The sequence below is a fragment of the Saccostrea cucullata genome, unplaced genomic scaffold, assembly GCF_032062105.1.
Source record: "Saccostrea cucullata isolate Sc308-1 unplaced genomic scaffold, CSIRO_AGI_Scuc_v1 ctg469, whole genome shotgun sequence".
NCBI lineage: Eukaryota > Metazoa > Mollusca > Bivalvia > Ostreida > Ostreidae > Saccostrea > Saccostrea cuccullata.
Window position 1 is genome coordinate 141380 of NW_026927600.1, and position 144179 is coordinate 285558.

At 34.0% G+C, this 144179-nt stretch overlaps 4 protein-coding genes across 4 annotated transcripts; all 4 read left to right on the forward strand.

Annotated features, from left to right (window-relative positions):
- The first annotated feature begins 5728 nt into the window (after positions 1-5728).
- LOC134274912 (twitchin-like) lies at positions 5729-83291 on the forward strand. The gene is made up of 101 exons (XM_062757151.1): positions 5729-5884; positions 10447-10775; positions 13556-13568; positions 15711-15859; positions 16191-16346; positions 16672-16983; positions 17294-17306; positions 17864-18074; positions 23974-24064; positions 25331-25363; positions 25972-26186; positions 26442-26533; positions 29641-29857; positions 30095-30182; positions 30280-30582; positions 31021-31085; positions 31247-31268; positions 31821-32096; positions 34044-34060; positions 34271-34403; positions 34600-34842; positions 35001-35046; positions 35235-35293; positions 35670-35678; positions 36670-36717; positions 37974-38062; positions 38385-38429; positions 39544-39723; positions 40748-41015; positions 42394-42533; positions 47510-47648; positions 47954-48075; positions 49196-49340; positions 49540-49681; positions 49895-49965; positions 50020-50079; positions 50217-50309; positions 50567-50761; positions 51058-51357; positions 51584-51735; positions 52007-52157; positions 52529-52656; positions 52817-52855; positions 55513-55687; positions 55897-56002; positions 56294-56490; positions 57681-57853; positions 58080-58209; positions 58327-58475; positions 58679-58814; positions 59037-59144; positions 59368-59562; positions 59687-59791; positions 60130-60324; positions 60669-60968; positions 61256-61537; positions 61921-62223; positions 62330-62480; positions 62671-62822; positions 63046-63164; positions 63292-63457; positions 63672-63754; positions 64016-64235; positions 64515-64703; positions 64884-64997; positions 65112-65216; positions 65316-65513; positions 65759-65870; positions 66044-66219; positions 66389-66577; positions 66762-66851; positions 66999-67171; positions 67519-67648; positions 67752-68054; positions 68306-68417; positions 68630-68802; positions 68918-69202; positions 69542-69707; positions 70012-70166; positions 70269-70338; positions 70569-70844; positions 71080-71221; positions 71493-71692; positions 72638-72790; positions 72996-73041; positions 73203-73280; positions 73744-73846; positions 73980-74097; positions 74206-74378; positions 74632-74683; positions 74831-74975; positions 75231-75411; positions 75624-75638; positions 76115-76333; positions 76587-76729; positions 77080-77236; positions 77578-77682; positions 78140-78331; positions 80801-80911; positions 81231-81466; positions 82395-83291. Exons 2-101 carry the CDS (start codon positions 10463-10465, stop codon positions 82398-82400), a joined length of 14619 nt encoding a protein of 4872 aa, XP_062613135.1. The 5' UTR covers positions 5729-5884; positions 10447-10462; the 3' UTR covers positions 82401-83291.
- Positions 83292-88809: 5518 nt separating this feature from the next.
- Positions 88810-90573, forward strand: LOC134274913 (uncharacterized). Its single transcript, XM_062757153.1, has one exon. It carries the CDS (start codon positions 88810-88812, stop codon positions 90571-90573), a length of 1764 nt encoding a protein of 587 aa, XP_062613137.1.
- A 2962-nt stretch (positions 90574-93535) lies between these two features.
- Positions 93536-95296, forward strand: LOC134274914 (uncharacterized). Its single transcript, XM_062757154.1, has one exon. It carries the CDS (start codon positions 93536-93538, stop codon positions 95294-95296), a length of 1761 nt encoding a protein of 586 aa, XP_062613138.1.
- Positions 95297-97670: 2374 nt separating this feature from the next.
- On the forward strand, positions 97671-100725 carry LOC134274915 (uncharacterized). The gene is made up of 6 exons (XM_062757155.1): positions 97671-97862; positions 98147-98260; positions 98448-99187; positions 99570-99783; positions 100077-100247; positions 100407-100725. Exons 1-6 carry the CDS (start codon positions 97671-97673, stop codon positions 100677-100679), a joined length of 1704 nt encoding a protein of 567 aa, XP_062613139.1. The 3' UTR covers positions 100680-100725.
- Positions 100726-144179: the final 43454 nt, after the last annotated feature.

Sequence of the window (144179 nt, forward strand, 5' to 3'; positions counted from 1 at the left end):
ATAAAATTGGATGAAGTTTTGGACAATTTCATCAAAACAGACCAGTTTTGATAAAATGTCCTTACAAAAGAGAACGATCACATGCATTTGAAAGAAAACGAGTACAGTGGGAGAATGAACAGTTTTTTGGGGTTTTTTTTTGGATAAACGAACAGTTTTTGAAGAGTGAGCGCAAAACAGCTATATACATTGATGTAAGAACTGAGAAAGAAAGCAAGGAGATGCAGGTTTAAAAAAAAAAAGGCTAGTCAAAGACAGTCTAAATGTAAACCGGGTAATCATACGAGAGAGAGATAGCAGAGAGCAGTGATAAAATTATGTGTAGACATCGAAAAAAACCAACAGACACCCATACATGCTATAAATAGTCGGGAAAATATAGTAAAGGAAGCCTTTCTTTTGTATTTAAGTGGAATATCATTTCTTTGACGAAAGGAACGGTTTTCAGGATGACTTGCGTGAAGGAAGACCATTATTCCGAGATTGCAGTGCTGTAAAAAATGAATTTCGTACGGTAACTTTGCCGTATTTCCGTAAATAAAGTCGATATTACGCGGACAAAGGTTTGATGATTTGCAGGATCCGTGGCAGAAAGTGTGAAATATTATTTTACATATGAAATCTGAATAGTTTGTACACATTTTGTACACATTTTGATGACTGTTTAAAGCGACATTAGAAATGTATTGAGTGTTGAGAAAAGAAACATGTATTATTAAGCTTTTGACGTCGGATAACGTCAAGCATTTTGTTTTAGTGCTCCGGGTTTGATTGTGTGTCTGTTTTGTATCTGATAAAAATATAACCATTTTTGCTTTGTTTTTGTTTAAAATTTAAAATTTGCATATGTATAAAATGAAACATTAATTTAATAAAAGTAATAGTTCCATATATTTCATCAATGCTTGTTAGTAATTATCAATATTGTCCACGAACTTTACGGACAACCCTCGTACTAGTATATGCAACAGGGGTCAACATCAAACCCTATGTCAGCTTAGGTTTGTAGAACAAAGATATGACGGAACGCAAACACAGGAGATCGGACAGAAGTTAGAGACCAAAGGAACCACATGTAAAGCCAAGACATGTAAGATATGTGTAATTATTATCAGGAACCGTCAGTTATAGCTTACAGAACAGTTGTTAAAAGTTAAGCGTATTAGAAGCAGCAAAAGCCCCTATACTGTCGTGAAATAAAAAAAATAATAATAATACATGCAAGCACATTTTAAAACTTATGATCCAATAATCTTATAAGAGCGCTGGTAAACATTTAAGCTTTCATGTTATTATATAAACCAAGAAAGAAGTACCAAATGTTGTACTTTTTGTTGAAAATATTTTTTTTAAAACAAGCAGCAACTGTGAATTGTGTTGTAGATACTTTTGAAAATAAGTTTGGAATTCGCGATTAACAGATAAAGGTGAGGAAGATAACAAGCAATGATCATTTTTCAAAATGTCAACTACAACACAATACAAATTACTGACCATCGAAAGTTTCAGAGGAAGAATGGGTTGCATAGAAGGATTAAACTTCCTCTGTCGATCGTTCACGGCCTTCAGTGAGTCCTATGTATTGTAGTCTGGCCCCCTTCCCACAATTCCGTTCGCGCACTCTCTACATTGAGAGAGTGCGAACGGAATTGTGGGAAGGGGACCAGACTATATGTATTGAACATCTATACGAAATATTCTGCAACCAAGTTAAAAAGCTCACAATTGTCATGGACAAGTTACTGTGAGAATTTATATTTGCTAACAAATGAAATATTAGCAATATTAATTACTAACAATAGAGATGAAATGTAGACTCTGAACAAACTTGTTGATATCCCCGTAAAATCAACTTGTCTGTCAATTATCTTCCTCGGTTTAAAAATTGGATGAATATGGAGATAATGAACAGTAATCAAACTCAGAAGTACATTCAAACAATATGAATAAGGAGAAGAGCAAGGACCTCGTAAAGTAGGAGGGATGAGATCAGGTGTCATGGAGTAGAAAGAACCCCCTGTCGACTTCTAACATCGGCTGTGTGCTCCTTGTCATGATCGGACAAATGGAAGAGTAGACAGTTAGGTGTGTATACAATGGTTTAACAAGTAGTATGAAAAACACCAGTCAACATTCTATTTAATAATAGATTCTATTTGCTCACAAATTCATTGTTTCAATCAAAGAACTTGCAAAAGACTTTAAACGATCATCGAGACTGTTGATATTGTATCATAAAATTATTTGCTAAAAGGCTTTTATGAATTGTCCGGAGGTAAAGCATAATCTTGTGTATCAAATGCATTTCGATTGGACCCTTTTTTGTGACATTCTGCATTATTGAAAAGTTAAAAGACAAATTTGTAGGTGATGACAAATATCACTAGATAAAAAAGCTTTTAGAAAGTTGGTGATTAATTTAATTTACACAATATTTTATTATGTATAAACATAACAGTACTGGACAGCAGGCATAGCCTATATATATACATGTATATACATGTAAGTCCTCTCCATAAGTTGGCTGATTAAATTGAATACCTGTGATCATCTCGTTTGTCATATACTTTAACTGTTAAGTGTTAGCTGGACGTGTTTACAGTCAGTAAAAACCACCAAATAAGCACACCATGCAGCCGACCCTGTGGTATCTGTTATTTCGAGTTCGCGAATTGTGATATATCGAATCGAGATCGGAAGATGAGTCGAGATATGAATGGAGGTAACTATTGTTGACTGAAAAAAAAACAAAACAACATCGTCAATAATCTGAAAATGAGGTGGAAGGCCTCAACAAGTATTCTTATGAGAATTCTTGTCATTCAGAAGTCCTTGAATTGAGTTTTTAGATAAAATAAGAATATCAGCAGTCTCGTTTAAATCATCAGTTCTATGGTAGATAAAATGACCTTATCAGCAAATACAATTTTTCAAAATACAAGTCATATACTGACTGACGTTTTTCATACTACATGTAATTGTTAGGCCATTATATAGACGCTGAAATGTCGACGGATTTTCCCGTTATTTCCCGATCATGAGAAGGAGCACAAGGCGGGTGTGACCGTTGGGCAGGGGATGCTCACTCCTCCATGGCACCTGATCCTACCTCTGATGTTTTGGAGATCCGTGTTTGCTCTGCTCCAAATTTGTATTATAATAGTTTAATGATTTTTTGAGCTTGAATACTGTTTGCAACGTTGCTTATGATAACGTTGCATTTAGTTACAGCTGTATTTATGATACGCAGGAGCAGAGAAGATTTTCAAAGAATGATATTTTCACTATATATTAAATACAGCCCCTCCATAACACCAGAACCACGAACCTAAAGGCCATGAAATTCGCCACTTTGGAAGAGGCATCCTTGCTTTTCATAACTATGTTCGAATGAGAAGTAAAACAACATACAACCAATCAATCAATCAATCAATCAATCATAACTACTTTGATGTACCGAGTTTGTTTGTTTAGGAGCAAAGTGAGAGAAGAAAATTTTTCAAAGAATTAATGCATTTACACTGATTGATCCATATAGCCACCTTAGCACCAGATCCCTGGGCCATGAATTTCACAATTTTGGAAGAGGGCTCAGTGCATTTTACAATCATGCCATCAGTTTGACTGCTTGATGTCCATGGGTAAAGAAGAAGATTTTTAAAGATACCACAAAATTTTAAGAGTTTAGGCCCACCCTCGCAGGCCTCGAGAGGAGGGGGGCATGAAATTCAAAATTTTTGTACCCCATCACCAGTTCATGCTTCATGCCAAAAGTGGTTGAAATTGGCTTAGTGGTTTAAGAGAAGAAGCTGAAAATGTTCCATAGTTTACGAAAGACGGAAGACGTCGGACAAAAAAGGGTAGCAATAGGTCACCTTTGTGACGTTTACGTTAGTTAGAATAATCTAACTGTTTCTCGGTACAAGCCCTCACCACAGTTAGAATACGTCCCATATACTTGCAATGTAGCAAATGAGTGAAGAAGATTTTCAAAGAATATAAAATGATTTGCACTGGGAATAACTATCAAAATAATCAAAACAAACATTTTTGAGATTGTATATGCCTTTTATCCCAAAAAATAATCCATATAAATACGAAAATCCAATTAAGAACGTTTTTCTCGATTCAAATTACCTGCCATGTTTAAATTTTCGGAACTCTCTAAATTTTTCCTAGTAAATGCACTATGCGAAAATGTTATCGCCCGTGTTTTGCTACATTACGAATACACGGACATCGTTAAAGGGTAGCAATCATTTTAACACCTTTATGACGTTTACGTATATGCGTACCGTTATTTAACGACTGAACTTTTACACAGAAAGGTTACAACAAATGTAACATTGACCAGCGCTACAAAAATAAGTGAACAAGACTGAAGATAATATCCAACAACAACAACCAACAACAATAGTGTCTGGGCTACACACCATGCTGACTGGCAGGGTCAACGAGTCTGTATCAATCCTAGTATTCACCTAGTGTCAGTCAGTCGGTTAAACATCAAAGATGGTGGTAAAAAAATTATTTATATTACAAATCAGTTAATTAAAAATACACTGTATTGCTTAATTAAGCCATGAAATCTTGGACAGAATAAGATTATACTCAATTATATGCATATCTTCTTGTAAAATGTAAATGGGTGCTCGGGTTATCGATTCTAGGAAATTAACTAATTGCTTTTGATATTCATTCTATTGTCTGTCTGTCTGATTGAATTAGCAATATGCACCTGGGAGAAAAGTCATTCGAACATTCTCATGTAAATACAAGCAGGAATATGTAGCTTGGTATAGTATTCATTTGGAACGTGGTAATGTTTGCATGAAGATTTTTTTATTAGAATTATGCGATGTTTCGCAATATTACCATCTCGCAAACAGTTTCTTTAGGGTATATACTAAACAACAAACCAATGTATTTTGAGAGAAAAAAAAACACTTTCTTTGATGAAACATCGCAGAATTTGACATGTTTTTCTGATGAAGACAGAATCAAAGTCATTTAGGATTACTGAAATATATCCCTTTTTTCACCAAATAACATGCATGCTTAAATTGCTTGTACTTTGAATTATACACCTACTCGAAAAATTAAGTGTATATTGACTTCCATGTAATTTTTCCTTGATTTAGAATTTAAAAAATCTAATATTAAAGTGTTCTTAATTCTGATTGGACAAGCCTTCCCAAGTTTTATCAATGCTGGTGTGAAACTGTCACAAATTTTATACCAATATCTGCGATGCTCTCGCTTTTCCTTGGCAAAAAATAACCTTCGCATAATGCGATTCGTCAAAAGTTTCACCATCAGAAATATGTTTTTCCTCACGAATGTTATCAGCATTATTCAGGGTGTGCAGAAACGATGCAAGAATGATGAAAATTCGATTAGTGTATGCTTAGGCTTGGGAAGAGGCGATGATACCCAAAATATTATTTCTGACTACCACCATCACGAACCGTTGCGTAAAGAGTCACCGACAAGACCTGTTGCATAAAATAGATACACAAGTTCAAGCGAATAAAAGCACTGCTACTCTCGATGATGTTTTCAACCTACTTTCTAGATAATATCAATGTATTGCCAGTTACTCATTACGCAAACTGTAATTTTGTCTAGACCCAACCCCTCACGCGTGCCGTGATTAGAAGTGACACCCCCTCTGATTGGCTGATACAAATATGGGAACCGTTGCTGGTGATATTAGATTTCTTCGAGAAAAAATGGGATTTTTTGCATACTTGTAATATCTACTTCCACTCTGAAAGCCTCATGGCTGCCGTCTGAGAATACGACTATCGCCTGTTCTTTAGTTCTCTCTTTTTATGCAGGTTTCTCTTTCAGTCTATGGAATAATTTTACTTGTTGGATATTGGTAAGTTCTAGAAGAACTTTTCTCTTATGATTGTGTAATGTCACTAATTTTTGCTTATTAATCAGTGAATGCAGTGCTATCCAATCACTTGTGTCCAAGATCCTTATACGTTAAATCAGAAAACAGTGGTATCGTCTGCTACTTGAGTTCATTTTCAGAGCGGAAGCTTTAGATAAACACAACAATCAGGTAAACCTCGCAGTTTCTTCAACGAAAATGCTTTTACTCATTATGCATGTGTTCTTGATAACAAAGTAAAACAAATAAAACTGTTCTTTTGCTTCCAGAGGCGGAATTTAATGGGTTGTCATGGAAATAAATCAAACTTATTAAATGTTAAGGAAAATTTAATAATTATAACAAATATTTTTTTCATGTAAATATTTTTCTTCTTTATAGATTATTTAAAATTTATCACTCTGCAGCTGTTATAAAGTACTGCACCCTGTCGAAAAAATTCAAAATAGCTTTTCTCCTGCAGGGAAGCGTAACAAACTTGGCGTTTGGTTTTATGTTAGACATCGATATGGAATGCACAAAAACAATCATGTTTATCTTTATTTGTAATATTTCTCTGTCTGACTCTAGGAGCGCACCAGAATTTCCTCTGTTGAATTTAACGTGAAATTGAGCTGAACTTAAGTGCTTGTACATATAATGCCTTTACGTAAGCATATTATGCAATGGCTTTGAAGTTGTTTTGTAAGTGTTGTATCCTACTACAAATATCATTATACTGAAATAGAATACGTTTAAATTTTCACGGTAGATTTGTGATAAAAGCATTTTGCAGTAATTGCTTGCTTTGCATAACCTCTATTACAACAAAGATATTGCTATCACTGTATATTAATACAAATGCATCATATTTTTGACACCTATGAGAAAATTTTAAAGAACTAAAAGTATATTAACATTTATTTGTTCTTTGTGGGCAACCTAAAATATCCAAAGTTTTCGAGATTAACCAATGCCATTTTTGTACATTAATAGGACTGTTCTCTAATTCGAACCACAAAGTTGATCCACCTGAACCACTGAGCCAATGGCTACGTCATCTCTTCCTCAAAAATAACAAGAAATGATAGTTTTGTGAGATCAGTGTCTCTAATTTGTCATTTTGTGTGATGCATACAGATATTCTGTATAGTTGCCAAAGTGGAAGTAATTAGAGTTAGGTGATTGACCCATCACTAATGAAATACAAGTTACCAGATCAAATCAAAAATAGCTGTTATCACCCCGGTGTACTGTGCTTTATGCGTGGTATTCCTAACTTTTATATAATTACATATTATGAAGATTACATACACCTGAAATATCATGAGGTCTTGGCAAGTATTGGAAAAGTTTGAAACAGTTAGGAAAGGGTTATACCAGAGTTATAATATGTAACTTCTAGCGTCCAGCGTTCCTTCTAGGAAACTGTAAGGATATACCATATTATGGTATAAAGAAGACAATCTGTGACCTCTCTCACCCCCTTTCTATCCCTCTCGGCTGTATGTGCAATGAATTTCTTTTTAGGACTAACTAAGGTAGATGTATCAACATTTAATTCTAATACTGTCTTCATTTTATCACTGCATTTCCATCGAAAGTCTAGCTTGACTGCAGGCCAACACTAACAAAACAGACCCTGCCCACAAGAAACCTGAATGTATCAAGGCGGGGGTTGGTTTTTTTCGCTCCGTTTTATTTATTTTTCTTGTCTGGTACAGTTATCCTTAAGTTCACAAGTAATGTTTAACTTGAGTGCAGATCTTCACAGATACCAATCAATTTGACAGAACATGGGAAACCGTTGTATTTCTTTTGTCAAAATCTGTTTGTTATTGGAATCATGCATTCTTTGATAAAACAGAAATTTCTCGGAAGATTTAGACGTCGGAAAAAAATGTTGCTCCCGAAAGTAATATTGCCTCGAAAGTGAAAAGCTCTCTCTCTCTCTCTCCTCTCTCTCTTTCGTGATTTCGCAGAAAGACAAGAGCAGCAATTTTCTTGGCCAATCTCTGTTGTTAATTAAACCTGACAATGAATGATGTCTCTACAGGGTACCTTTGAGCTCTGCTTTCGACCTGTTTCCTGGCAGGTAAATGAAATTACAGTGCGTGCTCGGGGGAACCAAAAAAATTATAATATTCTTTCGGACCCTAGATCTAAGTAATTTACATGGGATAATTTCTTAATAATACCGTTTGGACATGTTGCCAGATAGTTGTTATACTTCAATTAGTATGCTCTTTGATCTCAAAGCTGATGTGAAGGAATTTGTATATTTCCTATGGTACTATGCATTATTGAAGGAAATGTAGATAATCGCTGGTAGTGGATTTTTGTTCTAATAAACGAAAAAATTATACTCGAAATTTTGTTGAGATAAAATATGCACACTGAGGGCAACAGGAGTGCATTTCTCTGTACATAATGCGCTCATAGCAGGGGTTTTCTGTAAAATGTATTGGATCTTTGAGTTTGGATCAGAATTTGGCAATTACATTTTTTCCCTTCAGAATTAGATTCTTGTGTACTTGCAAACAGGAAAATTTTAATTTACCAAATGTTTTGTTTTTGTCCATATTTCTTTTCACAAGGGAAGGGAAACAATGACAGATTTCTGCATATGCTTGGCAGACGACCAGCGCGTGCGCCATCAATCTCATGTTCGGTTTTTTTTTTTCTTTTGCTTTCTGGAAAGTTTGGCTGCTATCTATGGGAGCCAAGAAAAGATCTCACAACGAAATATTATAGCACAATTGCAAAGTATATATATGAGGCAATATGCATTCGTGCAGACGATGAGGCGCAAATTAAACAATTTGCCAAGCAAGCACTTTTCACGATTTTTTTAAACTGATACACTCGTAAATGATGTAACAATCATATTTTATTTAGATTGTCATGACTGTTAAAAAACAAAGTTTTTTATAGCACTAATTCATTGAGTCTATGAGTCTTTTTTTTTTTAAAAATATACCACCCACCCCGCCCCGGTTTTTTGATATTAGAGGGTATGAGAACTTTTTATTATAATTTTTATATTGATTCTTGCTTCTTGATTTCATGTTTTTTTAAAATTAAGTTATAAATTAAGTTATAAAGAATACAAGACCATGATGAAAACCTCCAAAAATATGCCATTGGTACCGTCTCAAATCACTAACCTTCAAAATAATCTTCGAACCCTGTTAGCACGACACGAATGTATTTAGACCACTGCATGATGGCAATTTTGCTTGTTTACAAATTAAAAGAATTAGTTGAAAAATAAACATTATTGGGCAGGCGGTATCTCATTTGCAGCGAGAGATCAAATTATTTATCAGATAGTGGCTGGAAACTGGAAAACAAGCACCCCGTGGATACAACAACACTAATTTACATTTTTAGCAATTTAATATTCTAGATGTTTATGCTTGTGCTGATTGCTACCGAGTGCATGTTAGACGCGGATCGTTCGTTTATGTTCTCGGGGTCTTCCCTCTAACATCTGTATGATTGAGAAAATTACATACTGGCGGAATCGAGCCATTTAGATCGTTTAATTGCATATCTTCTCTTAGATTTGGAAAACGCGATTTTAAACGGTTAGGTGAGTTGCATGATACAGATCTATATAATTATTTGATATTAAATGAATGGCATTTTAATTTCTTTATAAGATTTTGTTCTTCTTAACCCTGCCATTAATGTTACGTGATGGATTGATCAGAAGCAGTTGGAACATTTTCTTGGATGCAAGCTTTGTTTCATTAAATACATGTAAATATTTTTTTGCAATGATGTTTTCATCTCTGTTAATTAAATCATTTGTATTAAAATCAATGTAATAGTTCTGAATGCTGGTGTACTTTTGATATGTTGTTTGGTATAGTTGTAAACTTTGATTTATTGTATAATTTTGAAGTTGATTGGATTCTTTTCTTGGCGGTGGGAATCTTTACATTTTTCTTCATTTTGAAATTTTTGCACAGTGAACCTACAGGCAAAATCGTCATAAACGTCAGATTCTACAGAATTAATGGCACCCTAAATTACAGAAAGGTGTTAAATCGGCTATCTGTTTTTAAATAAATTTGGTAATCCACTGGCATGTTACAGAAAACATAGAAGCAAATCAGGTTAATGGCAAGAATCTGAAATGGTTCTCTCTGTTTTGAATTTTTTTTTTCATAAAACGCGCCTTGGGTGTAGGGACGTCGGGGTGGAGGGGGAGGGGGGATTGGGTCATATCTTAACAGGGTGATATAACCAGTTCAGTAGATTTTTTCTGATGTCCACTGCATGCACAGTTAATTAGCATCCTTAATGAACACGTGTAGCTGATTATGCTATACACATGTGACTTACTGATATTTGGTTTAACCCCAGGGGGTATCGCTGTCCCTGTAGTAATGCATTTATTCTGATAGTTGTTCTTTGCAAGCCGTCTCAAAGTCTTCGGAGGAAGCAGATGTACGTACTTATTATCTATAGGCAATATCTCGGGAGGTCGTTGCCGAGCTAAATGTTCAATGAGTGTTTTTACCTAAATGTAATATAAGAAATTTTGTTTCTTTTAGTTAAAAGTGGGCAACAATGGGGGTTGGTGACGACATCGCACCACGTTTCACCCAGAAACCAGTTCTAAAACAGGAGGATAATGGCGCAAAGCTGGTCTTTCAGTGTACATTGGAGGCATCCCCTAAACCGGACATACAGTGGTTCCAAGGGACGACACCTATCTCGCAGTCCAACCGGATCAAAATGCGCGTGGAACCCGCCGGGGGCAACAAATACAATGTAATGATGGATATATTAGGGGTCACTGCTGCAGACGCTGGGACGTATAAAGTAGTGGCCAAAAATAAACTTGGGGAAGTCTCGGCCTCTATCAACCTTAACTTTAGTGGTAAGACCAAAGGTTTTTTTTTTCACTTTATGTAGAAGGTTCTTATGGGTTTGTCCTGAAGATGACAGGATTAGGTATACTTTTTGCAGCAAATAGTAGATCAAATTAATGGTTTGGTCCATAATTGAGGAACCAATAACTATTTATGAATATGTATCTTATACATGTAACGGTATATATTTACCAACTGCCATGCAATACAAACGATGCAGTATGTTCTTTAACACAGTTTAATTTAACACACCCTATCACAGTTCCTTCCAAATCCGTATTGTCCCAGACTCCAAAAAAGTGATAAAAGCGTTGATATACGTAAAAAGTTAACTTCTTATCTGTTACATATTTCAAATTCTGTACCGATCGGTGCTTACTAGGTTCGTAAATTCTATGCGTAAAAACTAAAAGTCTGTTTCCATATGCCTCAAAATGTTGCGATGTACGAGTATATAATGATAATCGTTGATTTTGCGAATGTTGGAACTTTCAGGAAAAATTATCCCTTGAATATAATTTCCATGCTCATTTGCTTAAATAATTTTGGAATCAATTAGATAATAAGCTACCTTTGTGGAATATCTTTCCTTACCCTATTGAAAAGGAAGTCTCAACTCAAATGCGGATAAAATCGTATTGACGTCAAAGTACCCATTTGCCTAGGGCAAATTTGCCGCATTCCTCTTTTTGATTAGACAGATAATTCAATGTGGAAAAAAATCTGGATACGTCTTATACATGAGAAATAGATCTTTAATTTCAACTAGAGGTCACATTAATTTTCCACCTCTAATTTACCATTCTGTTTAACAAAAGTAGCGGATTGTTGTTGTTTTTTTGTTGACATTCTTGTACTCTTGTTATTCTCAAACATAATTAAACAAATCAAAGTGTTAGAAATAGAAATGTTGATACTCATAATGATACAGAAAATCCTATTTGCTATAGCTAATTTTTCAGACAATTAATTTGAGTTCAAGCACATTCGTGCTTACCGGGATTTTCGAAGTTGCCCGGGAATTGTTTGCAAATTATTACTCGAGCTCTACTTCCTGCTGAAGCGGGAACTTTGATTTTATCAATTTATGCAGCAGCAGACATTAATCATATTTATATACTTCTAAAAAGTCGATATTAGAATTCAAAATTCAATGAAATTAATGCAGGTAAATGATGCTAATTTAGAACTAGAGAAGATAGCTGCACATTTATAGCTGATGGACGACCAGAGACTGCGAGAGTTACAGTCGCTGTGCTTAATTTTGTGCAGAAACATTGCTCTTTTTAGCGATTGATTTCTCTGAATCAGAGACATATAAAAACCATTTATGTCTCTATCTGAATATTTAAGCTGCCTTCTCAAAATATTTCAAACCGTACATTCCTAAATAGTCCTTCTGGGACTAAAATTGAGACCATCGGAAATTTTGACTTTGTAGTTTATATACTGCCATTTTAGTTGCAAGGCAATTCGTTCCAATGTACTTTGTACATGTACTTGTAAATACAGTTTTATTGTACTATGTAGGAGTTAGTAGTAATACACTGTTAAATATTTTGATACAGAAATAAATGGAGAAAAGGGTGCAGCTTTGTGCCTAATATAAATAGTTACAAATTTTTCAACATTTGAGTGGCACTGCGACTCTCTGGTCATATTTTTTTTTTAGACCAGCAAGCTTAAGATCTATCGTTTAGAGATATTGATTATCAAATCAATGACTATATAACTTAATTTCTGTTCTCAGTCTTATAATAAATTCAGCATAGCGATAAACTATAAGTAGTCTAAAATTATTAACACAAAGTAAAGAGTTCTGAGAGAGAAAAAATATACATGTACAAGTGAAAATGTTTCTGTAGGGAAAATGGTAAAAGTGATAAGTATTAGGCTGTAATTGGGTGACAAAAAAAAATAATTTTAAGTAACTGATCAATGATTAATATTGCACAGCACTACAAATTTTTCAACATTTGGGTGGCACTGCACCTCTCTGGTCATAATTTCTTTTTTTAGACCAGCAAGCTAAAGATCTATTGCTTAAAGATATTGATCATCAAATCAATGACACTGACAGCCACACCAAAAAAACATTGATGCATCAAATATTGTGTATTTTTTGGACTCAAAAGGGGCCTCCTTCTAAATCTGCCAGTGGATTATATAGATTTCTTGCCATAAATAAATTGATGGCATGGATTTGTTTGCTGGTTAATTTTGTTGCAAAGATAAGCAAGTTGAGTACAAGTGTTGAGTTCAAAGGGCTTAGATTTAATTCAACATAGTTTTTGTACTTTAAATGCTTCTTATATTTGATCATGATATTACCAGTAAATTTATTTTTAGGTACCTACCAGTATATAATGACCATACTTTCTAACAAAATTAGTTCTCAAGTTGTGAAGAATATATGTTTAGTCTATCTTTTTACCAAAAAGTTTATTAGATTTATAACACTTCACAGCAATGAACTTTTCAGTTCATCTGCAACCAATCCAACCATTCAATATGAAGTACTTATGAGTATGAACATGCTGTGTTAAAATTGTAAATCATGTTGATTTTTTACTGAAAAGATAATTAATAATTTAAAGTGCAATGACTGCTACAATTCATTTCTGGTAATGAACAAGAATTGCAAATAGTAGTATTTTAGCATTTTAGAGTAAAAGTCCTTTAAGATCACCATTATACAAAATGTAGAATTTTTATAAGTGTTGATGTAAGTGTTTATCCATTATGTTTATGATATTTGTTCCTTATTTTTCTCTTTGTACTTTTACAGGTAGTCAAAAGCAGTGAGTATTATTTCAAACATTAACTGTGTTAGTCTGCATGTGCTGCATTTTCTTCAATTCATTTATCATGATCAATGCCATTTACATGTATTCAACATGTTCAATATGCCATAAATTCACCCCGTTGATACACCAAAAGCTTTTTAGTTATACATATGTTTTCTTGATTTGATTGATAGCATGTACAAATTGTCCATAACTATTTTGCTCCATCATTCTTGTTTTCATGTAATTTCATTCATCTATATTCTATTCTGAAAACCAGCTTGCTGTTAATTCCAGAACCTTTGATCTGTAAAGATAACTGTTTCTATACCTAACATTCACCAGTGGGTCAGATATTGATCATTTAGAACGCATAGCAATCAGACTTAATTATAGGAAAAATTTTCCAGATATGAAGGGATTTGCATTCTTCATCAAAACGATATGTACACATTGTATGTATTAGTACTGAGTACATCACTACATGTTTGTATACAAATTATATTTGTTTGTTTTTTGTTGAAAATTATTCTATGCAATGCATTTCTGTTACATTTTTTTGACATTGCAATTTACATAAATTAAAATACCTTTTTAATTGTCTTTAAGCATTTACAGCACTTACAGCATTATGTTTCACAACACATCTTTTAATCAGAAAATGTAGCCTATATATTTAATTGTTTTTGAGTGTGTAAAAACATGAAATTTTAGTATTATTTAGTACATATTTTAGCAATATACACAGCAAATTTTAGATAAATATATGCATAAATAAACAAATTATGAGATTTTATGCCATGTATTGTATCACCTTACGGCACATGGATTATAACGCCAAAGTGTCTAAAATAGCGTCACATTTTATCTTTGCTGAAAATGAAGTTGGATGAGTCCGACTTAAATCTAGGAATTTCATTGATACACATTCTTTAGTCTCCATAAACAGTCGAAGAACCATTTGGCACCCTCATGCCATCTTCTGAAGAGAAATATATTCTCACCATCATTCAACTAATAGAAAATCTCATATCGGTGTTCTACTGTGGTCTTTTTCTATAACATTATGTTACACAAAAAAAACACATTTCATTTGTATTTAAAATATTTTTATAATCTTTTTTCTTCTATAGTCAATTCAAGTTTAAAGGTGTCATTACATCATCGAAATAAAATTTAACATATAAGGGATTTTTCGTGTGTTGTGTCAACCTAAGCAAATGCCTTAAAATTTTTACAAAAACTACAAGAGAGAGAAAATGATAATTTTAATCCAAATTGGAACCAACACAATACTAGGTTACAAAATAACAGTAGCAAAAATTGCCACATATTAATTAAAACAATGAGAAATGGTATTATCTAATTTCTCTCTAAAGTGCAAGCACTTTTATATATACAGTGTCTAAGATTTACATCATCAGCTGATAATCTGAGCATCAAGAGTATATTGTTTTGGAACAGGGAGTTGACATGCAAGTTCCATCATTCTTGAGTAAATTTGGATGCTAGATAAAAATATCCTGTATCGTCAATGCTTTGTATAAATTAGGAGACAAGAAGCACCACGTTACAAAGTGTCTGTTTTGATAATTTTTCTCCATATCAGAACCTCCCACAGTGGCAGTGAGAGCTTCATGGTAAGGCTACCTCACATATTGTTTATAGTTTAAATCGTGATCCCCTGAAATCAACACCTGCTAAAGTTTGTTCTTGCAATAGTTTCCATATCACAACAGCTGTGAATTACCATCATGAAGATTCCATTCATTTTGCCAACAGCAGCTTCGGTCCCAATGTTACATTGTGATGGGTGGAAATATTTAATCTTTTCTCATCCACCTGCATTTTTCTGCCACTTCCAATTTATTTTCAATTCCCAGAGTGATAGAAATACACTGTTACAATCATTTCTGAAGTGCATCATTTAATTTGTTAGCTTTCAGAGTGGAAAATTTACTAGATTTTTTAGACACAAGTAGCAAAGAAAGCAAAAGATAAATGACACATGAATCTAAAAGAAATAACAGACATTATTGCTTTTCTTAAACTGACTGTAAACTTATGTAAACATGGTAAGAAACCAATATTCCAGTAGATAGAATCTTATCCTGAGTTTAATGCTTAGTTGAAGTCTGCTTTGTGTTCTTTCTCTAGACAAGATGGAATTGCTCCAAACTTTATACAGAAACCTGTCACCAAACAAGCAGATAATGGTAAAAAGCTGTTGTTTGAAGGTCAACTCACGGCAGACCCTGCCCCACAGATTACATGGTTCAAGGATGAACAGCAAATTACACCTGGAGGTTTGTTTTTATTAATAATTTGTTACCGGATATTAACCGGTTTATTTATTTTATGGATTATGATAAAATAAGGAACAATATCAAGAGATTCTTTTGTATAACAGATATTTTGCTGAGTGTAAAATTGATGTACCTGTTCATTTATGAGCTGAAACATTTGTTAACTTTCTCTTTAAACACAAACATATTTGTTTGTAAAAATGAACATCAGTTATTTCATGTAATGAAATTAAGTCATCATCAGATTAACTAGTTTGACAGTTTGAAATTTTATTTAAAAAAAAAAAAGATTTTCTTTTTTTTTGAACCTAATTAATATTCTATTTTGCAGGTCGCATTAAGATTCGAACAGATCCACAACCTAATAAGAAGTACCTCTTGGTACTAGAAATCAATGATGTCAACGTAAAAGATGCTGGAAACTACAAAGTCACAGCCAAGAATGCTTTAGGAGAAAGCAATGCTACTATCAGACTCAATTTTGATAGTTAGTATAATGATTTTCAAAATTTAGATATATGTAACGTACCCCAATTCATAAACTACATTGACCAGTGGACGGCAATATAAAGTTATCAACTGTTTAGAGAATGAAGAAAAGTAATGATTTATGACCGCAGTATTTATTTTAAATTTATATTATTTCAATTGCCTAATTTTTTTTCTCAAGAAAAGCATGTACCAATTATTTTCTCTTTCGAAACACCTGATAAAAGTTGTGGATCATTTCACTATGTTTTGTTACAAGTGACAGAACTTGGGATTGTCATAGCACCTTAACTTATTAAAGAGTTTATCTCTTTGAAATTCAGCTGATGAATCAAAAAAACCACAAGGACAGCCACCTAAATTCACCACCAAGCCGACGATTCGACAGGAGGGGGGAAAGATCATTTTTGACTGCAAACTGACAGCAGACCCCAAACCCACCATCACTTGGTACAAGGGAACCGAAGTTTTAAAGGAAGGTGGCCGATACAACATGAAAATGACCACAGATAAAAACACCCACAATGCTTCCATGGAGATATCTGGTGGGGGGATGCAAGATGGAGGGGAGTACAAAGCAGTGGCCAAAAATAGCCTTGGAGAATCCACAGCAACCATCACACTGAACTTTGAAGGTATATTATTCATTGTCCAGCTGTTTGTGTGGCATGCTCTAAATTTTTTTGTCATGAAGACACGGTACTTTAGGGAATAAGAAAAGTTAAGTAAACATGACTTCCTGCTGGTAAGGAATGTCTGTCAAGGATACTTGAGATGATTTTGAAAAAGTTTTAAAAGCTTAAGACTTAATTAGAAAAGTATATAAAAAAAACTACAATAGAAAATTATTTCATGTTTTTGTCAGGGTTACTGCCATATACATAAGGTTTGAATCAGAAAAGGATTTGAAATTTTAAGATTTAATTTCATATTTTTCTTTTTCAGGGAAAAAGCCTCCGTGAGTATTTTTGTGGGAATCTTGAATGGCAACACCTGCACACTATGGGGATAATATAGTTGCATAAGTTTACATGCTCATCATGTAACTATGGAAACTATAGAGTTTACAAGAAGCTCTTCAGTGAACAAGGAGAAACATTACATTAATCATGTCTGAAAGGTTTAAAAGCATAGGGGAAAACACGTAAATGATTCCTGGATAGCTTTGGCAGCTTTACAATGTAGAAAAACTGAGTCCATATTGTTAGTCGACAAAAATCATCAGATAACAGATGAGATATTATATACACTGTATCTACTTAGTGGCTAGATGCACAGTTGTTATAAATTTGTTTGATAGACACTTTTTATTCTTAACATGTAAACATGTATACAGAATCATTTTATTTTACGCAACTGACTTTAAGAAGAAATCCTTTACAAAATAAAAGCAGTGATCAAGATTTACACTAGAATTGTGTTTATATAAAATCAACAGAATTAATTTTTTGAAAAAAAAATGCTAAGAAGATGGTTAAATGAAGGAAATGTGCAATTTGAAAATCATTATTGTAGACAAGGCAAAGCACCTCATTTCCTGACAAAACCAACCATCAAACAAGAGAGAATGCAGCTCTTAATGACCTGTAACGTGGAGGCCAAACCAGAGCCTAAGCTGTCGTGGTTCAGGGACAATACAGAGATTACCCCAGGGGGACGTTACATCATCGCCCTCAAAAAGGACGCCTCGGGACCAGACAGATATGTCGCCACTCTTACCATCAAGGTAACGTTTTGAGTTTGAAGACTTGAGAATTGCAAGTGGAAAGATTGAAACTTGGTTTTGGGGTAGAATTAGATATGATGTAAATACAGTCAAACTTTGTTATCCTTGACTTAATGGGTCTAGAAAAAAAAATTCAAAATTTTTGAGGATTTGAGATATAGTGGTAAAAAAAATTCAGGAAAAGGTGATTGGTACTTTAAAATTACTTCAAAATATCTATGGTATTTGAGATAGTGTTCAAAACACTAAAGTTCACTATATGTGTGTTCCTGATTGCTCGTTTTAATTTTAACAATTTGTTCAGTTCTTAGGATCAAAGAAAGTCAAAAGTACAGAAATGGTATTCTGACAATTCTTGATAAGCATAACATAGCTGTTCTTTTCTCTGAAAATTAGATTCTTCACATATTTCACATGCTTACAGTTCATTGGGAACTTTTAAGTGACCAGTTACCTGGGGGCAGTATCTTCTCATCTCCCCTTGTACAGCTGATAAAGTCATAACTATTTCAGCACGTTTCGTATTTACATGGATTTTATAGTCACTGCCATTTTGGCATGAAGGGTCTCTGCTGGTTTTTGTGTTTTAACAAGTGATAAATGCATGTTTATCAGTGCAGATAGGTGTGGAATGAACACAAGATATATCTTGTTATAGGATATTCAGTGCCATTTTATTAGATTTTAGAATGATATAAAAAGCATAAATTTATAAGAATTTCAATGTTTGGTTGTTGGTAAAGTTCATTCTTTCAACATCCTGAAAGAGCATTGGCACAACAGCACTGCAGAAAAAAATCTGTTGAGAAAACCAATTCATTTATAATGGAAAACACATAATTTTTGTCATTTACATTGAATATCTGAATGAATAGGCAATTTACAATTAGTTTTGAGCAGTAATGGAATCTACTGTTCTTTTTAAAATCTCTGCATTGCTGTGGAAACTTAAAAGACCACTCAAAACATTACGATGATGCAATTTCTTGGTTAGCTGGCAGTCATATTCACAAGTAATAATTAGTGTTCTACATAGTGAATTTTCTGAGAGCTTTCTTAGGATTTATAGAAGAGGCTGTTCCTCTCCCCTCAGTGTGTAAGTAATGAAGATTGTCTATCAATGATTTACTGTGTAGGCAACATGGAACAACAGGAAAACTAAGTATTTTTGTGTATTTACTCGTAAAAAAGAAATGGAATTGCACTTTTAATAATTGACTTCATTTTTATATAACAAGTTTGACATGAACAAATTAACATTCAAATAATGCAATTATTAAACTATTTTGGATGGCTATATAGATGTTCTGTTATTAATTAACCTTCATATGGACTTCTGTAGTAAGACTTCATCTGATTATCAATGCCATAACCATTAACGAGTTGCATCAAACACTGCTGGGGTATAGTGTCATATACATAAAAAAATGAACATCCTTACTCCTACGCATTCTATTAGTTTACGTGAGGTAGCACACTTCAAGCATTAGTGTATGTAAACTGATCAGGTAATTAAACAACTGCCAAAATTGATTAGTTCCACTCTGAAAAAAAATGTTCTTATTCAATAAACTTAAAAATTAATGCATCCCCAAGGCAGTAAAATTGGTACTACAGCATTTTTAATGTTTCTTGTTGAAAACATTTTATTAATCTTCTAGAAGGTTAGAGTGCTCCGGGGTTATTTTTTATTTTTGTTTCTTTATGTAAAATGCTCTTAACTAAGTACCTGGAGATTTACGAGATGTTTTGTCTCAAATTGATAAAAATGATCACTTTTTTATTAGGGCTAATCAGAATTTGGATTAAAACAATGATAGGAAGTCAAGTGAGATTTTTGAATTTAATTGGAATTTTATGACGGATTTTGATATTGGCTCTCCTGATTTGGGTGAGTTCCCATGAGGAGGTTATCAAATTCGTGTGAAGTTCAGTCACCTTGTTTTTATCATAGGGCTGATCAAGAACTCCAAGAGGATAGGAAAGAATTCAAAATTTTGTCTTGTGTGTTTTTTTAATGAAGTTTTATTATCTTTTTTTTCATGCTCTACTTCTTAGATGAGACATCTTGGAATCTCAAGATAAAAGAAAAGTACACACATTCTCATTTATATTTAAACGTAAAATGTAATGGTCAAAACACCTGTGGAAGATTTAACAATGAATGATGCATCTTTGAAGCTTCTTTGTTTTGCTCATTTAGTTGCATATTAATTAGTCAGATCAGCATTAATCTGTAGGTATGGGTATAGGTACAGAGCTGTACAGTAGAGGAATGTTTATTGACAGAGGCAGACATCTGTGTACTGAGCATGTAAATCACCGAGGTGGCCAGTACGAAGTCTTTAATCTCCCCCTCTCCTAAGTGATCATTATGTACACATGAATATATTACTTCATTACAGATAAACATTGCCAGGAGTATCATTGCTTTATGTATAACCCAGTCAGACTCTGATTGCCTTCAGGTGCAGAAAAAAATAAACACTGCAAGACTTGATTTTTTCCCCCTATCAAAAAAACACGAAATGATATTTGTCACTTTGATACTTTTCTGTGGCAAGTCTCCATGTTTTGCCCTTCTGGCTGGTTACAAGCAGATTAATTTGTGCTACCTCAGCAGTTTATTAATAACAAAAGCTAGAGCAGTTTTGTGTATATAGGAAAAGTTGTAAAGATGCTTGTCTCTGGTATAGCAGTCAGGAGAGTTTTCCCTGGTATCTAAACATTCACTGGATATCTGGCAGGGCTTGGCAAGAACTTCTACAGAGGCTCTGACCTTGATATATAAATCACTGATGTACATGTAGATATTGTACAGAGTAGTACCAATTTAAGGTGCACTGCATTTTGCCTAGTATAATCAGCAGAAAAAATATGTAAGCCTTGCTCATGATCCGTGTAAGATTTATACCCCATGAAAATCAAATTCTAGTTTTCTGCACTTTTTATTAACTGATATGAATATAGGATTATTCCCTTAGGAATTACATCCATAGGCTTAATTTATCTTAATACTGACTATAAGCAAACTTTTTTCATTCTAGACATGATAATGTTTAATGGCAGCCAAACTGATAAGAATTAATGAGTTGTACAGAGAATTAAGTAATTTTGTACATCTAATGTCTTGGAAAGAATGTGAAAGAGAAACGGTTAGAAAAGAACTAGAAAAACGATTTTAAAAACACAAACATAAAAGTAGCTTTATTTAGGATTGTATAGAGCTTAAAAGTGAAATTTAAAGTGGAAATATGATAAACTTAATTCTAGGTGGACATTTGAATTACTTGCCAATTTGTTTATGTTGATGAGTTCATCACAATTATATAAGTATGGCCTTAACTTTTTTTGATAAATTTGAAATAGGGATTCAAAATAAAGCAATTCAAAAGGAAATAAAGTATAAATACCTGATTTATTTTAAACTAACAGTGATTGTTTTACAGATGAGTTAGCCCTGTATCATTATCTCCCTTTATGTTTTCCCATAATAAACACTTTGTAACTTAATTAGTTTATCAAGATGAAGGGGGAGAATGTGAATTATAGTGGGAGGTGCAGCAGAAAGGATGCAGCATAATTTTTATCAGGATCCACAGAACAAGGAAATAAGGTTATCTCTACACAATCGGGTTTATCAATGAAGACAAGACTAGGTGTTTGCCAAGATAGGGGAATACACAGTCATTTAAGGAAACCTGTTTAGCATAGAGAAAGCATAACATTGTGGTGAGTTTACACTGCAGTGAATGTTTGTACTCAATCCTGATGATAAAGAAAGCTGTTTTTAGGCATGTAGGAAAACTCCTATGTATACTAGGTGCTTTTATTATTAAGATGTTTGAAGGAACCTTTTTGAGCTAAGAATTATTTCTGCAGCATTTGAAAATGATCATTTTAATCATGTATCCCCCCCCCCCCTTCCCTCCCTACACAGTGATAATTATACATGTTACAAGTAACACTGAGGATGGTGTAGAATTTATTGCATAGATTAAAAAATACTAGAAAAACAGAAAAAAAAAATAAAAGTGATTTGTTAAGGATTAAAGCAAAAGAGGCATTGATGTAATGGAAAAGGGGGGGTGGGTTATTTTATGATTATATAATTGACAGAAACAGTAGATAAAAATATTTATTTGATAACAAAATTAACAAGCAACATTAAAGGGACCTTTTGATATAAAAATGCATTAACCTATTGACTAACATATTAAGTTAGATTATAGTCGAAATTTGTGGCTATTAATCTATTTTTATTGCATAATATTTTGAAGTAAGATGCATTCCCAGCAGTTGAAGCTTTAAACTTTATATCACTGATATGAAGTAATTGGGAGGGGGAATTTACGTATATAAACCCATAAAAACCTGTTTATGATATGTCTGGTTTCTATGTTTAGATCTCATTTCAACTTCATGTTTCCATGGTGCAGTAAATTGCAGCAAAATGGATTCTAAAGTTTTACAGACCTAGCTTATGTGAAGCATTCAGGGATGGCGTATAAATAGGAAATCTTTTCTATTCTTGTCAATGGGAAAATTCTTGACTGATGTCCAATTGATATACTCTTGTTTGTTAAAAAATTTGTTTTCGTTGATTTTGTTTATTGAATGTCTCGAAAAAATCTGTAAGTTTAAATCAGCTGGACTGATAATGATGTTAGACAGGGATGGAGAATTGAACACACTTTGCTCTGTTGAACAAGCACATACTTTAAGCTGTCACAATGAGCATGCTCCTGTAATTCGTCTAGAAGTTGATTCCAGGCCCCTGAATGCATTCCACAATTACATCAGTCAACATGCTACACATTTCTGTACTTTTTGTCCAAAGTTGAAACTGCAGTTCCCTATTTTTTTCCCCCCCCCCCCCCCCCCAAAAAAAAAATGCACTACTTGCAGATCTATATAGTAAACAATTTATTGCAAGTCAACATAGTCTGCCAGAATACCTAATACAATTTTTTGGTAATTACATACACATGCATGGAGACATTGGAAAGATAAAGACAGGACAGTGTATCTAAAAATTGATGAATACCAGATAAAAAACTGCAGGTATCCATTGTTTACATATTTAATTATTTTACACTAGAACTGAACCCAGAGAGTTGTGATAAGCTTTCCACAGATAAATTCCTTGTTGAAAGAAACCATCTGACATGCATTTAATTTGTTATAGGCGTCAAGCCTTAAGATATTTTCCTTGTTGAAAACTAACGGAAAGAGGAAGTTCCATTACAATAAAATGCTTTTTCGTCCAAAATAAATTTCACATCTCACTCTGAAACCTGCAGTCAACTCCAATTTATCTCAAATGCCATTCAAAGTGTATTTGTTTACTGCACACAGCCAATTATGAGATTAAAAAATACACAACTTTTTTGTTGCAATAAAACTTCCATGTTATTGAGTTCTTGTGTAAATGACATGGATACACGTATACTTGAATGTACTCTTCATCCTAATTTTTTTTATGGTATCAAGGGTGGTACTTGATTAAAATGAAAAAAAATTTATCTATTGTATCACATGCAGATAAGTAAGATTTTGGTGTTTACTGGATTTTTTTTTCATTTTTGACAACATAATTTGGAAAAAGAGATTTTGTTTCGTTTCAAACTCTGTATAACAAGTGCATTTTGGATTTGAATGAATCCAAGGGCATTTACCAAATTATACATGTATTTACTTAGAAATAGTATAAAGTTTTTGGACAACTTAATCGGAAAGGTATTTTATAAAATCAAATACTGACCACAGAAATCTCCAGCATTTATTATGAGAAATTAAGGGTACTCAGTATTTGATATTTTACTGCAAGTTTGTATTGTTAGGCTCTATTTGGTAATATGGATATGGATAATAAGGTGAAATTTCTTGTTTTCTTTAGGATCCAAAAGCGGATGATGGCGGTCAGTACAAAGCCACAGCTGTCAATGAATTGGGAGAATCCAATGCCACCATCACCCTCAACTTCCAAGGTAAATCTTATGACACAAATGCTAAATTAAATTTAGATAGCAAGCAATATAGTTTGTCCTCTCCATTTAAGGCTGTTCATACATAAACTGAGAACAAAATAAAGTCTACATTCAGAATTAATATTTCTTTATAATAGATAAATTTCCATTGTTATTTAGAATATTTTACAATTTTGCTTTTTCTGTAGGTAGATTTCTAACATAGATTATGTAGGTTTTTTTTATTTACCGGGTAATTATTTTATAAGTTCTAAAGTATCTCCTTTTTTGTAAATTAGATATAAAACATCAATCTAGGTCTTCAGAGTGTAGATTCCTTGCATCTCTCTTTAACTGTGCAGAGATATTAACCTAAATCATTCCCTAATTTATTTTATGATCTAAAAATATTCCAGATTAGATGAAGCATCAAGATGCAGGTTACACCGCCTGATTTGAATTTCTGAGCTTCTTTGCCTCAATTTAGCATAACCAGGTCTTTGAAATCATATTTTATCAAATTATCAAAGCATTCATGAAGCGTAAACTTATAAAGATATGCATTTTCGCACACTTTCTTGGTATGCCTTGTAAATGTAGCTTGTCAAGAAACTGAAGTTTATTGGGACATTTTCTTCAGTGGAAGATTTATGAGGCTACATATACAGGCAGCTGGCAGTAAGATACAGTCAAGTTTTTCATAATATTTTTTCACCGTCTTATCTGGGGATGACAAGAAGAAGCATTTTCCCATAAAGAATTGATACTGTTGTCAAAACCTGGCTGGAAATTCCTGGCTGGGTTTTGTTATGTGCAGGTGTCCTTGGAACTTTGAATGAGCATTTTGTAGGACTATCAAGTAGCCCTCAAAAACAGAACTGTAGCATAATTAGACAAAACAAAACAGTTACAAGCAGCCAAAGACAACAATTAGTAAGAGGGGGAATGCTTGATTTACCATCAAGGTTCAGTGTAATTAAATGTGAACAAGAAATGAAAGAACTGAATGTACTGGTACATGTAGTACCACTTAATAGCAATAACAGTGAAGGGGGATAATGGTTATGCACAAGGATAATTAGTTATTTTAATATTAAGTACTCTGGCTCAAGGATAATTGACCATAAATGCCATAATTTTTGCTAAAAATAGATGCATCTAAGAAACAACTCGTTAAGAAAATATCTTCCATGCTTTACCATGGGATAGGTGATCCTGTTGCTGTAATACATTTTTTATGATGTTGGATATGATTTTCCTTATTTTTACATCACAACTCACTTTCAGTTCGACATGGCCTGGCAGTAGCGATGATTATCGGTGAGAACCACGTAAACCTTGGTGTTGTCACTACACAAGTGTGACCACAAACCCACTGTGTGTCCACACACAAGTCTTACCCATATTCATATGTTACCCAGCTTCATTAACATTCATTTCATAATATCTTCACACCAGTCCAGATGTCATCCTGTTCCATGAATTTAAGCCATCCAAAAACAGTTTTCAGAGTCCATTTCATACCATTCACTTGCATTGTTGTCTACTTTGTACTATTATACAGTAGATAGTTTAGTACATTGATGTCGTACTCATGTTGTAATGATTTATGTATAATTATTGATCCTGTACCATCACCGTCACCATGTTTTTTCCAGTCTTCCTCCAGTTTCCAGTCTCTCACAGAGGATATCTCCAAATGTTTACCACTTCTGAAACCATTCCACTTTATTCCCATCTGTTATACAAAATGATTTTATCAATTTCCACCTTCCTACATCTTGCATTTTTATTTAAATATGGACAAAAGTTAAAAATGTATTATTATTTATAATGTGATTTTCACTTCTAGATTTAGAACATCATTTTCCTACAAATGAAAAAATTTTATGACATCTTCCATAAAAATAAACGATTGTAACCTGCAGGTATGGATAAACCAAAAGGAACACCTCCGACCTTCAAGGAGAAACCCAAGGTCACTCAGCAGGACAAGAACCTGATTGTAGAATGTAACTGTAATGCTAGTCCCAAACCGACCTTGACCTGGTACAAGGAAACACAGGTCCTGAGAGAAGGCCCTCGCTACAAGATGCGCTCCACGGAGAAAGGAAACGATTACACATTTTACCTGGATATCATGGTAAGGACTGAAAATTGGTCGTATGTATAGCAATTTTAATATCGAAATTTTTGAAATGTAGACTTTTTTTTTCAGTTTTCATGACACCTGTATCTATAATTTATTTGCAATAAATCTTACAAAAAGAATACCCGATAACCTTCAGTATTTAAGGAATAAGATTTATTAATAATTTTAAATTCCACAATACTCATGTACATATATTTTATTCAGTCTATAGAGAAAAAAATCCTTTAATTTTTGGCCAATTTTCAGAACTTCTCCGCTGCTGATAGTGGGAACTACAAGGTTATTGCTAAGAATGATGCTGGGGAAGGCACAGCCACCATAAACATCAATCTAGAACCGTAAGTATCTCAAGAAAGCCAGCATATTCTGAACAAAGGGTTTTTGGCCTTTATCATATTTTTCAACCAGTAAATTATCAAGAAAAGTTAGAAAATAATTTAATGCTGTCAAATATCTTTTGGTATTAATATTTTATAAAAAGCTACTATACTGAGCTCATTTCAGATTTCAGACATTGGACACACAAAGAAATGTAAAATTATAGTTATGATTCTTATCATGAATGACAAAATAAATCTAATATTGGCTGGATTTGGGGAAGAATGGAAGAATGATTTTACTTTCTCGCATATCTTCAGTACTTAAATTGGTGTTTAAAAAGATAATTAGAGAGGTTTTTTTAACAAATGATTAGTGATATCAGTTTATTAATGAAATGTTTTGAAGCAAATCCCTGAGAATCCAGGTGGCATTGGAATACTCTTGATTATTAATGATACTTCCCATTTAAGAGCCATTCTCTGTAACGACTTGAAATTTTATATAGGAGCTGTGGCACGCATAGTCTCAGAATTTCTCCAAACTCTCTACGGTAAAAGTCATTGATACCCTAAACTGAAATCAGGCAAAAATTGGTCGCTATGTTTTATAGTTACCATGGCAACATGTTTTAAAGTTCGAAAAATGGCATTTTTTAACATGTTTACAGCCCCATAGTAAACATTTGCGGCAAAGCAAACTTGGCAATGACTGTTTCCAAAAGTTGAAGGTTAGATGTCTGAAATGCATGATAAACATGTTTGGTAAATCAACTATTACATACGTTACTATGGTAACAAAGTATTCAAAAGTAAAAAAAATATTCATTGAATTTTATAAAGTCATACAGGTAAAAATAAAAAGCAATTATGGGATGAAATGTGACCTAATAATAGAAAAAAGTACCTTGAAACATATACCATTAACAAAATATGATATTTCATTTTGGTTGGCAATGGTTGCCAAGGAAAGAGAGCCTTCAAAGTAACAATCTGTATGATTAAATTTGATCCTATCTTTTAAAAAAGCACATTTCCTCATAATTAATGATCAATTTTTAAAGATGTTGGTGTGCTCCTAGTTTTCCAATTTGAAAAAATTCAGATTACATTCTATAAATAAAGCGTTGCTATGGAAATAAGCAGAAAATATATGCTTAAAAACCCGAAAAATATTTTCTTTCCTTGGATACGTACCTTTTAATGTAGATTCCCAAAACTTTTATGATTGATATTTATTAACAGCTAATCTGACTTTTAATTTTGACCATCGTCCAATCTCTAAGTGGATGCAAGAAGTTGGCACACAGGGTTTAATATTGATATAAAGTTCACAAAATCGAACATTTTCCCTTCTTGGTAACCATAGCAACAGTGTTGTTTTCTTCATCTAATTTTATCAATATATGATATTCAACTTCAGTTCTAACAGATAAGTACTATTCAAGCTGAGTCCTTTAATTTGTTTCTTGATTAAATGGCAATTTAATTCTTAATGCAGCGAAAAATAATTCACTTTTAAGCACTGGTACTTTGTTTCCATGGTAACACTGCAATGTAGCAATTATACCCAATTTTTCTTATGGTTTTGGTGTTGCAAGGTCCTAATGATGCATACTTGCCAGTCTTGAATTTTCATGTTTTTCCTCAAGACAGTAGCATTAACCGAATCTTAGTTACAGGTTTTGCATGGTTACACTGTGTTACCATGGCAACCAGAAAAGTTATTTATAGAATAATATTGCTTATACTTATATACTTAAGGTCAAACATTTTCATTGTTTTTAAAAGGTCTTTGTTAATGTAACACCTACCATTAGTAAATACGGAGTGTTTTTCAGCACATTTCAGCATTTTAAATGTATTCCAAATGTAACCTTGGTTACCACTTGCTTAGACATATATTCTAAACAGTTTCTTTACAGTAAAAATGACATCAAGGTATCTTGTTTTTGTGAGAATGGTTTGTTTGCTTTTTCTTGTTTTTATTAAGCCACAGTCAAGATTTAAAGTGGCTGAAAATCTCGATTTTTCAAACTTTTCCGGCTGTTGCCATAGCAACCGAGACACATAGCAACGATATTTTGTTTGACATTTGTTTCTGGTGTCAAGTACTAAGCATGGGTGAAGTTTCATCAAAATCGGTGACCATGCGTGGCAACGAAGTTTAAGTGGTTACAGAGAATGGCTATTAACTATTATAGTTGGCTACCATGGTATAGCAAAGGAAATTAATTTTTATATGTGACCTTGTAATTAGAGTTAAAATTAAAACCCTTTATCGAAATGCTAGAAACTTCTAGTGCCCATCTGATACAGTTTGCTTTCATAACCCAGTTATCTCGACAAGGCAATAAAGATTTTGCTGTCTAACACTTAACAAAGATTAATTGAATTCTTGAGAGAAAAATTAGGTCTTTTTTGTTTGATCTGTTTGATGAAGTTTTCACTGAAGTAATATCAGGATCCACAGGAGGTATTGAAGCTTGATGAATGCAAGAGTGTTGTCTTGCACCCAAATTATAGAGATAAACTCAGATAAAGCAATATAAATTTACCACCTTCAGCTTTGCAAGGTCAAGGTCGTTTAGTTGGCCTATCATCAGAGTTATTTATGTCTATTTAATTGCTACTTTGTTGCAACATGAATGGAAATTCTCTCTTCTTTACAAAGAAACCTGACAGGAACCTATTACAAGATAAGCCAGGTTAAGTACGATTAAATTGTCTTTTCCTTCTGGTCGACTGTTTCTCAAGAAAATCATTCTTTGAAAGAAAAAAAATTCCTATAGGTGCAGAGACCCTTATAGGAAACTTTTGTTTCTATATTACAATTTTAGAACAGTTATTAAATGTAAAAGGTCTTTGTAAAAATAAAAAACATTAAAACGTAGAGGCCAGAGTCAAATGGTTATACAATGTATCCCTGTATACATACTGTATACAGGGAAATTCTTGCCCCCTTTCTCCTTACAGTCGGATGAATTTAAAACGGGACAAATTCAAAGAACATAGTATTAATTTGAAAGGTTAAAAGTTTTTTGTATGTGTGAAAGGGTGAAAAATAACCCTGTATACAGTACTCAATTTTATTTGTATAGTATAGTTCATTCATTGTGCACTTGTAGACCCAAAGAGAGCCCACCCTCCATCAAGGACATGCCAAACGTTCGACTTCTGGACAACGGAAAGAGACTGCTCTGTGACATGAAAATCAACTCCAAGACCAAACCCACAGCCATGTGGTACTTTGGAAATTCCCCTCTCAAGTCTGGTGGTCGCTACAAGCTGGACGTGAAGGAGGAATCCCCCGGGGTTTTCCTCATATTTTTGGAAATTGCCAATGTTAGTTTCAGTCTGTTTATATTTTACATCTGGACAAATATAAGCTTGGCTACATATAATCTACTTTTCGAATAAATTTTTAATGAAATTGATTTTTTTTTAAACTTACTTTAAAAATTATTATCTAAGTATAAATTGATAGATATAGTGTATAATTTTAAATGGGAAGGGGAATTATGATCTTCAGAATAAAATAAAATTCTACCCTGGTTATTAACAAAACAATTTGTTTTTTAGCCAACTGATGCAGACTCCGGTGATTATAAATGTGTTATTAAGAATCCATCAGGAGAAATCACATCTACTGCTAAAATCAACATGAAAGGTAATATATCTTATTTATAGAAAAACAGATTAATAAGAGAGAGTGAAAGAGGCAGAGAGCGAGATAAAAATATAAAGTGAAAAATTATTCTTTATAGCTCTTCAACCACAAATAAAAGGAGAGCCTGCCAATTTCTCCCAAAAGTTGGCCCCTAAATCAGTGACAGAGGGTGAAGCTCTGGATCTGATTGCCAAGGTGACGGGAACAGAACCAATCACAGTCACCTGGACAAAGGATCGTAAGCCAATCAAACCCACCGATGGATACAAGATAACCTATGAAAAGGGCACCTGTCGGCTCTATATAGCTGATGCCAAGCCTGCTGATTCTGGTGAATTCAAGGTGGAAATCAAGAACCAATTTGGGTCTGCCTTCTGTTCTGCTAGTCTTGGAGTCAAGGGTCAGTATTTAGTGATGCCAGAAAGGGTTTTTTCTCAAAAAGGGAATGATCAGTTTGTGATGTTTCTCTGACTTTTACATAACATATAGATACTTTTTCATCTTAAAGTCCTATATACAAGCATTCGAATCATGAATTTTTTATGCAACATAAATTTCTAAGAGTCACTCTTATCATAATGTTTGAAAGGGGGATTTTTTTCAATACTTTTTGAGTTTGTTCAGTATGTAAGCTTAAATGTGTATTAGAGTCTGCATGATGGTGAATTTAAATTGTACCCGGTATTTAAGAAAATTGGTCATGGTGTTCCTTGAAAGTCATTACTACTTCAATGTACCATTATTATTAGAATGGAAAGATACATATATACCTTGATTTAATACACATGTACTGATTGGATCTGATTGTTAATGGATATTTTTCATTGTATGTATACAGCTGCACCAAAGAAACCAGAAGAAAAGAAACCAGAGGAAAAGAAGCCAGAAGAAAAGAAAGTTGAGGTGACTATTAGACCACCAGATTTAAAACTTGGGGGAATTAAATTGAGGGGAGGGGGCTGTTAAACCAAGGTTCTTCTTTCAACTAAGCATAAATCAGTTGTTTTTACAAGATTATTTGTATAAATGTCAGGCATATGACCATTTAGACTTTTATTTTGCAGAAAAAAGAAGAACAACAAAAAGGTAGGCCTGTACCTTTTTAAACAGTTGGTTGATAAAAACATAGGATAATTGTTCAGAAGTCAAAATTCTAAAAGGAAAAACTTCTAAAAAGAGATTTTAAAAAGCCCAAGAAGAACAAGATTTCAGACAAATTTAAGATGACAAGATTAAGTGAAAATGAGACTAAAAATAATTATATATTAATACAATCTTTTCAAGAGATATTGTTAGGTAGATGATAGTGGTGACTTATACCTTAGAGTTTGAATTACCACACTAGAACAGCATAGATTGCTTGGGTTATATTTTTCTTGTGTGGAAGTCTATCATGCCTGCGTTTGTCTAATCTTTTTTTTCTTTTTGGTTTTCCTCACAAACATATGTATATATATTATTTTACCAGCATGCTAGTTTCAAAAGAATATTATTTTAATTTTGTTGAGGTTTTCTCTCCTTTGTATTTAAACTAGTTTAATTCAGTTTATCTTTTCTGTTTTTCTGTTTTTATTTATGCAATTTTTCTTTGTCTTTCTCCTTTCCTTCTTGTACAAACAACCTGTTAAACACCTAAAGTTGAAGCACCTAAGGCTCCTGAAAAACCTAAGGAAGAGCCTAAGGCTCCAGAAAAGCCTAAGGAAGAGCCTAAGGCTCCAGAAAAGCCTAAGGAAGAGCCTAAGGCCCCTGAAAAGCCTAAGGCTCCAGAAAAACCTAAAGAAGAGCCTAAGGCTCCAGAAAAACCTAAAGAAGAACCTAAGGCTCCTGAAAAGCCTAAGGAAGAGCCTAAGGCTCCAGAAAAACCTAAAGAGGAGCCTAAACCTGAAGCCCCCAAAATTGTTATTGATGATGAAGGTAAATTTTGGTTGGTAGGGCCTTCTGAAGAGAAAATCACTCCAAGGTTCCCCCTCACTGTTGTAGGCTTGTTGTGGGTAAGGTGCCCCTGCCCCTTTCATGTTGTGGCCCATCATACTATGTACAGTCATGTCAATTATTTTCCATGTAAATGATGTCATTTGTCAACAGCCAATAAGAATTCACCAAGGCAAATTAAACCATACCAGAAGAAACCTACCACCATTTTGGAAGAGGGTAAGTCCCAGAAAAGCTTAAAGTCAACAGGGTGACAAGATTTTTTTATTTGATGTTGTTCACTATGATGTATCTCTGTGCTTTGTATTGTTTACATTGTGTAATACTTGTGATGGGCACTGAAATATTCATCGAAAGAATTATACTTTTAAGTAAATCAAGAATTTTTTTTCTTCATTTCTTTAATCAATCAAGAAATGAATGAGAAATTAAAGTAAATGTTATTTTTTCATGGAAATGAAGTTTTTTCGGAATGCAGTCATGTAAAATTGCCATCATTTATACTAACAAAGCTAAGATTGACAACAAAATCTGTCACATTCACCCTGTTGACTAGCATGAGATGTATATAAACTGTAAAACAAAATGTAACACTCATGTATACACTGCTTGTTATATCAATACTGAAAATGAATGTCACTCTTTAATACTCAAACTCTGTCTAGTACATGTATCACTGTAGTCTCTACTAAGGGAAGTAACTCTTGCACATCACTGTAGATGTATTTCAGCACTGCAGTACTGCCAGAAACAGATAAAAGGTGTCACTTGTGTTCATTTCTAACTTGAACATTTAGGCTTCTTTTGTATATATTTTCTTTCTTTTGTACACAGCATACATATTTGAATGTATTTATAGAATTATTTTTAGTTTACTAATTTCATGTAGTTGAAAGAATGTGTAACTTATAATCAACAATACTTTATTTCATATAGTATGTTAGAATTAATTTTCATAAATTTTTAAATCAGTATAGATTTTTTATTGCAAGTACATGTATACTTAAGTCACATATTTTATATTTAATGTAATTATAAAACATGGAACCCCCACAGTAGTTAATCATTTTATGTGCACTGATCTTTTTGGCAACAATATCATCATAGCACAGTAATTTGTAAATTCTGTGTCTTTGAAAAAAGAAAAAAAAATGTCTCTCTTTGAATCACACCCCCACACACTAGAAGTAAGTTATTTCCATGTCATTTGTTTTCTTGTTGGTATAACAGCAGTTGTTCTGTATATACATGATGTGACATAAATAAAATTAGCTGACTTAGAATTTTGGTCTCCTAAGACGAGGTCCATGGAATCGTGGACTCCGAGGAGGACGGATACGAAGCGGACGATGATAAACCCGAAATTCCGCTCATCATCACCAACGACGGTAGGTGTAGGGGGGAAACACAACTTGATGTTGTGCAGCTTACGTGGAATTTAATCACTCTGTTGTCAAAAGCTTGGTACTCAATCATGCTTCAGTTTTATTTCATCAGAAAAAAGAATGCAATATGAATTCAGTTCTTTCATAAAACTAAGTCTAAAGTATGCCACTAAAAAATCCATACTAAAGATAACCTGCATAAGGTAAGAATTCGTTATATTTAATTTTATTTATTGATGTTGTTTTGTAATTAATTGCTGATACAGTATACATGTAGTAACATTCCTGTAGTTGTAAAATATCCCTACCTGCATTTATAAATGTTGTTGCATGATTTATTACTTTAAAAAACCTGTTCCATTTCAACACAAATTAATATATTTTTATTTTTTAATTGTGTATTTTATTTCTGTTCTTTTATGACATCCCACAATTTCTCGTACTTCCTCTTACATACATGCACATATTATTAACATTTATATTTAATTTGATGTATTTTGAAAATGCTATATTTAAAAGTTTTTCTCTTTTGTTTTCTTTGTAGAAGGAACACCTGAAAAGGCAAGTTTAAATTTATCTATTTATACAATTGGTCAACATAAAAAAAATTGTTATATTCTTATATGTGTCTTATTATATGTTAAAAATAAAAGTTCAACAAACTAAATTATTTAGCATGCTATAACAACTTCAATGTTGGCCAATCTATCAGTCCAACTTAAGAATTAATTGAAACATGGAGAATTGAGTGGATGCTTTTCTTTTTTGCAGAATGGGGAGTATGAAACACAAGGACCCAAAAGAATTGTGGTCAAAAAGAAACAAGGTGCAGAACCTGCTAAAAAGATTGACGGACCTACTCACAAATTCAAAGGGAAGCCCTCTAATCAGAGTGTGGAAGAAGGTAGGTGGATCAAAGAAACAAAGGGGTGTGGTATAAGAATATGAAACACTTTATAATACAATATACTTTACCTTGCAACTCCTTCCTAGTAAAAATACTCAATATTTATATTTCAACAGATTTAGCAACTTCAACTACCCTTGATTATAAAAGAGGTGTTAATTAATAATTTAAATTATAAAAAATTACTTTGCAGGAAATGACATTTCGTGTAAGTTGGACATTGAAGTTCTGCCTAATGCCCCAGCTCCTGAAGTCCGTTACCTCCGAGGAGGCCGAGAACTAAAGAACGACAGTCGTACAAAGATCGTCACCAAGGGAGACAAGAGCTCCATCCAAATCCGACGATCACGATTCACAGACGAGGCCAAGTATACAGCCATTTTAGAACAGGATGGAGTTCCTGTTGATGAAGCAACATGGAGTGTGTTTGTTAAAGGTAAAAGTTATTTATTCTATTCCTATCAGCTGGATTGAAATACATGTAAAGTTTGTATTTTTCTGCTTTCTGATTATCTCTGTTTCTCAGGAATACTTGGTCAAAATCCTGGTATATTTTGAAATTTGACTTAAAAGTATTTTTCTTTTTAATTTCAGATCCCAAAGACTCTCAGCTGGATTACAGAAATTTATTGAAACACAGGTTTAATTTATGATCATTTTCCTGTTTAAAGTATCTTTTATCTAAAAGTGACCTTTTCGTTCTATGATTTACTCATAACACAAGAAAAAACTTTCCCAACTCATTCTTGCCAAAACTGATTGAAGTCAATATTTTAAAAAAAATTCATTTCTATGTGAGAAACCAATTTCCTTTAAATATTTCCACAGAGATCACAAGAAAAACGAAAAGGAAGAGGATGACATCGACTGGGGATCACTCAAACCAGGTACAAACTTCTATACACTGCTTATACGCCTTAAAACGTTGTGTTTTATATCTGATTACCTTTAAAAAAAAATTTGCAGCTTAATTTTATTGCCAAACAAATTGTCTTTATTGCACTAAAACTGAATAAAAATTACAGCTGGCTTACAAGTCAGAATGTGTTCTTTGCAATTTTCTAAGCCAAGCAGTTTTACAAAAGCTGTTTTTGTTGTGATTAAAACCAGTTTGAAATGAATCATCTTGTTTTAATAAAAATTCTGTAATATATTGTACCATCTGTGTTTATCATGCTGTTAGTACTTGCCAATTTCAACGCTGATGCAATATTTCTGCTGTACTGTGGTTGCCACATGTCATGTAATTAATTTCAATTTCAGATGGGCCAAGTATGTCTTTAAGCGGAGCAATAAGTGCTGTTCATTTTTGCATTGCGCTGTAACAAACTGCAAATCAATATTTTGTGCGCTAGCCTTTAGTATTTTAATGTACAGTATAATGGGTGCATAGCATAGTAGACTCAGCATATCTATATAAGTAGCATTCTTTGTGCGCTGTTGTTAGTTTTGCGACTTCTCTTGACAGGGTACTTCAAATTCTTGACTAAAAGAAAATGCTCCCACCACCAAAATATGACAGTTTTCTGTACCATTTTAAAGAAAACTCTTTTGAATAAAAAAAGGTGCCCATCTTATCAGGCTGTTGCTGTCCTGAATCTGTTGTACTCTGCTCACATTATTTCTCTCTTATTTTTTAATACAGTTACTGTAGCTTTTGTGCTGTTAATTATAATAATTTGGCCATGCCAAATATGACTATCTTCATACTCTTTGTATTAAAACTTTTCTTCTTTTCCCCTCTTTTTTTTTATTAAAGCAAATACATGTATTAATTGTTTGAATATTTACCTGGGGTGTGTAATTTATTAACTTAAACTTACAATAATTTGATTGAGTATACTTTGATTTCAACAAAAAACTTATAGGTTTAGTTGCGACATGGTTTTTACTGGTACATTTGGTAGATGGCATAGCTGAAATTGGCTGTTCTTTAATTATTCTTTAAGATTTTAGATATGAATGAGTTGAACTGACATCATTAGTAATTTAGGACAAAAAAATTGTATACTCTGAGTATTGAATCTTGAATGAGCTTTGAGACAGCATACAACTGAAAATCTTTGATTTACAATTTTCATTGATTAAAAATTGACTAAAGATTTAAAAAAATCATTTGAAATTTTTTTTATATTTTACATTTTTGAAAAGTCAATCTCTGTAAAGGAACAAAAAGATGATATTTTATAAGTAACACACAGCTTTGATCTTTCTGTAAAGAAGTTAATATGAGATATTTTAATTATATTCTGTAATTATTCAGGCAGTAATCAACAAATCCCAACTCTTCAGTCCAAACCCCAAACTTCGGGTTTGTATCAGGACAGTTGTTTTGAGATAGACATTTTATTTTCATTATTGTGTGGGTTTGATTAAGTGTTCGGTTTCAGTAAAACCAGTTAGAAAGGCAGAATCCAGGATTAATAAACAGAAAAAAGAGCTTGAATTTCTAGGCTACATTGAACAAGCAAAATCCTTATTTTATAATTTCAGATGTTGTAAATCATAAATCTTATACAAGAAACACAATTTTTTCCATTGGTAAGGTGACAACTATAGGAAACAAAATATATTATTTTCGTGTGCATAAATTTCATGGAATATATACATTATACATAATTATTATAATATTTTAGATTCCTATCAATATGTATCAGTATTATTCTCTATATGTCTTGAGTACAATTCTTAGGTGACAAAGCTAGGCTTTATGTGTATGTCTGCTATGGTTATCGAGAGCAAAATGGAATGACAAAGAAAATTGCTCATTTGATTATTATATATTATTATATGAATGCTCAAACTATTCAAAATATCATGTACTTAGACAATTCAAGCTCCTTAATAAATCAGAGTGTTGGTGTATAGTGCGATTATTTTCCAAAGGGTGATATAGGTGTTTATTTATGTAGAGTAGAAAATTTATTTGCAAAACTTTTTTGAGTAAAAAGTTTGCAGTTGATCAAAATTCTAGTCTTGGGAAACAATATGAGAAGCATAACATCTCTATGTTAATTAATTTTGTTCATTTTATTAGGTGTGCAGTGACTTCCTTATTTCACTTATTTTAGATAGGCTTATATAGTCCTAGATTTATATGGTAGTTGTATATGTTTCAACCAAACATTTTTGACAACTTTGTTCTGTAGAAAAAATTTAAAAAGCATAGAAATTCCCTTGATCATCTTAGTCCTAGCTCTTTATTTAGATTTCATTACAAGTTGTCAGCTATGTTCTATAGACTTTAGTTTACATGTATTTATTTCTATTCACCCTGCATAGTCTTGTACTTAGTTAGACACTTAATACTTTGGAACACATAAAACTTCAGACACATAATTTCTAAGTTGTATGTAAAGTTAAATGATAAATCTGCACATCCACTGTGGTGTTTGTTCACACTTTTCCTTTTTCCAATCCATGGTAAATTCCTATGTTGTTTGTGCAATATCCCTTTTCAAACTCATTTTTAAAACAATTAGCAGCATTTTTAAGAGCACTTTTAGGGAAAGAAGTATTAATTTTGGTGTTTTGTGGAAATAATTTGGTTGGAATGATATTTTACAGTGGATAAGAAAGGACGTCGCCCATCAGAGATTGAAATGATGAAAAAACAGCTGAAGAAAGTGCCAGGAAGCGACAGTGAAGATGAAAAGGTAAATTTCTCTGTCATGTTAGCTTGTAGAACTTTGGTGTTTTGAGGTTTATTTTTCTAGATACTGGTTCATGTTGAAGGAACCCTGTAAACTCTTTGATTATTCCAATAGTGGTAAGCTATTTGAATTGAGCATCAGGCAGATGTAGAAAGAATCCAACCTCTATTGTTCTGGTAATGAATAAAGGTATTCCCTCCTACTCAGATCAAGGACCAAAAATGTCACACGAGATTTCTTAATTGAACCTTTTAATATGCAATAAAAAATTGTTTTAGACCTACAAGAAAAAAACATAAGTTTGTACCTAATTATTTTGTTACAGTTCCGTTCATCTAGTGGCAATGCTGTTATTTATGAGGAAGATGAGGTATATTTAAAAAAGTCCCTTTAACAATTTCATTAATCCTTTTTAATCTTGAGATTATTCCTAGATGCTTCCACTTCACTTTGAACATTGAAGCTGCACCATAGTGAGTAACAAGTCATCCACCGGTTACAGAGGCTGCACAAGTTTACATCAAAATTATTTTTTGTTGTTTTTAGCAGCAACCTTTAATTTTGACATTCAGTTGTTAACCAAGTTCTTATTGAACATTACATGCAATATCATACTTGCCTTTGCACTTAGATTCTGTCAGAACTAATTATATAAGACATTGTTTTGCCAAATTTCACATTATTAACAGTTTGAATATCACGTCATACCCCTTATTTAGCAACAGCCCCAGGACAGCCTTGCAGAATGCTGAATTGATTCTAAGGAATAATTGTTTTGCTGATTATATTGTATTTATTACTGTAGAATTAGTTAATTATTTGTTGATTGAATTATCAGTGCCCCAGTAGAGGGCCTTCCAGACGAAGCTCCCTGATCTCTGATGATCAGCCGTATTACCCCTCCTCACGCAAAGATATGTCACAACGCCGCTGGTCCAATGCCTCGACTGATTCACAAGGAGACCCTTTTCATGTCGTTTTAAAACACAGAAAAACTGTTGATAAGGCAGGTCTTGTGTGACTGCATCCATTGCCCTAAGTTTGGGTGTGGTAGAGGAGTTGAGAACCTCATAATTCTACTACGTGAGACGTGCCTTTTAGAGGATTTTTTTTGCTGTGAAAGTCAAAATAATTTGGCAAGACTGTATAGGTTTTAGGAAGTGAACGATTAATTTTTGCTTCTGCTTACAAATCAATGCTGGTAGTATATAGTCTACAATGTTGCTTCATCAGTTGAAAAAAATAAGTGTCATATTAGTTAGTATTACATGTATGATATGCTTTCATGTTATAGGTAGATCTTCTGGTTTCTGGTTTTTAGATTGTATCAACTACATAAGATACATTCCTTCATTACAAATGGTTGATATAATGCTCTCTAAAGACCAGACATGAGGATGTACATACCATTAGAGTAAACGCTTCTCCCCTTAGCCGTAGTTAGATGAGTGTGTTAAGTTTGTCTGTGTGTGTGTTTTCATTAGGATAGAGGCAGTAGAAGACAGTCGGTTGAAACACTTGATATTCCAATTAAAAAACCATCAGCTGACAAACTGGAGGCTATAGACCAAAAACGTAGATCCTCGATGAACCAGCGCAGAGCCTCTTTGGTAGAGCTCATTCCTGACTGGCCAACTCTTCAGCATAGGGAGGTCAAAAAAGAGGTATCAGACATGTGCAGTATAGCCTTAACAAAATATATATAACCTCTAGCTTACAATGCTTTTCTTAACTTTTTCTCAGATTCTTCTCTTTCCTTCACTTATGCCTGAGCAAAACACCAGTTTTTAAAGATATATATACCCTTCAACCTTCTTTTATTTTAATGTTTATTTTCAGCAAGTTCCTATTCCAAAATTACTTTTTAATGATCATACACTTGCTTGAAAGAAATGAAACACATGCTTTCTCTGCACAAAACTCTTATTTGAAGATTCTTTAGTCTGAAAAACTTTTTGGTAGAAAACATTTATTTTTTTCAATGATTAAATAATAATCTGCACTTGCTTCAAAAGACCTAGAATTTCAGCCACCTTACAAGGTACTGTAAACCAAGAGATTTTTCTTTAGGATAGAAGCATGGTTTGAAGGTTTCTTAGCTTTAGCAAAAGTGTGGACTCAAATTTTAAGGCCAACTATAAAAAAAAGATTTGTTTGATGTACTCTGCAAGAGTCTTCAAAATTGCCCCTATCCAATCAATTTTTAGCATTGAATTTTTTTTCAATGAAAATACAGATTTTCTCTATCATTAAAGTTTCGTTTATCATTTGCCCATCACACTTTTTAGATAAGTAGGATAAATCAGTTGTTTGTCAGGTGTTTAATGAAAACAGTAAATTTTAAAGACTGAATTTTGTATGATCTTGAAAACCTGCCTATCCATCTTGAAAAATGAGGGTTAGAGTACATCAAACAAAATTTTATATAAATTTACGATGGCCTAAACAGTGAAAATATCTTTTATCTTTCTTCCTCAGCTATTTAAAAAAATAAGAAAAATATTTTGTCTACAGATTCATTCTATTTAAAGAGAAATACAATGTAGAAATTGAAGTAATTTTCATGATTTATTTATTAGATTATTTTTTACTAAAAAATAAAAGAGAATTCAGTGTTTTTTATGAAAACAAGTCCCAATTCAAACTTGTAAAGTTCTTGAAGTATAATATATTATTGTTATTATATAGGAACCAGACAAGTTTATCCAAGATCTGCAGGACATGAAAATCAAGGAAGGCACAAAGGAGTGCGTAATGCAGTGTGAATTCTGTAAACCTAATGCTAAAGTCAAATGGTTCAAAAATAAACTGGAGATCTTCAGTGGTCACAAGTATCACTTCAAAAACGAGGGCAACATCTACAAACTGATACTTAACAATGTCAAACTGGAGGATGGAGGAAAGTACACTTTGGAATGTAACGGCGTCAAAACGTCCGCTTGGTTGTACGTGGAAGGTAGGTAATCCAGAGATAATGGAGATAATCATGTACGTGTATTAAATCCCTGGGGAAATTTGTTAAAAATTCTGTCCAGCGATATTTGCGCAGTATGAAAACAGCGCTTTATCTCCAGTACCCCCGCGCCCCAAATTCCCAGTCCCTTCCCAGACCCTACGTTTTATTCACACTTCGCTCCAATATTTCAGGTAAATTCAACCAGGACTTCTTTATTCTTCTATACTTTTCTTTTCCTCTCTGGTTGATTTTGCATAATTATGTATCTACTGCATGATACATATTTATCTATGCATGAACTGCTTTTGAGAATACATCTTTTTACTGAGATGCATTGATTTCTTTAGCAGCGCTAGTATTAAGAGGGCAGTCCTTAGCAGCATTTTTAGACAATCTTGCTTGTGAAAACTAAAAATAGTCTTGTTATATAGGCAAATATGGGAATAAATGAATTCCAAAAAGTTCATTCAAATAATATCTTGGAACTTTTCTGCTTATAGTTTTGAATTGTTGCATTTAAATCATTTTTCTTTAAGTTAATAGATATGAAATAAATACATTTTTCTACTTAAGCTTTGCGAATAGCTAGCTGTCTGTCCGTCTGTCTGTAAACAATTTTTCAAAATGCTACTCCTCCTACAGTTTTGGTCTAATTTCAATATTTGGCACACAAGTAGACTACACTAAGATACATAAATCTGTGTATCGGTTTTTGATTTCGATGAACGGTGTTGCCATGGTTACTAAAAATAGAAATATCTGTAAAATTGTTTCAAAATGCTACTCCTCCTACAGTTTTGGTCTGGTTTCAATATAACTTGGCACACAAGTAGAATACACTAAGATACATAATTCTATATATCGAATTTTAATCTTGATGAACGGTGTTGCTGTGGTTACTAAAAATAGAAATATCTGTAAAATTGTTTCAAAATGCTACTCCTCCTACAGTTTTGGTCTGATTTCAATATAACTTGGCACACAAGTATAAACATGCTACTCCTCCTACAGTTTTGGTCTGATTTCAATATAACTTGGCACACAAGTAGACTATACTAAGAACATAAAGAGACTTAATCAATGATCATTATTCTATTTATTGCTGTTGTAAATTTTCAAATCCCAGCTGCTTAAGTACTTTTCTCTTCCTTTGCTATAAGTTCAAACCAGTAGAGCTTCAGTCTCGACAGAGACTTCTGGTTCCGGAAAAGTAAATGTTTACGTATTATAGTGAAATTGTATTATTAAATGAACACCCATCTTTTAGCAGAATCTACAAGGTGTGTTTCAAGTTGCAACAATTACAGCTATGAGCAGAATTTTCTGGGATATTTTATTTCTGGTCAGTGTTTTGACTCAATTTTATGTATCATTGTAGCCAAGGAACCCGATTACTTCTTCACCCAGAAATTACCCGAAAAATACTCAGTCACCAGAAGGAAGGAAGCTGTCCTAGAGTGTTTCATCTCTGACCCCAGGGCAAAGGTCAAATGGTACCGCAATGGAGAACACATTGATGTAAGTATCAGCCTAAAAATAGGACACTTCTACTTGAGTCTCTTTCTTTTGTTAGATATATAATTGACTTTGTATCTTATTATCTACATTTATTATTTTCTGAAAGCTTCTTTGGACATCAGGTAAAAGGAGTGCAGAATTCATTCAATAATTTTCAAGAATTGAATTAAGAGTTGTTTTTTTTTTTAAGAAAGTGTGTATTTGTAATATCAGATGTAGTTTTTTTAGAAGATTTGTAAGGAATCTTCATATTCTTTCATTGTGTAAATGTAGAGAAAAATTATTAGAGAAAACCCAGATAAGGTAAGAAAAGTCACAAAATGCACACTCCCTCTCAAAGTAAACTAAGAGTCTCCTTATTAATGGACACTGCACAAAATTCTAAAAATAACAGTCTCTTTGTAAGTTATCAATGTGCCTCTTTTGCACCAATCTATTCACATCTTGATGCTTGGTAAATCTCTTCCCATTTTATCTGGAATTTTTGGTATTTAGTAAGGAGGTTTTCCAAGCATAAAATGGATAGGTTGCCTTCTTAAACCAATTCCTTTTATTTAATACAATTCAAAATATTTCAAGCACTTTAATACAAGAACCTTTATGACTTCTTTTACAGTTCACATTATGATATAAATGTATAATTAAGCCTTTGTACCCAGCACTGTTTAAGTACATGTTCTTCTATCAGCTAACAGTTTATTTCACACTTCTGTTCTACTTATGATTTGTTTATTACTGCACAGGTGCAGGTAATCCCCTCCCTAAATTGTTGTAGTCAAGTTTTATTTAAGATTTCATTTGTTACATCTGCTTACTGTTTAATGTTGAAGTCTATCAGCCATACCAATTATCATTCCACATTGAAAACTACAAAAAATTTTTAATTGTCATTTTCTATTTTGTCTAAGTGTTTTTCTTGAGTAATTCTGCTTTTCTGAAAAAAAAAACATGCAAATACAAAGTATTTAAGGGGATTCAAGAATGTTTATGGCATTTTTAAAAAAATTGTTATCATGACCCCCGGGGATTGGGGCCAAAATGGCAGATCAAAGTTTTACATAGGAATATATAGGAAAAATCTTTAAAAATCTTCTTTTGGGCCAGGAAAGATGAAACTCATGTGGAATCATCTCAGGTAGTATAAATTCAAGTTTGCTCAAATCATAACCCCTGGGGGTAGGGTGGGGCCAAAATAGCCGACCCAAGTTTTACATAGGAATATATAGGGAAAATCTTTAAAAATCTTCTTCTCAAGAACTACATATATATTAAAAAAGTCTTTAATCTTGGTCTAGATTCAAGGTTGAGCTAGGAATATATAGGAAAAATTTTCTTCTCTCAGGAAAGATGAAACTCCTGTGCAATCCAAATTTGTCATCATCTGACCCGATAAAAGTTTTAATGAATATATTGGGAAACCTTTTAAAATCTTCTTTTCAAGTACTTCAAAATGCTTAGTGTTTCCAGGTAGTGTGATTCTAGTGTGTCCAATCCCTGGGGGGTTAAAATTTCAGTTCTGATCTGATAAGCCAATTGCTCAGGTGAGCGATGTGGCCCCTGGGCCTCTTGTTCAATCTTGGTCTGTCAAGGTTGAGCAGGTGTCTCTTGCCCAATGTCATCATCTGACCCAATGTAAATGAACTGTTTCCTGTTGTGATTAAATCGATCTGGACCCTTTAAGAAGGCCTGGGTCCTAGCCTTATGTGGTGGATCTACAGTGGTGGGAATGTGGTGGATGTCTGGAAAGGGAACCACACTGGAGTTCAAATTTTGTCCTTGCATTACAATATCACCTGCAGAATCTAAAAACTGGCTAGGCTCAAAGGACGGATTGGCTTGGAATTTTATGTGATGATGAAGTTTTGGGTTAGGTTTTTCAATGCCCATACCACCAGGAAAGTGGGCTGGGGACAAGGCCTCAGCTCTGATGCTGCCACGCTGATATACATCCTGAAGGTTACGTCCAGAATTGAATACAAACAGCATTTCCTTAGCTTTTGGCAGGCGCTTCTTGATGCGTTTCCTGTGAGTTATTTTGTTTGTCTTGATCAGTCTATGAACAAAGAACCAGTACATGAACGTCAGCATGCAGTTCACGCTGCCCTCAGGAATGTCTCTCCTGTTCTTCAGGGCTTTCTCAATATCAGAGGTCAAAGGTTTGATTGGAAGAATGACCTTGGTGACAAACGAACTTCCAAGGACATTAAAAACCTCATATTCACTTCCTGTTTTGACAAAAATAGATGTTCTTATGCTAACTCCCGCATCATATAAGATGGCCGAGTCATGTTCATGAAGTTCTTCTCCAGCTATTATAAGTCGACTTTGTCGCATATCAAAACCAGATTTTGCCTGAATTTTTTCTTTAAACTGACCAATAGTATGCATCACCGAAGCATAAGTTTTGTAAATGACTCCATCAGGTGTGTGGACAAACACCGCAAACTCCTCAAGTTTTAAGGAGAGAGGTGTTTTAAGATCATATACTACATTCTGAATAATACTGCTGTTTGGAAGCTTTTTATTTCCAATGAGAAGTTGATATTGCAAAGCATTTGGCACTCCAAAATGTTCTAGTTTCTTTTTGATGCTCCTAACAGTCTTATTGGCTGCAACCTTTACATTTTCGATTATTCCATTTCCAAGACTTACCCTCAAGGGTACCCCAAACATGAGGTCCCCATCTACATGTGTCATGACAACATTCATGACAATAGGGGTACCTTTAGGGACTTCACCAATTGTTCTCATAAAATTCAGCAGCTCATTGTCCTTGTAAAGTTTAATGAAATCCACAGGAACATTAGTTAATCCATGCATCAGAAATGCTACCACTGACCATCGATCATATCTAGAAGCCTTGACTTCATATCTCTGTCCATTGTCCGTAACCACTGAAATGGCTTGTGATTTCATGTGATTTTGATGAACAACAGTAGAAAGTGAAAGTCTGTCTCCTGATTTGATGGCCATCCCAGCTAGGCAGTAATCCCAAAGAACAAATCTGGATTTGTGACTCAGAACTAAAGTATGTAGAGGGATAAAGAATTCATGAACACCATCATATTCTCTGGGACCAGAGGGGCTAAATGTTCGACTGAACACATTGAGGACAACGTCAGTACCAGTGCTGCAGGGATCCACATAGAATCTGTAGGTAATCCCCCAGAATGTGTCTACATTGATCAACAAATCAAAGTGAGCTTGAATCATCACATACAAGATGGACCTGTTCTTCACCCTGTATTCCAGTAGTCGGCGATTGTTCTCCAGGGCTTGGTCCATATAAAGCAGTTCTTGTCTGTCAATAGGAATCCCTCTCATCTTCCTGATGTGTTTTTTAAGACTGTACACTGTCATAGAAGGATGGACAGACAGGGTGAAATTTACGTAAAGTTGAGCAATATCGATGGTCACATGATCACGACTCCGAGGGAAAATCATGACGACTGAACCAGGCCTGACGCTGTATACACTTTTAAGATCTAAGGGAGATAACTGCCCAGGAGTCAGCATCATCAGTTTGTGTTGGTGTCTCTCATAGCCGAGATTGTTCTGTGAATATTTCACTATCCGCGACATGAGGTTGGATTCTCCTGGAGGGAAGATTGCGATGCTGTCTGGTTTGAGGTAGCTCCAGACCGCGGTAGTCTGAGCTGAGGGACCCTTGGAGTTGAGGACGGGATAGATGAGTTCATTCTTGTAGGTTTCTGACGAATCACTGGAGAAGGAAGATTCACTCTGGTCATCATCGTCAGGGTGTCTGGTGAAACCACTCAGGCCCTGGGGCTGTAACAGTACGGAGGATCCCTTCAAAGAGAAAAAAATTTAAATTTTTCACAGAGCCTGAATTTTTTTTTCAATTAAAAAAAATATTGTATTTTTTAGATATTTGAATTTTTTTCTTTTATGTTGAGATTTGTTACCTTTGGTGGTATGGTAGGTAAAATAATATCACTCTGTATCACAGGCTTCTCATAAAACTGGTCCATTATTCTTCACCAGAATACACAACATTAGCATGTGTCAGCATACACATCTGTTGATCAGATGATTGTTTTATGAAATATTTATTGAATTATTTCACTCATGTGTTTTATCAAACTGCCAGAAGTTTATGGTGCTTAATCTGCTTTTCATGTAATAGCTAAAAACTTTTCCTTGTCAGTTTTCCTGAACATTTTAATTTCAGACCTTACTTAAAAATCTGCCAGAGTTTGGAGAGTTACTTTGACAGGTTAAAATGATCTGGATAGCAGCTGTTATTATGCAGGGCCCTCAAATTCTGTAAAAATGCATTTATCTAACCTGGCCCATATTTTAAACATTTATTTTATCCTTCTTAATGTTCGGATAACAGATCATTAACATGATTAATGTTCTAAAATGTTACCTTCTTGATAATATCACTCCACCACTTCTACCATATTAAATTTGTTTATAGTTTAAGTTTGTGTATGTTGAAGATTTAAACCATTAATTGTGTTTCAGTTCATTATGACAAAGCTTTTATTTATAATCATTTCCCTTATCAATTAAATGTTTTTATCTAATCATGCATATAAGAATTTTAACGTCAGGTTAAAAGGTATCAATTTTCATATTTGAAAGTTTTTTAAATGTTTAAATCTTTGTTGTTGCCTTTTAAATTGTCATATGGGAATTCTTTTAATTATCAGAGATATAGATAATGAAATTATGATTAACAAGATAGAATTAAGTCTGCAAAAGTCCTTATCATTTTTTTGCGTATTTCTTATTATCATGTGTACTAGACTTTTTTTCAAATGAATATTGATTTATCACTGTAAATTTTGAAGAAGCGTCAAGCATTATACATGTACCAATATCATCAAGTTACATACAGCAAATCATTTTCATTGAAAAACAACATTTTCCTTATTTTTTTAAGTCAACAACTCTGAATAACCCTAGTAATCAATATTTACACCTGATTTTGATTTCCTTGTCTACAGTACACACCTGGTAAGTTGGAGATCCAGAGAAGAGAGAACCGCTGTATCCTGAGGGTCAAGGACGCTCAGCCCGAGGATGAGGCTGAGTTCATGTGTGAGTGTGGTGCCGCCACCACCACCTGTAAACTCAAGGTCGAAGGTCAGTTTACAGAGTGTTACAACCCTATTTCATTCATGGTGTATGTATTAATTTTACTTTTGTCTCATTGTGCTTATGTTTAAAATGGATATATATAATATTTTTAACATTTCATATTATAGAAAAGTAATGTCACACACTAGAAATTTGGGACAAAAGATAAAATGAAAAAAGCTAAAACAAATATACATGTATTCTGTATATGGAATCAGATCCAACTAAAATGATTTAAATAAGAACTAAGTATTACCCGGTAACACATAAAACAAAGAAACTAAATGTTTATACATACGTTTGCCCTACAGAGCCTGAGTGGGACTTTATGAAGCTGTTGGAGGATGTAGAGGGAGTGGAGCGTGACAAGGCCGTGTTTGAGTGTGACGTCAACGACCCTGAGGCCGAGGTCACATGGTGGAAAGGAAACAAGGTTAGTTATGCTAAAAATAGTAATTTAAAGGCTGGTCAATCATATACTGTAAACATACTTTTTTTCCAAATGCTGAGCATTCTGCCAAATCACAATTTCTGTTCACTTTACTGGTAAAAAAAATAGTATGATTTCTGAGGGTGGTACTATTATACAAATATGGACTCAATGTAGGTCAGTATGTATTTATAATGACCCAGGATGACAGATATTGACCAAAGATACATGGAGTATACCGATCAAGGGCGCTAGCTCGAGGTCAATATTCTACATGTACATGTATCTGAGTTTATTTAAAATTTATTATAAATTTATTAGACTAAGTACAATGTATATCTTCCTAGTGTTTATAGAGATATTGATATGCTGTTGTTGTTATCCATAAATAAGTTGAATGTAAATGTCTCAAAATCTATTGAATGTTACTAGGAGGCACTTGAAGCGGTAAGAAATTTTAACCCATAACATAATAATAACACAAGGTTTCTAACTAGCTCCAAATAACACAGAGTACTCCCTCCCCCAGAATCGCACTCATTTACACTTGCAGAGGAAATGCACTGACAAAGTGTTAATACGTTTGTCTTCTACGATAATTTATCTACGCAATCATAAATGGCATGCTTGTGTTTATTTTCTTTCGTCTCCGTAAACAGCGTCAAAACTCTGCTCGACGAGTTGAAAAGTTGAATTCAACCATGAAATGGTATGTGCTAAGTATTCCCTGAAAAATGTTAACAGATATCCTTGTTAATCGTTTCGTATTCTCAGACTCAGAGTTTTTCACTATATCTTTTAAATCCTCACCTACAACTCGCAAACTTGCGAACTTCCATGTTTGACTAAAGTGAAAGTGGAAAAAAAGCTCATAATTCGCTTTCAGCAGTCATCATAAAAAAATAACGGTCATTATTGACCAATCATAATATATTTGATAAAATATACTGTAAGAATTTCCTCAGAAAGTTTGTGATTAATACATATGCAAATAAATACAGCAGGCAAATTAATACCACAAGGAAAAAGGTACATCTATGGTAAAAAAAAAAAAGAGTCTCGTCCATGTTTTGAAGTGTGCACCATTGTTGTACTATCTAATGCATGTATTTTCATTGAACAGGAGCTGAATGGAGGTGGAAAATATGAGATCCAGAAAGACAACTTCAAACGTAGACTGATTGTCAAGAATTGTCACATGAAGGATGATGGAGAATACACCTGTAAAGTGCTGGATAAATCAACCACAGCCAACCTCTTCGTGGAACGTAGGTCCATTTCTTGATAGCTGGTAGCTTGACTTGACATCTTTCAAAGTAGCAGATTTAGTAAAATGTTTAATGGAAAAAAAGGTCACTACTGTAATGAAAAAAAAATTGATGAAACCTTGTTAGGTGATGGTGAAATATTTTCAACAAGATCATAAGTAAATTTAATATGTATATATGTTTTGTAACTATTTTTCAGCTGACATCAAATTCTTCAAGAAGCTGGAGAACAAAAAAGAGAGGGAGACAGGAACCTTGGTGTTGGAGTGTAAAGCATCTAACCCACACAACCAGCCTGTCAAGTGGCTCAAAGACGGCTTGCCTATCAACAAGGATGACCCGTAATCCTTATAAATATCTAAAACTTGAAAGTTCATTTTGAGAAAGAAAATTGCTCACATTTGTACTGGTTTTTTTTTTCCTGGAATGTTAAATTTTTCAACAAATTATCATGAAATAAAGAAATTTCCTATTGTAAAGGGGGTACAAAAATTAACTTCAAGAGCACATCTTTAGATAATTGTTATATAATTTTTTGCCTCTCTGTTTGCCAGGAGAATTGAGGTGACCAGGAAGGGTGAGATGCACAAACTTGTGATTACGAATCTGAATCGTGACGATGCTGAAATATATAGGAAAAATAGAAATAAAAAATAAAATGTGGAAGCACTGGGCTAATGACAGTATACATGTCAAGTGGGAGAAAGACCAACCAAGGCTGATGTGGTTGTTGAAGAATGTAAGTGTATAAAACGTAATGGATCATCAAATAGAGAATTTGAATCATGGATGGATCATGAGGGCAAAATACCACAAGGTACTATGCATTTAAAGCAATATTTTCAATTAAAAGTTTACATTACTTATCTGTTACAGTGCCAAAACCACCAAAAGTGGATCCCAAATTCATCCCAGAAGAAATTGTTGTCAAAAAAGGAGAGTGTATTGAATTGGAGATTCCTTATGTTGGTGTGTACAAAGAGCTTATTGCGTGTTAAGAGAAACCAAATTTTTGTTTTTTGTATCTTACAAGTACAATTCTTTAAAGATTTGATATTAATTAATTCATAGAATTAATTAAAACTGAAAGTAGAAACAAGTTTTTGATAAGTCAACTTAACCTCTTACAGTGTATCTGGAATAGGTACACTGTAAGACTTGCACTGCCCTTCATAGCAGTGCAAGTCTATACCTATCATTGATGCTGTAATGTAAATGTTTTTTAGGCACACCTAAACCTGTTGCTCAGTGGAAGAAGGACGGTACAGGCCTCAGTGAAGCTGATACAGACATACAGACAACAGACAAATCGGCTAAACTCAGGATCCCTGACGCTCAGAGAAGTGACACTGGAGAGTACGAACTCACACTCACCAACGAAGTGGGATCTGAGATCATTCCCGTTCCTGTCAGGGTTCTGGGTAAGATTGTTAAAAAATTATTTGAAATTTAATGAAACACATTTCAAAGTTGTGTTATGGAAGTAAAAAAAGTATTTTTAAACTATAAGAGGGGAAATACAAATGGATTTTTTGTGTATTTTGGAAATGAAAAGTCACTAAGTCATCAGACTTTATAAGGTTAAAAAATTAATTATGGTGCTGACTATGAAATGACGCAATCATGTGAACTAGGCTTAGTCAGGATTTTATCACTGCTAACATGAATACAGTAATGTTCTTTCAAGGGAATGAATATTTTAAAACATTTGTTTTAGATCGTCCTGGTAAACCTGAAGGACCTTTGGATGTTGTGGATGTGTATTCTGACCGCTGTTCACTGCTGTGGGACAGACCTAAAGATGACGGTGGCAGCCCCATCAAACATTACGCCGTGGAGAAGAAAGATGCCGCCAAGGACACCTGGGAGGATGTGTGCACCACAGAAGACTTAGAAATCGACGTCACTGGACTCAAGGAGGGACACCGCTACCAGTTCCAGGTCAAGGCCGTTAACGCTCAAGGAATCAGTGACCCTCTGGTGGCTGATGGTGAAATCATCGCTAAAGATCCATGGGGTATTTTTACTGCATTAATTGCATGGCAGACTGCAAATTTGGACCATTATTTCAAACTTTTTCCACCAAGATTAAATTGTTGGGACTTTAAAATGTGATATAATGTAGATTAAACCTTTTCATCTTAAGTTAAAGAAATACAAGTTTCTTACTGGTTAACCTTAAACTGTGTAAGGAAATTCAAACTGAAAAAAGATTCTTTATTTTGGGCTGTTTTGTTGTTTAGATCCATCTGATCCCCCAGAGAGGCCAGAGATTATTGACTTTGATAAGGATTACGTGGAGATCTCCTGGAAACCACCGCTCAATGACGGAGGTGCTCCTATTGAAAAATACATCATTGAGAAACGGGAGAAAGGATCCGATAAATGGGATAAGGTGAGTTAGTTACTGTCCTATTGTTCTCAGACTGGGTATACCTCTTTGTAGTGGTAGATAAAATGTTCTACTAGCTTTCCAAGTTCTAAACTCCATTACCTTTCTCTAAAGCTACAAGAGCTGTGAAAGAACAGTATTAATTGAAAAAAAATACACTAGCATTTTGGAGGTTATGAATTTTACTAATGATAGTATCATGGATCATTGATAGCATTTATTTCATTATAATATAAAAGTAAGAAGCATGTAATGAATTATAATGTATTGTCAGGGTGTGGAAGTGGATGGAAATGAAACTACAGGCACTGTCGAGGGTCTGACGGAAGGAAAGGAATACGAGTTCCGTGTCATGGCCAAGAATCGGGCCGGCCTGTCACAGCCCAGCACTGTGACACCACCTGTAGTTACTAAGGCTCGCAGAGGTAGATACCTTACATTTATAACGTACATATCGTGGAATAGAGCATCAATGAAATGGAAATAACTTTCTACCATGTACAGTAAAACTTGGTTTTAATTAACATGCTCATATTGATTTGACGCTTATAGGGTAGTGATTTACATTCTCCTTGGGTTCAAAATTTAATGTTAACTTAATGGATATGAGGAATTAATGTTTATTAAGAAACAATATCACTCTGACACCCCTGGCACTTTACAAGCATATTTTACCGTTTTGTGATATCTTTCTGAATTAGACTTAGGAAATTCAGAATGTCTTGTACACATGATATTTTAGTAACTCGGAAACCTAAGGCAACTGTAAATAAAAATGTGTATTTCTTTTACACAGTCAAACCAAGAATTATGGACAAGAACAAATTGTTACCAATTCGAATCAAGAGAGGTCAGCCATTCAATATTGATGTCAGCTACATTGGAGAACCTTTGCCCACTGTCACATGGAAGAGAAAGACACTGGTATGTAGGCTGATTCAGGAATCCTTTGATAAGACTGGTTAATTGATAAATAAAAACAATGAACATATTAAGTAAATATTTACATGTCGAGTCAAAGCATAAATGCTGACTAAGTGTGTTTTTAAAAATAATATGCAGAGGAAATTTAATTTTTTTGCAGGATATAGACTCCGATTCAGAAACAGAAATAGACTTTAAGGTTTAAATTTGATGTTTAGATCTATACATCTAGGTCTGCACGGTTATTAATTGTAGAGAATCTCTTTTCTGAAGTACACTGTAAACTGAAACGATGTAGTGCAAATTTGATTATCAGTTTCAAAGTAAATGCACTACTTTTATGTGGTTTCCAAAGCAAAGTTTCCAGATACGTTAGATGCATTGGGATTGTAGATTAAACCATATAATTTATAAAGTGCTGTACTGTATATGTGATAAATGTAAAAAGTTTTTGGTTCTTCCACACATTATAATAGTAATTCTAAGATTTAAAATTGTAAGTTTGATGACATTTGGGAATTTAAACAAAATTCTTGTATAGACATTAACTAAGGAACAGACATATGTTTACCTCAAGGATGTTCAGCTCATCTGAATATTGGGCAGGCCTCTTTGGGTGTGAAATCTAGCAAGAAATCAGAGAAGTAACAAACATTTTAGAAAGTAATGTATAGACATGTGCAAAAATTTCAAACTTTGTTTAAAAGGACTAATCTTATTCTGATTAGATTTGCACTACATTGTTTCACTCTACAGTGAACCATTTTTACTCTACATTTCATATTGTAAATTGTATTGATATTTATCTATAGCTTTAATATTTGATAGAATACCTTTATGTTAGTTTTTCTTTAATCTATATATATTTTTTTACAGGTATATCAAGTAGAATTAGTTATTATTAACATATATGTAACTTTTTAGTAGAAAATATACTAAGTCATATAAAGTACACAGCTTGTCTATTATGATACCTGCATATATGTACAGGTATGCCGCATGCGAAATAACAACTGCGCATATTATGTCGGTTTTTGAATTTAAATAGTTACAAATCTATTTATGATGGGTATTGAAATACATTTTTAAATTGGTCAGTGATGCGTGGTAGGAAAAAAAGGTTATCCAAAAAACTTCTGATAAATTGCATTTCTGGGAGGTACTTATAATTTTGAATGAACATCAATATCTTTAATGCTTGAAGGTTTCTCATATTGATTTCAGCATTCTAAAGTACACATATCTACTGGTTAGCATTATTTCAGCATTCTGTTATACAATTATATCTACTGGTTAACATTATTTCAGGTCGTAGGTCACAGGGTAAGATAAAAGTTCAAAATGGTCAAAGTTCACACAGCTTGATTTTCATCCTAACATAAACTATTCTTCCATGTTTCCATTGGCACATTTGCTACAAGCTACTGACAAGACAACATTTTAATACCTTTGACCCATACTTTCTCCAGTAAATCACATGAATAATTACAAAATTTTCTTGGTTAAAAAGCACCAAAATCCTTTAAAATTCACCTAAACCCAGGGCTCATTGAGCTTTTCTGATCAAAATTTGTCCATTGTAGGGATGGGTATCGCCAAAAATTTCGTATCGCGATATATCACGATTTTTTTCCCAAAATATCATGATAATATCATGATATTTTTAAAAGCAGTTTTTACAATGATTTTATATGAAAAGTCATTATTTTTCTAAAAAATATGATAGAAAAACAAAATTTTACTCTCTTGAAATTTTTATGTATATAAAATCAATTATGTTTGGATGGTAAGATGCCGTTCTTTTCACTTTTTACAACATTTTTTTATACTTTCTGTAATTGTAATTTGAAAAAATGAACAAATAAATGAATAATTTCTGGACTTTATAATATGTACCTAAAGACCGGTATTTATAGGTCTCCGTATCACGATACGTATCACACAACAAAAAATCCCGATATACCGATAAAATCGCACATCCCTAGTCCATTGTGTGTGGTATTGCTATTATCATAAACTTTTTACAATTTCGTCTTTTTCTCCAGAACAACTAAGCCATTTTCAGCCAGACTTTACATCCTTTGATGAAGGAATTCAAGATTTTTTCAAACAAAGGGACATGTCTTCTGACAAGGAAGATAATTAATTCAATACTATAGCATCCTTAAAAATGTTCTGAAGAACTTACTACTAATCCAGAAAGGATGAAACTTAGTTGATTGCTTTGAGTTGATTACTTTGTATAGATTCAAGTTTGAAAAATTTTCTCTAGAACAAAAGGCTAGTGTGTTGATCATATTGATATTGAAGCATCCCAATGTATATTTTTGTTATGAAATAAAAGAGGGAATTAAAACATATAAAGAAGAATAGCAGAGTCAAAGTGACCCAAGTGAGCATTTTGGTCCACGGGCCTCTTGTTTACTGTTTTCACCAGCTGTTCCTTTCTCAGGTTACTTATTTTTCCATTGCAACTCCTTGAAATGAATACAGTAAATGTAACTTAATGAAAAAAATGATGGGTCATATCATAGAATATTCAGCTATGTAACAAGCTACATATATAAAGCAAAGCTACTGAATAAAAAACTTGTGCAACAGCAGAGATGAAAAATTTAAATGCAAGCAGCTTACTTTTAATCGGTGCTTTTACTGCAATGGCAAACAAATCATATGCAATAAAAAAAGAAAGGAAGCGCTCATGTTGAATTTTTAATATGTTGAAGATAAGCAGCATAATTTAATTAACAGAAGTTCTTTAAAAATAATTATTTAACCCAGTTTTTGCATGATATGCTTAAAGGTTAACACAATATTTGAATTGCTTTTCATTAAAATTTGTTTTGAACAAATTAGGATGGAAAAGAGGAGGAGATAACTCCCGATGCTAACATACAAATTGACAACAGCACACCAAAGAAGACAAGTTTGAAATACTCATCAGGTGATCGTAAAGACACTGGTGAATACACAGTGATTGTAGCCAACAAACATGGCTCTGACGATGCCAACATTGAAGTGGTCGTTCTTGGTAAGTAGTGCCTTGATAATGCTTGGCATAAAGTTTTGATTTTTTGCATGAAGGCTTGGGAAGTTTGGAATTACACAAAGATTTATAAGATATAGACAAGCCATTCATGATATATATAATTCATAATTATTAAGGACTATAAAAGTATTATAAAACATTGAATGGTCTAACCATTGAAAATATTCCTTTACCTTTGTTTTTTTTTCCAGGTCCACCTACTAAGCCAAATGGACCTTTGATTGTGGATAATGTAACCAAGGATACTGCTACCCTGAGCTGGAAGGAGCCCACAGACACCGGTGGCAACCCCATCAGGTTTGTTTAACAGGGAACTGCACTAAGTACACTAAACTTTGGTAGTTCAAACATCATGGATAAGTCAAAGTGATTTTGGATACCAACAACCATTGCATATTGTATTTTTACCTCAATATCTCAAACACTTGGATATTTCAATGTTTTTTCTCAGATTTGCCTAGTATATAAAATACTGCAGCTAAGAAAGGGAAAAAGCATTCAAATTGCTACAGATAAATTTTTTTGCCAGAAGAATGAATTAAAAACTTAATTTTGTTGAATGAAAAATATTGCTTAATAAAATTGCAGTGGCTACCGAGTGGAGAAGAAAGACACACAGAAAGGAAGATGGGAACCAGTTAAGGATAATATCAGTGGAAGTCCGTTTACCGTCCCCAAACTCACAGAAGGACACGACTATCACTTCAGAGTGGCCGCCGTGAACGAGAATGGAGAATCTGATTTCTTGGAAACAGATTTTGCTATCACTGCCAAAAATCCATTTGGTAATATTGTAGACAAGCTTGTTTTGTTGTGTAATTTAAGAAAAATTGTTTTTAAAAAATAATGTACTTGTATTCAGATTGAAGTAAGCATTGAAACTTTAAAGAGGTTGCTGACTTTGATGCACACTCTGAAATCTTTATAAGTATAGATTCAGAATAAGTCAGAAAGTGAGGCAGAAAATTTTATCCAGATTTCAAGGAAGCTGCAGATAAAACAGAATTTGGAAATACAGTATAATTTGTCCAAACCGGCTATCGGTGGTTCCATAAAATTTGGCCGGTTTAGACAGAATCCGGAGTGCAGGAAAAATGCAGGAAAATATCAATTTTGAAAATTTTGTTGTTTATTTACAAGTACATCATATACATATTATAAATATAATTAAATGATAAAATCAATCAATATTTTGGAGTCTAGAAATTATAAAATATTCTCACATGACTTACTGTATTTCCTTATTTATTCACGAAGTTTAAGAGTCGGGTGAAATGTTACCTAAGTCAAAATCTACAGGCACGCATAATGTAGGCCTACTATATATCATGCGGACCGGACTTCGCTTGTCAAACAGCTCATTCAATGTATAAACAGTAATGCACAATTATTTACGATGTGCTAATTATTGGATTGAACTTTTAATTTTTATGTAAAAAATTACGTCTTCCCCCACAGTGTTATGGCGCCATTTTGAAATGCGTTCGATTTTCGATCCCGATTTGTATTTTGATTTGTAAATCGCGTACATATATTTTTTGTGTTTATGTTATAATGTAGTAAAAGGAGTTAAAACGAGTTATTTTTTTTTAAATTGTAATTTAATCTTATACTATTTTTTCAAGTGGGCTGTGTCACCACCGCATTTCACTGAGTTTGTCTCATGGCACTAATTATGCTACTGTAAACACGGATTATCACATCCACCACGAAAGGTGTTAATTGCTTTGAAGTAACTCAGGTGTGGCCGGATTAGAAGGAATGATTACCGCTAATTATGAGCAGTTGGGGCCAGTATGGCCGTTGGCAGGACAGAATAGACAGTATCCGGATTACACACTAATGAATTTGTTAAAGAAGTGCATGGGACTAAAATTTATAGACGGAATGGACAAAAATCCGGAGTACTCAGAGTCCGGATTGGACAAATTTTACTGTATTGACTATCAGTGATATTTGTCTTTTATACTCTCAGATGAGCCCTTCCCTCCAAGCCAGCCTAAGTGTATTGAACAGGACAAGGACCACATCGTCATCGCCTGGGAACCTCCAGAGAATGACGGAGGAAATCCTGTCAAGGGCTACATAGTGGAGAGAAAGGAACCCAGGTCCAACAGGTGGACCCCAATCAACAGAGGACTTGTTCCTGTAAATAAATATAGCATAAAATACTGAATGCTAATTCTAAAGCTATTCTGAATTTTCCTTATGTTTTTTTTATATGTGATTAAACATTAGTCATTTTTTCTTACTTTTTCCTTTTGAAAATAATATATGAGAACAGTAAAACTTGTAAGAAAAGGCATGATCTTTCTGTTCTATTTGACATTGTCATTGAATATTATAATTGAAATATGTTTGATAATTGAACCAGGACTGTGAGTTTGAAGATGAGAAGGTGACAGAAGGGAAGGAATATGAGTACAGAATTCTGGCTGTTAACGATGCTGGTAACTCAGAACCCAGTGTACCCTGTAAACCAATCACTGCCAAGCCTACTAAAGGTTAGCTTATATTTTTTTTTTAACAAATAATTGCAATTTTTAACCTTAATATTAAAAATTCTATAAAAAAATTTGCTGTTGAAAATTGTTAACATGTAACTTTGACTTGTCGCACAGAGCCTCCTAAGGTTAACCTGGATGCCTTGTTTGGAGCTAAGGAGATCCGAGTTAAGGCTGGAGAGCCCCTGACTATCCCTATAGGAATCTCTGGAGCCCCTACACCCACCTGTACCTGGAACAAGAATGGAGGTCCAGTGGACAATAGGGTCAGTACTCCGTAATATTTACAGAAGGATTAAAAAGTCCTCCACAGTAATATGTAATAGAGGAAGTCCATCACAATTATTTGCAATAGATGAAAAGTCCAATACAGTACTATGCATTGGATTTGCAGCTTTACACAACTGAGATGTTTTGATATTGTATTTGTGTTGTTTAATTTATTGATTCGGTATTTTTTTTTTTTCAGGCCCAATGCACTAGCAATGAAGAGGAGGCTAAACTTCACATTCCAAAATGCGAGAGGAAGGATACTGGCAAATACACCATCACTGTTTCCAACCAGTATGGTACTCAGTCAGCTGATATCCCTGTAGTGGTCCTAGGTATGTATATACTCAATATCATCTGTAGACTTTTACTCTTGGAAAAACTTGATAGAAACCAGATTACCATATTAGATGCTTTAATTTTCTTAAATGTTTTGATTACTATTTCCCTCATTTTCTTATTAATTGATGATTGATTGATATAAATAATTTTGTATTCCCTATTTCTATACATCACTTTATTATCATTTAATGCATTTCTATCTCTCTGTCTGACAGATAAGCCTGGTGCTCCAGAGGGACCCCTCGAGGTCTTTGACTTGATGGCTGATTCCTGTAAACTCTCCTGGAAACCACCTAATGACAATGGAGGAGCTGAAATCACAGGTAATAGAGATTTATATCTTTGCCAAATTGCCAATGCATGTCTCTAGAAAGCATTCACAATTAGAGGAATATGATTTTTTAGGAAGTCCAGTGATCACTTATACTACAGTGCTGAAGGTTTTGTGCATAAATTCTGTGATAAAATTTAAGTTCATTTTTATATATTTAAGTTTTGAAAAAGATGAAGAAAATATAATGTGTGTTTAAACTTTTGTGTATACAGGCTATGTTGTTGAGAAACAAGAAGAAGGTTCGCAAACCTGGGAGAAGGTGACAGGGCTGGGATCAGGAACCACTATGCCAGTCAAGGGCCTGAAGGAGGGCAAAAAATACAAGTTCCGGGTCAAGGCTGAAAACATCTACGGAGCTGGAGAACCCTTAGAAACACACAGACCTATCACTGCCAAGAATCCTTTTGGTCAGTAACTACATGTGTATCAGTGGACGTTAATTTAAAAAGCAGAATACAGTGAAAAATCTTTTTACTTTGAAAGTAAGAATTTTAATTTGCTGTGATATGATTTTTGAATTTTTTTTTCCAGACACTCCTGATGCTCCTAAGAATCTCCAGATTCCTAAATATGATAAGAGATCATGTGATCTGACATGGGACAAACCCGATTCTGATGGAGGAAATCCAATCTCTGGTAAAGAATATTCATAATAACCAATTATTCTTGTATTTCAAGTCATAAAAAAGTACCTCAGATTACTGTAGACGTACTTTTTTCGAGGGGGTCATAATTCCACAGAATTTATAATTCTTTTCAGTCCACTGGTAGAAAATTACGCAGATATCTTAAGACTCTCTTTATATACAATATATTTGCATTTAGTTCGATTGTACAAATTTCTGCGGAAAATTTGTGTCCGTGTACATAGCCTAAATGAATACCACGCAGAAAAAAATACTTCTACAGTAATTTGAATGTTTCTTTTTCCACTTTTGATCCTTTCCCTACATTTGTAAAATTTTCCAATGCAGGATATGTTATTGAGAAGAGAAGCAGGGGAGGTGACTGGGTGCCAGTTAACAACTTCCCAGTCAAGGACAATAAGTTCACAGTCATGGGTCTCCAGGAGGGAACTGTTGTAGAGTTCAGAGTGGCAGCAGTTAATGATGGAGGACCAGGAAAATTCAGCAAGGCGACGCCCCCTCATCAAGTCAGGGACCAAGTCTGTAAGTACAGATCTGACTAAGAGTTTATTGTATTTAAGGAAAAGAGGTCTGTGAGTAGAAATTCAACAGAGTTTAAATTTGGTAAGGTGACCTCTCTCATATCAATAAGGGGGCCAAGTCTTTTAAATTGAATATAAATCCTCGTTGAATGTGAACTATTGAGTCAGGATTGAAAACAGTATGGATGCTGCATTTATTCACAAAAACAAGAGCATGCTTTTCTGATTGCATGTTGTGGAGGACCTTTTTGTTATTGTACAAAATTAGCCAAATAAACTTGACATATACTCTTTCATAGATAAGATATATTTACATATAGTAAAAAAAAATGGCAATATTTTTAGTCCCTTCTGGAGCCCCAGGACAACCCAATATCGACAAGATCACCAAGGACTCTGTAGACCTTTCATGGATTAAACCAGCTAAAGATGGCGGCAAGAAACCATCCTCTTACATCATTCAGAAGAAATCAAAGGGAGGCGACTGGGAGGACTGTAAAGAGGTGCCGGGTAATGAGACGAAGTGTACAGTGCCTAATCTGAAGGAGAAGGACGAGGTCCAGTTCCGTGTGATTGCGGTCAACGAAGCCGGTCAAGGCGAGCCCAGCAAACCTACCAGCATGATCACTGTAGAACAACAACCAGGTCAGTATTACTGATGTACAAGTTAACTTTGTTTTGCACAAGTGATCTGGTCATTTTTTAGCTTATTTGTAATGGATATGTTAGGTTAACTGTATATTAGTACACTTACTGGGCATATCTATAATGCATGTATTTAATAAGTGCCTCCTTACCAGCGAACAAAAAAATGTACTGTACTTTCTTACCATTGAGAACAACAGCAATCAAGTTTTTCAGCCAAAGTAGGTTCAGTGGTTGTTATTCATGTTGATAATGGTCCTTATATAAAATTTTCTCCTATTTAACAGAGAGGCCAAATTTGAGCATGGCTGGAGTAAAGGACATCAATGTAAAGGCTGGACAGCACTTCCAGATTGAGGTCCCCTACACAGGATTCCCCAAACCCAAGGCTGTCTGGATGAATGGAACCAAAGAGATCGAGGATGACATGCGTGTACATCTGAAAGTGGCTGCTGATCACGTCACCCTCACTAACACCAAGGCTGAGAGAGGTGATGCGGGTAGATACAGACTGACACTGAAAAATCCATCAGGGCAGGACTCAGGCTCACTCAATGTCAATGTTATAGGTAATTTATTTAGTCTAACGTGGTTATAAAAGAAAGGTTTAAACAATGTTTCAGACAGAAACCTTTGAAAATTTCTATCGATGAGTGGAAGTTTTAGCCAGATGCATATTTAGCAATTTACCAATAAAAATTCATTGTTATGTATTTTTAGCGAGAAGTAATTTAAACAATTTTATAAAGTCAAGAGAGAAAGCTATAACAACCAATACAGAATGAAATTGTTAGCAATATTCAATTTTAGCCAACTTGAAACCCTTGGGAATTGAAACCTCCCAAAAAAAAATTCCACTCTTCGTATATTATACATATATAATAATTTGACATATAGTATAATCAAGTATATAATAGTTTTTTAAATTTTGTATCTTTTTGTTATTTTTCAGACCGGCCAGCAGCCCCTAAGGGACCCCTGACAGCTGTGGATATAATGGGAGAGGAGATGACTCTTCAATGGAATGCCCCAGAGGATGACGGTGGAGAAAAGATTAACAATTACATTCTGGAGAAACGCAAGGCTGGCAGCAAGAAATGGCAGAAGGTTTCCAGCTTCATAAACACCCCTGAGTGTATTGTCAGAAATCTGGAACCTGGTACTGAGTACGAGTTCAGAGTAATGGCAGAAAACAAGCTCGGAGTCAGTGATGCTTTAGAAACATCAGAACCAATTTTGGCTAGATTGCCTTATGGTTAGTAACAGTTTTATAATTTTTGTTTGAATAAAAAAATTCACCTTTTGGCAAAGAATGGTAGTAGCTTTTTCTTGCATTAATAAATTATTTTTTCCTTGGATAGATGCTCCTGGTGCCCCTGGCACTCCTAAATGCTCAGCCTACACCCCTGACTCTATCACCCTGGAATGGACCCCACCCCTGAAGGATGGAGGGAACCCCATCAAAGGATACCAGGTGGAAAAGAGGGAAGTCGGGGACAGAAAGTGGACCAAGTAAGGCTCTCTTTTATATATTTTATTGTATTTTATAGTTTTTAGGTTTTATTTTATGTTCATATGTTCAATTTTTTTTAAGCAAAATATAATATACAATTTAATATAAACCTAAATTACAATATATGTAATGAATATATATTTTTTAGAAAATAGTCAAAGGTATACATTTATTACTTTGCTATTGCAGAGCAAACTTTGCTGATATTTTGGACAATGAATTCACTGTGAAGGGTCTGACCGAGGGTAAAGAATACGAGTTCCGTGTGGCGGCCATTAATAATGCTGGCATAGGAGACTTTGCTGAAACATCAGAAGCTATCAAGGCTCAGCAGCCTCCAGGTTAGTGTGATTAGGTTTACCATAATCTCTCTGTTCCCAGGAATGGGGGAATCCATTAGCTTGGTGTTTTTTCAAAGAAGCTTCAAGCATTTATAGCACCTCCATCTTTTCATGCCATTTCCTGTCTGTCCAAATCTCTTGTTATTAGAACTTGTCTACATTTATTTCACTTAATTTTAAGTAGTTCCTTGAAAATTTAAATGAAATTTGTCTTTTTATTCAGTTGCACCAAAAGTCAGTCCAAACTTCCTTCCAAAGGATATTACAGTCAAGAGAGGAGAAGAGTTTAAGATTGTTATTCCTTATGATGGCAATCCTATTCCTAAAGCAGACTGGTCTGTGGTAAGTTCTTTTTTAACAGAAAAAGATTTTTTTTTGTTTCCATGCATGTTCAATTTCTTTGCACACAATTTGAATAAGTCTATATACCAGATCATAACTGTAATTTTTGTTAACTTCATTTTTTTAGGCTGGTAAACCTCTTTCCCAAGGTGGTCGTGTGAGTTTTGAGAACACCCCTACAGAAATCAAGTTGTTCAATAAAGCAGCTGAGAAAACAGACTCAGGAAAATATAGCGTCCTCTTGTCAACTGACAAGGGCAGCGATTCTGCCTCCATCAACGTCAACGTCGTTGGTAAGTAAAATTCCATTTTCTGTATATACCTTTATCATGCCAAGCAATAGATACAATCTTATGTATGGCTTGCACTCTCAAGTTTTAAAGAATCTAGTAATATCTTATGTACCTTCTCATAATATGGCTATATCTAAAGAAATAAAATTGCTGGAATAGCTATTCTTATCAAATTTCGGTATAATTGTGTAATATATGCCCCCCGCTGTTACAGATTCGCCCACTAAACCTGAGGGACCACTGGAGGTAGGAAGCATCACCCCTGACTCCTGTGTCCTCACCTGGAATGCTCCTAAAGTAAGTCTGGCTAACTGTACCACTGCATCTTTATAAGGTGTACTTGTACATGTGTATCATTACATTTAAAAGGTACATGTAAATACTCAAACATTGAAGAGAACTTGCTTTGGGGCAAATTCAAACACGTGATTTTGTACTAGGAAAAAAAATTTTACTACCTTAAAATTTAAAACCAAGAAATTATAATTATGAATGAAATAGTTTAGACGGCTTTCAATTTGTTAGTGAATGTTTATGAAATTGTCTGTTTCATTACAGGATGATGGTGGAAGTCCGATTTCCAACTATGTTGTTGAGAAGATGGATCTTGCCACTGGAAAGTGGGAACCCGTCAGTAAATTTGTGCGGGGTACTAACTATGAAGTGATGGGACTGACTGAGGGGCACGAGTACAAGTTTAGGGTGTCAGCTGAGAACCAGTTTGGCGTCAGTGAACCACTGGAGACTTCTCTTCCTATCACAGCCCAACATCCATACAGTATGTTCAATAACCTTTTATCATTTCTATAGCTTTAGCATTGTTGATTGAAATATTAGTGTAATTTCAAATGTTCAGCTGTAGTATGGCAAAAATTTCTGGAGATAAAGCGTTCATTTTTTTAATTTATCAATTTCATTTTGAAATTAAGATCTTGCTTGAATATCAAGAGGTTTCTAAAAGTTTGAGCATTTTTTTTTTCTAAATTGAACTTAAAAAGTAATTTTTTTTGCATTTGATGAGTGGGGGTTGTAAAATTTTACCATACATTTTCTTCAGCTCGCCCTGATCCTCCCGGACACGCCAGTATTGTAGACGTGGATGACGGTTCCGTTACTCTGTCTTGGACCAAACCAAGAAATGATGGTGGAAAGAAGATCATAGGATATGTTGTGGAATACAAAGACCCCACCACTGGTCGCTGGAAGGAGGCTAATGATTACCCAGTTGATGAATGTGTTTATCAAGGTGAGCAGAGATTTACAAGATATTTGATGTGGGCTTCTATTTTTGTGACTTCCAAGGAAATGTTAGGGGTACTTATTTGTGGCTAGCATATTTATAAAGGATGAAACCTGAAATAGAATGTATTTAATTTTTTTTAATTTGTACTATTGAAAGTTGTATGAGAAGTTTTTTCTGTAATAGTTAAGGGATTGAAGAAGGACAAGGAATATGATTTCCGCATCAGAGCAAAGAACATCGCAGGCCTCAGCGAGCCTAGTGAAATGGTCGGTCCTGTTACTCCTAAGCCGAAATACAGTAAGTATATACAGAAAAATATTCACATAGTCACATGTATTTGAAAAAAAAAATGGCCGAATTGTTATGAAGTTATCTTTAATGCTTATTTAATTTTTTGAAATTTTATTTCAGCCAAGGCTTCACCACCTGGTATACCTGAGGCCGTCAACACAGGCAAAACATATGTTGATCTGAAATGGGAGCCACCTAGAAACGATGGTGGAGCTAAAATTACAGGTATGTGTACAAGTTTTTAAAGGAGAAGCAAAACTTATGGACATTGTCTTTGAAAAATACTAGTAACCATTGATAATATTATATAAATGATCTTTGTAGGCTATCTTGTGGAGAAGAGGCCTAAGGGAGCTGAGATGTGGTCTAAATGTAATGACTATCCCTGCGCTGACCCTGCCTTTACCGTCGCCAACCTTCCCGAGGACTCAGAGTGGGAGTTCAGAGTTATGGCTGTCAATGCTGCAGGGAACAGCGAGCCCAGTCTGTGCTCACCAGCTTACAAGATCAAGGAAAAGATTGGTATGTTGTCAATTCTTGTCTCTGTATATATATATAACATACAATGTTAAAGTACATACAGTATATCTGAAAATAAAATTGGTGCTTAAATTAAATTATGTGTTGTTTTTTTTTCAGAATGGTTAATATTTTATTTTCTTTGATGTTGCTTTGCTATTGTTAGTTTTTGATTTCAGTTATGTGCTTTACACTTAATAGTCATGAATAGTTTGAAATACACTTGTATTATTCTTTTTTTTTTGTAGTTGGATCAGCCCCAGAGTTTATCAAGAAGCCTGCAGACAGCAAGGCACCTCTGGGAGGGGAAATTTCCTTCACAGCGGAGGTTCATGGCAAACCTTTCCCCACTTGTCAGTGGTAAGCAGAGTATATTTTTTTCCTTTTAGGATGCCAATTGAAGCAAAAACATGATTAAATCCTTAAAATAAAAATGTAACCAATAGCTTTCTCTTATGGGAGAACATGAGTTACTTAGACTTTAAAGGCCTACATATTAAGTTTAATACATCCTTGCTGAATTAATATTTCAGGTACAAGAATGGCATTCCAGTGGGTACTGGTGGTGGCCGTATGAGACTGATTAAGGAGGATGACGTCTTTATTTTCGTTATTAATGAAATTTATGATAAAGACGAAGGAGAATTTACCTGTGAAATTTCAAATCCACTTGGAACAGAAAAAGCTACATGTCGTTTAGAACTTCAAAGTAAGTCAATTTGCATAAATCAAATGGATTGAAAAGTAAAGGAGATTAAAAGTTATCTTGTAGAATTACAAAAAATTGTGTTTTTTTAACTCGCATGTACGATTAATATCTAAATTATAAATATCGCAATTTGTTAATTATCAGTGATTTATAAAAATACCTTTTCCAGATCCACCCAAATTTGACAGAGACATCAAAGACCAGAATGTAGAGGTGGGAGAACAGCTCAAGATTAAGATTCCTTATTCAGGAACCGGACCATTTGACATCAAACTCAAGAAAGATAACCGTGAAGTCAAAGAAAGTGACAAAGTCAAGATCACTCCATTTGATGATTACATAATCCTAATAATCAAAGGTAATTCATTTTAGTATCAGTCATTAGATTTTCAGTTTTTGCCATTTTCATGAAAAGTCTTGCAGAAAAATTTGTTAACTTGTACACTGTAAAAGTCTGCACTTTATTTTATTCACCTGTGCAAAATGATAAACATTCCTTCAGTTTTAGTTAAATTCAAAGTAACATGGTTTCTTGATTTCAGATTGTACTCGAGATGACACAGGTAGATATCAGCTGGAGGCTAGCAATCCCTCTGGAAGTGCTTCCATTGGGTTTGGACTCAGTGTTGTCAGTAAGTCACTGTTACCCACTTACTGTTATAGTAGCACATTTTGACATTCTGAATATTTGTTAGTTCTTGTTTCATTTAAAGTGAAATAAAGCTGCCAAAACTTCATACCAATACACATTTGTAAATGTATTGCTTATCTTTGTACAGGTCCTCCTTCTTCCCCCACCGGACCGTTAGAAGTCAGTGACATTACAAAGAATGCCTGCCGATTGTCTTGGAAACCACCCAAGGAGACGGGCGGTGCCAAGATAACTGGTTATGTTGTGGAACGTCAGGAGGTGGGCAAACCTTACTGGGTGACTGTCTCCTCCCACTGCAGGGTGAGTACAGGACAAATACTGCTGTAAACTGTAATTTTTCACGACATATTATTTTTGCGCAATAGTTACTGGGTAGCTGGTTATAAATGGACGACAATATTTGCAATCAAGCCTTTTTGGTTATTGCTGTATATAATCACAGAAGACTATTATACAGGACTGGTTCACAGCAAAAAATATTTGTGATGACACAGTGCTCTCGTGTAATTACGTGAAGTTAAAGTTCTCGCAATCGAAAAGTGATTTACAGTACATGTTATAAAGCATTGATTGTTCAATTTGCCTGTTATTCTGTATTATAACATAAAGGTTTTTATATCAATAATTTGTGTATTTGTGTTTGACAGGACACTCACCAAGATATTCAGGGCCTGTTTGAGAATGGGAAATACTTGTTCAGAGTCATGGCTGTGAACGAACATGGACAATCAGAACCACTGCAAGCCGAGAATCCCATCATAGCTAAAATGCCATTCGGTGAGTGTTACTTATAAAATAAACTTTACCTGTACTGAACAACTTCACAATGTAACCTGATTTATTTATTTCATTAATTATTTTTTTTTGTGGATATTTTTAGATGCACCTGACACCCCTGGCACCCCTGAGGTCACAGAGGTGGGTGGAGATTTCGTCAGCCTCAAATGGGACAAACCCAAGTCTGATGGAGGAGGAAGGATCAAGTCTTACTGGGTGGACAAACGTGAGCACGGAACTGAGAACTGGCACCGCGTCAATCTGACCCCCTGTCTGACAAACATGATCAATATTCCAAACCTTATTGAGGATAAACGATATGAGTTCAGAGTGTTTGCTGAGAATGAGGCAGGAATGAGTAAACCATCCCTTGCATCCACCAGTGTCAAGATCAAGGATCCTAATGGTAACTTTACTTATACGGTTTTTAAAAGTAGTATTTTAGATACATGATAGATTGAAGCAATAAAATAAACTTTGTAGCTTATAGGTTAATATTCTAGAATTTCAATTTTCCCATGAAATGATATTTTTCCTTAGCAATTTTAATGGATTGAACTACCTTGCAACACCTTACAGAATAATAGAACGTGGTAATTAGTGAAATGATAAAGTTAAAGTTGTTTCATGAAATACATGTACCTGTATCTTTTGCAGCTGCTGTTGCTCCTGAGATTGTACAAGGTCTTAGAAACATTCAGACAGTGGCTGGCAAAAATGCCACCTTTGAGCTGGAAGTCTCTGGCAATCCGAAACCAGAGGTTCAATGGTGAGTCATATACAGTAAATCCTTATTATTCCAAATTTTTTCGGATCAATCTTATCACCTTGTGGAAAATTGAAGAGCACAGAAATTTAAAGCTAGTACAAAATAAAAGTTCTAGTTACTTATCTCTTTAAAATGTGAAAATATTTTCCCTAAAAAATGACTGATGCTCTTACTATAGGTAGCCTTTTACAATTCCTTTTTATTATTATCAGGTACAAAGGATCGAGAGAAATCTTTGATGACAGGAAGTTTGAGATCATTGAAGAAGGAAATCTCCACATATTGTCTATCAAGGATGTATATGGAGAAGATGCTGATGAGTATTCTGCTAGAGTCTTCAACAAAGGTGGATCCAAGGTTTCCAGGGCCGATCTGAGCATCAGAGGTAAATTATTTCGCTCTTGTAGCTTGCAAAATTTGATTTACTATATAGACTCATTATTGGAATGGTTTGCAAAGATGAAATATCTTCTTTCATTTGTTATTACTTTTTTTTACAGCTCCACCCAAAATTAATGTACCATCCAGATTCAAGGACGTCAGCACATTTGAGAAGGGAGAGCCAGTTGTCATCAAGATACCATTCACAGGTAACCCTAAACCCACTGTAAAGTGGGTCAGAGATGGAGAGGAGGTCAAAGGTCGTAACTACGTTCAGGAAGTGACCGACCGCCATGCCATACTGACCATCAAGGAGGCTAATAAGGACAACGATGGTCCTTACAGACTGACCTTGGAGAATGAACTTGGAACTGACACAGCTGTTATCAAGATCCAGGTCAACGGTGAGTTTGATATAATTGTAAAATAGGGGATACTGTGGAATCATTTTAATTCATAAGGGGGTCATTGTTCATGGAACACCAACATTTAACTGGCTCATGGAGGTGTTATATCTTTGGCACTGCTTTCATAAAGGATTTACACATGTAGTTAGATGTCAAACATATATTAAAAAATATTGTTTGTGATGTAAATTTGTGGTATGCAAACCTACAAAGTCCACAAACACATACCCTTGTTTACTTGACACCCCTGGTATTGATACAGTGTGTTGTTTATTATTTTGCATTGGTAGATACTGTAACTTTAAAATATCTAAGTGTTATTTTGTGGTATTTCAGATCGTCCTGACCCACCACGATTCCCTGTGGTGGAGAACATCAGAAGCGACTCTGTGGTTCTGTCCTATAAGGCACCACTGAATGATGGTGGTAGCTTTATCACTGGTTATGACATTGAAAAATGTGAACCACCAGGAACTAACTGGGTCAGAGTGGCTAACACAAGGTATGAACAATGGGAATTCTATTTTTTTTTCTACATAAATAGTAGAATTTTAAATGTTTTTTAATGTTATTAAAAAAAATTTGAACAGTCATCCCAGTCTTTTAAAAAAATATTTTATTTCTAGAAGACAATTATGTAATGACAGTATTGTATTTTTTTTAAATACACTGTAAATAAACCAAAAAACCATTTATCCTTGATAAACATTGAACTGAATAAAAAATTATTTCTGTAATATTGCATCAGTGATGTTAACAGTGATTTACTAAATCATTAATAATATGTATTTATTTTGTATTTGTAGGATGACCTTCCACAACATTCAGGGTCTGTCAGCTGGTAAGGAATACCAATTCCGAGTCATCGCTGAGAATTTCTACGGCAAGAGTGACCCGTGTGAGCCCACATCTACCATCAAAACAGAGGACTCAGAAGACAAGAAGAGGAAGAAGCACGAAGGTAGGGAACCTTTTATTTACTTCCTCTGTTTAGGTTTATAAATGTTTGAATTGTATACCTGTACAGTAGTATTAAAACTTTGATTTTTTTCTGCTTTTATAGATGAGATGGGAAGAAAAGTCAGAGGAAAATATGATGGTCCCAAGATTAATGACTATGACAAGTTCTGTAAGTATGAAGAGCATATTTACAAAAAATTAAGGACATCTGTGTTGCCCAATTCAATTTATAGGTTTTTCTAAATATTGTACATTAAAAAAATTGATATCCATATAGAAAAATAAAAATCCTTGTGTAGGTATTTTACATTGTCATGTCTTACAGATGAGGACTTGGCAGGTAAAAAATATGTACCTGTCCAGCCAGTCCAGTCTTTTGTTTAAAAGCATTTTAAAGATATAGCAAGTTTATTATGATCGGGCTTCTCTGCTGCATGCATGCATTTTCAAAAATGGTTCTCACTTTGTTTTCCAGTGGAGCTTTTGGAGTCGTCCATCGCTGTGTGGAGAAGGCCACTGGCCGAGTGTTTGTGGCTAAATTTATCAACACCCCCTACCCACTGGACAAGGCCACAGTCAAAAACGAAATCAACATCATGAACCAGCTTCATCATCCTAAACTCCTCCAACTCAAAGATGCATTTGATGATCGTCATGAAATGATCTTAATCTTAGAATTGTAAGTTATATGTAGAGAGTCAAGAAATAGGCACATTGTACAAATGATTGATGAAAGATGTGCTCTGATGATTAAAAATAATAGTGGTGATCCATTTCTTAGCAAGAAAAAGCGTTCAGAAAAATCAATTTTAAATGTGCTCTAGCAGTGTGCTTTTAAATGTTGTATCAATTTAACCATATTAGTTACTTATTTTGTGAATTGGGAGTGTACAGTTGTGTTTGTCTGTTTATAGCCTGTCTGGAGGAGAGCTGTTTGACAGAATCGCTGCTGAGGATTACAAAATGACGGAGGCTGAGGTCATTAACTACATGAGACAGGTCTGTGAGGGACTCAAACACATGCACGAGAACAGCATCGTCCATCTCGATGTCAAGGTCAGTTGTTACATGATTCTAAATGTTGGATCTTTATGGTAGAAATATCTAAATAAAAGTATGAAATTCATGTTGACAATTAAATGTAGAGATACAGTCATAAGTAAGTGGAAAGAGTTCTGCAGATTAGTGGCAGAATAAAATGATGAACCATATTTAAATAAAAAATGAATAGATACTATCTTAATTTAATATTATTTGGGGATAAAATTGTGTAATTTATATTAAAAAATATTCCATATTGACAAAATCTATTTTTACTTTTATGTAGCCTGAAAATGTGATGTGTGAAACCAAGAAATCCACCAATGTGAAAATGATTGACTTTGGCCTGGCCACCAAACTGAATCCAGACGAGATTGTTAAGGTGACCACTGCCACCGCAGAGTTTGCTGCCCCTGAGATTGTCGACTCCGAACCCATTGGTTTCTATACAGATATGTGGGCTGTCGGAGTGCTGGCTTATGTACTGTGAGTATATCTGAAGTGTAGATATTGATCTTTTTGAGACATTTTACTGGTCTTGCACCAGAATTATGCAAAATATCAAAATTGGATTAGAGACGTTTTTTTAATGCCCCCATTCGAAGAAGGGAGGGCATATTGCTTTGAACTGCTGTCTGTCGGTCGGTGTGTAGGTCCACTTAGTTTCCGTTCATTTTCTTCGCAACCGTTGCACATACTGAAATGAAATTTGGTATACAGATATATCACATGAATATTTAGGTCAAGTTCTGTTTTGGGTACGATCGCACCATTTTTGACAGAGTTATGCTCCTTGGACTTACAAAAATTTCAATTATTTGCAGTTTCCGTTCATTTTCTTTGCAACCATTGCACTTACTGAAATGAAATTTAGGGTACATATTTATCGGAGAAATATCTAGGTTAAGTTCTGTTTTGGATACGATCGCACCATTTTTTACAGAGTTATGCCCCTTGGACTTAGAAAAATTCCAAATATTTGCAGTTTCCGTTCATTTTCTTCACAATTGTTGCACATACTGATTTGAAATATTGTATACAGATTTATCAGATGAATGTCTAGGTCAATTTCTGTTTTGGGTACGATTGCACCATTTTTGACAGAGTTATGCCCATTAGACTTTAAAAAAATTCCAATTATTTGCCATTTCCTTAAATTTTCTTTGCAGAGGTTGCACATACTAAGATAAAATTTGGTATATATAGATTTATCAGATAAATATCTTGGTCAAGTTCTGTTTTGGGTACAATCACACCATTTTTGACAGAGTTATGCCCTTTTGGACTTAGAAAAATTCCAATTGGGGGGGAGGGGGGCATAAGTGTTTTACAAACATCTCTTGTTTTTTATACAAGTTGGCTTATTAAATGTTGTTTTTTCTTTATTTTAAAGTTATCATTATCATTTAAAAGTTGTATTTTTCTGTGTAGGTTGAGTGGATTATCTCCCTTTGCTGGTGAGGATGACCTAGAAACCCTACAGAATGTAGGTCGGTGTGACTGGGAGTTTGCTGAGGAGGCCTTCTCTCAGGTCTCTCCCGAGGCCAAGGACTTCATCAGGAAACTCCTCATCAGGAGGCCCCAGTAAGTACAGGACCCTAAAATAAAATTGGTTTTCTTACTGAAAGGACGTACACAGAAATGTTACAAAACAATACATGTCTTTCAAAATGTTACAAAGTAGGTTTTCTTTAAAAGATACTGGTAGTTCATTAAGGTTACTAGTAATTTTATACAGAGAAAAAGGTTAAGTTTACTTGCCATTAATGCATGTTTCTTTTTTCAACAGAGAAAGAATGACTGTCCATGATTGCTTAGATCATGCATGGCTGAAGGTAAACTTTTTTTCGTCACTTGTACATTAAATTTGATATTTTCTTGGGAACATTTGATAAATCTTTACTTTAGCAAGCACTAGTTTGTGAAGTACATATATTAAATTACACAATATACTAATTTTTCTGGTACTTAATTTCCATGTAATGATTTTTGTCAGGGTGATCTCAGTAGTAGGACGACCAGAATTCCATCCAGTCGTTACGACGCAATCAGAGCCAGGATCAAGGAACGATATGTAAGTCAACTGATTGCAATTACAAATTTCTCTTGAAAAACATACAAAAAACTGACCCTTAGGCCTAGAAAAAAAATATGTTTGTTTCCGCTTTCAGGCTGAAAAAATATAGGGTAGGTAGGTAGGCAATTTTTTTTTTTGGAAAAAAATTTTTTTGCTTCTTTTATCAAAACGTGTACAGAAGTAACATTAATGACAAAAGAAATGGTGTTTTCAAGCATTACTGTGACTTAACTTATAATAGAAAGGTGACCCAAACTAATCTTTCTCTCTTGAAAAGCTTGCAAAGTTGGAGGCTATAATTCCCTGGTTGAAATCTTGCACATGAAAAACATAAAAAAAATTTGACCCTTTTATTGTGTAAGAAACAAACATATTTTTTTTTGCAGTATCAGAGAGATTGCTTGCAGTGATGGAAGGTTTTATAGCAGATAAAACTTGATTGGTTTTATTTTGTGTACAGGCTGACTGGCCACAACCTATGCCAGCTATTGGACGCTTGGCCAACTTCAGCTCCCTCAGGAAACATCGTCCCAAGGAATACAACATCTACGATGCCTACTTTGGTAATTTTTTTTCCCACTACATGTATTACTGAGAAAAATATAAAACATTTATATAGACACATTTGCATCCAATTTAAGTGACAGGGGAGATAATGATCTGGAATTTAATAACTGACAATGTTTTATTATACAGATCGTAAGGAAGCTACTCCAAGGTTCATCAGGCGTCCCAGAAATGTTATTGTCGGAGAAGGCAACATTGCTAAATTTGACTGCAGAATTATGGCTGCTTCTGCACCCATTGTCACTTGGTAAGTCCTAAATCAAACAAAAATAATGCATGTAATTGTATCAGTATACTGCATTGGTAAATTAAAGAGTACTTTTTTTCAATTATTGATTTCTTGGACTTTTTACAGGCATTTTGATGGAGGTGCTCTTTCCCAGAGTGTGAAGCACATGCAGAAATACTCCGGCACTGAGTACGAATTAAAGGTCAGTCGATGCAAGAAGGAGGATGCTGGAACTTACACTGTTATAGCCGAGAACTCATTTGGAAAACGTGAAGAGAGGGCATCACTCAAAGTAGAACGTAAGTCTGTCTTCAGTGGTCATATTGTTTACAGTTGATATATACTTGATTTATGTGACAATTCAAAATTTTCATAAAGGTGATAACATTGTTATTGGTGCTCTTTTCATCTCATTACATTAATATCCAATTTGCTATTGTTTGATAAATCAGGTAAATGTAATCTTGAATATGAATGATGTTTGTTGCTTTTCATTTCAAAGATATGTATCTTTAATAGATTAATATCGCTATTTATTTGTTTAAATTTCAGCTGCTCCTAAGAGAGAGATTCCACTCAGCAGGGATACCACACCAATGCGCAGGTACCACAACATATTTCTTTTCACCATTCATTTACTATCCTATATAAACTGTATTACACTTTATAGATCTATAATGTAACAAGCAAAATATCAACAGATAAAAGTTACAAAGAAGAATGGTATTACCTGTGTTTGTTTTATGATTAGATCTAGGCCACCATCCATGGTGAGAGAGATAGAGAAACCCAAAGAGGAGCGTCCTGACTTTAACTTTGGTCTGCGTCCACGTCTTATTCAGGCAGGACAAGAGTTTAAACTGATCTGTTGTGTCCAGTGTACCCCAACACCTAAGGTACAGATTATTTATGATGAATATTGATTTGATTTTAAAGACTTGGAAACATATTAGCAAGCTCATGTTTAATACTCTTAGAGAAGGCACAAAAAAGTTGCTAGTAATTTTTTCTGCCAAATATTTCTAAAGGTAAACTGAGTGTGATGAAATACATTGATGTTAAACACTGGTCAGTTAAATGAGATGAACAAGAGATTACTACTCTATTTCAGTATAAAATATAAACTGATTTAAAAACAAAATTTCTATCAGGTGACCTGGACAAAGGATGGTCGTGACATCACCCACAGTGACCACTACTTGTGTACGTATTCCAGTGGTGTGTGTACAATGGAGGTTCAGTGTGCTCATGTGTCAGACACAGGAACCTACACATGTATCGCTGTCAACGAGCTCGGAACAGAGGAAACATCCAGCTACGTTGTCGTAGAAGGTAAGAATATTCAAAACTTATTTAACAATATTCACTAAAGTCAGATCTCGGAAGGAATTTTGCTTTTGAATTTTAGTGCATTTTCATATGTAAATTTATGAATGTTAATATTTGTAATTTTTGTATGTTGATAAATTTTCTTCAAACAAATTACACAAGACCTAAACATGTACCACACTGAGCAAATATTTAGGCTTGATTTTGTTGTACAGGAACGGACAGGAAAGGTATTAAAAGATGGTTTAGGTTGATTTTAATCAACACAGTAGCTAGTTTGATAGATAGCACAAATAGAAAATTATATATCTATTTACAGTAATTATAGAGGAAAACAACAAAAAATACTTTGTAATAGACAATATTCCACTCCACAATGTCCTCTTACAGTTTCGACAGATAGATGCCTGACAATACTTATAACATATTCTAGTCTTCTAAACATTAGAATGATTACTTAATTTTTTCATATTTGTGCTGTGGAAAATTATAATTTTAGTCTTTGACAAGTAGATTGTAATATCACCCTAGAACATGAAGTACCAAACTAGTATGTGTTATTTGTATGTGTGTGAATTACGTCCTTCACTATTGTGTAATCAGATATAAATTTGAAATTTTATGTTCTATTTTTATCATCAGTTGATTGTATTGTATTGCAAAATAGAACTTTGAAACTAAAATGTAAAAAATTGATCCCCTTCAGACCGAGCTCATGAAGGAGTTGACTTGAGGAAGAGTGCTAAATCTCGCAGTGTACGCCAGACAAAATCTGGTTACAGTAGTCGGTATGAGGATTCCAGCTACAGCGAGTCTTCTTACTCCTCATCCACGAAAACAAGTCGCTCCTCCAGGAAATACACAGAGGAATCCGTCGAGGAAAGCTCTTATTCCTCTAGGCGATCTGACCGCTCAGAGAGGAAAAGTAAGGGAATATTCAATAGTATTTATTTCTTCACTGATATTTTTTACAGCATTGGAAACTTTGCAATTGGTTGGTGAGCTGAAAGCCTTGTCTATTACACATGTATTTCATAAATGCTTTTCTTAAAGCAAGCTTGTACATTGCATGTATTTTATTTATTTTTTAATACATGAAATTTAGTTGGTCCACAATAAAACATTTATAAGAAACTGTTTTCAAAATCTGTGAATACAATGATTGACAATTTTTATAGAGAGACAGGAACCAGAGGAGATAGCCCCCTCCTTCACATCAAACTTGTCCCCAGAAATTCTTAAGGAGGGAGATCGCTTAAAACTGACCTGCTCTGTCACAGGAACCCCAGACCCAGACATTGAGTGGTACTTCAACGGACAGGTATGTCACTTATCAGGGTGAGGTGCTCCTTACAAAAATTCAGGGTTACATTGATGGGGAGGGGGGTTGCATAGATGCTTCAAGATTTTAGACCAAGAAGGAGTGAGCATTTGAAGATTGATACTTGCTGTTTAATTTGCTTCATTTTTTTAGGGGAAAGATACAATTTTTGGCAAGGAAAGATTAGCTCCTCTTGTAAAATTTCTATGAGTCACAGATTTGTGTCTTTTGAAAGGCAGGCAATTTCATGTTTTCAGTCAACCTTTAGAAGTTTACCTTTAAGTGGGAAGTTGATGGTATATCGCAATAAATCTCATGCTTTAATTAATATATTTGTTGCTTTTTTGCAGATGATAAAGAGTGGTGGTTCTATGAAGATCAGGAACATTGCTGGTAGCTGTTCTCTAGAAATTAGTGAAGTCTCAATGGATGACGACGGAACCTACACATGTAAAGCCATCAACTCTGCAGGAGTAGCCTCCACTAAAACTAGTGTACAAGTCACTGGTGAGTCATCCCATTCTGAGCCATTCCTTTCTTCCTTGTTTTCTCTGAAAGCCAGCACAAAAAGCACAAGCATGAAATCACTGAATGTTAAGCCATTGAAAACCATTCCTTTTGACCATTCAAAATTCTACTTGATTACCTGTGATATGTAACAAAATGAAACATGTATATGTAGTTTCTGCAGTTCAAAATATTTGAAACTTTTTAAAGTCAGCATTCAATTGTTCAACATTTTCATAAACATGACAAACTTTTCAGAGACTTTCTTTTTTAGCCAATAAAAATTTTAGCAACTGCAGAAACTCTGTGTGATATGCCTTACCTATGAATTTTTGTTACAGCCAAACCACAGGAGAAATTAGCTGAACCTCCCCGGTTTATTACCCACCCCTTAGGTCTCAGATTAAAAGATGGCGACCCGGCCACATTAGAATGTCAAATTTCAGGTACACATGGATTTAAGAAAATCTTTTTGTGTGAAATTGATGAAGAATATTAAAATGAAATCAAAATTCAACTGTAGCAAAACCAAAAAAAAAAAAAGAAGAAAAATTGAAGAGAATGTTAATATTACACAAATATTAATCAAAATTTATATTTATCATTGAATATCTACCGTAATCATATAAAATTTATTCCTGAATTGTAATAAAGCCTCACCTTTGAAACCCTCTTTTCCTTTCCTGTATGAATTCAAATCTTGACCTCAGTCCCAAGTTTTCCTTTAAAAAAAATCATGAAATTGGAGACCACAATGATAGTAGTCAAAGTTTTCAGAAACTAGATCATATCCAGACCAAAACAAAAATAATTAATGAAGACCAACAGGAAAAGTGGTTTAGCAACGGTGAGGGGAAAATTTATGCAGTAGCATTTGTTATGGTAAGTGTGGCCCTATTTTAGGCTCACCTGAGGTTAAATGGTACAAAGGTCGTGAACAAATCATGGACAGCGAAGACTTCCGCTATGAAAACGACGGCGACACCTACCGACTGGAGATAGCTGAAGTGTTCCCCGAGGATAGTGGAATGTACAAATGTGTGGCTGAAAACGAGGCTGGCACCGCCTCTAGCAGCTTCACTGTTTTCGTAGAAGGTACTTGAGGGGATATTTTTAGGCTTCCACTCACAGAATTCTTTTTTACTGGAGTTACACATGTTCATATATCATTTGTGAATATTTTATTTGGATTATTTATTTGGCACATTATTTAATTTCAACATTTTAATTTAATTATAATACATGTAATTATATATATAGCTGGTATAATGAGAATTGTAATGTTATAAATCCATCTCCCCTTGATAACATCAACTTTGACCTTATTAAATTGACCCTTTTCTTTAACAGGAAAATCAGGTAATATATATAAATGGGTGCTGTGATGTTTTACCAAAGTATATATTCACAATGACCTCTCATCAATTAAAGAGTGATATATTTTATTTTGCCAAAATAAAAAATATTATTTGAAAAGATTTTTTTTTTAAGATGATTCAAAATTTTTTTTCATTGTACATAATTTTCAAAAACATTTTTGATTTAATTATGGAAACAAAATACAAAATGTGATTACAGAGAAGTGTTCTTCATAAAACAATGGCGAAATCTTTTGCCTTTAGCTAACTAGAATTCTTCACTCTTTAAACAATTTGATAATAAAATAATGTTTGTAATGTGAATAAATAAGGATCAAACAATTCTCTTTTCAGGCACGAAAATATTTGAACTGTGAACACATCAGTCTTTCACTGCATTTTATTTAATTTGAGTTTTGATCTAATAAACAATTCATCTATGTTCCTATGTTTACTATATGCCATTATGGAATCATAAGAGGTGTAATCCTGATAAATATTATTCAGTTGTACTTTTTTGCCTATAAAGATCATGACATTGTTTTATAACCCTAGCATTTTAATCATTTGTAGATTCTTATTAAATTGACGCTTTCCAAATAGTTTTTTTTCTTGAGACGTCCAATGTATTTTTTCTTTAATTAGGGAAAATCAGACAACATTTGAACATTACCCCATTGCTCCAAAATATATATAAGCATGGGATCTTTTTGAGCCAGCATCTTCTGCGACACTGGACATGTTTTACCAAAGTATATATTACATCTTAACTCCAAAGCAAAATGCTCTACAACCACTGCATATCTTATGACCCTCAAAAAAGTACACTGACTGTCTATAAGAACTGGAGGATGATTGAAGGTTTGCGAAAGTATTTAAAGAGATGTATATAGTTCATCTAAATTTTGTGAATTAATTAATCATGAATTTTGCTTTTAAATGGCATACGTATAATACTTAGCATTTTGTTCACAAATCGCTTTCTTTCATACTTTTCCTATTTATAAATATAATTTTCCATTAAATTTTAGAATATATTTTCAAAGCTGTTGTCAGAAAATAAAATTGTTTACCTAAAAAAAATTTAAGGGAAACAAAAAAATGAGCTAGAATTCATATGCAAAGGTTTCTTCCTGAAATACCTGCCCATTGAATGAATCCAATTATTTCAAACCTGGAATATTTGACACAAACTGCCATGAAAGCATGACCAAGATTTCCTCTGAGCATTACATTAGACCAGTACCATTTTTTTTTTCTCCTCTGTACTGTGACATTTTTTGAAAAATGACAACATACTTCTATCCTCTGAATGCAGTGACTGTTTTGTGAGGTCTTGTATTCAGCATTCTTGGTCTTTAGTTCACCTGAACCATAGATTCAATGAACTTTTCTGGTATGAGTTTGTCTGTTGTCAATCTGAGTGTAAAATTTTACACAGATTTCTGTTAAACATTAATTTACTTTGAAAAAGTAGTCAGCAAACTGATCACAGTTATCATTTTTGCAGTTGTCATTAAAGAGATTTTTTTAAGCATGAATCAAATTCCAAACAGACAACTTGTTAACCTTTTCTTTTATGACTCTGTAGCTGAAATTGATACTAGCTGAACAGTTGTGAACTTAATTTGGCTGAACCCTTTTTGTTATATTTATTTAGTTAAAATACATAGCTGAATGGGTACAAATTTTGGCAGAATTACTTTTCTCTGGGTCTCATTTCAGAGTTTTTATTTAGGTAAAAATTAAATTTTTATGTCCTGCGAATTTTCTATTTGTTAGTAGATATGTACAGTCTAATGATTACTGAGATAATCTGGTTAGTGAACTCCATTGTGTCTTTGAGTGAGCATTGTGACTCCTGAGTCTCTTGTTCAGAATCCTGTAGAGAAAGCAGAAAGCAGATTTTAACTTTAAATTGTACATAAATGTAATATGGTCAAAACCTCAAAATGATCCTTACAGAGTTCTTGTTAAGATCAAAGGAGATATTCAGTTGATAATATATGTAAAATGTTATTTATAGAAAATTGCTGCTATCTGCTTCTGCGACATAACATATAATTCCCGGATTTTGTGAATGAACTTTATGCATTTATATTGTAGTCATTATGTGTTCTTTGAAAACATTTAATTCAGTATCTTGGACAGCCTTATTTTGATTTGTACTCTGTATAAATAAATATAAATCTTGATTTTGTTGCAGTGCCTGATGAGGAACCCCAAGGCCCCCAATTTAAGAAATTTCCCCAATCCAGAACTGTAGACGAGGGGGCCTCCTTCTCGGCCACCGCTAACCTAGACGACGTAGAATCTGGTAAGTCAAGAACGATTTTATATCTATGTAAAGAGCACCAGCAGAACTATTAGAACTACGATTCGCTCTATGAAATGTAGATAATGAAATACAGAAGAATGTTTTTTTTTTTTTCATCTCTAATACCATGTACATGTGGAATTGAATTGGAAGCACTTATTCTGTAATTATTTACCCCTGATAACTGAATCCAATGATATCTCAATTTTTTTTCTCAGACTCATTGAGTCCGAGATAACAAAGTTTGACTGTATATTTGACTGATTGCATTTACTTGTATCATTGATGAATGGTGAGGATATGATGTCTTCTTTTTCAGTTGTTTGGACCAAGGATGGTCGGGAAATAGAAGACACAGGTCGATTCAAATTCAGCCAAGATGGTAATTCTTTCACCTTCGAGATCCCTGCAGCCCTGGCCACAGACTCTGGTGTTTATTGTGCTAAGGCTACAAGTAGTAAAGGAAAGGCCGAGTGGCAGTTCACACTTGTAGTGCGAGTAAGTTCTTCCCCTTGTGCTGATATTGATGTTCTACAACTGATCAAGTCAATGCAGGTGAGAGGTCAAAGGTCACAGACAATTATACTGTAACCCATGGTTTCAAGGTCACTAGAATTGGAATTCTACTCACATCTAAAACTTGTCAAAATGGTATATTTTTTGGAAAAATACTAGGACTAAATGGAATTGTGATCAAAATTTTGTTCAACTCTTTAATATAATTTGGATTTTTATTCTCATTGAAAAGTTTCCATAAAAAAACAATTTCCTTTCTTGTTTTACATTTATGACGAGATCTGATGTGGAGAGAAGTAAATGGTGTATTTAGATATTATAAGAACCTTGAAACCACTATATAAGGAGAACCATAGCCTAGTTCTTTGTTATTTGTTTTAGGTAGCCTTCCTTAATTATAATTATTGCTAAACCCTATATGCTGGTATTTAATACAGATATGCATAATTTGCAACTAATTGATAATTCTAACAATCAACTATTTTGAAATATTTGTAGCACAAGTAGTCTAGATGATGTACTAGTATGTATATATATATTCTAAAAACTCACATATGTATCCTATATATATAATGAAAAGAAAAATCTACTTCATTTATATGCTAGACTGAGTAAGCTTATTGTTTTAAAAATCGTATTGTGTTCAACATTAAAGTATTGACATTATAATAGAGCTTGTCTGACCTTTAACCTCTTGTCTTTGCATGAACGTATTGTGTTTGCAAAATGTACCAGTAGTATGTAAGTATATTATATAATTATAAATGTTTAAATATTCATTCCTGTAAAAGAAATGTAACCTTTACAAGGACCATTTCAAATAATACATTTTTTTTGTTTTTTAAAACAGCTTATTAAATTTATCAGATATTAAGGATTGTAAAGGAAATTGTGTATATACTCTTATGCTCTGCTGCTTTGATTTTTAATACTTGATAATTTTCTATACAAAATTTTATTTCTACAGCAATGAAGTTTCTGCTAGTCATCATCACAGAAATTGTCCACTTGATTTTGTTTGCCAAAAGTCATGGATTCCATCCCCGTGATCATCAAATTGGTGAACCAGTTTAGGGTCTTTCTGATGATGGGAACCAGTTGACTGTACAGAAAGACAAAACATAAAATCGATGTGACTGTGCAAATATTGGCTGCAGACTTTGGCTTGTTTTGACTTGCATTGGAGATTTTCAAATCAATTGTATCTGATGAACTCTCATCAGAAATTCACAGACAGTTGTATGAGTTGATAAATGTGGAATGTTTTTCTCATGAAATGTTTTTTCTTTCTATTTTATCATATACAGATTGAATTTTAATATATTTAAATTATATTGTTGAATATGTGAAAAAAACCATTTACGTCTTTCATTATTGGTTTGAAGAGTTAAACTATATTTTCATTGTATATTTTTTATTTATTTTAATAACACAGCCCTATTTAACTGTAGGCTATTTTTTATTTATTTGTCTGTTACATAAAACAGCACAACAACTCGATAAATACGTGGAGAAAATCTCGTTGTATGAGGAATGAAAATCCATAATGTATGAACTGACAAACTGTAACGTATGAATTGACGTTTGGTCTTGTTTGTGATTTTTCGGAGAAAAGTTCACCAGTAGCTATTAAAATTTAATGCTTAGAGTGATGTGCTAATCCCTTCAAGATTCTTGTGCAGAATAAACCAAGTACGCAGCATGATTTTGTAGAAAAAAGAAATATAAAAATTGTTGCCCACTGTCAAGAGTAGATCATTGCTGTTGTACATGGAATTTCTCCATCAGGAATCTTGTATCAGTTTCCTCCCCTGCTTTGTACTCCATGACAAATGTTCACATATAAATGCTGTTTTCCACAAAACTCTTGTTTGTCATTCATGAGGAAATATGAACAAGTGAGCCACATCAAGTTACCTGTGCAAAGTGCATTAGGTCCAGAGAATGAAAATGGGAGGTAACTCAGTGCTGATATACCGTAGAGATGGTTATTTAACCCAGTGTTATTTTTGAAGGAAAGGAATCCATTGATCATTATTTCTTTATGGTATTCCAAGAAATATCAACTATGTTTAATGTATGAGTTACATCTGCGACAAGAAATGAGAAAATGTCTGGCTGGACTGGGAATCGAACCTGGAACCCCAGAATTACTAGTCAGGTGCTAGACTGAGCTCGATATCCACGGCCCAAACCATTACACATGTACAGGTGGTCGAAAGATTAAAGTATGCAATTCATTTTGACGTTACAAATGTTGAACACTGTTGAGGTGCCACGTTGTAAGCGAATATCAAAATTCACGCTTACACTGAACAGAAGCTGGTCACATGCTACACACAGATCTAGAAGTGGATATAGGATTGGGGAGCAGGCTCAGCCTTTTAAGCCCTCTACTTACATCAAAGTGAATACATAAATGATGATAGCAAATGCATGAATGTACAAAAAAAAAAGAAATAAGTAAACAAATTATACAGACTTTGCGCACGGTGTTGGTGTCAATTTCGGTAACGTCAAAATGACGCTATTTTACGTGATGACGTTACTATTTTCACTTACATTTTTGATAAAGGAGAAAATATAAACCCAGTATAATGTCGCAAAATATACAATCGAGTTCAATAAAATACAATCCCCTCTACAGTCGATCCAGAAACCGGGGGGGGGGGGGGGGGGGGGGAGGCAGACCCAAAGACCTCATCACGCTCGGCACTCGTTAGCAGATTCACAACGCATGTAAAATAAGGGAGAGGAGAATACTAAAATATTTTTTGAAGAAACACAAAACCTAGAATCTGAACCACATTGAAAAATACTGCAAATGAGGGAGGGGGAAGGGTCGATTCTCAGGTTCGTTTTCTCTCTTTTTTTTAAACTGAATTTTTTTAAAATAGTCAGATAGATCTACTGTAACAAAAAATACTCAGTATGAAAGGGTCTATGTGAGGGTGGGGGTTAAAGATGGTATGGGATAGGGACTTTGAACGAAAAGAAATTAATTCAGTGTTTAATCAGCAAAGTATCTACAATCATACAATGTACTGAAACAAAGGACATGTCTGATATGACATGGATTGGTTTGAATGTATCTCAATTAAATAAAAAAGCAGGTAAATTTAAAATGCGATGTCAAGTTCTGTAATTTCTACCGAGCTTTTTATTAAAAGAGGCAAATTGTGCACATACAATATGCATGTAAAATGGCAGAGAATTTAATTGCACGTGTTTTAAATGAACTCTATTGTATATTTTGCGACATTATACTGCGTTTATATTTTTCTTTTATCAAAAATGTAAGTGAAAAAAGTAACATCAAATCAATTTTATAACATCACGTAAAATAGCGTCATTTTGACATTACCGAAATTGACACCAACCCCGTGTGCAACGTCTAAATATATCCAATATGTCCTCTACAAAAATTTGAATAATTCAGTTAAAATTTGTATGTGACAAGAATTGTCATATACAAATCATAATTAAAACTGTCATATACAAATTTTGATTGAAAAATTTTAATTTTTGTACAAGACAAGTCTCATCATTGTAAAAACTTTAATGCCTTCTGGGCCCGAAATTAGAAAATAAAATTATCCTGTCTTATCTTATAGCAAACCCCCTTCATCGTACACATGTATTTAAATCCCATCCTCACCACTTTAGTACCACACAGGTCAAGTTACATCCTATATGAGTTTGAAAGGTATTGTTGTTTCACAAAACAGCAAGTCATCAGATTAAATCCGACCAGACTTAAAGTATGTCATTTCTTGTTCGTAGTAAGTGTTTAATTTATAACAAAAATAAAGTCATTAATGACACGGAAATACATGCATATTGAGCTATGACACAGGAGACTATCTTTCTGTTTTAAGAGAAAGTACAAATGGCAGCCAAAGAAATTGTTTTTGCGCAAGATTTTTTCAGATGTTCTTGCTGTGAACAGAATGTTCAATTTTTCTGCAAAACATGTGACAAGGATCTTTGCAAGGAGTGTGCACTCGAACACAGTGGAGAAAAACAAGAGGATTGTTCACATGAAGTGGTCCAATACAGTCATAAATACAAGTGTGATAGTAAAGAAATGGGTGGTCAGAATGTCGAGGTTGCACATATTGAAATGAAATTTGGTATACAGATTTATCAGCTGAACATCTAGGTCAAATTCTGTTTTGGGTACAATGGCACCATTTTTGTCAAAATTATGCCCCTTGAACATGGAAAAATTTCAATTTGGGAGAGGGGGGCATAAGTGTTTTACATACATCTCTTGTTTTTGCCCAGTGTTGATTTAGAAGGAAAGGAGTCCATTGATCCTTATTTCTTTATGGTATTCCCAAAAATATCAACTGTGTTTAATGTATGTATTACATGTGTAACAGGAAATGAGAAAATGTCTGGCTGGACAGGGAATTGAACCTGGGACCCCTGCATCACTAGTCAAGTGGTCTACCAATTGAGCTCATATTCACAGCCCAAACCATTACACATGTACAGGGGGTCAAAAAATTGAATTATGCAATTTATTTTGACGTTACAAATGTTGAACACCTTTGAAGTGCAACGTCGTAACGAAAAATCAAAATTCACGCTTACATTGAACAGAAGCTGGTCATATGCTACTCAAATGTCATATATGAATATATCATGAATACATAAATGATGAAAGCAAATGCATGAATGTACAAAAAAAAAAATAAGTAAACAAAATATACAGACGTTGCGCACGGTGTTTGTGTAAATTTCGGTAAAATCAAAATTACGCTGTTGTACGTGACGTTAGAAAATTAATTTGACGTTACTTTTTTCACTTACATTTTTGATAAAGGAAAAATATAAACCCAGTAAAATGTCGCAAAATGTACAATAGAGCTCAATAGAATGCAATCCCCTCTAGACCCAAAGACCTCATCACGCACGGCACTCTTTAGCAGATTCACAACGCTTATAATATGGGGGAGAGGAGAATACTAAGAAATTTTGAAGAAGCATAAAACCTAGAATCTGCACAACATCGAAAAAAAAAGCTTTAAGTGAGGGAGGTGTATAGCAAGCCAAATTCACAAAAATGAGCTAAACATAGTTTCACAGTTGATAAACTAAGGTTATCAGTTGTAAACTATAGTTAACGGACTGTAAACTATAGTCAACAACGTTAATCTATATTTTACATCTGTAAACCACAGTTAACGCGATAATCTATGTTTCACAACCGTAAACTATACTTAACACCGAAAACAATTATTTGCGATTGCAAAACATAGATTATCTGATAAATACAGTTTCACGATTTGTGAAACTATGATTAACAACTCTTAACTATAGTTTACGATTGTAAATTATAGTTTACAAACGTGAATCTATGTTTGTCAACAAAATCTATTGTTAACACTTTATTACGGACAGATAAACTTAGATTACATTCGTAAACTATATATAGTTAACAACCGTTAAATATAGTTTTACAAATGAAAACTATACTTAACGAATTGTTAACTATAGTTCACGGTTTGTAAACTATAGTATACAGTCGATAAACCTAGTTTATCAACTGTGAAACTATGTTTAGCTCATTTTTGTGAATTTGGCGTGCCATAAAGGTGGGAAGGGTCGATTCTCAAGTTCGCTTCCTTCCTTTTTGTTTAAACTGAATTATTTGAAATATATTTAGATCTATTGTAACAAAAAACGGTCAATGTGAGGTTAGGGGTTAAAGATTGGATGGGGATAGGAACTTTGAACGAAAAAATAATTTGATATGTTTAATCAGCAAAGTATCGACATGCAGTCATTTAACGTACTGAAACAAAGGACAGGCACTGATATGACATGAATTTGTTTTGAATGTATCTCATTTAAATAAAAAGCAGGTAAAGAAGATGGGGGGATAAGGCGGGCAGAATGCCTATAGCGTCAGATATTAAGAAATCTCATTTGATATGTAAATTGAGTATTTAAATTTACTTCTCATTATTGAAATTTATGAAATCATGAAAAAAAAAATGTCTGAGAGAAAAAAATCTCATTAAAAAATTTTATTTCTAAAATTATTAGATGGGGATTCGAAGACCCAGCAATAAAATACCGAAATATCATACTGCTTTGAGACTAACGCGCTAACCACTATGCTACATGGCTCATGAAGATTAGGGGCATTTAAATTATGTTTGTGATATGACCCTTGACTTAATGGACTTGAAGTATTTCTCGGAAAGATGAGAATGTTTTGTCACAAAAGTGTACTTTTAAGGTATAGTGGGTCTTCGCTCCATTTTTTGTAAACCAAAAAATATTTATTTTATCGCAAACTTTTAGGATTATCTTTCAAATAGAATAGAGCGAAGACCCACTCATATTAAAAAATTTTGTTAAAGTATGAAAAATGATCGTTTTTGTTCTTTTAAGTTTGTGTATGCTTTTTTATAGGCAAATATTTTCAGTCTTTGTGAGATTTTTGTAAATTATAGAGATTTTACATTAAGTATACTTTAATATTAGGTGAAATATTAAATAAAATTTGGATATAATTGAGATTAAATTTTTCACTGTTTATCTGTCGCGATATAGGCATTCTGTCCGTCGTATCCCCCCATCTTCTTTAAAATGCGATGTCAAACAAATTTCTTAATTTGTTCTTCCGAGCTTTTTATTAAATGAGGCAAATTATGCACATACTTCCCTCCCACAATATGCATGCAAAATGGCAGAGAATTTAATTACATGTGTTTTAAATGAACCCTATTGCATATTTTGCGACATTATACTGGGTTTATATTTTCCTTTATCCAAAATGTAAGTGAAAAAAGTAACGTCAAATTAATTTTCTAACGTCACGTAAAATAGCTTCATCTTGACGTTACCGAAATTGACATCAACGCTGTGCGCAACGTCTAGATATTGTATGTGTCCTCTACGAAAAATTGATTTATTTTTCAATTAAAATTTTTATTTGACAATAATTGTCATATACAAATTTTATTTGAAATTGTCGTTTTCAAATTTTAATTGAAAAATTCAAATTTTTGTATAGGACATAGTCTATCTTATCATTGTAAAAACTATTTATACCCAAAATTGGAAAATAAAATTATCATTTCTTATATAATTATCAAACTCCCTTAATCGCACACATGTATTTAAACCCAATCCCCACGACTTTAGTAGCACAGGGCAAGTCACATCCTATATGAGTTTGAATGGTATTGTTGTACAAAACAGCAAGTCATCAGATTGAATCCGACCATACTTATGTATATCATTTCTTGTTCGCATTAAGTGTTTAATTTATAACAAAAATAAAGTCATTAATGACACGGAAATACATGCATATTGAGCTATGATGCAGGAGATTATATTTCCGTTTTAAGAGAAAGTACAAAATGGCAGCCAAAGAAATTGTTTTTGCGCAAGATTTTATCAGATGTTCTTGCTGTGAACAGAATGTTCAATTTTTCTGCAAAACATGTGACAAGGATCTTTGCAAGGAGTGTGTCCAGGAACACAGTGGAGAAATACAAAAGGATTGTTCACATGAAGTGGTCCAATACAGTCATAAATACAAGTGTGATAGTAAAGAAATAGGTGGTCAGGATATCGAGGAAGTGATAGAGGAGAAAATAACATGGATAGAAGAGAAAACCAGCTCTGGACGAAATGATGAGATTTCTGAGGTGTGTAGTATTCACCCCAACATGATCTACGGAGTGTGCTGTAAGGAATGCAAGGTGCCCGTCTGCATCCGGTGTATAAAAGAGAAACACAACGGCCACATATTTATTGAAATTAAAGAGTTTTATGAGACGATGAAAGAAGAGATAGAATGCTGCGTATTCGAAATGAATTCTTCTCAGATACCACAAACTCAGGAAACTCTTGACCATGCGATACAGGGTCGAATGGACTTTATAGACGAAATCGAAAAGGTAAAGTCTCAACTAGTATCAGACGCCGAACAAGCAAAGAAGCTGCTTGATGAAAACCTGGCAAGTGGTTTGAAAGTGATAAACGATATTCAGATTACGTTGACAGCAGATTACATGCAAAGAGAAAACGACATTAAAGGCAACGTTTCGAATCTGCAAAGTGCAGTTCAGTATCATGATAAACTGAAAACATCAAATAAATTTGCAGAAATGATCAATTTTTATACAAGTCTGCAAAATGATCCTATCAAAAGTTGTAACCCGTTAGTCTCCAAAATTAACTACAATTCTAACGATTCTTTATCACTAGAAGAAGTCGGCAATCTCTTTGGGCGTGTTATAGTAAAGCCTGCAAGCGTCAACGAACTGAGACGCTTAAAGGAACTTGCACTCAAGAAAGGACACATTCAATTCGAATTCACCCCTGTCGTAGAGAGAGTCAAGGGTTTTGAGGTATCGGGTATCTCTCACACTAGTCATATATCTTATTTAAGGGATGGGATGGCTTTTTTCAGTGACAACAACTCCAGTTTAGTTCTCGCAAATATGAGAGGAGAAATGGCGAAGGAGAAAGTTGTTATGGTGAGTAGTGGTTATGGCTGCCATGCTGTTACTATAGAAAAAGATCTGTTAATTATAGATCTCCCCAAACACCAAATTTATAAAGTCACACAGGAAAAGAAAACAATTCCTCTCATCAACACGGGGAAGTGGACCCCGACTACTCTCCACTGTTCCGCACGAAATGGAGATATTCTGATTGGAATGTACTTCAAACACGATGCTAAAGTCGCACGATACGATGCAAAGGGGAGAGAACTGTGCGATATCCAAAAAGATGCCAGCGGTGTTAATCTTTATCGCAATCCCTGTTATATAACTGAAAACATAAACAGAGATGTTTGCGTGTCCGATTGGAACGGAGAGTGTTTAATCGTTACAGACAGAGGTGGAAAGCATAAATTTTCATACTCGGGGAGTGGATCTAGGTTTTATCCGCGAGGGATTGCCACAGATGACGCAGGAAGGATTTATATCCTTGATGGATGGAGCGATGCAGTTCACGTTCTTGGAGCAGACGGAAAACAGCTGGCATTAATTTCAACGGAAGACCACGGGGTGGAGGGACCATTATCAATTTGTTTTGGCACCAAAGGGAACCTGTGGATTGGGAATCGATTCAACAATACCATAGCCGTTATTAAAGTTACACTTGAATAAATGATACTAGTACGTATTGGTTTTCATTTTTTTCCTTGTATGGGATAGGACCAACAATTAAACTACTACAGAGTTAGTTTTTTGTACCCCCCTTCCCGCGCTTGAAACGTGGGAAGGTATATATTGACCGGGATGTGGGTTCGTCCGACTGTTACGCTTTGGGGTACCCATCTCTTATTTGCAACTCCTTTTATACCACTGAATCAAATTTTATGACACCTTCACAGAATCTTGCTTACATAGTGCTATAGTGCACCTCCTATATTGCTTTTTGATCCGACTCATATTTTTGGTTTCCCATTCTCAGATGGTACCCATCTATTATCCACGACTCCTCTTATACCACTGAATAAACTTTAATGATACTTTCTCAGATTCTTACTTCTCGATCCCATTGTGCACCTCCTATTTTCCTTTTTGATATGACATTTATTATTTGCCATTATAATCATATGGGATGCGGGGGTATCAACCGTAACCCCTCTTATACCACTGATTAAAATTTAATGAAGCTTTCAAAGATTCTTAGAAATAAACATAAATGTCATTCAGTTGCAGACGAGGAGTTGCGGATAAGAGATGAGTATCCCAAAGCGTAACAGACGGATTGCAGAGTCCATGTTTTGCCCTGGAAGATCCGGATGTCAGATAAAAGGTGAAATAGGAGATGACAATGGCATTAAGTAGTAAAGAATTTAATTGAGAGAGTATCATAAAATTTTATTCAGTGGTATGGGAGGAATTGCGGATATATGGAAGAGATGGGTACCCTTCAATATTGTAGAAATAATGGCAGTGTGGAAACCCAAAATATATGTTGGATCAAATGTGTCGGATAAGAGATGGGTACCCGAAAGCGTAACAGACGAATGGAAGTACAGACAGACGATCCATATATACCCTCCCACTTTCCAAGCGGAGGTTATGATAATTATTTGTTTTTAATGTTTAACATTCCAAGGAGTATTAAGAGCAGGAGGGTATGGAAGGGATCCATGAAGCGCCAAAATAACATAACCTCAATAATTTGAGGATATCTTTAATTATGTGAATATATCCTAAAATCCAATTATTAAATGTATGATATAGTTGAATTTCACTGCGCTCTTAAACTCAACTCTGCAGTTTACCAAATTTTCGCGAGATAGACATTTAATCTAGATAAACGACACAGACAAAATTTTCACGAACTGTGGTTACTGCTCTAAAAAATCGCACGGAATACTTATCTACACAAGAACTATATTTTCGTGAGCACTTTATCGCGAACATAAAGTTCTCGTGAATAAAAAGTGATAAACAGTACTGAGTAATTGATGGGAACAAGAAGTGATTTGACGCGAGCGTTAATTTAATTAATGAGACGTATAATAATTGATTCCATTGAAGTTATTGTTAAAATTAATGAAATCTATTTTTTTAAAATTGAATTGATGGAGATAACGAATCAATTGAAGAAAGCAATTTTTCAGTTATAGAGAGTTAGTCATGCATTGCACTTTACTTGTTTTTCTTTTTATATTGCGCGCATCAATTCAGCAATGTAAATATTAAAATCAACAAATGAATTAATTCACACAGCAAAATACATATAAAGGGGGAATAAATTAATCACATATTTGAATAGATCTTCAATGAAATTGTTGCGTGCATATAAATACATCTGCAAATAAATATAGTTTCTTCAATAGATATCATGCTTAGCCAATAATTAAAGATATCTTCGATTAATTGAGTTCCTGTAAATTTGGTGCTCCATGAAATTTTGCTGTAAAAGGACTTGTTTAACTAATTGTTCTATTAGGCTTTCTCCATTGTATATATTTAAAAAGAAAACACTTTCTATACCAAAGTGCGGAGCGTTGCATGTCCTTTTAATTTAGCAATGTAATCTTTAGTGGAAGTTATTTTTCCAGATCAGTATTCAGTCAAAATAAGTCATGAATTTCTATATTGTTTCTAAAACATGCTTGACAGCATTCACTTATGAACTTTCAAATAAGGGAGCAGGTCAACGTCTTTTCCATTTTTGAGGTAAGATAAAAGATGTTACACTGTATTAAGTATTTTAAAGAATATTAGGTTTCAATTAAGAAATTTTGAAATTCATAAATATCATTGCCGTCACTTCACACAAAATAAGTCAATATTGCTTAATCAATTTTTCACAATTTCTAAGGTCGTCCTCTTTCAAATCTTTAAATATCTGTCATTTCTAGTTGCAAAAGGTTTGTAAGCACGACGCACGCAGACGAGAAAAGAACATTTACTAACAAGTTACAGCGCCTGCGCTGTGACCTGGAATCTCTCATGCTGAAAGTAGACGCCCCCTACCCCGACATCAAGGAGACAGAAAAACGGAGATACTGTGGTATAGTTATAGAACTGCTAGAGTTTGCCGTGAAGAGAGCAGAAAATGTAAGACTTGTTAGAGACAGAAATTTTAATTTTTAATTTTGCTGATTGGTAATGACTATAAAAAATAGAACTTAAATGTGAGATTTTTCTCAACAAGCCAATGCTACGTTATATTCTCTTTTATTTCGTCGTGTTCTTTCTGAATTCTTAGCTTCCAGTAGACGTGTCATTTTCACATTTACCTACATGGAATAATCTTCAAAAAGAAAATAAAATTCTAAAGAAGCAAGTTCACACTTTGAACTCTGAGCAAATAAGATTGTCGGTAAAAGGTTTAATACATGTATAAATTACTCAAAAGTATCAATTTAAAAGACATATATACATGTACTTAAATTAGTCTAAATTTATCTTCCGGAAATTTATCAGTACAAGCAAAGATGGTTTGGCGCTAAAATTGATAATACCACTTGTAAAAAGTTTTAAGCACTTGATTAATCTAAAATCTATGAACAGGTGCTTTTAGAATCGGCCAACAGAAATATTAGAGAGCTACAGGAAACCGACTCGCAGACGACAGAAGACACAACGCAGAAAGTACAAAATGGCAGCCAAAGAAATTGTTTTTGCGCAAGATTTTATCAGATGTTCTTGCTGTGAACAAAATGTTCAGTTTTTCTGCAAAACTTGTGACAAGGATCTTTGCAAAGAATGTGTCCTCGAACACAATGAAGAAAAACAAGAGGATTGTTCACATAAAGTGGTCAAATACAGTCAGAAATACGTGTGTGATAGTAAAGAAATAGGTGGTCAGGATGTCGAGGGATTGATAGAGGAGAAAATAACATTGATAGAAGAAAAAACCAGCTCTGGACGAAATGATGAGGTTTCTGAGGTGTGTAGTATTCACCCCAACCTGACCTACGGAGTGTGCTGTAAGGAATGCAAGGTGCCCGTCTGCATCCGGTGTATAAAAGAGAAACACAACAGTCACGTGTTTATTGAAATAAAAGAGTTTTATGAGACGATGAAAGAAGAGATAGATAGCTGCGTATTCGTAATGAGTTCTTCTCAGATACCACAAACTCAGGAAACTCTTGACCTTGCGATACAGGGTCGAATGGACTTCATAGATGAAATCGAAAAGGTAAAGACTCAGCTAGTATCAGACGCCGAACAAGCGAAGAAGCTGCTTGATGAAAACCTGGCAAGAAGTTTGAAAGTAATAACCGATATCAAAATTACGTTGACTGCAGATTATATGCAAAGAGAAAACTACATTAAAGGCAAAGTCTCGGATCTGCAAAGTGCAGTTCAGTATCATGATAAACTGAAAACATCTAGTAAATTTGCAGAAATGGTCAATTTTTATACAAGTCTGCAAAATGATCCCATCAAGAATTGTAACCCCTTAGTCTCCAAAATTAATTACAATTCTAATTCTTTAACACCAGAAGAAGTCGGCAATCTCTTCGGGCGTGTTACAGTAAAGCCTGCAAGCGTCAACGAACTCAGACGCTTAAAGGAACTTGCACTCAAGAAAGGACACATTCAGTTCGAATTCACTCCTGTCGTGGAGAGAGTCAAGAGTTTTGAGGTATCAGGTATCTCTCACACTAGTCACATTTCTTATTTAAGGGATGGAATGGCTTTTTTCAGTGACAACAACTCTAGTTTAGTTCTGGCAAATTTGAGAGGCGAGATGGTGAATGAGAAATTTGTTATGGTGAGTAGTGGTTATGGCTGCCATGCGGTTACTACAGAAAAAGATCTGTTAATCATAGATCTCCCCAAACACCAGATTTACAAAGTCACACAGGAAAAGAAAACGATTCTTCTCATCAACACAGGGAAATGGACCCCGACCACTCTTCACTGTTCCGCAAGAAATGGAGATATTCTGATCGGAATGTACTTCAAACACGATGCAAAGGTCGCACGATACGATGCAAAGGGGAGAGAAATGTGCGATATCCAAAAAGATGCCAATGGTGTTAATCTTTATCGCAATCCCTGTTATATAACCGAAAACATAAACAGAGATGTTTGCGTGTCCGATTGGAACGGTGAGTGTTTAATCGTTACTGACAGAAGTGGAAAGCACAAATTTTCATACTCGGGGAGTGGATCTAGGTTTTATCCGCGAGGGATTGCCACAGATGTCGCAGGAAGGATTTATATCCTTGATGGATGGAGCGATGCAATTCACATTCTTGAATCAGACGGAAAACAGCTGGCATTAATTTCAACGGAAGACCACGGGGTGGAGGGACCATTATCAATTTGTTTTGACACAAAAGGGAACCTATGGATTGGTAACCGAGTCAACAATACTATAGCTGTAATTAAAGTTACACTTGAATAAATGATACTAGCACGTCTTTGTTTTTCAAGTCTTTTTTATTGTATGGAATAGGACCAACAATTCAACCACTACAGAAATAGCTGTTTATACCCCACGCTTGAAAAGTGGGAGGGTATATAGTGATCGGGATGTCTGTCCGTCCGTCTGTCTGTACTTACATCCGTCCGTTACTCTTTGGGGTACCCATCTCTTATCTGACACATTTGATCCAACACACATTTTGGGTTTCCTATAGCACAACATGGACACTGGTACTCTTTCTATTATATTAAAGGGTACCCATCTCTTTTCCGCAATTCCTCCCATAGCACTGAATAAAATTTAATGATACTCTCAAATTCTTTACCACTTATTGCTATTGTGCACCTACTTTTGATCTGACAATTATTCCGCATCTTAAGAGCAAAACATGGACTCTGCCATCCGTCTGTTACGCTTTGGGGTACCCATCTCTTATCCACAACTCCTCTTCTACAACTGAATGACATTTATGTCTATGTTTACGAATCTGTGAGAGCCTCATTAAATGTTATTCAGTGGTATAAGAGGGGTTACGGATGAAGCCCGCCGTCTCCCATATGATTATAATGGAAATGTCCATGTTTTGCTCTTGGAGACCTGAAATATGTGTCGGATCAAAAAGGAAAATAGAAAGTGCACAATTGCATAATGTAGTAAAGATTCTGAGAACGTATCATTAAATTTTATTTAGTGGTATAAGAGGAGTTGTGAATAAGAGATGGGTACCCCTCATAGAAGTAATGGCAGAGTCCATGTTTTGCAATGGGAAACCAAAAATATGTGTCGGATCAAAAAGTAAAATATGAGGCCACAATGGTACTATGTAAAAAAGATTCTATGAAAGTCTCATTAACTGTCATTCAGTGGTATAAAAGGAGTTGCGAATAAGAGATGGGTACCCCAAAGCATAACAGACGGAGGTACAGATAGACAGACATCCCGATCCATACATACACCAGTCTGCATACCCTCCTGTTTTTTCAAAGAAAGGGTATAATAATGATTTTTAAAATAATGTTTAATATTCCAAGGATTATTAAGAGCAGGAGGGTATGGCAGGGTATTCATGAAGCGCCAAAATAACATTATCTCGATTACATGGAATTCAGGATACCTTTGATCATATGAAGTATATTAAATGTATGATCTAATTGATTTTCAAACATCAATCAGTTATTGTTCTCAATGCAATCAGATGCGCACCAATCGAATCTGTGAGAGCAATATTTTCATGATTCACAGCGCTCTTAAACTCAATTTTGCAGTTTACCAGTTTTCGAGAGATTGACATTTACTCTATATAAACTACGCAGACAAAATTTTCATGAATTGGGGGTTACTGCTCTATAAAATCTTACGGTGTACATAAAGTTCTCGTAAATAAAATAGTGATAAAAATTTATTGATGGGAACAAGAATTGATTTGACGCTCGCATTAATTCAATTAATGAGACTTATGATAAATTATATATATATATATATATTAAAGTTGTTAAAATTAATGTGATCCTCTAAAAATTGAATTGATGCATGTAATGAATCGATTGAAGAAAGCAGTTTACCAGTAATAGCGAGTTAGTCATGCATTGTGCCTTACTTAAAAAAGAATGAACAACATTCAATTATTGCCCACATCAATTCGGCAATTTTAATATTAAAATCAACAAATAAATTAATACACAGAGCAAAATACATGTATTTACAGGAATTAAATTAATTACATATATGAATAAATCTTCGATGAGATTGTTGCATATAAATAAATATGCAAATACATGTAGATATTTCTTCGATAGATATCATGCATCCAATAATCAAAGATATCTTCGTTTATTTGAGTTTATGTAAATTTGATGCTTCATAACATTTTGGTGTAAAATAAGGACGTCGGCTGGTTCAAATAATTATTCTACTAAGCTATCATCATTATATATATTTAAAAAGAAAACACCTTCTTTAACAAAGCGCGGAGCGTTGCATGTCCTTTTAATTTAGCAAGGTAATCTTTAATGAAAGTTATTATTCCAGATCATTACACAATCAAAATAAGTCATAAATTTCTATTGTTTGCAAAAACATGCTTGAGAGCATTCACTCATGAACTTTCAAATGCAGTGAGCAGAGCAACGTCTTTTCCTTTTTTGAGGTAAGATAAAAGATGTTAAGTATTTTCAAGAATATTAGGCTTCAATGAAGAAATATTAAAAATTCATGAATACCATTGCCGTCACTTCACACAAAATTAGTCAATATTGCTAATCAAATTTTCACATTTTTTAATGTGAGGGTCCCCCTCTTTCAAAACCGATTTGTATTTAAATCTTCAAATCTCTGTTATTTTTCTAGTTGCAAAATGTTTGTAAGCACGACGCACGCAGACGAGAAAAAAACATTTACTAACAAGTTACAGCGCCTGCGCTGTGACCTGGAATCTCTTATGCTGAAAGTAGACGCCCCCTACCCCGACATCACGGAGACAGAAAAACGGAGATACTGTGGTATAGTTATAGAACTGCTAGAGTTTGCCGTGAAGAGAGCAGAAAATGTAAGACTTGCTAGAGACAGAAATTTCAATTTTTAATTAAGTTGGTTAGTAAATAATGATTGATTGAATATTGTTTAACGCCGAGTCGACAATTTTTCAGCCATGTTTCGGTGGACTATTGGTTTAAATGATCGGTTTTTGAAAGTTTTTGGTGTCTCTGATTAGTAATGACTGTAAAAATAAATGGAACTTAAATGTGAGATTTTTATCCGTCAATATCACCAAGCCAATACTATGATATTCTGTTTTCCTAGTATTCTGTAGTGTTCTTTCTTAATTTTTAGCTTCCAGTAGACGTGTCATTTTCACATTTACCTACATGGAATAATCTTCAAAAAGAAAACAAAATTTTAAAGAAGCAAGTTCACACTTTGAACGCTGAGCAAATGAGATTGTCGGTAAAAAGCTTAATACATGTATTAATTACTCAAAAATTTTCATTTAAAAGACATACGTGTGCTTAAATTAGTCTAAATTTATCTTCCGGAAATTTATCATTACAGGCAAAGATGGTTTGCCGCTAAAATTGATTATACCACTTGTAAAAATTTTAAAGCACTTGATTAATTTAAAATCTATGAACAGGTGCTTTTAGAATCGGCCAACAGAAACATTAGAGAGCTACAGGAAACCGACTCGCAGACGACAGAAGACACAACGCAGACGACAGAGGATTCACATGAAGATTTAAGAAGTGGATTACTACTGTCCAGAGAATTAGACAACGCTTACAAATCCCTTTTTCCAATCGAAGAAGTATCCTCAAGAATGGAAAAAGATTCAACTCCTAGAGAGATAAGAAGAAAACAGTCCTTAGAAATAGCTGAGAGTGAAGTTCTCATACTCCCCTTGAAAAGAGGTACAAAGGAGAAGCCGCTTTTATCAGAAAACAAGGTATCTCCAAGAACCCAGACCCGAGACAAAACGAAAGATTTAAAAGCTCTTTTAAAAATTCAGGAAACAAATAGCACCTCAAAAATGGAGAAGTCAATGGATTCTCAAGAAGGAAATAAAATGTTAAGAGCAAGCTTCAGCGATTTTAGCTCATTGAAGACCACGAATAATAACGCTCACAAGAAAAAACATAAAGAGTACGAAAAGCATCTCCAAAACACAATTGCTAATCTTCAGGAGCAGAACTCGCACCTGGTCAAACAGAATGATTATCTACAAGCAGAGGTGAATAGACTGATGAAAGAAAAGATGGCGGAGACACCTAGAAAGGAGGCAGAAGAGAAGGAACTGTTGGAGTTGAGGAGCCAGGTTCAGGGGCTGTGGAAACTAGTCCAAACACTGGAAACAGAACGCAAATACTTACTCAACAGGTACTTTAAAGTCATCAATAAGGAAATTACGATCTTCTCCATAAAAAATATAGTAAGAAAGTAGAGGGAAATGAACTGGACAATAGGCTGGAATGATTTCCATTCTAATTCAGGAATGAATTTAGATGTACTTAACAAAACTTTAGTATAACTAGTAATTTTGCAACAAATACATGTTTTTTCTAAATAACAGCGAACATTTATCCCCGTGTTTATGTTTTCTTTTCTCTATAAATTAGGTAACTTGCAAGTTTCTATTAGGTAAAGGTTGTTGATTTAAAAAAAAAACGATATCCCAGATGCTTACCAAGTTTAGCCTAATTGGTACAAGTAAGCAAAACATGTATGGTAAGGATAGCGACATTTATGGATGCTTTTGTAGGTTAGGACGGCTCGTCAACAGTCATGTTGGAGAGGACGACAATGGAGACACACAGACGTTCATGGCCGACCTCAGTGACCTGATCAGACCTACAGCTCTAACCCTCCAACTGTCCGAACTGTACAACAATGAATGGATTCTCGCCTACGAATCTATGATCTCCAAAGTATTTAATGAGAGGAAGGTGGTGGCAGATCTCCTAAGCTGCATGACGGTGAGATTTTTGTGTGACTCTTCTGTTGCTTTGATGAAAAGACAAGTTCAAATGCCAAGTTTGGAATTTGAAATAGCAGCTCTGCCAGAGGCAGTAGCAATCATTGATTTGACTGCTATCATGCCGTTAATTTTGTATTTACTGCTACCGAGTAAATTCAAAATTAACTACATGACACTTCTTTGGTGTTTTAAGCATACAAACTCTGAATAAAAGTCGTTCTTTCATATTCAATGAAGAGTCTTCCCACTTACATTGCTGATGACTTTGAACATGTTGAAGCTTTGTTTTAGAATATTTACTTGAAGTGTAAAGATATGGCTGAGAAACAAAGACGTCAGCTCCACCGTGACAGTAAACTGGTAGGCGGATTACTAAATCCAGACAACCTTCTGGAAGTTCCAATCCAGATCATAGAATTACAGCGTGAGCGGGTTCTGGAGGATCTACCAGAAATGAAGAAGGTAATGAAAAGGATTCCATATAAAACAATTCAAAGACCAAGATAATGCTGGCTAACAATTTTTTTTTTCATAAATCAGCAGTTAATCTTTGGAACTTTTATTCATATATTTTTGCCAAAGAAAATTATGTTGAAATTGTCATTTGTTTTATTTTTGCAGACATGCCGAAATATTTTGACCAATCTTAAGTCGTACCCAAAACAAGTCGTCCGATTCTTCGATAGGTGTACAGAGCTCTGTTGGTTCATGAACGTCCATCATCCACCTTTAGTTTTGGAGTGGCGGATCCCACAAGGCAGTCTAGTTGATACGAGTCGTTTTACATTCTATACTCGGAGCGGACATTACGTCGACTATGTCGTTTGGCCTGCGTTACTTCTCTCAGAAGAGGGCGCTATTTTATCTAGAGGAGTGGTCCAAGGGAGAGACTAGCAACCAAAATAGCTTGAAAATTTGGAGGATTTGATAGATTTTCAAAGAAGAGTGGAAAGATCTAATTAACTTAATAAATACCATTTTACAACATGCAGATTTATACGTCATTAATATACAACTGTCTTGGAGGTTATGTATACGTATAACGTATAATACGTACAACGAAGCCGAATCGTACAAATTCGAAAATGAAGCCAAGTTGTATATTACAGTAACTACAAAAGGATAAGAAAAAAACATTTCTGTATAATTATGTATAAGTATGACATGTACTCTCACCGCTGACGTACAACGAGAAAATAAGATGTTCGATGTCTCATGCAAATGAGCTTTTCTAATCATTTGCTGTCCGGCGTCTGCCCGACAGGAAACTCATCATCTCAACAACCACGTAGCCAATTCCGATCAAAAATTTCTTTGAAATTATCCTAGGTAAAAGGGATTCTTAATTATCAAATTAAAGTACCAAGTATTCATCCAAGGGGAGATAATAGATAATACTTAGCAAAAACAGGGTGGAGTAATTAAAAAAAACTTTCCAAAATGGGAAATTAGACATTTTGAGGAAGTGGTAATACTAATACATGAACTAAATTGCTCAAGTCATGGTCCAATGAAAAGGATGGAGCCACAAAAGGTAATTAAAGTTAAATTATACGAATGTATCATTACTATATGTAAAATTTAACAAAATTCTTATCAATCTTTTTAAAAATCACGGGACCAGCAAAGCTGAAACATTAGAGGAACGTTCAGATGTTTTTTTTTTTTTTTAGATTCTAAATAGTTGAAAACATAGCTTCCGAAGATAGGTTGGTACCGCTTTGGGGAACTAAGTTTCACATTGAAATATTTGTGTCAATGTAAAAAACAAAAACTAATCGTTCTCAAAATTGAAGAAAATTGAATCACTGAATATTCAATTTGTTTCTCTTTGAATGTTAAATGATAATGCAACAAAATATTTTGGAAAAAAAAAACATTTTTAACAAACATTTGGAAATGAATTTCTTCTCGCGTAAAAGTTTGGTTATCATGAAGACTAAGATCAACGGCAGATATTAATTATACCGCCAATTAACAAATAAACAATTAAACATATTATAAAACAAGATGTGTTTGTGAAACACGATGCGCCCGGCGGCAACAAATAATAAAAAAACATTTTAGGTTATAGGTCACATTCAAGGTCACAAGGTCATTGATCTTGGTGTCATTTGAAAGAACTTGATAAGTGAAGTATGCATACCAAAATGAAGTTTCTATTTCTCGTGGTCAAAAGTTATGTGAAGGTTCGAAAAAGCTATTTTTAGCATATAGAACACAGTCAAGGTAACCTTGGTGACATGTGAAAGGGCTTAATTGGTGGAGTATGCATGTCAAACATTAGGTCTCTATCTTTCTTCGTTCAAAAGTTATGGTGAAGGTTAAAGTTTGCCAACAAAAAAGCTATATTTAGCATATTGGTCACAGTCAAGGTCACAAGGTCATTGACCATGGTGTCATTTTAAAGAGAGTAATCAGTGGTGTATGCATACTAAATATAAAGTCTCTATCCTTTATGGTTCAAAAGTTATGATGAAGGTTAAAGTTTGCAGAAATAAAATTATTTTTAGCATATAGGTCACAATCAAGGTCACAAGGTCATTGACCCTGGTGTCATTTGAAAGAGCTTAATTAGGGGAGTATGCATACCAAATATGAAGTCTCCTTCATTAATGGTTCAAAAGTTATGGCGAAGGTTAAGTTTGCAGACAAACAGACAAACAGACAGACAGACAGACAGGACAAAAACAATATACGCCTCGGATCTTTCGATTCGGGCGCATAAAAAAAATAAACGTGAAGATCAGAATGTACTAACATACAAAATTAAAAGCAGTGTCTGAGATTTCGTACCTTAAATAATTACTGTTATCTAGTTGTCGTAATCTAAATTTTGTATTTGTTTTCAACATATTTTATGGAATAAATCAAAAGGATTGGAAACAAGTTCTTTCAACTTATGAGTTCCTCTCCTTAAATATATCAATATATATTAAATATGTCATGCAATTTAAATACATGTATTTACTTCCCCCTGTTAAATTCAAACTTCAGAACATGTGATATCACAAAAGAAATCTGGCAACATGACTGAGAGCAGAAACTCAATATTGCAGACTTTAGCCCATTTTCCTCACCCTTTTTAAATAAAGCAACACATATACTTGTGAACTGTTTACAAATGCAAGCTAAAAGCTGAAGAAAATACCAATCTGATGAAACCAGATCCTTTGATCCGCTCACATAGATCGCTGCACAACCTTGTGTAGCGATCTATGTGAGCGGATTTTATTCAGATTTAAGACTATATGAAAAATGATTTACTGAAAAAAAAAATCAAGTTAAATCTATATATGATTGATTAAGTTAATGAATGGAATAAAGAAAAATAAATCAAACTAGTATTGTATTGGTATTGTGAACAATAAGCTCACTAGATGATACCCGCCGCGCCTCCCACATGGTTACAATGACAAAGTCCATGTTTTGCACCGGAGGACCCGTAATAAGTGTCAGATCAAAAATTAAATAACAGGTGCATGATGGCATTATTTAATAAAGAATTTATGAAAGTATAATTTAATTTTATTCAGTGGTATAGGAGGAGTTGCGAATAAGAAACGGGTACCCTTCGATATAGACCCTTTTCCTAGGAGTTATTCCCCTTAGCCGCCATCTTGAAGGGAAAAGTAGTGAATTTACCTCTTTAAGCAACCAATTTTAAACATGCATGCAACAAATATATGGGGGGAAAAATCATAATCTTAAAATTATGAATTAATGCCATGAATTAATAGAGGCTTTAACAAACCTATATTCATAAGAAAAATAGTGTTATCTTTACCTCCGTAACCAGTATAACAAGTTGAACTTGGTTGAATAATGAAGGGATCTGGGACTGTTGCCCTACAATATGGCGGCCAAGGGGAATAACTCCTAGGGAAAATATGTCAAAGGAAAAGGGTCTATTATAAAAAAAAAAAAATAGCCATGTTCATGTTTTGAGATTAGAAACCATAAATATGTGTCCGATCAAAAAGTAAAATAAGAGGTGCCCAATGGCACTATGTGACAAAGATACTGCGAAAGTCTCATTAAAGTCTTCCATTCAGTAGTAAGAGAGGAGTTGCAGATAAGAGATGGGTACCCCCAAGTGTAACAGACGGGTGTACAGACGGACGGACAGAAATCCCGATCACTTACCCTCCGGCTTTTCAAGCGGGGGTATAACTATAGTAGATAGAATGTTTTATCGGTAAAATGATATTGTTCTACGGACCCGGTTTAACGATAGAATTCGTTCCGTGTATTCGTAATGTAGCAAAAAGAAACACGGGCGATAACTCGCATAGTGCATTTACTAGGAACAATCTAGAGAGTTCTGAATGTAAACATGGCAAGTAATTTGAATCGAGAGAAAAACGTTGAGAAAATTAATTGGATTTTCCTCTTTTTATGGATTATTTTTTGGGATAAAAGGAATAAGCAATCTCAAAAAGATTTGTTTTGATTATTTTGGTAGTTATTCCCAGTGTAAATCATTTTATATTCTTCAAAATCGTTTCGGAGCGGATCCGCTCCGATTTGCTACATTGCAAGTATATGGGACGTATTCTAACTGTGGTGAGGGCTTGTACCGAGACACAGTTAGGTTATTCTAACTATAACTATAGGTACCTTGAGAACTGAGATCACTAAATTTTGACACCTGTCTCCCATATGATTATAATGGAAAAAGTCCATGCTTTGTTCTGGGAGACCCAAAATAAGTGTCCGATTAAAAAGTAAAAAAGGTGTACAATGGCATTATAATGTAATAAAGAATCTGTAAAATTATTATTAAATTTTATTCAGTGGTAAAGATAGAGATGCAGATAAGAGATGGGTAATCTTCAATATCCTAGAAAGAATGGCAGTGTTTTGCTATGGGAAACCCAACATATGTATCCGATCACAAAGTAAAAGAGCAGGTGCACAATGGCACTATATAACAAAGATTCAGTGACAATTTCATTCAGTGGTATAAGAGGAGTTGCGGATAAGAGATGGGTATCCGAAAGCTTAACAGACGGAGACGTACAGGCAGCTAAACGGACGGATTTACGGACGGACACCCCGTCACTACATAGTACATACCACTTGCTTTTCAAGCGGGGTATGATAAATATCCTTCATAAGAAAATATATTTTTTTTCATTTGTTTTATCACAATTATTTATTCTATTCTACTTAAAGGTCATAGGAAACGTCACCTACTTGAACATAATATGTTTTACGGTGTGACCGTTGAGGCGAGCGCAGTTGTACCATCAAAACACTTAAAAAATTGATCAGCCACTTCAAACATCAAGTCGCACGAGACATCTCGTCTAACTGTGACGTCACACGACGTCACGGAGCTCGTCGGAGCCTACGGAAACGGCCGAGCGTCTGGTTTAAACTATAGACCTAGCACAATTTTGGTCGAAAAACATTGCAGAGTTATTTTTTGTTTCTTTGAAAGATTTCTACAAACTGAAAGCTTTTTATGCTTTAGGTTATTGTTTATTTATTTATCTATTTCACGGAAGCAACCGACATGACTTAATTAGCATATCGTCAAAATTCGTAAGTTTCCAGTGACGTCATATGTATCATTTCCGAAGGGCAAGGTGAAGGCCAGTGTTGTGGCATGGGGGTATTTTTTTGAATAAGGCAAGGCAAAATCATTTCGTTAAGTTCTCGGTAAGAAACAATGTTCCTTTTTTTTTTTACTATTTTTGATTTATTCGCGCAAAGGACATTGGGTAGTGCAGGAATTCTGGGAATGTTGCACAGAGAAATTTGCCTGACGTATGTACAGATTTCATTCCGAATTTCCTCTGTTCTTACACGTTAGTCTATTGAGCTCGCTTCGCGACGCTCGCTGCGCTCGCTAATATGTTCTACGGTGCGACCGTTGGGGCGAGCGCAGTTATTTACTATCAAAAACATTTACACAGCTTTAACTTGCACTGCTTAACCTAAGTTCATTAAAAAAAGAAAAGAATAAAAAGAAATCACTTCCCAGGCATCGGGATCAAGATTCCGAACTTCTAGGAAGTTTCCGACAAAATCGGAAATACCCGAGCCGCTTAAGTGACGGAAGTATGACGTCAAATAAAAAGTCCCTGTTGACTTAGAACGCACACGATAGTTTTGTGGCATGGAGATTGCATTAAATCTTTGTTTGTATTTTTTATGTTTTTTCTAGTAGTTGTTGCTATGATTTAGCCACCATGTTGCTATGCACCGCAAAGGATTATTGGGTGTTTAGAATTTTCTCACGCGGTGAGATAAAAATTTCTTGGAACAATGTGCAGATTTCAATCCGAATTTCCTCCGTTCGTCCACGTTAGTCTATTGAGCTCGCTACGCGAGCGGCGCTTTGCGCCGCCTCGCTGCGCTCGCTATTAAGTTACATAAGGTAAGTACATTATGTCAACTGATAAAATAAGACTGGATATGTTAGATTGTAAGATACTTGATGGTGAGAATGAGCTTTGTCTCCCTTAGCCTATGACGTCAGAAAGACCCAGACGCTGTTCAAAGCTGTGCAGTTTGACAAACTGTCATGTCATTTTGCAGTTTAATTTTAAGAAATATCATGATCATGGCTTAAACCTTGTAAAATGATACGATCTCCAAACAGGCTGGTATTTTGTTTGTGTGGTGGTTCTTACCTGTATTTAATTAAATTTGCATGTAATTACAGTGTATTTATGTATATGTGCCTTATTTTATTCATATTCCCTCTATTTGTCATTACTTGTTGTTTAGAGTTATTCCCCTTTGTTTATAACCCGTTCGGGTTGGGCGCGCCCGGGTCTATAGTACCCGGCCGGGGTTAACTATTATTATATGTTATGTATATTGTGTAATCAGTGCAGTCTACATTATTATTAATTATCGATCAGACGTATTTTGGGGGACTGGGGCTAAATTTCTACAATGGTAATTATTGCATTCTTGGATTTTATATGATATTGTTTCATATCTTTTACGTTTGTTTGTAAATTGTAAATATTGCAACAGAATATATTTAATTCTTTAAACACTGAAATTCTTGTCATTCTTTTATCCTTTGAACTCGGACTTATGTACGGGACTAACCCCTAGACAGTCCCGTTACATAGATATTTTTGGGGGCTCGTTCCGAGGATAAAAGAATATTTTGGTGTTTTATCTTGGATTTTTACGCGTCGTTTGACGCTGTGTATTTATTTACATACAATGTCTTTTTGGGGAGGGTTTCTCGCAATTTTGCGATTTTTCATTCCAAGTTTTCTTCGTGTTACTTGTAAATCGGATGAACAATCCTCTAAATCTGGAGGAAATTCTAAAATAGGACGTAATGAAACTGCTAAAGTTTCTGACTATGCGAAAATGGAAAATGTTAGATCCGCGCACTTACTTGACGAAGATTCTGCATACGACACGCTTGTTTCATCCTTTTCTCCGTCATTGTCGATGGAACGTGGATATAAATCAGATAATTCTGATTCCAAAATAAACACTGATACTGAGTGTCCCCGAAATTCATCGTATTTCTCACCTAATCAATCAGAAAACAGATGGTTTTCGCCGGTATGTAGACAAAATACAGACGAATCCATTGATCACGTGACGTCGTACACAAACAGTATGGAAAGCCATTCGGATGATAACTTTATGCGATCGAGAGCTAGCATACCGCGTGATTCTTACGCAAATAAAAATGGAATAGACAAACTTAATGTTTGTAAAACACTTCAGGTCAATTTTGAGAAAGAACAAAGACTTAATGATAATTATGGAAACCAGTTTGAGTCTAAAAGAAGCAATCGTTTTAGAAAATACAAAGAACCGGACGTGTACAACGCAGAGAATACAGAATGGCCCGATTATTTATGTCATTTCGAGCAAGTTGCAATGTGGAACGAGTGGACAGATGCCGAGAAAGCTACTCAGTTAGCTATGAGTTTGAGAGGTCGAGCACAGAGAGTTCTTAGTGAGCTCTCGTATAGGGAACTAGGCAACTATGTCGAGTTAAAATGCGCGCTAACTCAGCGATTTTCTCCACCCGAGCGTGAAACGGCATACAGGTGCGAGTTTCGTACTAGAAAACGGAAACCAGGTGAAACAGTGTTCGAATATGGATACTCGTTAAGGCGACTAGCTAGTCGCGCTTTTCCTACATTTCCTTCTGATATGCGCGAAAGTCTTACTGTTGAACAGTTTGTCACTGGTTTAGGTTGCCAAGAACTAAAACGCTACGTGCAGTTTTCTCATCCTAAAACGCTTGATCGCGCTATTTCTCTGGCACTCGAATTTGAGTCATTTGAAGGGTCTCAGGACACCCCAAGGAAACCGCGGGACATTGAGAAACCACATGTTGGTTATGCACGCGCTGTTCTTCCGCCTGCGGATAAAAATGACAACAATAGTCATGTAAATCTTGAAAAACTAGAAGAATCTATTCAACACATGATTCAGAAAACACTGAAGTCTTTGGAAATTAAAGGACACAATGGTCCTTACGAGAAAAGACCTAATGGTCGTAATGGGCCTCGAGAAATAGTTTGTTACGCTTGTAATGAAACTGGCCATATAAGTTCAAAATGTCCAAAGAAAAACTCAAAGCCGAAAAATAAAAAGGGAACCCATAATGACTCTAGTCATTTAAACGAAAATGGGCTGAGCCCACGGCCGTAAGCCCAGCCCCTGAAAAACCCAGTCATGAAAATAGGCCAAAACAAGACACGAAAGCTCGTTTGTACAGTATTTCAAAAAGTTGTTGGTTTGTCAAAGCAAATCTTTGTAATAGAGAAATTTATTTTCTTGTTGGTACGGGGTCCAGCTGGAGCCTAATATCAAATGAAATTTTTGATTCTTTGCTTGGAGACAAAGATCTAGTTGATCTTCACACTACATTGACTACGGCCGATGGGGATTTGCTCTCAGTGAAGGGTAAAACCGATGTAGACTTATGGATTAATGGGAAGGAATTTTTGACAACTGTTGTTGTTGCTCAACTTGCAGATTTGTCCGGTATACTCGGACTTGATTTTCTTTCAAAATATGAGGCTATAATGGACATGAACCTAGGACGACTACATTCACCATTCTTTGGTGAGATCGGTTTAGTAAAAGAGGAACTGCAGTCGTGCCTCATGTGGCTGTGCAACAGCATGGACGTAGTAGGAAGAGCGAGAGCACTGGTGAAAAAGAGGATAGAGGACGGTGAGCGAACGGAACTGGAGCGAGAGAGGGAAATGAGGAGACAACTGGAGAAGAAGAACCGAGAATTAGAGAGTGAGATCAGAAAATTACGATCTATGGACAAACTTTTCGAGGAGTAAGTGCGAACAACTGAGATGAAATGTGCTAATATGTGAAAGTTGTGACATTGTTTATTTATTGTTTAAAAAGTGTTTATATAACTGTACATGTAATTGATTGAATGTCTATTATCTTAAAGTTTCTAATTGTTGATTCATGTACATTATATTTTCATAATAATTGAATGTATGTTGCTTTGAATTATTACAGTAACTTGGTTTTATTAAGCATACATGTGATTTTATATATGTAGACTAATGTGTATTTTTATCCACATTAGATCTTAAGGAAGGGGGAGTGTGGTGGTTCTTACCTGTATTTAATTAAATTTGCATGTAATTACAGTGTATTTATGTATATGTGCCTTATTTTATTCATATTCCCTCTATTTGTCATTACTTGTTGTTTAGAGTTATTCCCCTTTGTTTATAACCCGTTCGGGTTGGGCGCGCCCGGGTCTATAGTACCCGGCCGGGGTTAACTATTATTATATGTTATGTATATTGTGTAATCAGTGCAGTCTACATTATTATTAATTATCGATCAGACGTATTTTGGGGGACTGGGGCTAAATTTCTACAATGGTAATTATTGCATTCTTGGATTTTATATGATATTGTTTCATATCTTTTACGTTTGTTTGTAAATTGTAAATATTGCAACAGAATATATTTAATTCTTTAAACACTGAAATTCTTGTCATTCTTTTATCCTTTGAACTCGGACTTATGTACGGGACTAACCCCTAGACAGTCCCGTTACATTTGCATATTTGCAACATGTTTGAATTTTTTTAAAAGTCAGTTATTATTTTCATCGTTTGGCACTTCGAACGAGTGAGAAAAAGAGTAAAAGCGATTAAAAGAGAGAAAGTAGTTTTTTTTTTCATATACAGGGCATTTAATTTCAGCATGATTTTATCAAAAAGAGTCCAACATGGTAAATAATTCATATTTTGTTGACAATATTGACCTTGAGAATACTCCATCTACGTACTATTTATATGCTTTTAAAACAAGATGTGTTTGTGAAAACTGATCCCCCCCCCCCCCCCCCGATCTGCAGCTACCCTTATGGCAGCTTATGGCGAGGATTGAATTCTCTCAAATGCATTTCAACTGTTCAAAAGGACAAAGGAAATTATTCTAAACCCTATAATTTCACTTTTTTAACGTAAAGCTATGCATTAAAGAATGTTAAATTATGAGTAATAATATCTCTTGGCCTTTGTTCTACTGAAAGAGAAGGGTATAAAGTATCCTACTTGTTACTTTTCTTACCCGCTTATGGTTCTTGATTTTGTGGTTTTGACGTCACAAAGGCCCACTGATGTAAACAGAGCACCAGACAAAATGTAAATCTACTGTATTCTATCAAGTTTATTTTAATTATTTTGTAAATATAAAAGTGTGTCTACGTTTTTGGATGAGTTATCTAATTTCGTAGTACAGTTAATTCAGTTAGAAAAGTCGTTGATAAGGCAGAGCAACTTGAAAACGGGCTTTTCTTTGGAAGGTGATCCCAATGAATATTCCTTAAAATTACGCTTTTACCATTCAAATATAATATATGATTTCTTACTCTTAATCAAAAGTTTAGAAACCAAAAAAATATCTCGTATCCGTTTAAAACAATATTTCAAATGTCCTTTTTTAATTCCAAGAAAATCGCGTTGTGCAACAAAGAATAGAATAGTCTATTAAAAGTAACAAATATTAACTTATAAAAAACATGGTAATGCCTGTAACATTTTTAAAAAGGAAATTATAACAAGTATGTAGGGAATATCCCTTACGTGAATCCAAAATATAAACAAGGGCACCAGTGGTATTGAAGTCCATGGATGATAAGCGTGTTCTGTTAAAAATTTATCATGTTTGAAGTTTCATTTTCGCTGATCTGATACACACATTGCTGCAATTTTAATCGATATAGCAAGAGAATCCCTGAGTATATTAAAACATGATCCTATTCTCTTACTTATATCTTGTTACTTATAAATGTACAGTGTACATAGAATGTATCAAATTTTACTGTATTGAAAAATAATCGAATTTTTATATCAGAGTATTTTTATTTTTTATTTCATAGAAGTATACTTATTGAAGAAATTATTCATTTCTTCATTTTTTTTCTTCGAACATTTTTTTTGTTTAAAAGTAGTTGTACTAACTCGAATATATACAAGTAAGTGAATATAAATAGACGCTGTCAAATAATTAGAATTGAATAAATTGTATAAAACACTAACACAATAAAAATACCATGCTTTACTTCACATTTGTGTTTTTAAGCATATAATTCGAAACAGTGCATAGTTGGTGTATTCACAAGGTCAATATTGTCAAGGAAAATTGAATCAATAACCATGTTGGACTCTTTTTGATAAAGCTATTTTGAAATTAAACGCCCTGCATGTGAAACTAGAGGTACTGTGAGCAACGAGCTCATTAAATGATACCCCCGCCTCCCATATGAATATAATGACAGTGTCCATGTTTTGCTCTGGAAAATCCAAAATATATGTCAGATCAAAAAGTAAAATATGAGGTACACAATGGCAATATGTAATTAAGATTCTGTGAAAGTTTCATTAAATTTTCTTCAGTGATATGAGAGAAGTTGCGGATAAGAGATGGGTACCCCAAGGCGTAACAGACGGACGGAGTGACGGACGGAAATACCGATTACTATATACCCTCCCACTTTTTGAACTCTTTCTCTCACCCGATCGAAGTGTCAAACGATGAAAATATCACTGACTGATAAAAAAATAAAACTTGTTGCAAATATATGGAATGAAATTTTTAAAAAACCAAAATACCAGCCTGTTTGAAGATCACATAATTATTATTATATTTCTCAAAATAAAACTGCAAAATGGCATGACAGTTTGTAAACATTGCACAGCTTTGAACAGTGACTGGGCCTGTCTGAAGTCATAGGCTAAGGGAGATAAGCAATGTAAGTCAAAGCTCATTTTCACGATCAAGTAATTTTGATCGACTCTGTTTTCGCTATTTTGCATAAATCTGTGAAACATATTCAGTCTTATTTTATCAGCTCACATGAACTTATTATATCTTGTGTAACTAAATATGTTTAAGTATTCGTTTCCTTTTACCTTTAACTTTATGAAAAACAATGAATATGTACTAAATATAGTCGGAATATGCCCTAACCCCGATTCCTATGGTCATGCTAAATCAGAAATATTTCGTCAACCTTATTTTGATCAATTATTGATTTATAATAACAAAGAATTTCATTGACGTAGGTCGATTCGCAGTATTTTTACTTCCTTAAATGTTACACCGCCTTTTAAATTGATACTAGACCTTGACATTTATGGCTTTGTTCTTGTTTTCAACTTTGTGTTAAGTGCAATGAAAATGACATTGAAAGCTATAAGAATCTACCCCCATCGACTTACAAGTATTTTACACGCTGCGTAACCTTTTTTGGAATGTTTTAAAATTATAATTATAACAAATCAATCCATTTTATATATAGATAAATCTTATAAAACAGTAAGTATTGATTTTGAAAATTTTCTTTCCTAGGCACTCAATGTATTTCTTCCTAAATTAAACAGAATCAAGTGTTAGACACTTATTTTAAAGCACTTTACTGGTATCTTCAAACATTTAAAAATAATGATATACAGTAAATTATGTGCTTTACAATGTGACCATAGGCATGTTGACTCTCCTTTCTTGATATGCTATAAATCAGATAGGACAGTTTCATTTTAAATTTCAGCTAAATAAAAGTTTGGGGATTTGGCTTGTAGACACACTATCTTAAAGTATATCATGCAGAAGAACCCATTTATATCATGCACAATAAATTTAAATAATTGAACTGTACACAATGTGAAATATTACACTTTTAAAAGGTGTTTTTGTTTGTTTGTTTTTTGTTTTTTTTTGTAAACGGTTATAAAATCTATTATGAAATAAACCTGGATTTATTTTCCGAAAATTTGCCGAAAATGTCATTTCATATTAATACGTTTTGCCGTTGCCTACTAAATTTTGTTAAACCATTATACTGAACATATATTAAAACAAGATGTGTTTGTGAAACACTATGCGCCCGGCGGCAACAAAGTTCAAGAAATCTATTTTTAGCATATTGGCCACAGTCAAGGTCACAAGGTCATTGACCATGGTGTCATTTGAAAGAACTTAATCGGTGGAGTATGCATCCCAAATATGAAGTCCCTGTCTCCTATGGTTCAAAAGTTATGGCAAAAAGTGTAAAAAGCTATTTTTAGTATATAGGTCACAGACAAGGTCACAAGATCATTGATCTTGTCGTCGTTTTGAAAAGACTTTATTAGTGGAGTATGCATACCAAATATGAAGTCCCTATCTCCTATTGTTAAAAAGTTATGACAAACAGTGGAAAAAGCTATTTTTAGCATATAGGTCACAGTCAAGGTCACAAGATCATTGACCTTGTCGTCGTATGAAAGGACTTTATTAGTGGAGTATGCATATCAAATATGAAGTCCCTATCTCCTATGGTTAAAAAGTTATGACAGACAGTGGAAAAAGCTATTTTTAGCATATAGGTCACAGACAAGGTCACAAGGTCATTGACCTTGGTGTCATTTGAAAGGACTTTATTAGTGGAGTATGCAAACCAAATATGAAGTCCCTATCTCTTATTGTTCAAAAGTTATGGCAAAAAGTGTAAAAAGCTATTTTTAGCATATAGGTCACAGTCAAGGTCACAAGATCATTGACCTTGTCGTCGTTTGAAAGGACTTTATTAGTGGAGTATGCATACCAAATATGAAGTCCCTATCTCCTATTGTTAAAAAGTTATGACAAACAGTGGAAAAGGCTTTTCTTAGCATGTAGGTCACAGTCAAGGTCACAAGGTCATTGACCTTGATGTCATTTGAAAGGACTTTATTAGAGGAGTATGCATACCAAATATGAAGTCTCTATCTCTTACGGTTCAAAAGTTTTGGCGAAGGTTAAAGTTGACAACAGACAGACAGACAAACAGACAAACAGACAGGACAAAAACAATATGCGCCCCGAAAAAATTCGGGCGCATAAATATATGCTTAGATATTTGGAGTAATAGTTTTTTTTTTTAAATGCATAATTAAATCATTAATACCATTTGTCTTGATATTTCATTTCATCATCTTGTAAAAATTAATATTTAGAATTAATAAGATTGCAAATTAGGTAAATTTGATAACATTTTTAAAATTTGTTTATCACTTAAAGCCTTAGTGAGATTCCGAGAATTTAAAATTTAAACTTCCTGACGACCAATGAAGGATAGAGAAATATATGTTGCCATTGATTCAGTCAAGTTGAGACCTCCTACCCGTAAAGGTAAGACTTAAATTCATTTTTTTTCTCAAATAAATAAATGGTTTTATATTTCAATTTTCATACGTGGTAAACCGAATATTTAATTGGAAATTAACTTTAATTACAAAATCATTGCTGAAGATGTAGTAACATGAAAAAATTTGGAGGAAGTGGTATTTTTCAATATTTGAAAATATCAAAAGTATGGTAAACCTCTTGATTTATAATTCTATAATTAAACTCTGGTTGTAATGCTGTATTTGATCGGATAAAAAATTACTTTAAATCGTATAAAATGGGTTGCCTAAGTCACAAAGACTTGCGTCCAAACGTTTTAAACCGCTGTCGTTACATTCAAATTTTGTACAAATTGAAGTCATTTTTTATGAACAATCATCTATTTTTCTTACAACAAATGAATGAAAATTAAATTATAAGGAATGAATTTAATAGCTACCCATTTTATACGGTATAAACTGGGTTGGAACAAATTACGTAATTTTATAAATCGCTTCGCAGTTTATAAAGCATAAACTACCCCAACCCAGTTTATACCGTATAAAATGGGTAGCTAATAAATTCATTCCTTCAATCACAAAGATTTTTACAAAGAAAAAACTAATTCTAATATAACGTTTTATTCAAATTTTTGAAAAATCATATTTGACTTCTTTTATATTTATCTTTTTTTTTTATATATATTAAAGCGACATCCGGCTATAGATCAAGGATTTGAATTAAAAAATGTTGCTTCTTCAAACCAAAAAAAAAAAAAAAAAAAAAAAAAAGAACTAAAAGGTCGGGTATTTTCAATATTAACGATAAAGCCCTGTGTTTTGAGTAGTTAGATAGAACATTCCGTTGTTGTCAAATCTAGTATGAAAAGGACTCCCATGTGGTTTGAAACATAAACGTACAGTCAGCCGATAAAATCATACGTTATATTTGCTTACAGATTGATTATAAACAACCGCGTACATGCACTTGACAGTAAACTGCATCAGTTTAAAATTTATCTCAGAAAATGTTCTTGAGTAGCGGATACTTTGGGATTGTGAACCCCATATGGATTTGATAGCACAATTTTTCAATGTACATGATAAATAATAAAACGTGACGGCAGAACGCTGAAGTCGTCTTGTCTCTCATATAATTTTCTAGTGGTTGTAATAAAGTTGGTCTTCAGTTGTCTTCAAATTTATCTACGTACAATATTGATTTTTTTTTTCATCTTACCGATGGCAGATTTCCTTATTGATTTCCCATCGTTCCGACCTAGTAACTGTTTAACCGGTTGTAATTTAATATACTTTTGAACTACCAAACTGTGTTCTAAATTCGTCGTCAAAGAAAACATCTCAAGTTCATCCATTTATCAAATGTTTCAATTTTAACAAGAAGCCCATGGGCCACAATGATCACTTAAGTAACTTTGGCAATGCTGTTCTTCACCAGATTCTACGCCTTGAATACATACTGTTGCCCTACCCTATGTCCTGGGATCATGATTTTCGAAATTTTGAATCTACACAACCCAAGGATGCTTTCAAATAAGTGTCACCTCTCCTGGTCAAGTGGTGTTTGAGAAGATTTTTAAAAGTCTTTCCTATGTATATCTATTCCCTATTGTGACCCCGCCCTATTCCTGGGGATCGTGGTTTGAACGATTTAAATATACACAACCCAAGGATGTTTCCACATAAGTATCAGCTTTCCTGGTTCGATGGTTCTTGAGAAAAGATTTTCCCTATATATTTTAATGTAAATCTTTGATTCGTTATTGTGGCCCTGCCCTACCCCATGGGTCATGATTTGAACAATTTAGAATTTATACTATCCCAGCATGCTTCCACAAAAGTTTCAGCTTTCCTGGCCCAGTCGTTCTTATGAAGAAGATTTTTTATGACCCAACCCTATTTTCGTCTTTTCCTGATAACCTCTCCTTGGAAGGGGAGTTGGCTCTTCATTTAATCAATTTAAAGTCCCCTTCACTAGAATACTTTGTACTAAGTTTGGTTAAAATTTCTCCAGTGTGAGAAGAAGTTGAAAATGTGAAAAGTTTACAGACGGACGGACATTAGGTGATCAGAATAGCTCACTTGAGCTTTCAGCTCAGGTGAGCTAATAAAGTAAACGGACTTTTTTCCTTAAATACTATTAAATAAGGATATTGAATATAGTGAAAAATGGCAAAAATATACAAACAGTACAATGTTGTGAGGGTAACATTAAGCACTCACAGTATTTGTAAGCGTAGTGATGTTATTTTTTAATTACATTTAATATAATCAACCCCAATATATATTTCTATGTAAGATCAAATTTGTTCTCTCTTTTGGATCCTCTTTTTTTCTTTGTTTGATGTTTGTAAATATTTTTTACTTTTCCGGGGGCCCACGTCGCTGGTTCGAATCTCACTGTGTGACGTGGAGACCGGTCCTTCGGATGAGACCGTATAAACCGAGGCCCCGTGTCGCAGTAGGTGCTGGCACGATCAAGATCCTTCCCTGTTCAATAGTATAGGACAAAAATTTGCAGCTCTCCACCGGCAAGTGGTGGTGTCTCCATATCAGTGAAAAATACTCGAGGGGGGGATAAACAATATACAATCCATCAATCTCCAGGGCCTCCAATTGGACTAATAAAATATTGTCTCGTTTAGAAAAACGCAAACAAATCATATTTAAGAGAGAAAAAATTCAATTTACAGAAACCCTTATTATGTTGTTAGTAAGACTAGTTTGCTTATTGTATAATATTGACATGTAACTTATCAAGTACATGTAGTAACTGATTTAAAATATAATTGTTTGTTGTTTTATACACCTATTTATTTAAAATAAAATAATTATCGTTGTACATTGTATTTTTTTTTACCCAGAAAATATTTATTAAAGACTGAGACTTCCAAATTCGTAAAGATGGAGGAAAGCGGTAAATATTTTTGCTATTACTCTTATTAAATAAAAGATATGATACATGAAATTGGCGAATGTATGTTATCTCATTTTTGAACAGCAATGGGAATGTTTATTCATAAAATAATAATTAAACATATACTACTCTTTTCTTTTGTAAAATTATTATCATAACTTTTTTTTTCAATTACTTATATAATAACTTTTTATATAACATACTATTATAAACAATAATTATATATTTATACAAAACAATATGATAACCATTACTTATTCACATAATTGTTTTTTTGTTATCATGTCTTACATTATCTTTTGATCGTCCTGCGAGGTGATGTAGGATTATATAAATTATGTAAATATATTTAGATGGAGTTTAGTCAGGGCCCCATCCCTGGCTACTGCCATAAATATTTGAGATAGGAATTCAAGTGTTATAGCATAGGTCTGGGAAATAAAATACTTAAAAATTTGGACTCATACTTGAACTCGACTTTGGTTTCTGTTCAGATTTTGTCTGAAAGTATACAATAATAATATATACGTTCATTGCATGTTCAGATTTCTCATAATTAAGAAACAAATTCTTCTAATGATCCTGTACAAAATTTAGCAAGGTCAAATGATATAAATAAGGACTTAAGTTTTATGTAAACCCAATGAAAATACGTATTTCAAACTGACAATTTCAATTTAAAAAGGTCATACATAAATATGTTAATTTCTTTCAATCGCAAATAAAGGCATGGTATCAGTATTGCCCACAGTCTCTCAGAAAACCGTTTTTCATATTTTCTTGACCTCTTCTTTAAAATGATATTAACATCAACATTGGTAGCCGGATTACTGTGAAATGATTTTGAATTAAATGTCATGAAAATACTTAATTTTCTATATAATTATATATGTTTTGATAAATTATTTTAACTGTTATATTTATCGTTTTAAGATTTAAAAACCGAATGTTTAATCCCGATTTCTTAAGGGGGCATCTCAAAAGTTGTAAAATTTTACTATTGGACCCTATGGGAAGTTGTTGGAAAAGCGCCAACTTTTTATTATTTTTTTTTTTATACATTTTCCCATATTTTTTTTATTTCTATCCTTGATATTTCTTTTTTCATTCAAATAGGTGAAAGTTATTGTAAAAAGTCACCAAACTGCGAAAATTCATATAAAAATTCACCATCTAATTTGCTCTTAGAATGAATTACTAAGTTTATTTTTTTCAATGCCCAATACCTCTAAAATTGCCGTATTACGGTATAAAAATACATGTGATATGCAGATGAATTATCGGCGCATATGATTTTTTTTCAGTCAAAAAATAGCAATATTTAGATTGGCAGTTTGTTTCTTTAGATGTTCTGTCATCAGTTTTTAGTATAATATCCATGGACGTCTTGAACATACAACCGAGTCATGCGTAATTTTTCAGCGTCATGCAATGCTTACAAAATTCGAAAATGGTAACGTCATTAGGGTCATTTCAACATTTTTTTCCTAATGATTTTCGTAAAATAACATTGTCAGACCAGTAGGGACTACAGAAATGTTAATTTTGTATTAAAATCAAAATATTTGGAAAAGGTGTACTGTCGCACAAATGATTGCATGGAAATGAAAAGCTGCGCAAAGTCATACGCACCCGAATTAGACTCGGCCTCTTTAAATGAATTATAACGTCTTAATGGTACTAGCACTTAAAAGACGAATAATGAATAAGTCTAAAATTAGTTACTAGATCTTGACCTTAACATAACATTAGAAGTACTTTTTTTAACAAAGACAGAAAACAGTGTGATATTATTTTGTTATTTTTTCTATCTCGAGAAAATGAAATATTTATTACATTAACATTCATTTCCACATATACCTCATGTTTTTAATCTTATGTTGAACTTTCTATTCATTATCTCAAAGTTTGCTCATTTCGTCATTAGATATATTTCTTCATTTCTGAAAAAAAGTAAGCAGCGTTCCATACTTCAAGCTATTTTCCATTTGAATCGTACGCTATTATTAATTGTTGTAGTTTATTTAGAACAGAGGAATATTTCACCTAAAAAGTACGACTTATCAATATTCTATAACACCATTTCCCAATAATAAATTAAACAAGAGATCAAAAGTCCTTAAATCGCATATTTCTGATAATGTGAATACCCTATCAAAAAAGTACGTGTATAATTCTCTATTTTGAGAACGAAAATCCGACAAACAAGAAAGCACTGAGGAAGAAGATGGAGATGAGAAAGACGAGCCATCGATTGAGAAAGAAGGTAACATTCTCTTTCAATAATAAAAACTGCAATATAATACGAGGACTGTCAAAAAAAAAAATTGCTTGCGAATTCTCTTAAAATCTGCAATGGCAAAAGTGTACCATAATATCTCAATATTGATCACGATTTTGTAAATATATAAAAATTAAAGCAAGGAAGAATAATGTATGAACATTAGAAGAGTAAATACAAATTACATTTAAAAAAAAAACTTATTCCTCATTGTGACCCTTTTCTGCCCCAGGGAGTCATGATTTGAAAAAGTTTAAATCTTCACTACATGAGGATGCTTACATGTCAGTATGACTAGACATAGCTTTTTTGTGCTGGAAAATATTTTTACTCTATTTTCCTAATATAAAATTTTAAATCTACACTACCTGAGCATGCTGTTACACAAGTTTCATCTTTTCTGACCCAGTGGATCTTGAGAAGAAGATGTTTAAAAGAAGGATATGGAGATACATGTAACAAACAGTATTGAATATCGAAGGCCATAAAATAATACAAAATAGGAGCAGAGCAAACACAGACCTCCGAAACATCAGAGATGGGATCAGGTGCCATGGAGTAGTGAATTATCTCCCATTGGAAGAGGTGGTGGCCCTTCATTTGAAAAAAAAAAAAACTCCATTTACCCAATAATACTTTATGGCAAGTTAGACTAAAATTGAATCAGTGGTTCTTGAGAAGAAGAGAAAAATGAGAAAAGTTTACGACGACAACGACGAGAGACAAAGGAAAAATTTAGATCAGAAAAGCTCACTTGAGCCATCGGCTCAGTTGAGCTAAAAACCCTAGAGCAGAGAAGGTTGTTAAAGAATTAATTAATGCATGTTCATCACATAATCAATAAATCGCCGACTTAACAACAGAACCCCTGACCCTAGGGCAACGAATTTCATAATTTTGGTAGAGAACTCAATGCTTATTACAATGTACAACAATTTGACTTCTTGATGTACAGGAGTACAGAGGAAGACTTTTATATCCCTGCTACGAAGGAGAGGAGGGTATACTGTTTTACCCTCGTGTGTCTGTTTGTCTGCTTGTGTATCTGTCCATAATAAATTTTTGGTCACAGTTTTCTTAGCAACTACTCATTGCAGATGCTTGAAATTATAGCACATTCTTTGCTGACGTATACAAGGTAACATAAGATATATCGGGACTTCATTTTGATGAAAACCCAATGAAAATACATATTTCAAACTGCCAATTTCCAGTGTCTCGGAAAACGGTTTTTCATATCTTCTTGACTTCATCTTTAAAATGATATTAAAACTAACATAGGTAGACGGTTACTTTAGACATAATTTTGAATTGAATGCCAAGAAAAAATTCATTTTCTACATCATTATGGTAAAATTAATTGCTAGAATAAAGCGTCATAATGGACATTTTTTGGTTGGGTTAACTTTTAAAGCTATCAATGACTATCGATAAAGAAATGTGGAAACCATATTTTGAAATAACAAATACATGTACATACAAATGATAAAATTTTATTAAGCAAATTGTTTCAAAATATTTATGACCCCTTGAAAATAACATAAATAAATTGGCAGTAGGTTATAAATTTTAGCTCGGGCTCCAAACCAAACTCTAGCTAGAAATTGAAATTTGGAGTATGGCTCTATAAGATTTGTGGTTATAATACTTGGCTTCAAATTCTGACTCAAAAGTTTAAAGTTTAGCGCATACTCATAATGTAGGTTTATAAAATTTGAAAGCAAGAAACGCATGTAATTTTGAAAGCTCGGATAAGCTTTGTAAAAAGTAAGCTTTACTCCAACAAATGACATACTGGAACGCATTCCGAAAAATTTTCGAGATAGAATCAGTCAGCTAAAGGATGTTAGGAATCATTTGTAAGAATGGATGAAATTCATGGTTGTATGAACCTAAAAAGTGTGCAGCAGAACCCCCCTCTTTAACTTATTTTGCACTATATTGTGAACAATAGAAAATAAAGCTACGTAATAGATGTGTGCCTCAATAATTAAACCTAAAGGCCTTTTTTGGCCTGCGAATGAAAAAGGCACGTAGCATCAGGGGGCAAGGGGCATGCTCTCCAACTTTTTCAAACAAACTTGAATGAACATTGCCCGGTTGTACCATCCCCAGGATTAGTCAATGACGGATAATGTTATTATTATAGTTTATGAAAAAATATTAATTATGGAAATTTGAACACATTTTACTTTTTTTTAGTTAGTTGATTTTTTCAGACCCCCCCCCCCTCCTCCCCTACGTTCTTGGTTAAATTTTTGTTATGTCCACCAAATAAGCTTCATTGTGCCCCCAAACTGAAATACTCCTCAAGGGCCTAGAATTCTTGAACTATTTAAAATTTTATTCTCCCAATTTAATAATTTTTTATACCTTTGCAGAAGGCAAGACTGTATAAAATGTACCTTATCTTGCATGTTCATGTTGTGAAGTAGTTCTATCAAATCAATGTTGGACTGAACCTACTCACTTTGAATTGAAATCTCATAATATCGGCGTTTCAATTGACCATAGACATATTATACTGAAACGCAAAAGAAACGCAACACCCTACTTTAGAAGGAAATAATTATGTAAAGTAAAGAATTTTGTATCTTAAAATTATGGAAATCTTCAATTTGGTAAATATCGGTAATTTAACGGTTGGACGCTTTTCATACCATAACCGGTAGTCAAGTTAAGTTTATTGCTTAACAGAAATAAAAAATTGTATGTTTAACGAAACATTTGGCAATAATATGGAGTTTTAAGGGTTTGTTCTGTTCATCATAAGTAAAGCAGCAATATTTCAAAAAATAAATTATCCTTTCGTTTCCCGTAACAATGCTAAGGCTTCTTGAAAATGGCTTAATTTCACATTTCCATTGCTCTAGCTGGAAAATTTCAAAGTAAAGGTGATGGAGAGTTGCTGATGCAAAAATTCACTACATTACGCTTCAACAGAATCTTACGTATCATATGCATTAATGAAAGTCCTTGGACCGGAAGTCCAAGTGTTACTTCACTGCGCTAAGATAGAGAAAATTCGACCTCATCATCTGAAAAACAGGCATTTAAAAATAGCAAAGAATAATTCCTTCGCTCAGATCTCGATATTGATGAACCTATTGTATCGTAGAAATTAAGCTGCAAGTGTTGTTTAGGGTAGTCTTGCACGTTTTAATTGAATGGCTGAAAGGGGATGTTTTAACAGTCGTATGTTATTTAGTAATGTTAAAAGATAAACATTTAACATTTTTTTTTATCAAATCTGTGATGTTCTGAAAAGCGAGTTTAGCCTACTGTATTCACTTTTGAAAATCATTAGTTAAAAAATTCAAACATTTGTAGATTACTGCTTGTTGTGTTTCTTTTGCGTGTCAGTATATTTATTTTATGAAAATATATCATTAAACACGACAAAAAAAAATAGTTGTACGTGTCCTCTCAGAAGACTTTCTTTTTATCCTTTTTATAACATTAAAGAACTTTCAAAGGCATTGTCCTAAGGGGAATCTCAAGGCGCCCAAGACCCCCATCCTTAGCAGCTCGCCTCACCCAATTTTGAATTCTCTATCCACCCTTGATTGTATAAGATGCACATATCAGAGCTTTGATGACTTTATTCATGAAATGTTTCAAATGTTAAAAAAAACCTAGCGATGTTTGACGACATCCCATCCCAGGTGTAAAGAGCAGTTTAAAATTTTGGGGGCATAATGCGCTCCATACTGAAGATCCGTAGTCGCTTTTTTGGGAAATGTTCACCCAATCGATATATCCAATGGAGCTAACACTCTAAAATCATTTACTAGATCTTGACCTTAACATAACATAAGATGTACTTTTTTTTTACAAACACAGAAAACAATGTGATATTATTTTGTTATTTTTTCTTATCTCGTGAAAATTAAATATTTATTACATTAATAATCATTTCCATATATACCTCATGTTTTTAATCTTATGTTGAACTTTTTGTTCACTATCTCAAAGTTTTCTCATTTTGTCATTAGATATAATGTTTATTTCTTTAAAAAAAGTAACTAACGTTCCATACTTCAAGCTATTTTCCATTTGAATCTTACGCCACTGTTGTTGATGAAACAATGTAAGGAATTAAAAAAAAAATACTAGTAGTTTATTTAGAACAGAGGTATATTTCACCTAAAAAGTACGACTTATCAATATTTTTAATCACCATTTCCCAAGTATAAATTAAACAAGAGGTCGAACGTCCTTAAATCGTATCGCTGGTAAATTGTGTATAACCTTTCAAATAAATTAAGTTTAAAATTCTCTATTTTAAGAACGAAAATCCGACAGACAAGAAAGCACTGAGGAAGAAGATGGAGATGAGAAAGACGAGCCATCGATTGAGAAAGAAGGTAACATTATCTTTCAGTAATATAAACTGCAATATATACGAGGATTGTCAAAAAAATTCTCTTAATAAAGTCCACAATGACAAAAGTGTACCATAATATCTCAATATAGACTACAATTTAGCAAATATTCAAAAAATTAAAATATTGAACACTATTATATGTTAATTTTAGGTGTAAGAACAAAACATTGATCCAACATTGTGGCCCCTCCCTACCCCAGGAGATTATGATAAATCTTCAATACATGAGGATGCTTACATGTCAATATAACTAAACATAGCTTTTCTGTTCTGCAGAAGATTTTTACTCTATTTTCCCATTGTTAAATTTTGATCCCCCATTGTGGCCACATCCTAACCCCAAAGGTTATAACTTGATTAAACCTGAATCTACACAACCAAAAGATGCTTCCACGAAAATATCACCAATCATGGCTTTGCTGTTCTTGACAAGATTTTTGCAATCTTTTCTGGCTCAGTGGGTTTTTTTAGAAGATTTTTCCTATGTATTCCTTCACATGAGTTTCATCTTTCCTGGTCCAGTGATTCTTTTTTTTTCAATAAAGACAGGTTATTTCTAGGTAAAACTTTGATTCCCCATTGTGGCCCAACTCTACCCCCGGGGAGTAATAATTTGAACAAACTTGAATCTTCACTACGTGAGGATGCTTCCACATGAGTTTCATCTTTCCTAGCCTAGTGGTTCTTGAGAAGAGGACTTTTAAAAGATGCCATTTATCTAATATTTCACCAATTCATCATTATCTCCCATTGGAAGAGGGTGTGCTCATTTGTTTGAACAAACTTAAATTCACCTCACCTAAGAATATTTTCTAGAACGTTTGGTTGAAATTGATTCAGTGGTTCTAGAGAAGATGAAAATGAGAAAAGTTTACGACGACAACGACAGACAACGGACAAATTGAGATCAGAAAAGCTCACTTGAGCCTTCGGCTCAGGTGAGCTGAAACCCTATAGCAGAAGAGATTTTCAAAGAATTACTTAATGCATGTAATCAATAGAGCCCCGCCCTAACACCAGAACCCTGATCCTGGGGCAACGAATTTCATAATTTTGGTAGATAACTGATTACTTATTACAATGAACAACAATTTGAGTTCTTGATTTGCAGGAGCATAGAAGAAGATTCTGCAACGCAGGAGAGGAGGATATACTGTTTTACCCTCGTCTGTCTGTATGTCTGCTTGTGTGTCTTACTATAAAAAAAATTTTGGTCACAGTTTTCTCGGCAACTACGCATCGCAGATGATTGAAATTTTAACACATTTTTTTGCTGACGCCTGCCAACTTCCTGTTTATCTGTGCGTCTGTCCGTACCATACATAATAAATTTTCATCGCAGTTTTCTCAACAACTACTCATTGCAGATGCTTAAAATTTTAGTACATTCTTTGTTAAGGCATGTCATATGGTGGAATTCAATTAGTTCAAATAAATGTTAACGTCCTATTTATCCTTACGTCTGTTTTTACCATACCAAATTACAAATTTTCGTCGTAGCTTTCTCAGCAACTGCTCATTGCCGATGCTTGAAATTTTAGCACATTCTTTGTTTATGTATGTCATAGGGCGGGATTTATTTTTGTTTGAATCTGATGTCAACTTCCTATTTTTCCGTGCATCTACCCGTAACTGAACTTATGTATATTAACATGATAGTGTATATTCACATGAGAGTGGTGGTATTACTAGCTATAGTGAGAATTGGTTCACAGACTTCTTGTTCAAGATTGCTGTAATTTTAGTGGTTTTGTCCCCACCTCTCAGGCCCCAGGACGAGAGTGACTATGAACTTTACACCTTTTGTTCCCGTACACCCATAGATGCTTTGTGTTAAAATTGGTTAAACTGGTTAAATGGTTGCAGAGAAGAAGCTAAAAATGTTTAACTATGTTTACACAAGACACACGACGACGGAGGAAACAGCTAGCTTTAATAGGTCACAAGAGTTTAATCAGGTGACCTAAAAATAATGCATAATACGTGGCGAAGAATTTTTAAAATGTTATATTTATGTAAGAAATCTTTCCAGACATTTCTCTCTTTTTTACACTATCTGTTTATCTCTTTGATAGAGAGATCCGGAGACCCATCTTACCCTGATACTAGAAATGCACAACCTTTAATTTCTCTTCCGACAACAATGCATACTGGTATTTTTTATGTCCTTTTAATTCATTATTATAATTAACATGTACGGGTATGCCCCCGGTTAGATAGCACTAGCAAAATATCAACTTATGTTATTCTTCAGGTAAAAACACATGATTCTCGACAATACAATACTGTAATATATGTGTAATTTTTCAACATTCCGTCAAAAGAGTTACATGTAACATTGTCTGACTTTACCACATCAGTAAAAATGAAGCTGCAGATCTGTAGCTCGCTGGTCTGAAAAACTTGGGATGGATGACCAGAGTCTGTCAATATATTTTTTCGGTGAGCTACAGTCCAGCAGCTATGAACCATTTAAAACATGTGTTGAAAATGAAAGTATTATTATTCATAGCTAAAATGCCCCATACCTGCCAAGCCCTATCCAATATTCTTCTTTGAACCTGTCAGTTTCAAATGCTCTTGAAAAAGTGAAAATACGGATTCTTTTAGTCTGCGACTGACAATTGTTCAATATATGGTGGTATACTTAGGATATGTAATGATATATTGTCTGGACATTATTTTTAAACAGTTCTTGACCACAACAATCAAGATGTGCCCTCAGTCAGTAGTGTGTCAGGTATGTATACATCTTAAGGTACTCCGATCCCCAGGTTCTAAAAATCAGACATTGACGTATTGAGAATGCTCAAAAAATGTCTCTGAATTATTTAAGTTTCATGTTTTTACCAGCAATAATTCTTCAAACTTCATCTTTGAAGTAAATCATATTGTATAGAGAAAATAAGAAAATTTCAAATTAATTTTTGAAAAGCGAATAAAAACACCTACTATGCATTTTCCAATTCAAATTTGATCAACAAACATATTATAGAACTAAAAATCATAGATATCCAGGGTTTTGAAGAAATTACACAATTTTTATACATATAAGGTCCTTTAATTTCTTCTATTTACTTTGATCATTTTACAATATATAGTGTATAAAGATATCCCTATCATTGCAATACACCATTAATCACTTATTTCATATCATATAATAAACATTGGTATCTATGGTTAGATTAAGATGAACTTTAATATCTTTAAATATGTAATTTTAAAATACTTTAAAGGGGTAAAAATTTTGACTTTTTAAAAGACCTCTCTGAGAACTTCAAAGAACATTGAAACACATTGAGAGGTATAAAATGAAAATTGTTGCTTGAAAAGATTTTATTTTCAAGCTCCATTGTGAGACTTTTTGAATTAAATTATAATTGAAAGAGTTATCCTTCCTGGCTAAGGATCGGAGTTTCTTAAAGATTTCCCAAATTATGTGGCTATGCTTGAATGATATATTTAGCAATAATATTTAGAAAAATTGAAATGAATAATATATTAATTTTAATATTTGTATTATATTTGTCACATTTATGATTGTTCTATTATTCAAATGCATTTTATATATATTTATACGGGATTTTTCTCAGGCCGTTGTGACATATGCAAAGGTTGCAAGAGCGTTTTGTCAGAGGGTTCTAACTTCTGTACAAAATGTGGTTTAGAAGTTGTCACACTAAGGCGGATCACATGTCCGACCTGTAAGAAAGAGGTGAATGAGGGAAAGTTCTGTAATTTATGTGGGAATAGTCTGAGGCTAGCAGTCCAGAAAACGTGTCCAAAATGTGAAAAAATGAAAACAGGAAAATTCTGTGATAATTGTGGAACCTTACTTATCGGTAAGTATAAATGAAAGCACTAGTTCGATAGATAAAATTTCAACTTTTGATCATGTTTCTTTAGCGATCAAGAGAGATAGATAGATAGCAAACAAAAATAAAATAAAAAATATGATAGACCACTTAAGGTCAAAATATAGTGAGTGAGTCTAAACAACCTTTTAGACGAAGCCGTGAACTTGACCTTCGACTTTTCTGGATAATTATCGAGCAAAGACGTCCTAGATTTTCTCGATTCTATCCCGAACTTTGTGATGGGGAGAAATTCGTATAGAACCAAGTGAAGTTGCAAATGTGTTTGCAGACTTCTGTCACTCAGAAGACATCTTCCGTTACAGCGAAAATGACTCATTCAATAACGACTTAAAACATCTAATTCTTCCATCATGTATGATCAAATCAAAACAAACTCTGTAGACAAAGACTACATATATCAAATTTCACATGATGACGTCATCACTGCCACCTCCTCTTTGAAACACAGAAACGCGCCAGAAGCTGACAGTATCACAAACAAACATATCTTACATTCTGTAAACTATATAATGCAGTTATTGACACCGGCTGTGTCTCATCTCAATGGAGACGAGGACTTATCGTTCCGATTGATAATCAAATTCAGACTTCCTGAATACCTGGCTATCAGATGGATCACTCCCGTCAAAATCCACTTAGAAATCGATTGTACTCTCATCTGTCTTTAAGTAAGTACCAAACTCTTCAACGAATTGAGCGAGAAAACGCGATCCGGACTTTCTTCTGTTTAATTAATACCGTGGCTGTTGTTTCTGCAAATCCAATACGTTTCTTAAGTGGCAATACCCCAAATTAACTAGTAAATTTCAAAACCTCAAATTTACTTTTAAATTCATAGCTTCCAAACCCCTACGTATATGCTTGATGATAGGGTGCAGTTCATGACTTCGTCTAAAAGGTTGTTTAAACTCACTCACTATATTTTGATCTAAAGTGGGTTTGTCTTAGTTTCAATTTTACTTTCTTTTTTTGACTCTCTCTCTCTCTCTTTCTTATTTTTTAGAATGTGTTCCGTTAAAACCAATAATGTTTATATCTTTTTTAGAAGAAAATGTTACAAAAAGCAAGGGAATTACAGGTCAGCATTCATTGGATTGGTCGAACCATTCCGTTGATACAGGATCTGAAATTTCTGGACTTGAAGGACGAACTGACACTAATTCAGGAAAAGAAAAAAAGGAATTCACCCCAAAAGAGTAACGTCATAATCATTCATTTTATTTAACATATATTTTTTTTTTATTTTTTTGGTACATATGTTTTATGATTCCAGTACATGATATGATGTCCCGTTAGTGCCATTTGCAAAAGAAAAACAGCATGCAGAAAGTGAATTAAATGTGAAGAACTTCCTGGTTTTATAATTTCTTTTATATCAATAATTACATTGGCTCTGAAAATAATATAAAATATACAATAACATTAGAATGGTACAATAAAATATAATAGTAGATATACATAGGAGTCATTATTCAAATAGTGTCATAAATGAATATTTCACACTCTATGAAATGTTGTTACGCTTTACATGCACAAAGGGCAATAACTCTTACAAGCTAAACATACTTTCCAAAATCGTGAAGAGTTATCTTTCATATATAACCAAAATAATAAAACAGTAATGCATACCGGTTTGTGGAACCAAGTCCATCTGACAAACTGTGTGGATCTTTTCAGATATGGTGTTACACTATATTAATAATAAATAAATTCCTAAAGATATGCTCTTTACAATAACTCTGTATTTACACCAAAATACTCCTTATGAAAATATTTAACTCATATGAAATTATCAGATTTATCAACATCTGATCTAGAAATAAAATATTCTATACACATAGATTTTACAAAGTATCAAATTCTTAGTTTCTTATGTATATCATAATTCATATTCTAATTAATTAATATAGATTAAAATGTTAAAATATTAGTACTTACATGTCTCTGTACTATTTATGTCAGGAAGTCAGTAAGATTTCAAAATATTTCAATAATTCACCAGATCTAGATCTCTACATGTCTGAAACTCTGAGATCTTTCAAACTGAGTAAATATCACTCACTAGACAATGTAAAATCCTTGACCAATGAAATGTAAATGTTCAACCAATGAATGAATGTATGTGTGTAATGTATAGGTGGATCAAGAGGGATGGGTGGTAACACTTAATACCTTATTAGTAATAGAAAGACTTTAGATTTTAATTTATTAAACTATTTTAAATTTATTTTATTTATTTATCATTTATTAAATTATTTAGTAAAATATACATCTACTACAAATGTACCATTGCTTGGTGACAAAGCGCATGCGCCGTTGTCACTTGCAAATGTGTAATAGCATATTGTTACTAATGCGGCATTTTGTAAAGTGCCTTATCGGGACACTATGCTAACACACAGTTTAGTGTAATGAAATTTCATTGATATTCATATTAAACTTTTGCGAAGAGCGCTGACTTGTTTAGTCAATAGCTTAATGCTTAATTTATTTATAGAGTCGGGCAGTATTTTCGGAAGCTCTTGCAAAAAATATATTTAGCTCAATATTTCATCAGACGAAATTATTGGAATATTGGACTGAAAGAACAAAGTTCACACTGGTCCATTTTTGGCCGTGTGAATTTCTGAAAAATCAGAACTACTCAGTGTGTTAGATTTTACTTGGACCCTTGGTGACCTCATATCAAATAAAAATGACGTAATTTTTCTCTTGTCCATGTATTATGACTCATGAATTTCGTCATTTTCCTCAAATCTTGAAAATTTCTTAAAAAATGACCAAAAATTTAAACAGTTTTTAAATATTTTGCACAGCCCCAACTTCTGATCTGATTGTAATCCATGAAAAAAAATTTTGGATCACAGGGTGGGCTCATATTTTTATCAAAAGTTGAAGATACTCAATTTCACCCATTTTCTTCAAAAATCAAGAACATTTCAGTTTCACAACGCCTGAGTTTTCAAACTTGGACTCTCAGAGGAAATTTTTTTTTATAGGAAATGAAAGCACTAAGTTTCTACTTTATGTTCATGTTCGAAATTGGACGTTAGGACTTGGTTGCTTAATTAGTATATTGTCAGGGCCATTATATGGAGTAAGTGAACCTACCCCTTTACCAAATATAAGTTGCCCATGAAGAATCTGACAACCGCCCTACCTTCAAATAACGCACTTCAAATTCTAGTGCCCTAAAACCATATCTATGACTACTAGAAAGGTTTTCTTATTTATTTTCAATTCTGTACCTCCAAATATGACACAGCTTTGAATGTCGAAGTAAACTGTAAGCTATAAAAGTCAGCACTCTTCACAAAACGCCATTGTGAGATCTTAGAAACTAAATATGTTATTTTTCATAAATTCTCTTTAAATAATGTTTTTCATTTTGTTTCAAACATTTTAAATTTGTTTAAAGTTACCCCTCATTCTATTGTTTTACCTATATGAATATCTTTCTACATGTTTATGACTAATAAAAAGTCCAAAAAAGTAATTATTTCATGGGTTAAACAATTTCATAATTTAATGATTATTTGTGATTTTTTTGTTGTTTTTGTCATTTCTTTTTAAAAGAAAAATATTACTTAAAAAGAAATTGTTTAATCATATGAATAAATCTATCAAAAGATTTTCGTTTAAGTGATGTAAGTGAAAGGTATAACAAAACAGTTATATACTGGGATTTGGGGAACGTATTATTTACTAAGGACCTGAAGGTGAAAATGATGTCATTGGATTGCGGTCTGGGGCAATATTTTCACCTTACAACAAATCGTATGTTGCCCTCATACCCAGTCAATTTTTGTATAATGTTATACATTTACGTTGACAAACATACATATTTTTGTATTCTTGGTAACAAACAGGCATGAAGTGGAAAGATTCAAACACGTTCAAGAGGTGGCAATTGAATTACTTGTCCATCCAAAATGCAAAGTTTCCGAATCTACAATATTTGAAATAAATCTGATTGAACAAAATAAACATGTGGAATTACACACTAAGGAATTCAAACCTATCAAGTAGGTCTTTTGTTTTGTTTCCTGTCTAGTATATAATTATGTAGAATGGAACACTGACACATTATTAAATTTATTTGCTTGCTTTTCTGCATAATAAAAAAATCTATTATACTGATTGCTTTTATGCATAATAAAAAAAGTCTATTATACATATTTCAACGATACTCATATATTTGTCTTTCAGATTTCACGACGGGACTTACATCCACCTTCGACTAACAGGCGAAATTCACATGAAAAATGACAAAGAAGATTATCTGTATTGTTACAGACTAAAACAAAAGAAACGGACTTTTGAGTTTTGGCCAAAACATACAAGGGTTCTTACAGCAGGTATAATTGTGTAACTTGAGAAAAAATTATTGATCCAAACTCTTTAAAATAAACTAACTGTAAAAAATAATAAGCTCCATATTTACCCATCAGAATGAAGTTATCCCTCCGTCTATCTGTACACTTTTGTCTTTTCAAACTTTTACTTCTCTTGAACCAAAAACATTTTCATACCTTTTATATTTAACTTTAGATCCCCTGAACTCTGTACAGATGATCAACGACGTATTTTTATTGCCAAATGTTAAAGGGGGGTTTCTGAGTTTTTTCTTCCAAAATTCCTTGTCAAAAGAAGAAACCATCCTAATTGCTCAACATGCTGTCTTGAACTCAGTACCTAAATTAAAGGAACTCACGGCTCACCCACCTGGTGAATGTTTGGACTACGAATGTATCTCCACCACAACAAAGGAGACAATAAAACAGATGTCAGAGAGGGCGTTTGAAATTCACGGAATCAAAGTAAGTTAAGGGAAAAAGAAAGAAAAGATCAATATCGATTCTAAGAAGATGATATATTTTTTAAATACAGTATTGCTTATCAGATATTATTTGTATTATTGTTTTTTTTTAAAACTTTCTGTCTGTTTGTTTCATATTTTGAAAATGGAAAATAAACTCTTAAAAACGAATTGCAAATAGACAAACAGATACACAGGTATACTCAATACTATATTCCCCCATATTACCAATTACACTGACATTAATACTTGATGTTTTTTGTCTAAAATAGCATCCTTTTGCCTATAAAACCTGAAGTATGGTTTTTCATTATACTCATTTGTGAGCTGAGCTAGGATATCTTTACGTCTTGAATTACTTAAATTTAACTCATGTAAACTTTTTGACACTCTCAGATGCTTTTTTAAATCAGTTGTATAATTTTAAACCAAGTTTAGTTCGAAATGTTATTAAAATGTGTAAGAAGATTATAAGCTTCTTTTCCTCAAACCATTTCTTTCGAATGGTTGCGCCCCATGCAGGCCTCCGAAGTTCTTAAGTTAACTAAATTCATATCATTTTATACTCTGAACTGCAGTGGACAAAATAAATACATCTTAACTGTAATCAAAAAGGTGTTTCTTAAATGTCTGCATGAATTATTTTCCCTAGTTTTAGAGTTCAATCCCCAGAGTAGTGCTATGTCGAAGAAATAAAAATGCACTTGATTTTTACTGAAATATGTGTCTGCATGGTAACTTGAGAATTCTAAATTTTTTATCAGTTATTGAAAGCGCAGTTGGTCTGTGAAAGTTCTGAAAAATATTCCTGTATAAATATTAGCTATTATGCATTCCTAGATCTAAATATCGTTAGCGAAAAGTTTTTATTTTAAAAGCTAAATTTAGCTAAATCTTTGAAATGAAGATAAGCAATGTTCCAGATTAAAATTCTTAGGAAGGAGTTTTGTTGAGAAAAAGGTGAGAGTCTTTAAATTTAGGACAGCATTTTATCCCATAGGTCTTTAGTTTAGAATCATTTTTAAGGCATGCTTCCATAATAAACATATCTCTTTCAGATTAGTGATGCTGTTCAGGAATTGAAAGTGTTCTTGCATAAACACATCTGTGAGTTAGATTCAGATGAAAAGCGAAATCCAAGACGAATTATGCTGGCAATCCATTTAATTGACTTATCTCAGACCTACCACCTCTCATTATCACAAAGGGAGAGGGATGACATTAAGTCTGCCCTTTGTTTAAGAATCATTAGCGAGAAAACTAATACATGTAGAGACTGGGAAGAAGTTAGAAAAAGTGTAGATACATTCGAAAGGTAGGTTATCTCTATTTCTAACAAAACAAGATTGGTATAGATGCTCTACGTAAGATTTTTTAAAAAAAAATTTAACCGAGTCAAGTGTCAGCGTTCGGTTAATTTTAGACAATTTTGATTTTGATAAATGTTTTGCTCATAATAGGATTTTTAAAAAATTTTTAATCCCTCCCTCGACAACACAATCACACAGCACATACTCTTTGGAATAGGCTAGATGGAACAGTTTTGTTAAAACATCGTTTGTTATGAATTAATTTAAAATTTGTTCTTGTACTATACATGTTAACATGTAAATTTCTACATCACATCACGTTGCGTCACCCATTATCATATTTTTAGGTCACCTGAGTAAACTCAGGTGACCTATTGCTATCTGTTTTCGTCCGTCGTCGTGCGACGTGCGTCGTCCGTCGTACGTTAACATTTGAACATTTTCAGCTTCTTCTCTGCAACCACTCAACCAATTTCAACCAAATTTGACACAAAGCATCTATGGGTGAAGGGAAACGAAAATTGTGAATTTCATGATCCCTGCCCCCCTGGGGCCTAAGGGGTGGGGCCAAAACCACTAAAATTAATGCAATCTTTAAAAATCTTCTTCTTTACTCCTAGACATCAAGCAGTCAAACTGTTTGCATGATTGTAATCAGCATTGAGTCCTTTACCAAAATTGTGAAATTCATGGCCCTGGGGTCTGGGGTTCTAGTGCTAGGGCGGGGCTAAATTAGTATATAGTGAAAATGCATTATTTCTTTGAAAATTTTCTTCTCTGCTCCTGGGTATTAAATAAACCAACTAAGTACATATTTATGATGAGCAAGAGTGCCTCAGCCAAAATTGTGAATTTTATGGCCCCAGGGTCAGGGGTTCTGGTGTTAGGGCGGGGCTTTATTGATTATATAGTGGAAATACATGAATTCTTTGAAAATCTTCTTCTCTGCTTCTAGATATTAAATAAACTAACTAAGTGCATAGTTATGATGAGCAAGAGTGGCTCTACCAAAATTGTGAATTTAATTGCCCCAGGGTCAGGGGTTCTGGTGTAAGGGCTGGGCTCTATAGATTATATAGTGAAAATACATAAATTCATTGAAAATATTCTTCTCTGCTCCTGGCTATTAAATAAACTAACTAAGCACATAGTTATGATGAGGAAGAGTGCCTCTTCTAGATTTATGAATTTTATGGCCCCAGGGTCAGGGGTTCTGGTGTTAGGGCGGGCTCTATTGGTTATATAGTGAAAATGCTTTAATTCTTTGAAAATCTTCTTCTCTGCTTCTGTGTATTAAATAAACTAACTAAGTACATAGTTATGATGAGCAAGAGTGCCTCTTCCAGATTTTTGAATTTTATGGCCCCAGGGTCAGGGGTTCTGGTGTTAGGACAGGGCTCTATTGATTATGTAGTGCAAATACATTATTATTTTCATCTCTGCTCCTGGGTATTAAGCAGATGAACTACCTATATAGTTATGAGCAAGGGCCCTAATTTCAAGGCCCCAGGGTCAGGGGTACCATAGAGGGGGGGGGGGGGGGGGGGGGGGAGTCTGTACTTATATTCTGAAAATGAATGAATTGTTTGAAGTCTGCTCCTTGGTATTAATCAAATATTTTTGAAAAGCAAGGATGCCTTATCAAAAATTGTGCAATGTGTTGATCTAGGCCTAAGGGTCAGGGGTTCATGTGTGGTAGGGGCATTACTGATTATTGCTGAATATTACTGATTAGTTGAAATGCATTTTTGTTCCCCTACCCTGCCTATGGGTATTAAGTAACCAAACTAAGCAACTGCTAAGTGTATGGTTATACTGATCAATGGTGCATCTTTCAAAATTGTGAATGCCATAGCATCTGGCTTAAAACATGAATCAAATTCAATCACTGGAAAGTTGTAGCATAATGCTCAGGTGACCTATAAGGCCCATGGGCCTCTTGTTCGATTAAACACCATTCGGCACATCTCGGCCGATTCCCACTTCATCTGATAAGGTGACGGAATCGACGAAGGTTTGCCGAATGGAATAGAATTAGCACATGCTGCTGTCTGGTGTGCATTGGATTAATTCATTTTGTGTTATAATTGGATAATATTTCATGAAGTTGACAAGACCTATGGAGGTCGGTAAGTACAAGTTTAAGTATAATGGGGGGTAAAATAAACCCAAACGATTAGGTTAAAGTTCAAAAAGGGTCAAAGATCATCGCATACCACACTAGACGAATTTCATATTGTGAATCCAGAATTTTTTTTCGGGAGTAGGGAGGGGGGTACACAACTTAGTCAAAAAATTCCAGCCCAAAATTTCCTGACAAGCAGGAGAAAAAAAAACTGAAAACAAATAAACGAAATAAAAACAATGATAGTGGGGTCAATGTTTTCTAAGTTAGGGGGAGGATGTCCAAAGTCATTTTTTATTTGCTTCAGTATATAGTCTTGTTTAAATAACAAAGCAAATTCCGGGGGGGGGGGGTCCAATCTCCCTACCCACTCCCTGTCCCTGAAATAACAATATGTTTTGTGATTCCAATTAAATAGTATATTTTTTTCCATTTGACTAATTATACATATTTTGTTTCTTGTGTTTATATTATGTCTGCCTATTTGTCTGCAGAAATTATAACCTTGCCCATAAGTTTTAAGTGGGATGGGCTATACAAATGGCTTCCACATCTTATAGGTTTATTTCTTGTGACAATTAAGACCTTTTATTTGGGTACCATTAATTTTTACCTCTGATCGCTTGACCTAGGATTAAAGTTTGTTATTTTTCTTGTATAAGAAAAATACCAAACTTTAAACTTGGCCTAAATTTTGATCAGTAGGTGCTACGGCTTTCATGCTTAACATGTGTATTCACTGTGAACTGTCGACAGGTATAAATATGTTTGACGTTGACCCTAGAGTTTGAACCACTTAAAAAAAAATAACCTTGGCAATTAACTTTTGAACAGGAAGTACTAGGGATTACTTATTTCACATGTGCATTCCTTGTGACAAGACTTTCTTCTGATACCAACAATTTGAACCCTTTTACCTTGACCTTTGAGTTTGACATATATTTGAGAAACTTCAACCTTCGCCATAGGCTTCCATACAGGGACATCAGTGTTTCACAAACACATCTTGTCTTTATTATTATTTGGTGGTGTCTCCATATGAGGGAAAAATTCCCGAGAGAGATGTAGTCACAACAAACAATCAAATTACTAAAGAAAATATAAAACATGAATATATGTTGGTCATGCATATCTCTGCATGAAAAAACAGCTTTTCAAATACTGCAACCATATTGTAACCCTTTCAAAACACTCATTTGAGCTTTTCTGGTTTCCTTATCATATAACGTCTGTCGTGACGTGTCGTCCATCTGTTTGTCTGAAAACTTTTTACATTTTTAACTTCTCTAGAACCACTGGGCCAATTTTACCCAATTCATATAGTAATATGTACATATGTATGTCAGACTGTCCATCTGTCTCAGTAAATTTAACCTTGGTCATCACGGTCATATCTACTGACTGAGATGAGACAAGGCATTCATATTAAACTTATGTTCTAGTTTTACCTATGAGAATGGCATGGATTTTTTTACATGTGACCTAGAAGCTAGTTTGATATACTTGCAAAAAAATTAAATTGTTATAAATTCATCATTTTGAAAGGGAAAAATTAGGGCATTCATATTATAATGCATGTATTATTACCTGTGATAACACCTTTCCAAATAAATCATGACTTTTACTCTGTGACCTTGACCTTGAAGCCTAACCTACTTTTCAAAAATGTTGCATTTGCTTATAACTTTTGATTGAGATGAGATATGACTCTCACATTTGACATGTACATTAATTACTCATAAGAATTCAAGGTGTTTCCCAGCATGCGATGCTTTTTTACCCCTTGACGTTGATGTTTTACATAAATTTCAAAATATTTAACTGTCCTAAAAGATGGTTAGGCTTCTGAGTAACATTAAGGAGGACTTCAGGAAAGACAGGGCTTTTTGCACAAAAAACGTCATTTTCCACCCCCATTTGACCCCCGGGGAAAAATCAAAATTACTAAACCTTACTGCACATCTACATGACACCACCAACCATCTCCCAAAAGATGATTAGGCTGCTGTGTAAAATGTAATAGAAGTTCAGGGAAGACGGGGCTTTTTGCATGAAAAACGTCATTTTTTTTACCCCTATTTGACCCCCCGGGGAAAAAATTCAAAATTACGAAACCTTACTGCACATCTACATGACACCACCAACTATCTCCCAAAAGATGATTAGGCTACTGTGTAAAATGTAGGAGAAGTTCAGGGAAGACGGGGCTTTTTGCATGAAAAACGTCATTTTTTGACCCCCCGGGGAAAAAAATCAAAATTCCGAAAACTTACTGCACATCTACATGACACCACCAACCATCTCCCAAAAGATGATTAGGTTGCTGGGTATAATATAAGAGGAGTTCAGGGAAGACGGGGCTTTTTCCATAAAAACATTTTTCGACCCCCATTTGACCCCCCGGGGCAAAATCAAAATTCCGAAACCTTACTGCACATCTACATGACACCACCAATCATCCCCCAAAAGATGATTAGGCTACTGAGTAAAATGTAAGAGGAGTTCAGGGAAGACGGGGCTTTTTGCATAAAATACGTCATTTTAAAGATCCCCATTTGATCCCCCGGGGCAAAATCTAAATTCCAAAACCTTACTGCACATCTACATGACACCACCAAACATCTCCCAAAAGATGATTAGGCTTCTGTGTAAAATGTAGAAGGAGTTCAGGGAAGACGGGTCTTTTTGCACAAAAAACTTCATTTTTCGACCCCCATTTGACCCCCCGGGGCAAAATCTAAATTCCAAAACCTTACTGCACATCTACCTGACACCACCAACCATCTCCCAAAAGATGATTAGGCTACTGTGTAAAATGTAGAAGGAGTTCAGGGAAGACGGGGCTTTTTGCATAAAAAAAATCATTTTTCGACCCCCATTTGACCCCCCAGGGCAAAATCAGAATTCCAAAACCTAACTGCACATCTACCTGACACCACCAACCATTTCCCAAAAGGTGATTAGGCTGCTGAATAAAATGTAAGAGGAGTTCAAGGAAGATGGGGCTTTTTGCATAAAAAACGTCATTTTTGACCCCATTTGACGCCCCGGATCAAAATCAAAATTCCGAAACCTTACTGCACGTCTACATGACACCACCAATCATCCCCCAAAAGGTGATTAGGCTGCTGAGTAAAATGTAGAAGGAGTTCAGGGAAGACGGGGCTTTTCGCATAAAAAACATCATTTTTCGACCCCCATTTGACCCCCCGGGGCAAAATCAAAATTCCGAATCTTTACTGCACATCTACATGACACCACCAACCATCTCCCAAAAGATGATTAAGCTACTGTGTAAAATGTAGGAGGAGTTTAGAGAAGAAAAGTGTGACAGACGGACGTACGGACGGACCTGAGTAACAATATACCCGAACTTTCTTTAGAAAGTGCGGGTATAATCACAGAAGATTTGCATTCCTTTTGTTTTCTAAATATATTCTGTGTATTTGATGTAATAGAGGCAACGTAAAACAGACGATAATAAAGTTTTTGGAGGAGGAATATCAGTGCTCGGATGGCGCTAAACAACACAACCCACTGTGGATATTAGCCATTCCTCTTCTTCACCTCCTGGGAAAGGATTGTATTTCATTCGAAGAAAAATCAAACTCTTTCACAGACGAAAATTGGTGGGGAGATATATCGTTCACTTCTCAAAATCTTCATAAGGTTGCAGCAATTAATGAATGGACAAGGTGATTTCATTTAATTATTTTTCTCTTATATAATTTTTCATACTAAATGTTAGTCCAATATTTACACACTGAATTGACGATGAATTTTTTCATTAAGATTTCGAACATATGATAAGTAGCACACGGAGGGTGAGACTGGTCGGCAGGGGATGCTCACTTCTCCATGGCACCTGATCCCATCTCTGATGTTTTTGAGGTCCGTGTTTGCTCTGCTTCTACATGTATTTTGTATTGTTTTATGGACTTATGATCTTGAACACTGTTCATTTTCTCCATATGTGTCATCATCCAATTTTACAGATGGCAATGATACTGTTTGCTTTTAAAACGATGTTTTCTAATTGCCAGGTCTAAAGAGGAATTGCTGAAAACACTGCAACCGGCTATGAAAGTAGATTGTCTCCTTCCGAGAACCCTGTCACTGTGTCTCCGATTAAGGGATCTCCACCTTGTTCTGGATAAAACAGAGACAAACAGTGTTCTGATGATGGCCAACCTTCTCAGATTTCTGGAAAGATTCAATGATGTGCACAATGAGGTAATTTCCAGTAATCAAATGTATTATCAAACAGCTATTATGAATTCAAAGTGGAAAAATGAAAGTTTTCTTTTAAAAGTGAATAATCATACTTTCTCAAACATGGGGTATGAAGGAATTTTATCTTAACCATTTTCTAAAATCTTACATAGTTATTTGAAACAGTTTAAGTCGTTTTAAGGTACATGTATTCTTATTTCATTTAAATTGTAGTATATTGTACATTTATGAATATGTGAATTAAAGTAACCGACTTTCTATAATTAAAAGATTGCAAAACCGGTTAGTAATTCTGACATAAAACCCTTTCAAAAATAACACAATCAATGTGAAATCAACATTAGAAAAAATACATGTATCAAACTTGTATTTGACCTTATACCATGGTCCGAATTAAACGCAGTCGAGTTAGTTAAGGCACATCCGTCAGGAAACATACCAAAGGACCAGCGAAGCTTTGATGATAATACTTTATATATACTAGTACAGTTTTTAAACGTATGAGATTTTCAAAATACGAGGGCTGTTCAATAAATAATGTCCTGAACTATATGACATACATTACAGATATCCTATGACATTAAACTTGACTTTTTCTCATTATTGAATCTTTCATGAATTTATGTTTATGTGACCACTTTTCATCACATAGTTTCATCGTCAGAAGCGGGGAAACAAGGGCTTTTCGAGACACTGCATTATAAATGAATGGTAAAGAATCAGTAAACTAGAGTGAAAATAAAAGCTTCATTAAAGCTGCCGTAAAACTTTTTAAAAATCTCAAAGAAATATTTACTGAAATATGTGACATTTACAGCAACCAATGCCTGTTTTATAGACAAAAGAGCAGGTGGATTTCAATGATAAAAAATTATATAATAGGCATCAAAAATGGGTACCCTCCTTGCCAACAAAAATTATAACTTATGTACTGTTCGCCAAATTTCAACAAATAATATTTGATGATGTATGATTGACTTTTAGACATATAGCAAATTTGATAGACATCACATCGGGGGTAGTTTACACTGTATTTAAGAAACGTTTGACGGTAAAAAAGCTTGATACTCAAAGGTCACCCTATATTTTGAAAAATGAGTGAAAATGACAGCGTGTACTAAATTCTTAACAATATTTTTAAAATATCAGTAATTGTAGTTATCCACCTTGTTTTATTTTCAAACAGATATTGGAACATGAATCTCTTGCTTAAAACCCTAAAAACAAATTTTACCATAAGATGTACTTGATAAAAACGGCGAATGTCTGACAAGTGCACAGGTATGCAAGAGCACGAGGACAGATTTATATGTAATTTTCATAAACATTAGTGGTATTGTTGTTCAAAATCGTATTCGGAGAAACAGTTTAATTTCTGGAGGAGTCTAGAAAGCACTTTTTTGGCCAAAAAATCAAAAGCTTTATTAGAGGAAGGACCCAGAATCAGGAATCCACTACATTGAATTTCTTCAAGACAGCGTCCAAACCCGCATGCCCTGAAGAGTTCAGGGGTTTGACGGTAAAAAAGCTAAACAGAAAGTTGATGTTTTTTCACATTAACAATATTCGCCGGATCTTTGACCTTTTGACTTGTTTCTATTTCCAAACTTGGAAAAAACACCTTTCAGAAGGAAGAAACAATTCCGGAAATCATTGGATCTGCCATTTTCCAGTATACTAAGGGTCATACCCAAAATGAGTTCTACAAACGATCATAAATTGGATAAAAAATGTTATGGACATGTACTTTTCTCAGAAGAGATTAATTTGTAAAATCATGAAGAAAAAAATAATTGAAAAGCGTCTTTTGCTTCTTTCTGAGCACCGAGGACATTATTTATTGAACAGCCCTCGTATAAAAGTAAATTCTGATGAATTCAATGTTTAATGAAATAGGCACAATAAGTCCCTTATGTTATATGATAATTTTTCGTTTGTTTCCTCTCTTCAGATCCGTCTGTACCGTGTGTGTGTGTGGGGGGGGGGAGGTGGGGGAGGGCCTGTCCCCTTTTACCAGAGATAAATGTATTCTCTTTCATTCACATTCATCTTTAAATGAATATGAAATATACAGAACATTTGTCACGTGTACAACTATATGCATTTTATCACACCTAGAAAATTTTAATATTCATACCAGAGTAATACAATAGATTATCTCTTTAAGGTCAGACGAGACGTTCCTCAAAATCTGTTTTGTATATCTTCGTAATGTGTGAAAAATATTTAAAATTTTAGTAACATTCTAATTTCTAAACTAGTTTCTAAACGTTTTTAAAAAATCCAAACACTTAAACAGTTGAAATTGGAAAATTATTTTTCTTCCCCAAAGGATTATATAAGAAAAATACCAATGGTATCATGCAGAAATGCCTGGCAAGGTACCTCAAATTTTTGTGAGTAAACATGTTGAATTAGCAATACTTCAATGACAAACTCTAAGAAAAAATTATCTATTATTAAGGAACGTCTCGTCTGTCCTTAAAAGCAAGATGTGTTTGTGAAGCCGTAAGACAACATATAACGCGTATTGAATTTTCTCAAATACAAGTCAAACTCCAAGGTCAAATTCAAAATGTCAACATTGTCGGTATCCAAAGGAGGGTCTTATTACAAAAAGTAAATCTGTGCAATATGGAAGCCCTAGTTATAACTGTTCAAAAGTTATCGGCGAGGTTAAAGTTTTTTTTTAAAAGTACATGTAGGTCAAATTCTTAATTCACGGTCAAAAGTCAAAATTATTTATACCCCTTGAAAGGTCTTGTCACAATTAATACAAGATAATTACAAATATAAAAAATGAAAGCTCTAACACCAACTGTTGTAAAAGTTTCGACCAAAATTAAAGTCAAGTAAGTATTTGTAAAAGTGGATCAGATTCCAAGGCCAAGAGGTCAATTTGTTGATACCCAGTGATAGGTCTTGTCACAAATAATACAAATGTAAAGTATGAAAGCCTTAACCTCTCCCACCCAAAAGTTCTGGGCAAGGGTAAAGTTTTTGTGGACAAATAACAAATACACAAACAGACATACAGAGGGATGGTCTGGGCAAAAAAATTTATATTACTTTATATAAATTTATATTATTATTAAATTATACCCCCTAAAATTTAGATTGGAGGGGCATAAAACACAAGTTTCAAGATAATTCTTGTCATTTTAATATTTATTCATTTAATATATCCTCCATATCTCCATATCCTTTATATAAAAAGGATGTTCCAACCTGCGTGGATGAAGCAATTGTATATCAGCAAGAATTCAATAACTTAATGGAAATGGAACAGAGGAGAACTGACTCGAAGGAGCAACTGGTAAACAGTGTTCAAAATAACAAAAGAAGGTATGAAGATTAAAATGTAAAGTTCTGCTTAACTTATTTAAGTCTATGTACGACATTTAATTATAGTTAGGTTCAATCATTTTTTTCTTTTCAGTAAATGGCTGAGATTTCTGTCAGAAGAAGCATTCCATTTGTCAGAAAAGCTGCTGGATGAAATGAGAGATGCTTTCCTGAATCTACAAATTAAAACACTTCTCCTGTACTTTCATGCACTCTACGGAGTATTTTGCATGAAAAAGGAAAAAATAACTCTATCCCAACAAATGCAAGCAGATCATAACTACTACTACCATGTTCTGAATATAGAAAAAGTTCAGTTTCCAGATATTGTACAGGTACGATTAATAAAATTACCAACGGTATGGAAATACCGTGATAGATTTTTTGTATAACGTTAATTAAAGAATTGCTAATCACTTTATTTCATTTACTTATTTATTTTTCTGCATAGTAGTAAA

Coding starts and splice junctions, on each gene's coding strand:
- LOC134274915 (XM_062757155.1), top strand. CDS start 97,671: ATGTTTGTAAGCACGACGCACGCAGACGAGAAAAAAACATTTACTAAC. Junction 97,863..98,146: donor CCGTGAAGAGAGCAGAAAAT/GTAAGACTTGCT, acceptor CTTAATTTTTAG/CTTCCAGTAGACGTGTCATT. Junction 99,188..99,569: donor CGCAAATACTTACTCAACAG/GTACTTTAAAGT, acceptor ATGCTTTTGTAG/GTTAGGACGGCTCGTCAACA.
- LOC134274913 (XM_062757153.1), top strand. CDS start 88,810: ATGGCAGCCAAAGAAATTGTTTTTGCGCAAGATTTTATCAGATGTTCT.
- LOC134274914 (XM_062757154.1), top strand. CDS start 93,536: ATGGCAGCCAAAGAAATTGTTTTTGCGCAAGATTTTATCAGATGTTCT.
- LOC134274912 (XM_062757151.1), top strand. CDS start 10,463: ATGGGGGTTGGTGACGACATCGCACCACGTTTCACCCAGAAACCAGTT. Junction 48,076..49,195: donor CATGGTGGAAAGGAAACAAG/GTTAGTTATGCT, acceptor TTCATTGAACAG/GAGCTGAATGGAGGTGGAAA. Junction 61,538..61,920: donor ACTCAATGTCAATGTTATAG/GTAATTTATTTA, acceptor GTTATTTTTCAG/ACCGGCCAGCAGCCCCTAAG.